The sequence below is a fragment of the Lepisosteus oculatus genome, chromosome 3 (assembly GCF_040954835.1).
Source record: "Lepisosteus oculatus isolate fLepOcu1 chromosome 3, fLepOcu1.hap2, whole genome shotgun sequence".
Lineage (NCBI taxonomy): Eukaryota > Metazoa > Chordata > Actinopteri > Semionotiformes > Lepisosteidae > Lepisosteus > Lepisosteus oculatus.
In genome coordinates, this window is record NC_090698.1 from 19117353 (window position 1) to 19261531 (window position 144179).

The 144179-nt window shown below is 36.4% G+C and overlaps 8 protein-coding genes across 13 annotated transcripts; 5 read left to right on the plus strand and 3 right to left on the minus strand.

Moving 5' to 3' along the window:
• Positions 1-3838: 3838 nt before the first annotated feature.
• Positions 3839-24129, minus strand: gpat3 (glycerol-3-phosphate acyltransferase 3). 3 transcript variants are annotated; one of them, XM_006627153.3, is made up of 13 exons: positions 23979-24129; positions 22067-22289; positions 21654-21720; positions 16987-17284; positions 15572-15646; positions 14800-14889; positions 13999-14092; positions 11926-12041; positions 8894-8949; positions 8716-8801; positions 8128-8256; positions 7022-7101; positions 3839-4231 (listed from the first exon to the last, which is right to left on the minus strand). In XM_006627153.3, exons 2-13 carry the CDS (start codon positions 22208-22210, stop codon positions 4135-4137), a joined length of 1332 nt encoding a protein of 443 aa, XP_006627216.2. In that variant the 5' UTR covers positions 22211-22289; positions 23979-24129; the 3' UTR covers positions 3839-4134. The 3 variants fall into 3 exon arrangements, with proteins under 3 accessions (XP_006627216.2, XP_015195662.2, XP_015195663.2); XM_015340176.2 differs by having other exon boundaries at positions 22067-22293; XM_015340177.2 differs by lacking the exon at positions 23979-24129 and adding an exon at positions 22382-22564 and having other exon boundaries at positions 22067-22293.
• Positions 24130-26384: 2255 nt separating this feature from the next.
• Positions 26385-33499, plus strand: abraxas1 (abraxas 1, BRCA1 A complex subunit). Of its 2 annotated transcripts, none has more exons than XM_015339840.2 (9): positions 26385-26474; positions 27106-27196; positions 28584-28620; positions 29515-29581; positions 30117-30313; positions 30829-30948; positions 31404-31488; positions 32152-32266; positions 32904-33499. In XM_015339840.2, the coding sequence occupies exons 1-9, from the start codon at positions 26391-26393 to the stop codon at positions 33338-33340; spliced, it is 1233 nt and encodes a 410-aa protein (XP_015195326.2). In that variant the 5' UTR covers positions 26385-26390; the 3' UTR covers positions 33341-33499. The 2 variants fall into 2 exon arrangements, with proteins under 2 accessions (XP_015195326.2, XP_015195332.2); XM_015339846.2 differs by having other exon boundaries at positions 32909-33232.
• Positions 33500-33913: 414 nt separating this feature from the next.
• mrps18c (mitochondrial ribosomal protein S18C) lies at positions 33914-37946 on the minus strand. Its single transcript, XM_015339873.2, has 6 exons — positions 37816-37946; positions 37251-37312; positions 36726-36809; positions 36315-36372; positions 35254-35313; positions 33914-34368 (listed from the first exon to the last, which is right to left on the minus strand). Exons 1-6 carry the CDS (start codon positions 37880-37882, stop codon positions 34292-34294), a joined length of 408 nt encoding a protein of 135 aa, XP_015195359.1. The 5' UTR covers positions 37883-37946; the 3' UTR covers positions 33914-34291.
• A 163-nt stretch (positions 37947-38109) lies between these two features.
• On the plus strand, positions 38110-55709 carry helq (helicase, POLQ like). Of its 2 annotated transcripts, none has more exons than XM_006627223.3 (18): positions 38110-38718; positions 39278-40019; positions 40635-40813; positions 41847-42047; positions 42230-42302; positions 42778-42875; positions 44020-44118; positions 44457-44602; positions 45246-45485; positions 46056-46197; positions 46898-47002; positions 48393-48600; positions 49115-49272; positions 50097-50195; positions 51572-51745; positions 52079-52192; positions 53157-53291; positions 54385-55709. In XM_006627223.3, the coding sequence occupies exons 1-18, from the start codon at positions 38515-38517 to the stop codon at positions 54466-54468; spliced, it is 3201 nt and encodes a 1066-aa protein (XP_006627286.1). In that variant the 5' UTR covers positions 38110-38514; the 3' UTR covers positions 54469-55709. The 2 variants fall into 2 exon arrangements, with proteins under 2 accessions (XP_006627286.1, XP_015195310.1); XM_015339824.2 differs by having other exon boundaries at positions 46104-46197.
• Positions 55710-56506: 797 nt separating this feature from the next.
• Positions 56507-69504, plus strand: hpse (heparanase). Its single transcript, XM_015339833.2, has 12 exons — positions 56507-56889; positions 57444-57586; positions 58512-58637; positions 59579-59752; positions 60196-60367; positions 61570-61617; positions 63394-63487; positions 64352-64458; positions 65592-65706; positions 66334-66461; positions 67458-67601; positions 68292-69504. The coding sequence occupies exons 1-12, from the start codon at positions 56690-56692 to the stop codon at positions 68449-68451; spliced, it is 1611 nt and encodes a 536-aa protein (XP_015195319.2). The 5' UTR covers positions 56507-56689; the 3' UTR covers positions 68452-69504.
• A 1138-nt stretch (positions 69505-70642) lies between these two features.
• Positions 70643-77408, minus strand: LOC102688760 (myosin light chain 5). Its single transcript, XM_006627152.3, has 7 exons — positions 77331-77408; positions 75665-75772; positions 75434-75509; positions 73801-73905; positions 71777-71855; positions 71160-71208; positions 70643-70819 (listed from the first exon to the last, which is right to left on the minus strand). Exons 1-7 carry the CDS (start codon positions 77331-77333, stop codon positions 70718-70720), a joined length of 522 nt encoding a protein of 173 aa, XP_006627215.2. The 5' UTR covers positions 77334-77408; the 3' UTR covers positions 70643-70717.
• Positions 77409-79751: 2343 nt separating this feature from the next.
• LOC107076298 (uncharacterized) lies at positions 79752-87525 on the plus strand. Its single transcript, XM_015339856.2, has 3 exons — positions 79752-80401; positions 82801-82869; positions 84111-87525. Exons 1-3 carry the CDS (start codon positions 79978-79980, stop codon positions 84734-84736), a joined length of 1119 nt encoding a protein of 372 aa, XP_015195342.2. The 5' UTR covers positions 79752-79977; the 3' UTR covers positions 84737-87525.
• Positions 87526-89111: 1586 nt separating this feature from the next.
• Positions 89112-103572, plus strand: btc (betacellulin, epidermal growth factor family member). 2 transcript variants are annotated; one of them, XR_001477350.2, is made up of 7 exons: positions 89112-89801; positions 91884-91985; positions 96128-96245; positions 97403-97549; positions 99366-99514; positions 100917-102277; positions 103161-103572. XR_001477350.2 is itself a non-coding variant. In XM_015338691.2 (6 exons), the coding sequence occupies exons 1-5, from the start codon at positions 89756-89758 to the stop codon at positions 99508-99510; spliced, it is 558 nt and encodes a 185-aa protein (XP_015194177.1). In that variant the 5' UTR covers positions 89112-89755; the 3' UTR covers positions 99511-99514; positions 100917-103572. The 2 variants fall into 2 exon arrangements, 1 of the variants encoding a protein (XP_015194177.1); XM_015338691.2 differs by having other exon boundaries at positions 100917-103572.
• The last annotated feature ends 40607 nt before the right edge of the window (positions 103573-144179 follow it).

Genomic DNA, 144179 nt, shown 5'->3' on the forward strand with positions numbered 1-144179 from the left:
CATTAAAATATTTGACAACAGATTTAAATAGGTCTAATTACCTAACATAAAACTTCATTAAACAATCACCTATCATTAAATATAAAAAACTGTCATTTCTTAATTATAAAGTCAGTTGTCTCAACAATTAGTTATTCCTCAGTAATAAGCTCTTCTTGACTTTAATTTTCTTTGGACTTCACTGGACTTGCTAGTCAATAGCCACTCCACTCCCCATGATGAAAAACGACTAAGTAAAATATAAATGTGAACGTCCTGGAATTTTTTTAATTCTGAACTTTTAATTCTGTTGGTACACCTATGATCTTTAAATATCATTAATGTCATGGATGTCTCCGATAAGATACTTGCAACTTCCATGAGAAGAATATGGTTTTTGAGAACATGAGTTTTAATGCTAACCTTGACCTCCATAATAAAATGGTGCCATGCTGCTTATGGTACTATGGCAAATGACTCCTTGTCATAGAGGTGATTACAAATAATGTTTTGGGTGCCTCTGAGACATTACAGCTATCATTCATTATTATTGTATATTAGACAAAATATAAAATCCTTACTTTCTTACAGTGTGTACAATAATTCATACATCTTACTGTATATTCACTGGAATCAGGGATGGAGCTCAGTTTATCAGGGGCTGATAAACCCTTCTGATTTATTACTTTCATTGACAACACTACATAAGGAATTAAGAGGATTTTTATTTTTCTGATGCGTTTTTGAGGAGGGCTATAAGATCTCATGCATTTGTATAAAAGTTCCATTTGAACTGAGGAATGGATTAGGAAGAATGTATTTAAAAACACTGAGTTTCAACTAATGGTTGGTCTAAGAGCGAGGGACAGTCATTTAGCCTGCAGTAGGCAAGCACTCTAGTTTGAGACAACAGTGATTTAAAATGATGTCTTACTTGAACTAGATTCTCTGGGAAAAATGATTTAATTTAGCAATTTATTCATATTTACTAAGTGTACCTGGATTTCATTTGTATAGATCAGATTCGGTAAATACAGAAATAAAGAAAATCTAATAAAGAAACACTGAGATGTGGAACAATTGCTTGGTGTCTGTATCTGGACTGGGTAGGGTCACTGCCATGCTTTTTTTATGATGTCCCTTTGAAATCTATCCGAATCGCATTAAATTGGATATAAAGATGTGCAGACACATACATCACAGTAAATAGTGTGCTGGAGTGTGGTGCTGGAAGAATCCCACCTCAACAATCCGCTCCAGATCCGATTAATAATTCACAATCCTGTTAGGGGAGAACAAACATTTCTGTTCAAGCAATTTAAGTTGCTGAATTGTTATTAAATCTGGGTGATTTGCTGGCCCGAATGTTCTCGAATCAAAGTGGGGGAAAACTGGGAAATTTAAACTTCCTCTTCACATTTGTACTGCTGGCGCAGAGTTCTGCAGGATTTCCCATCTTCCACTCCTTCTAGCAAAATAGAACTTATCTTTTGAAATGTTTACATTTTTACTAACAGCCCACCACTATCACTATGACAAGGTCTTTTTTAAAATAAAATCTATTTGCCAAACCTTTCTCAAACCAAACTATTACAAGGATCCAAAGAAGCCTTCATCATACTATTCCCAACCACTAACCTGAAGTAGGATCTATACTTACGTAGGAACCATGAAACTAAAATCAAAGTCGATTATCTATTATTAATTTCTTTAATACATATACAAAAATGTAAAACATATTTTAGAGCTGTTTTCTGCAAACTGATATAAGTAATGTAGAGTTTATTTATTTTTCCCATCAGTCACCAGTATATTTCATTAGAATGAATGAGGAATTCAGTTCTACAGTATGTACAGTAGTTTTGAGTGTTTTCTTTGTTCTCATTAAACAAGAGGTTCTGTCACTGAATGGCAAAAAACAAACAACAAATGAAGGATAACCTCTTCAATTACAGACCAGAAAATATTGGGCAACATCCAAATGACAAATTCAAAACTTTAAAGAAAGAAAATTCTCTGCATTATTTCTTGCATTTTGCAAAATTGCAAAATTTTATGCATTTGCATTTAATTTTGCATTGCATTTAATGCAAATACTTTTGGCTTGTCATCTTAGCAAATACTGATCTCTAATTATGCCTTTTAATGTCTTGACTACCCCTTACACTACATAAATCTTAACGCAGATTTTGAAGACAGATTAAGCCTGCAGTTTCCATTTTCATGCTAGGCATATGTTCAGAGTTGAAATGGGCTTAATATGCTGTTATGCTATTGTACAGTAGCACACACAATACCAGCAAAGGATTCCCAAGTCCCTGTCCACAAATACTTTTAAACGGCACATGAGATCCACTAAATAGCAGCCGCACAAAAATAAAGCGTTCACATGCCCAACAGCCAAAGAAAACATCTAGTATAGTACCTGTGCTAGACTCACCTTTGACACTTCAAATAAAATTAGACCTACATAACCCATTATGAGATTGTATTAAAATTAAAGTTGTGGTATGGTCCTGTTTTTTCATTAAAAATATGCATCACTGTACATTACGAGAGAGGTATTGTATTTTAAAGAGAGATAAATCCCCAGAAAAATCTGTAACCCGAATAAATGTTTTGGTTACCAATAATCCTATGTTACAATGACATGTTGCTTGCCATTATCCTACCTATATCTTACATGAGAAATATATTAAGAAAACGTTTTTATGTCTTCTTAAACTGTCACAGTATCATGAAATGTTACTGCAATATTAGTGTGGCTTTAGATGCCTAGGGAGAAGAGTGCCCTCTGGAGGCTCAGCTTCATTACTGCCAGCTCTGACCAGTGGTGACCAGATCTCTGCAGTTCAGACTGGACTCTTGACCATACTGTAGCAGCTAATTTTTAGCAGTGTTTTAGACCCAGAGGAGAGGCAATGGCAGTAAATACGTATCATAGCCTAAACAAATTATGTGCTAACTCAACAGCTCAGGCTGCACATATCCTACAGAGCACCCAGTAATAAAAGAGCATCTCTGCATGTGGACACACAAAGCTTAGTGTGGCAAGAGTTTGAGTAAAAAGGTATCTGTGGCCTTAGCTCAGCAACTGAGACAGGACATTAAATAATGGTGTCTTAATATTTTGTACAGCTAAAATCTGAAATGCAGTACATGAATAAGCCTTCACAGTCTTATAGTTTAATTCATGTCTCCATTACATACACTAGACATAAACATATTCATTTGTAGTTACGTGGCTTAGTTTTGTCTTCCTTTTTATGGAATTGCATTCTGACAGAGGATACCAAAAATATTGAATTATGGATTATATGTAACCTTTTAATGTAACAATTCTAATTTTCCATTGTGCCATTCAGAAATGCCTGATTTGATTTCCATTGTCATGTAAGTAATTTAAGAGGCTCAGACAGAAAGCCTTTTCAAAGGGAGACTTAAATGATATCTAGTGTATGTAGTAACAATACTTTTACCAAGAGGATCCTGGATGATTAAAGGATTTAAAATACAAAATGTTAACCCGATGACTTTGGAATCCTAAGAAACAGAAAGGTCTTTCTAAAAGCAAATAACTTTAGATTCCCTGCCTCTATTTTTCAGGTATACAGTAACAATAGTTGTCTATAAATTAGTAAAGTGTTCAGCTTGTGGTTAGCACGTAGTCTGATCCATTTGTTAACATAAGCTGTGCTGTTAGTTCATCTCCACAGAATACCTGGCACAAAACACAAGGAACAGACAAAGGAAGTGTAAAGAGACATTGCACAGAACTGTAATATTGCCTCAGGTACAATATAAAATACATTGGTAAAAAAATACTTTTTATGTGGTACTGTATATGGTACACAAAATGTTAGTGTGAAATGCTTTTATTCAATTCATTTCCTATACAACACAGTGGAAACAGTCTCAGAGACCAGTTAAAAATTTCTGAGCTATTTCATATTTTTCAAATCGTATATATTCAGTGTTCTTGTTTCTGTACATCATCATGCTTATACTACAACCATTTGTTTACTATAACAACATATTCTTTTTCACTTTTGAGGCACTTAAATTCATAATAGTTTTATTACTCTAACAGGTTGTAAAGAATTTGAAATGTGGATATACTTGTGCACAATGAGACTTGAAGAGATCATATTTAGTTCAGCTGCTGTCTTCTCCAACAATCATGTTGCTGTACATTTTCTGCTGCTGTTCCTTGAACGTCTCCTTAACCTTTGCCCTTTTCAAGCCACCATCCCTGCGAAAGCACACAAGAATGTTAAAAAGCACCTCAGCAACACAAGATCTTCACATGCTCTCTATTCTGTAAATGAATAAATTATGTGTTTGTATATTTAGTTGCTGGTATTAAGCAGAGTAGAGGTCTAACTTGACTTAACAACAGCTGACAGTCTTTCACAGTACTTCATTCATTTGAATGTTTTCATGTTCTGCCCACTATTAAGTAAGAAGGTCCAACCATTTTTGTAATGAAGGTCTCTACTTGCGTATCTTTGTCGTGCAGCAGGTTTCTGCAGATTCCAATTTCATACCCAATCCGTATTTCTTTCCACAATCTGTCAACTGCAAAGTGGGTGTCACTGTTTTGGTGCTGCCTGAATTTTTGTCTTTGCCATTTTTGGGCAGAAATATGACTAACTTCACCCATAAAGAGAACATGAGTCATCTAGAGCTTGTCAATACCTTCACTCACACACAGTTTTCATCTGGCCTGGCTCCCAGTGACTTTCTGCTTGCTCATCAGGCCCAGGGATTCTCTTTGGAGAACGCTCTGTATCAGATGTGCAATTTACCAGTGGTTTAAAACCTTTTAATTAAATGTTTGCTTAGTGTGACGATAATTGGATAAGACTGGGTTCAAACTGAATCTTGAAGAGGAGGAAGACTATTTTGGAAAGTATAATTCAGAGCAATACTCTCCTACATGTTTTCTGTCATCTAAATTTTTAAAAGTACAGACTCCTGGAAAACGTCTTGTACAGTGAACAATTAGGATCACATACAAATATGATACATGTAGAACTATAGCAGAAAGCTCCATGGAATTGAAAAGCAAGGTAGTGTATAATCTAGGAATAGCACTCCAAGGAAGTCCATTGGTAACAATCCATTAGAGAAACAAGCAAAAACAGACATTTCCCATTTCCCAAAGTGTATTTAAGTAATAACAAGTAAGTTCTTGTCAAAGTACTGTAGCGCCCACGTTGGGCGCTTTAATGGCTACTCTGTCCCCTTTAGCAATGCGCACACATAGCGGGCTGTGAACAGCGCCTGCGGGGCGGGACTTGGGGGAACCGGACTGTATATAGGGGGCGGGGGACTCTTTCTTCTGTGTCTGTATTACTGTAGGTGCAGCGCTGTAATCCCTATCCCGATGTGTGCGCAGCTTTCCCCGGTTCTGGTTAATAAATGTGTTGCTTAACCCCTTTTCATGAGCCCTACGCCTGCTTCTTTCCATGCCAAACCCCGAGGTTGTTACAGTGTGCATCAGGCAAGCCCAAAGATTAATATTAATGCCATAGATGTAAATGTGTGAAAACCTTGGGTTAGGGCACGATAGGGAGATGGATTAATTTAAGTATTGTCCTTTTAGAAGCCTGTACTGTGTTCTGTACTGAATGAGCATATTGCTATGTTTTCTATCATTAAACAGAAATTGTCTTACACTTAAAATGGTTTTCTTTTAGAAGTAACCAATGGTAGAAAAAGGGCTTCAATTTCAGTTTTTCAATGGCTATGAGATCTTCCAGTTTTTGCTTTAACTAGAATTGCCAATTAACCTAATTGGATCTAATACATGTCTCATCTGGATATTTATTTATTTTTTTCAATGTCTGCATTGAAATGTGAAAAGTACAATTTGATTGAAGGCAATTTAGTTATAAAGCTATTTTCAAGTCTGAATAGACATGTTCAGTGTTTATTAATAAACAGTTAATATTTAATAAAATAATTACAACAATAAAGTAAAGCTCTAAAGGTATTGAGTCTGACACCTTGAAAATCAAGCAAAAAAATCTAGATCAACAAACACAACAGAACACCACAACACCAACACAAGGTGGCAGCACTTGCTAAAAAGTAGCTTTTTGGACTTGAGTGATTTAAAGAGATACAGTTGGCAGTGTATTTAACAGAATCTGCTGTGGTATAGTTGCTGATAGCTTTGGATTCTTAAAGAAATAATAAACGAGGAGGAGAAAACATCTCCTGTAAATGACTTTCTTTAAAGGGCATGCAGTGCTGTACACAGAAGATAATCACATCTGATAAATCTCAAGAAATGACCCTTGAAACATTTTTGAGTTAGGTTACCATACAAAATGTCAAGACTGTCAATTTACTCAGTTATCTGTACAAATTGTTAAATTGAGCATTTGTCCAACTCTGAGAGCAACTAGAAAGACGAACTGAGAAAACTGCAAAATAAACTAGTAATGTCACAAAAGTGTAGGGATGATCATCTGAAAGATGTGATTGTGTACTACATGTTCAAGGGGAAGGGGATATGATAGAAATAACAAGAACTGAAAAGATAACACATATTTGTGGTTCATATTGTGACCTTTAGAATGTGAATCATATTTCCCCAGTCCAACTGAAATACCTCATCTGTACATCTTGTCTGGCACTGTGAACTGTTCATAGATCTTAAGGTTTCTTCTTAATCTTAATTTCAATAAACACTAGGATGGCACTTCTGTACGTCATGGTTTATACTTTAAAGAACAGATATTTTGGATTTTTTTTAATGCTTATGTGAAGTGTCCGTTTCTGTGGAAAAGCAAAACATAATGCTTTAAAAGGAAAGGTTGAACTCATCAATGGGAATGTCTCCCATATTTATTGTTAACACTGTCTGTGTGGTAATCCTTGTCTAGTTGAAAAAGAAAAAAAGTAAAACAAAGTAAAGGTAGGAAATAAAAGACTAGGAACAACAATAAGCTGGGAAAATACAAAACACGTCAGATCACAAAACTCAATGTGATTGATTATCATGACAAAATGTTCATACTAGATTTCTTACCAAGACAGATCTACCAGGCCTCCTTGCCTGGCTATCACTGCTTTCACTCTGTTGGCAAACTGAACTGCATCTTCCCCTTCCTGTTAAGAGAGGAAGAAACATAGAGTGGGTTTGGTTTCAGGAAACCGTTTCAAAAACGAAACAAAATGAGAGCTTGTTACAAGAAAAAACAACTTTCTCCAAGGAAGCTGTATGGACAGCACGTAAAACAGTTAATTTGTGTTGCTATTTTTTAGCAACACATATACATACAGTACTTAATTTTCCTCTACATTATGTGCTGCTTGACAAGCTTTTCAGACTCGTGTTTTTCAAGTCCAACATACTCCCACACAGTTAACTCGCATTCAGTGCAGGGCGTGCCACTTGTAGGTGCTGGAGAAATGCCATCTCTATCAGTACTCAAGATGTCAGCTCTAATAAAGGGAAAGGTACAGGGCGTGGTAAATGATTTCTCCGTCTGGGCAGGGACACCCTTGAACAATTTCCAGAAACCTCCTTAAAAGTTTTCCTCCTTTCACAGGTCGAACTCAAACAATAAAATATTTCTAGTAGATGTTTTTTTTACAAATAAGGGGCATAAAAGAGGCATAAAAGATCCTACAGACAATACTCAGACAAAAAAAAAGACATATAATGCAGTACTTTGACACAATTAATCAAGCCATACAGTGCACTATTCTTAAATCAAGACCAGTAAAAAAGGTAAAAATCCTAGATAAAAAAATTGGGAAGTTATTTTAACAAAAGAACATTGTCCATCACCTTTTCACTCCCAGCGAGCACTGATCTACATGCATCTCCAAACCCTGATATGATGGAAGCACCTATAGGGGGCATTTCTCCAGATGTTGAGACAGATGGCAGCATCACGAAATTCCCCTTTTGCATATTCAAGCTGGAGTCTTAAAAGTGAATGTAGTGAACATAAAACTTCAAATTTTGAAAAGTGGGGGGTTTGAACCATACGGCAACACATGACAATGTTATGTATAACGGTTGACATTTGGAACCTCCACAATTTTCTGGTCAAGCATTTCAGATACATGTAAATTACTGCCTGCGATATGTGCAGTTTTAAATGGCACAGGGAAAGGTATCAGCACCTGTCTGGTCATTGGCGGCAGGTACCACACATTGCAGACAATGGCCCAGCTGGTCATCATTCTCACCAGGTAGCTCACCATGCTGTATTTTCCACTGTTCCAAAAAGCATCCCCAAACTGAGGATCATACTGCAGAACACGGAAATAGATTACAGGAGACGCTGTCCCAGACAAAAGGTTTCTTGTTAGAAATAATATGAAAAGCAAAAAACACAAATCAAACATGTAGAGCATCAATGTAGAAAATCATTTTAAGGAAATAATTACTATTAAAATGCTATGTTGGAGAAAATTCTAAACAATTGACAAGCACACCCCATATTTATTTTTGGAGATACAATATGGAAGGAGAGGCTATCGATTTGCATGAGAACCACAAAAAAAAACAAATGTCTAATTTGGAAAAAAGGCACAACATACTGAAGATACTCTGTTTTGTTCACTTTTTTTGTATGACTCATCCTCTAATTTTTTTTTCCACTCCTTAATCAATGCACCTAAGCTACTTTAGGTTCTGTGTGTCTGTTTGTTTCTCAGGTGATCATTCAGAAAGCTCTCATGGTGCAAACTCTCAACAAAAGGCGTTACCTTGATAGCAACTGGGTATATGGTCCCTCCAATTTCAAAACTTCCTTTCTTAAACATCATGACTGACGTGTTGTTTATGCACGTGCCTATGGCAAAGTACGGTTAAAAAAGGAAAGTAAGAGTAAAACATTAAAAACCTTCTCCATACACACAGCCAGAAATGCACTGCTGTTCTTACCTTCTGGAAAGATCAATATTGGAAGCTTGGACTTATCTGCAACATGATCTCTCAACCTGTTGAAGAGAAAGTCGGATCAAACTTTAAAAAAAATTAATTAGTTGCATTTACATGCATGTATAGAGTCCATCACTTTGTATCTTCTGCCAAACAGGTTTTCTATTATTATGCAAAGAGATATCAATAATCCCATGGCAGTAATAATCTATTGTTCTCCACAATGTTCTGTAGGTTCATTTCCAAGCATTTCCAAGGTAATTACAGGTAATTAATTATTTTCATGTTGCAATCAACATGCTCTGAATCAGACATAAAATTGGGTATGGTGAAATTGGGTATCAGTCAAATTATCAATACTTTCTCCAAAAGATTCACCTTTTTGTTTTACAAAAGCAGTATCCCGTGGACAACAGGACAAGGCGATCTAGTTATTCATTGATATAATCCACCTACCCATTTTCTAACCGCTTCACCTAATTCAGGGTCATGGGGGAGCCAAAGTCTATCCCAGCAAGCAACAGGTGCAAGGAGGGAAACACGCTGGATGTGACAACAGTCCACCACAGGGCACACACAGACACAAACATGCACACACATTCAAACCAGGACCAGTTTTCCCAGGAACCACTTAACCTACCAGTATGTCTTTGGACTGTGGGAGAAATAACAGGAGCACCCACAAGAAGCCCACATAAACACGGACAGAACTACAAACTTCAGCATTGAGATCATCTCAATCACAAATACAAGTCTCATGTCTGAAAAAGCTTTGCTACACAGTATCTAAAAAAACATATTTTAAACTTGCTTAATTGGGAGGATTAAGGATCCTACCATTGCAACACTTTTCAATTCAAACACTTGTTAAACTCTTGAGTGGTTTACTAGGAGAACCATAAAAGTTACATTTGTCTCAAAGTTGCAAGAGTAAGATTAGCTTTGGTAAAGTGCTTTTTCCACTTTTGAAAAATTGTGGAAGTCACAAACATTCACAGGGTGATACAACGGGCACTGCTCGACTGGATTGTGTCCCTCCATTTTCATCTGCAAAACAGGATGAATGGCTGTGCCCCATAAGTCACACTAAGCCCTAAGCCTTTCCTCCAGGACTGTACTTTTGTGTCTTAGAGCAGGTGTGGACTACAGGTGCACAGACATTTGAGGCTGCACTGTTATAAAAAAGGTTATCTGGACACCATTTCACGACATCACGCATTGGTTATGGCTCACAGTCTAATAAGATTCACTGGCAATACATCTGTTTATTCAAAGCTTTATACTGTTAAATACTTCATCTTCCCATACACCATACTAATATACTAATATTTTGTAATACCATATTACAAAATACACCATAGACATGAATATTCATCAGCTATTATACTGATAAGGTAGTAAGTTAACAAAATAATAGCTTTATGTCTGTATAGTATATGAATCTAAAGTGGCGTAATGAAATTGTTTTTACAAAAATATTATGGGTTTTAAAACTGTAAAACGTTTACATTTTACATAAACTTGAATATTTTATTCACCATGGCAACTTAACTCTGCTTTGATAGGTTAGAACGTGAACCGATTCTGCAAGGGATTTTCAGCAAAGTCTGGTCAGATGCAGACTGACGAGTAGGGCATGTAAAGGTCTCATTGGGGGTGCTTGTGAGCACCCGTGTGAAACACAAATTAGAAATGAGACAATCTGAGCCCTTGCAGGACCTTGCGGGAACGTGCATATGAAGGCCACAAGTGTGGATATTGGAATAAGGCCAATGTCTTCCTTGGAAGTCATTCCTGGTGTTAATACTTGTCCAGTTCAAGAACAATGGTCCTTAGCAATCTAAGCTCCAGCATTTAGCCCCTTTGAACTATGCCTAACTGACAAGAAAAATCAACTTCTTTTTAATATTTATCAAAAAACCTCACAAGATTGCGATACTTTCGATATCTCTATAAGAACAGTTTCCTCTGAGTCAGCTGTGAGTTTCCACTCATTAAACCTCTCATCATCTGCGAATAGAACAGTACTTGCACATTCTCTTTAACAGTTTATAAAAATTTCAAAATTATTCTCCTCAAGAATAACACTGTTAATCCACTGACACTCCTCTTTGCCTTCATGCAAATCGGACGGACATGACAATACTTTCCCTGCTGTTGAGGGTTACTGGAATAAAATACAGCATTCCAGGTTCTTGTAACAAAATAAGACCAAACTCTTTCGTTGCTTGTATCCAAGACAACATTATCTTTAAAACTGTTTGTTAACATACTCATCAGTACTGCATTGATGTAACATTACTGCACACAATACTAAATATGGAAGGCTTAAAGAAAATGAAAGGATTATTCCCTGAATATCATCAAGCTTACAAATATCAATAAGTAAAGTTAGGCATGATAATTTTTTATGATTTAACTGGTCTTGTAACAAAGATGAACTGAAACTTGTACTTAAATTGTTAAAAAAAATATTTTCTGTTCTCAGATCACTGGTGATTCTTTTCACCAAAGTAAATAACAATAAAGTCACCTAGAGGAACAACAGTTAAACAGTAAAGGAAAATGTTAAAATATAATAATAAACTCCAGAAATACTCAACTTAAAATAGGATTTAGAATTAAAATGAAACGAGCTTTTCATTATTTAAAAGCTGATAATCCATACAGATGAATTTGTTTTATTTAAAATACTACAAGTAATTAATTCAAGAATCAACAATTCATATAGTTACTTTTTGTAATTGTTTATTAAGAATATATCTTATATGAAAACATCACAATATTGTATCTTGTGTATCAATGCCATCAATGCATTACTGGTCACTTGAAACAGAAACTGCTAGCATTAGGGTTAGTGTTTAGTGCAGTCAAGACTTGCAGAGGCAGAAATATTTGAGTTTATTTCTTAGCTAATGACTCACTAATGATAATATGTCAGTTATAATGAAAAAGCTGACCGAATGTGCTGAAACAGAGAGACGCGCAGTAAATTTGACAATGCGCCTAGGAGTAGCAGTTAGCGAAACACTCACCTTTTTGTCACTAGGTGGCGATCTTTCATTTCTGATCGCTCAAACCAGACATGCGGACAGGCTTTCACGATGGACCTCTGAATAATTCCCAGCAGGCCACCATGGACCTGCCCCACCTGGTAAATAAATCCAAAGTTGCGGATTTGTTTTCAGTCTCTATGAGAAGAATCTTGCAGTGTCTTCACAGAATTGTCTCCACCACCAATAGAAAAATGATTAACGACTTTATATAAACTACATCATACCGTAACTAAGGACAAGGGGAACATTCAATGATCAAGAAAATTAATCCTTAGAAGATTTACTTCCCTTGGTGAATGTTCTCTTCATGGTGACAGCATGAGAAAGCAATTTCAGTATGCACAGAAGTGACTCATGCTACTCTGCACAGTCACATCCAATATGATCAAAAATGATCCTGAGTGAAAAGGTACTGCTTGCAATTCCATTGCAATTAGCCAACATACTGTAAACTTCAATATTTACTGTAGAGCTGATACAATATACAATTAGGATGGGTCACTAAGATTGGTCTTTTCCATAATAAGGAACTTATGATACTACTTTGTGAAGAACCAGGAAATTCTTGATAACATCGATATGAATAAGACGGAGGCTAGAATTCATGGAAAACCATAGATTCTACAAATTCAGAAGTTTATGTAAATGTAGTCAAATTTTCTTAGCTCAGCATTTGTCTAAACATGAATCCTGATTCCTCCTGTATTACGAATAAGTTTAGTCCCATTATGACTTCTCCATAGCCCTATTGTGATGTTGTGACAAAATTGTGTAAGTCTACCCTTCAAGGCACAAGAACACAGTATATCAGCCCTCAGAACATGAGGAGATGTTCAAAGGTTACAGTGTCAGTTCCCATTACACATTTATCACTTATAAAATCATGGTCTTTGAGTTGCGCAAATTAAGCACTTTGCGTCAAGCTTACTCTGAAGCAAGAGTTGCACTGAGTCTTACTTGTGAGTACAATGATTCAGCATGAGAAGTGTAGCTCACTGTTCTGAACAGTTTCCCAGAAGTTAAATGTAGTTGTATTAGACTGTATACTCTGTCCCATAAAACATAGAACAAGTTGTTTCTTGAAACAGCCCTGTGATGTTTTTTGGACGCAAAACATACATTGTAATCCAGGCAAACCTCCAATCTAGATACCACATTCTGATATCAATGGTTCATATAAATAATTTATGCCAACACAATACGTGGCTAGCTTCAAACTATCAAGTGTGTGTTGTCACCACTCTAAGATAAAACTATTGTATAGATTGATAAAGGATCATTTCTAGCCAAAGCTGTCCAACACTACCTTTTATTTGTAGTAACTGTTTAGGGTTTGAACTGAATGTCAGGTTAACTAGATCAATAGTCAATTGAGGAATAAGGAATAAGATTGAACCGCTTATAACTATTAAAAATCATATACATTGCTTTTAACTATTATATCAAATTTTACTGTTTTCTGTGATAATTGGTAAAATTTCCCAAACAACATGGGCTTGTAGTGTATCATTTTGTCAGCATTTAAGACAGAATTAGGTGTTCACAAATTCACACCAAAGGGAATTCAAAAACAGGAAAAGCAACATGTAAAGCTCTTAACACTGTGGTCAAAGAAAGCTGGTAATCACTTGCACAGACCTGAGGTTACATTCAAAAGAACATAAACTTTATTTTCGGTGGGACATTAACTGTGAAGTTCTAACTGTTACAGCCAAGAGTTTTGTTCATAAACAAAAGCCATGGCAGCAAAACAACACTTATTGTTCCAATTACAAGTATATAGTGTATCATTCTTAATATTTCTACATCACATGGCGAAACAATGAATTCAACACACTTTTCATATTGGAAGCTTGGGTCCACTGTCCATGTGTGAGATTAATACAAAGACTTTTGGCTCTTACGTATTCTGAACTCTCTGGAAAACAAACAAAACCTGTGCAGGATCGTCTCCTTCACAGCAACGTATAAATTCCTGTTTTAGAACAGACGATGGATTAGCAACATGTGGAAAAGCTTGTTTGATAATATTTGATAATTGTTTTTACTCACCATAGCATAGCACCCATCATTGGCAAGAATGACGACGTCTATCGGTGAGGTGTGGTTGGCCACACATATCCCTCCCTTTTTTGGTCGGTTTTCTCTATAGCCAAATGATAAGCAACCTTTAAGCAGACTACATATCACCATTCACACTGAGGCAAAATCTGATATCTTTATTCTGAAATAATTTCTAGGTTTTAAGGATGCAATTATGTCTTCTTTACACTATTGCTTCTGTAAAAGTAATTTGAGATAAATTACACTACTTAGCCTTAGGTGCAGAATAAATTAAATCTGATCCATCCACCGGCTGCAAATTCCAAACCTTTTGCTTGACAATATCTTTCCAATGGGGCGGCCCAAGACTCCCCTTGCAATAAGAAATCTGCTGTCAAGAAAAAACTCGGAATTTACAATTTGGCAGATTGAGTCAAGGTTTTGCCTTATTCTAGGCAGAAATGTTTTTGTTAGATCTCTGTTTTAAATGCATTTCACATCTCACTGAGGATTGGTAAATATGAATTAATTTTGAAGAATGTTACGTCATATTTATTCTCCATCAGTGAAACACTGTATGAAGTCTAAAATCATCCTAATTATTTGTATTAGTACTGGTAGCAGTAACAGTACTGATAGTAACTCTAACATCGGTCTGATCGTCTTTAAATTTTAACTGGCTTTATCCACAGTTTCATATGTTCACAAATGGCCATAATTTTAAGAAGAAACTACATTTCTCTTTACCATGCAGTCTTTAGTCAATGGATAGTGTAAAATGTGTCATAATGGCCACTTGGCTGTACTCACTTATTGTGATAGTTGATGGTTGCAGACAGACCTCTAGCACATATTCTGTAGCACATCAAATGAACAAGTTCACTCAGCCAGTTTTTCACACTAAGGGAACACAAAGACATGTGAGGGTCTTAAACCAGGTTTAGAAAGCTTCTTGTGATGACATATGCATACAAAAAGTTATCTACGGAGTCTGACTGAAGAAATATACCAGTTTGTTCTAGTCTGTAGTCAGATGCTATACATAAATCACAACCATGAGCTGCCCCTAGTGGCAAGTCTAAAGAGAATACTTAGGTATGTGTAGTCTCCAGCAGACTGAGCATACACTGTATAGTATATTTCAGGCATGATATTCGTCTTCTTAACCATCATCATTATCATCACCATACCCACAAGGCATTACTGTGAAGCATTTCTTATTCTCTAACCTTTTACAAAGTTTCTTCATCTAGAAGTGCCTGCATTAATGAGAGCTACTGTATTATTTAACTATTGTTAAATGTAATCTGTTTTATTGGTGACAACAGTCATACCCCTATCATAATGTCACTAGATGCAAGTTGGCCTTCATTTTAAGATACAGAACTTGCTCTTTAGAAAGCTGTGTCAAAAACAGATGTTCAAACAATCATATATGTAAACAGATAGTCACTGTTGGAACAATGAAACAGAATGACCTGCATTGTGTGACAGGCTTATTTTCAAATTAGAACAAAATTAGACATAACTTAATGCATCTCTAATGTATAACAATGTTTTGATAACTACCATATAAACCTACCTGCTGTTTGGCAACAGCCCAACCAAGGAGGTACTTATAACCAGCCAACTTATTCCAATTACAGCAAGAGTAACCCTAAAGAAAAAAAAATTCTTACATATCTACTGCATAAGTACCAAAATACAACAATTCCTTAATGCTTTGACATGAAATAATGGCCTATTGAGATTAAAATTGTTAATTAATAACTAATATAACATATAAAAGTCCCTTTTTTTGGATTTCTGAACTCATTACCTTTGGGATATTGCTTATAACAAGAATTTCACTTTTCATTAATAAAGCACAATATACTTAAAATGTATTAGATGTAAGTATATGAGTGGCAGAAACATTTAAGGTAAAATATAAACTGTGCCAGCAATAAAAAAGATTATTCATATCACTCCCATATCTGTGTCCTGGTATTATATTCAGTACCATTCACTCTTTTTACATTACAAAATCATGTTTTTTAAAAATGTGATAATATACAGTATATTGCATGTACTGTACACATTGCTGTACTGTATTGTATATATATTGTAGACAGGTGCATGAAGAATGCAGCCAACACTGATTTACAGACAAGAAGAACACACGCAGGACAACAATGAACATCAGGAAAAAAAACAACGTAGCCAACTGTGCTTCAAATGATCTCTCCCTGCTAGTGGTTTAGGCATTGGAAAAGTTTTTATATCAGGAATGTTAATGTGAAGATACAGTAACTGCTGCAAGCTGCTGTTTTAGAACACTTGAGAGCGGGCATGACAGGAAAACTCTGCAGTGTGCACAAGCAAACAAAGGGCACCTTCTGCCACCTCACCAGGAAACTGAGGTGAGGGAGGCAAGCCTCTCGCTGAACACGTACAGAAATACGTCTTGGCAAACAGAAAGAACTAGGTGCACTAATAAGTGCACTTCTGTCCACGTCCCTTACTGAAAGGTCTGAAGTCACACATAATAATCCCAGATCTGTGTTGTAAATCATGTTTCAACGGACAGCTGCGTTATATTGCGTTAAAATACTCTTTGTAACCCTGAAACTGTATTGTAAATAATCATAGTTCCCAAGAAATAAACTCAAGAAAAAAGACATTTTAAATAAGAAGAGCTTAAACTTGTTTTCCCTGGATTATGTTCTCACTGCACAGTTACACTTGTAACTATACTAACTACGGGACATAAACATTTCTATTGTAATTCCAGGATCACAGCTATAATATTTTAAAGGACATTTGCATAGACTAGTAGCAAACCCCTTGAATTCCCACTGCAGGATGTAGGATGTAAGTGCCCAGGCAAAATTGGTTAATAAGGAAAATGAGGCATAAGGAAACGCTGTTTCGCTGGGTTGCAGCTAAACGAGCTTTAAGGGGTAAAAAAAATAAGAAATTCTCTTCAGCACTCCAAACAAAAACCAGCCTGCTGACCTGAGAGGGAAAAGCACACAGTAGCGGATGAGGACCCCCACCACCCAGATGATGGTCAGGCGCAGGCTGATGTACTGGAAGTTGTTGTTGGTACGAGTGAGCAGGTTCCAGGAGACCAGCTCCTCGGATGTGAAGCGCTGGGTGACCTCGTCTTCCACGATGGACTCGATGCCCTTCCTGTTGAAGTAGAAGACGTCGCTCAGCTGGAAGTCCCCACTGGCCGGGGGCTTGCTACGGCTTCCCCTCAGCTCTGCTATCTCCTTCTCCATGGAGGAGTCTCCATCCCTTTGGATGATTCCTTTCGGAGAGAAAATCAACATCAGCTCATTTTTGAGACATACAGTATGTGGCTGCTGTAGCCTAAAGTAGATGATCGTTTGCTTAATTTCCCTGCACTGCTCTGATCAGCTATATTATCAAAGATACGAGGAGCAACAAGACAGTGTACTGTCACAGATAAATGATAATGGCATCACTTAAAAGTTCCAGAGGTTATTTTTTTACAGTGGGGAAAACAAGGATTTGAAAAAACAGTCTTACTCCTATATACTGTACTGATTTGTTAGGTCTAAACTGAACTGTGTGAAGTTCCTTCAAGGAAACAATTCAGCAGTTGAAAATAGCTACATACTGTATGTGGGAGATATAAGCCTATATAGTTACAGTAAACTACATTATGGAACTTGACAGTAGGGACCGTACTCTATAATGAGATTGATGAATGCCTTAAAAAGCAATGAGTTATTTTGAAACATTGGTATATGAAACAGCTGGAGCATATGCATATCTTGAAATGCCCAAGTAAACGTTATGAGCAGTCTTGCATATCTGGAAAATGGTATCAGAAAATCAACTTTATTACCTAATCGAAGCCAAGTTAATGTCATCCGTTTAATTTTATCAGAGGTAAAATCTGCACTGTGATACAGCAAGGTCAGTCTGGGGGCTTAGTGATTACATTGTTATGCTTCATGTTTTGTTTTTTTAAAAGGGGATGATATATTTTCATAGTATATTTTCAATATTCAGTAATACTTATTTGAATTCAGAAATAAACATTTCAGTAATTATCAATCCCTTCTATAAATATAGTAAACAAACTGAACTGGGAGAATGGAAAAAAGGACTAATTAAGAATGTGAATTTTAAAATAACAAGTAAATACTGTAAAGCAAAATATATTAAGCACAATAATAATTATGAACTTCTGGGAAACTTTGTATTTAGTTGAACTAAATACAAGAAAAATATTGAAAAAACAATCTGATTTTTTGGTTAAGTATCAGGTTGTAGATCAGGTAAAAACAGCACAAAAATCATAAAATGGTGAAAACATACAGTATGCACATTTCTAAAAATAAGTTGCAAAAGAAATGGTTGCAACAGATTTCCAAGCTGAGCAATGCCTGATTGCTCCATTCCTGCTGATTGTTTGCCACTATGTCTTACCACACTCCAGCAGTGTGTATCTTCATAAGGGTTTTGTGAACCTTCATCAAGACAAGCTGGATATATTACACATTTTGTATGCTGTATTCCTTAGGTATAAGTTACACAAATTTTTAAGTACATCATGAGAAACAACTGATTTTGCTGTTCATCCCTATGTGCAAACATTGTACAGTATGTTCAGTGTTTTCACATTGGCTTTTTACAAAGTGTATGAATATACTGTAAGAACAATTAGAAATGTGAGTAGGTCTTTCAGTCTTCTGTAGCTGGGAGCTAGTAACTAATTTCTACTAGCCATTTCTGAAAAGACGAGAGGGTATCTGGTTTGATAACATGGTTGGGCATCTTGTTCCATACTTCCAAACTCCCACAATTCTTTGCATCTGCTCTTGTAGTTTGTGTTTCAATGTTGATTCTGAAGGAGGCCTTTCTGCTCAACTTTGTCAATGCTTTTGATTTAATACTGTCCTCTCACCAACTTCTCTGTTAAAGACTAAAAAGACTCAGTTCTTTTTAGTTTGTTAGTCAAAATCATTCCTTTAAACCCAGTAATGTACAGTACCCGATTAATTTAAATCACATTTAACTGACAAAAGTCATCAAAAGGTATTAAAGCCAGAGTTGTCTGCTTTTCTATATCATTTCATGCAAAGTGTAAAAAATCTTGAACCCAGGTAGATATATCTAACTGCTTAAAGGCCAAAGTACAGAGAAGGAAGAGTTTATTTTTACTGTAGTTGTGCAATTCAGTATTGTCTCAATATACTGATAGGCCTCATGCCCATCAGCCTGACCCCTTGCAATAAAACCTTTGGTACTGAAACTTGTGCTGAATGCTGTGACTCCTAAAAACAAATGAACAACACAATACAGATTCACATTAGAAAAAATACTGTTAAGTTATGCTCTTTCACAGTTCCATACAAGTTAATGCCATTTAAAATATAATAAATATACAGGTACTGTATACTGTATATAACCTTTCCCAGTTAGCTAAAGGATGCAAAGGCTACTTTTTATGTTGTCCAACTGTGTGCGGGGGTTATGATCACTGCATTCTATTCTGTCCTTACCATGAGTTGAAGAATATAAAGATTTCAGCTCATGTTGTATCTTATATTCAGATGCTGTTTTCAAAAGATTTTGATTTGTTCGAGTGGGTAAGATCAGTTGGCGCATAAATGTTTTGACACACAGAGACTGCACCATTGCAAATACAATACATAAGCCTTCTATTTTATCATGGCCTTACATTGAACAGGTTATCAGTATTTAGAAAACTAAATATATCTCTACTTGGTCATTACAGTAATTACAGTATCCCTTACTTACAGGATTTACACTCTTACACTTTAATAGTAAAGGTGTTAATTCTGGTGTCCTGACTACACTCATGTCACGCCCTCTGCAGCCAGAGGGCGCTCCTTCTCTGTCTTGTCCCTAGTTTCCTGCCTGCTGTCCTTCCGGTTCCCCTCTTTCCCTTGGGCTATATATTTCCGGGTCTTGCACTCTGCCCTCGCTCAGCATTGACGTTCGGATGTCCTGAGACCCGCCTAGCACCAGGGCGCCCCACGTCTGCTCCCTGAGGGCATAGGTTTCTATACGGCATTCCTGAACTCTTTGCACTAATGAGCCCGGGCCTTTTTCCCGTCTCGCCGCTACGCATATGGGTCTTTTTCCGCTCTCCTGCTCCCCACGGTTAGTCCCTATGGACGTCCGTGACAACTACACTCTGGGCATGCCCTCAGCTCAACTGGTGAAATAGTTTCTCACCACTACACCCAATCTGCTGTTTTCTACAGAGGGTGTTGCATTACGGAGGTCAAACTGGTCCTGTTCTATATGTAAACTGCAATTCTATATTATAATATAACTTTTGGGGTGTATGTGTGTATAAGTAGGACATACTATAAACAATGCAATGGCATCAATTAAAGTCCAATACCAGCACTATTATTACACCATTAAATATTTTACTTTTTAATTTAGCCCCTTCTTGACTCTATATTTTGACATCTTGAATGCAGTCTGAACAAATTTAAGAGACCTGTAAGGGCTGTGAGTATCTTCAGTCCATTCCCCATTTTTAAGATAGAGAAAGAAAGTTCAAGTGTTTCAGCTAGTCAGGACCCTATTGCTGGGGATAGGGGGCAGGCTGGGGACAAGGACGCTAACACAAGCTACAGTACTTACTGTACTTACTTACTACTTACTTTAGCAATAAAGCAAACACCTGTTACATTAAGTTCACTGTACTAAAGAACCGGGATTTGTTCAAATGAGCACAGCAAGCACAAAATATGCAAAACTGCTCCTGTCACAATTTCAGGCAGGATAAAACTCTAGAGCTACACGCGAATGTAGTTTCAAGAATATTTATGTTTTTTAAATAAACAATTCAGAGTATTTTCCATGTAATTCATGAGACGGGCATTTAGATAAAATATTACTGTAGTTTTTAAATGTTTAAATACATTACATTCTATGGGTTCTATGTTTTGAAGTACAGCAATTGACTGGTGTGAATGAAAATGAAGTGATGAAACTACAAGATAATGGTACATTACTACATTTTAAGTGTGGTGCATTTTATTTCACTAGACAGACAATATTAAATATATCTAAAATATATTGTAATATGGATTGCAAAGTCTTTTAACTGTATCTTAAAAAAAGGATATACAGCTACGCACAAAGATGCTCACAAAATGATCAGAAAGCTACACCACTACTTAAGTGTTGTACAGCTGTGCATGTCACCAGGCAGAGTTTCACTGGGAAATTCATCAGTGTAAATGAATGCGCTGATAAATGATAATTTATTTGCTTTTATTAATGAAAATTATATCATAGTCAATATAGTGATGACTTTAATAGTATACCCCAGAATAAAATAAAGAGAAAAACAGAATGTGTAAACCATACAACTATTCAGATGTTCTTTGGCCATCTTCACAAGAGATGCAATTTTACTCATTCATTTCATAGGAAGAGACCACATACACACTTAAAACATTATGCTATGTTTTTATTTTTGATTAGATGTTTTGTAATTCTCAATATTTCTGCATGCCTTAGTTTTAGGAGACAAGAAACTGATAAACATCACTTGGGAGCTCCAGGAATCCTATAAACAAGAAGGAACGAACCCCTGGAGTCCTCCTGTGGTCTAATAGTAGACGAAGGGAACTCAGATCTAATAAGTAAGTTCTTACCATTAGATACTGAAGCCTTGATTGAGTGTTTCTCATTTCTGCCCCTCTGTATTCTCAGAGTAGCCCACTGCAACACAAAAAGTGGATTTTTTGAAGACCTTAAGAATGTATTACTATGTGATGCATGTGCTTGTGTGAAAAAAACACCACTTAAATCATAGCCAGTTAGTCTTTACGTTGGCCACAAAACGCCTGTCAGCTGATGTAATAATACACCAGTAACACTGGTATGCAAGAGTGGAAGGTGTAGACTGCATTTAAGCCAAACTTCCTTTGTTTAAACTGAATACCAAAAACAGCTTAGTTCTGAACTAAATCACACACAGAACTAACTATACTAAAAATGTGCAAAGCTAGAGATGTGCACAGGAAATAGTCAAATCCATTTTCATCCTGGTCCAAGTCTTACTTACTTCAAGCGTCTTCATTAAAATCTTCATGTAAACTTCGGTTATTCCCAAGGAGATTCCGAACATTGCTGGGAGCATGATGAGCCCAACCACCAGGGTTAACCACACGGATAACACATGGAACGTGACCTTCCAGAGGTCTTCCATCTTGATTTTGTGATTGAATGCAATCTCAGGAATGCCGGGGCCAAGTCTGAATCACCCAGAAGGAGAAAGCATCAGACACCTGCCTGGCAATATGAGAGAAAATAATGAGGAAAGCACTTCATGTGAATGTGGAGCAACAATTTGCCATACAGCTTTAGATTGCACACTTACATCCAGGTCTGCAATACCTTCTGTAACCTCACTGTCCTTCCACCTCTGACACAATTCTCTTTCCCCACCTAGATACAGTGCAATCCCAAGAAACCTTTTGACCGAGATGGAGTGAATGAGTTATGGAGGGAGTGGAGTATGTCATTTCTACACTAAGCAATCTCTTCCCCAGCACAAAGCAGGCCCTTCACATTTATAGCTCAAAGGTTTACAAAATGACAGCGTAAACGGTTGCATAATCTGAGAGGCTAAATTCTGTTTTGTTTTGAGGTGTCTGCGTGTGTTGTCTGCCAGGGAGCACGTGACAGAGGCACTCTTGTTTGCGGTGTGTTAGTTTACATCTGGTTCTGTGTGAATTCAGTGTTCGCAATTGTAGACATTGATCACATCTTACGGTTTATTTTCTAAACATAAAAAGGCTGAGATGTAACTCGACCGAACAAAAAAGAATCACGGTTTGTAAAAATCTTGCAAAATCCTGTATGTCTCTACAACCCGACGTAAATTGTCCGCTACTGACTATTCCTAAATAGCTATCAAGATAACAAAAAATAAGTGTATATCCACATATTATAACTACTGCTATTTAAAAATCCAATGCTCACAACTCTACAAAGACTCAAAGACAATGTCCATAATGCTAAATATAGTCTGAGTTTCTAACCAGTACAAGAGGGTTGAAGTGTCAAATGTGTGCACTTAAAATCCTTACTACCAGCGTAGTAATGGTAACGTCTGTGGTAGTGATGATGTAGTGATGAAGACACTGTAGTGCTTCAGGAATCAGCTGATGTCACGGCTGACCAGGCAGGAGCAGGTCATACTAATCTGACCACGAAAACCAGAGTGGGTTAGCTGTCATTTGAGAATGCAGTGCATATGCAGACAGGCGGATAGTCAAATGATTGACACTGTGATCTGAATATTGTGTAGTATTTTTGCAAAAAAATTCTAATGAAAAAATAAGTTCCAGGCAAAACGTTTATAATCATCGTTATCATCACGAATCATCACAATAAATGCACAGTTGTAGAAAAGAATAATTTCTTAGTAATGAATATGAGTTACTGAGATACTAAGCTATTGTTATTTAAAGCAGAAAATAATTGAACTATTAATATTTAGAACATGCTCAAATATATAACTTTACAATAAATTCAAATAAGAAACGTCTTGATACATTAACTAGTGTATACGGAGGGAGGTGTCATAATTAATCTAAACAAAAAAAAGTTAAACACCATAACTGGTGAAGATCGGATCCGCCTCGCTGTAAAGCGAAGAAAAACAGAACCCAACCCCGAGCGTTCTGAATGAACTATTTTGGCTACATTACAACAGACTTCTTGTTTAAATACGCATTTCACTGTAAAAATAAACGTGAGACAAAATTCGAATTCGTTCAGAGTATCATGCCCCTATTCTCAATTTTAAATCAGATACGTCTGAGTAAGATTTTATAAAAAGACCTTCGCATACATTTCGTGTTCAATGTTCAGTAAGACGGTAGCCGTCCGTCTTACAAAAAGTCGGTCGGTAAATTAATGAAACAAAACGATGTTTCTGATTGCGACAAAACGAGCAAAAAACAACTAACCTGGACGCTGAAGACTTTCACTATATCATCATTATCCTCTGATCATGCTGTGTTACCTTGAGTCCTTCACTTTTGTGGAAGAACAATCGTTGATAATCGTTCTCGCAATCTCTGAAAATGTTCTCGGAGTTCAGAGCAAAGTTCGGAGTAAAACAAACCTTTGAAAGAGAACGCCTCCTTGTGGTGAATATAACTCAAAAGTTGCCTTGTGTGACTAGAGTACAGTATTTACATAGCCCTTTATCCGATATGTGATTTGTTGCGATACACATTATTTCAACCAAATCTTGTTGAAAACAGACAGAATGAAACAATTCTCAGTAATGTCTGAGAATGATTTTTATCCTGTCATATATTTATCACATATAAATCTCAAGAATGGTGTCGACATTTTTATGTGCTATATTTTTCTTCTTCGGGAACAATTTCACAAAAGTAGTGAAATATGATCTCATTATACAAAAAAGTCTATATCCGTAAGTTTAATGTATTAATAATTTTGATAATTTCACACAAAAAATAATTCACCGTATAGAGGTTGGTAGGACATTAATATTTGTTATTTTATATAGTACTTTTAAAAAACCCATATCACCCTACAACTCACAGCTGGCAACCCACTGAAGCTAAGCAGGTGTGAGCCTGGTCAGTACCTGGATGGGAGACCTCCTGGGAAAAACTAAGGTTGCTGCTGGAAGAGGTGTTAGTGGGGCCAGCAGGGGGCGCTCACCCTGTGGTCCATGTGGGTCCGACTTTTAGGGGGCGCTCACCCTGTGGTCCATGTGGGTCCTAATGCCCCAGTATAGTGATGGGGACACTATACTGTAAAAAGGTGCCGTCCTTCGGATGAGACGTAAAACCGAGGTCCTGACTCTCTGTGGTCGTTAAAAATCCCAGGGCGTTTCTCGAAAAGAGTAGGGGTGTAACCCTGGCGTCCTGGCCAAATTTCCCATTGGCCTTAACCAATCATGGCCTCCTAATAATCCCCATCTATGAATTGGCTTCATTACTCTCTGCTCTCCTCCCCACTAATAGCTGATGTGTGGTGAGCGTTCTGGCGCACTATGGCTGCCGTCGCATCATCCAGGTGGATGCTGCACATTGGTGGTGGTGGAGGGGAGTCCCCATTACCTGTAAAGCGCTTTGAGTGGAGTGTCCAGAAAAGCGCTATATAAGTGTAAGCAATTATTATTATTATAGCATCCCACCGAAGCTAAGCAGGTGTGAGCCTTGTCATCCCCTGGATGGAAGACCTGGGAAAAACTACGGTTGCTGCTGGAAGAGGTGTTAGTGGGGCCAGCAGTGGGCGCTCACCCTGTGGTCCATGTGGGTCCTTATGCCCCACTATAGTGACGGGGATACTATACTGTAAACAGGCGCCGTCCTTCGGATAAGACGTAAAACCGATGTCCTGACTCTCTCTGGTCATTAAAAAATCCCAGGGCGTCTCTCGAAAAGAGTAGGGGTGTAACCCCTGCGTACTGGCCAAATTTCCCACTTTCCTCCTAAAAACCCCTTTATGAATTGGCTACATTACTCTGCTCTCCTCCCCACTGATAGCTGATGTGTGGCGCACTATGGCTGCCGTCGCATCATCCAGGTGGATGCTGCACATTGGTGGTGGTGGAGGGGAGTCCCCATTACCTGTAAAGCGCTTTAAGTGGAGTGTCCAGAAAAGCGCTATTAAGTGTAAGCAATTATTATTATTATTAATCACAATTCGCTTTAAATTAACCTAAAATGAATTAAAATGAATTCGACATTTTCTTTTGGAATCAACGAATTCCAGATGGATTACAAATAATGTGCTAGAAAACAGTGGAGTCACATTTAGCAACAGAAAAGACTAATTACCTACAGTGTACCATTCCAGAAAATATACTGTAGAAACTAAATTGCTCTTAAGTAATCCCGTGATTGTAAGAGATGACAGGGATTTATGTTAAAAAATTCAGGACAGCGGGGTCTTCTCCATCCGTGGTCCTGGAGACCCTCCAGCTGGTTTCATGGGTAACATTATATTATCGATTTTTAAAGACTCGAAACAATGTATAATTGTGATCAGTTAAGCAAGTGACTTGTTTTGTTGCAAATGTGGATTTTTCGATCTATTTTCTCGTGTTTTTGCATTACATGAAAGCAACTTCCAAATAACTATTTTTTATTTAATTTAGGCTAAATAGTATAATTCGCAGTTGTTTATTATGTTTGTTTGTTCTATCAAATTCATTTTCATTTTTCTTTGAAACAATACGAGACATACCCATATGTCTCCACCAGCACCTCCAGTGTAGCTGCAAAAAAAATCGGACTTTTAGTGAGATCCAGCAGGTGGCGCCAATGGGTCGGTCTTTGTTTTGGAGCCTAAAGCGCCATTTAAACAGGAAGGCGGAGTCAGATACTACAGGAAGCATGGCGGAGAACACGAGAGTCTGTGTTTCAGGATATGTGCTGGGATCTTTAATTTTCCATCACTTCAACAACGACTCCGACGTGGTGAGTAAATGTGAAAGAAACAATCCTCTCAGTTCAGGGGAACTAATATACGTTTGTTTGTAAAGGAGCCATGGACTGTGACTCAGGATGTAATTTTAAAAGCAAGAGAGAAAGTAGACAAGGAAACTAAGAAAAGACTGCCCTTTCATATCAATTAAAAGTTAAGATAAATGATTACAGTGGAAGGAAAAAAAAAGAAAAAAGGTCGACACTTCAAAAACAATATCCGGTTATAGTTAAATGATAGATTAGGTGAGCATAGATACAAAATAGATACACCGATGTTGACCAAAACTGGAGCTGTCAAAAACTTCAGCGCTGTCCTGCATCGCTGTTCTCTGATATTGTTGATAACACTATTTTATATAGACATTTTTAATACGATTTGCATGATTTTTTTCCGTTTACTTTTAAGGTATGGTAAACGAAAGAAATTAACATGGAAGCAAACGCAATAACTAGGAGTCTTAGGACAGATTTTTTTCTTATAAGGCAAAATTAACTCAGCTGGAGTGTTCTCGTTTTCAATGCTTTCCTTTCCAGCTTATGTTGTGATTCACTTTATAACTTTTTTTTATTGTAGCTACCAGCAGTAACACACTAAAAGAGCATGATGTCCTTTTCATTTTAGGAAGGATTCATTCTTGGTGAAATCAAGGCTGAGGAAAAGAACGACATCACAGATTCCCAGATGGAACATGTTCAGTTTGAGCACACCATAGGTTCGTATTGTGGTGACAGGCCAATTCAAACTGTAACAGCTTAAAATCATGCCAAAGCAGTAAAATGCAATTCAGCAGACAAATCCAGGTGGCTATTTTAGAGAACTCCGTTTTTTCAATTCTCCCCATTTAGCTATTAAGCTCACTGTATGCATCTTTTTTTCAGATTTTGTTTGCTAAAATGTAAGGTTAAGTTTTACGTATGCATGTGATTGTGATTTGCTTCATGTCTTTTAGTTTAAATATTTATTCAGTTTTTAATATTGTACATGTTTTATGTCTGCTTAATGATTGTTCTCTTGCTGTACTGAAAGCAAATTCCACCAACTGTTGTTGTGTGGCAATAAAGAATTATTCAGTTAATTAAATTATTCATTCAATTATTCATGCAATATAAGCTTTAAATGATAGTACTGTAAGTACCTCTCAACCTGGAATGCACAGAAACTCTTGACCAGGTGTTCTTACTCCTTGGGGTCCAAAATTCAGCTGGTTTTCTATGCCTCTTTCAATTTTCAGCTACTGAAGGCTGTGGAAGAAAGATTAATTGGTCCAATTAAACCTCGTTCAGATCCCTTCAAGTACAAGGCCTAGAGTGTACCCCAAAATCAAATGGGAATTTGGTAGTAATGTGCAAAGACAACATTCTTGAACAGTGTGTTTGCTTTTATAATGCTTATGAAATAAAACCTGCCATTTAAAGTGTTTTGCAATTAACAGTAACATAATGTTTTTTCTGCTTAAAGCAGAATTCCTTATATAGTAATATCTTAAAATTCAGAAGCCATTGAGAAATGCTGTTAAGAGAAACTGTACAGCCTCAGTATCTACACAGTAGCTTACCATATACATTGCATACACATCATTTACCTCTTTTGATGACTTTGTGCTGGTCTAAGCTGCAAGCATTAAATATGGAAAATAATTTGCATTGCTGTGTTTGCTATTGAAAAAAAACGGCATAAAAGATGAAAATAAGATGTTATCATTATCGTTTTTAATTTAATAATCGTAGTGTCCATTGGCCACATTTCTTAGTCTAGGCTACTCGTATTGTTCAGATCAAGAAAGTCACTTGATGAAAAAATCAGTTTTGGTTGTAGATTGAGATTCAGTACGCATTGATGCAAGTCCAGTCCTTTGAAAAAGTAAACACAGTAATAATAATGCAGTGTCTAGCTCCTCTATTCTGTCAGTTGCTACAAATGGGAAGACAATGCTGTTTTAGTGCTACATGGGCAGCACATTTTGTCACACAGCACAATTTACCTTGCAAAGCAGGTGATTTTTATTCCTTTATTCTTATGTCAGGTTGTTTTACTGACTAACTTAGAAAACAGGTTTGCATGGCAAAACGTAATAATGACGCGACGCTCTTGTTTTGCAGACATTGCAAAACATGTGACCTGTTACAAGCTAAATAGGTGAGTTCACTTACTGGATTTGACTTCGTAATATCTTGTCCTGATTTGGGGTCTAAATGGGAGAGAAACTGCAGACCATCAAGTTTGGGATTTTTTTTAAAAACATTTGGAACCACCAGTTCATTTTCATCACACACTCACTCAGTTTGGAAGTTTCAAATGTTAGTCTTGTTGACTTGCTGCCAGCTTCATGGTGCCTGCCAAGACCATTTTCTCCAATTGGAGGGGTGCAGTCCCTCTCTAATGTTAGCACAGAGCCGGAACCACAAGAGCTGACTACTACTAGCCCTGTGGGCCAAGGGGTTTAACCTGCTCTCCAAGAGAGTCCCCCTTTTCTGGTTGCGCTAACTGGGACCCTGCGTATGTGGAGATTTAACTACGTCCTAGAATGAAAAAAAAATACTGTTATCTTGCAGCCCAAATGGAAGCCTTTATTCCTTCTATTAGCAGTAGTTCACAGAGCTGTTTTTTTATGAATGCATTTTCTGAGCTGTCAAGTTAAAGCCGAACTTCAACCTCCAAACATCTGGGCACCACACACAGGACCAGAAACATCTTTCATTTAATAATTAAAGATGATTAATGTGTGGTCTTAATCATCCGCTTCCAAATTTGAAAAAAAACAAACAAACAGTTTTTTTAGTCTATTGATAAAACAAAATAAAGAAATAGAATGAAACCTAAATGACACAACTTCATCCGGCTGAAAGCAGATTGCAAAGAACCAAGTAGATGCTTATTCCATGTTGCAAAGCCAGAAGAATGAGAGTTAACTACTGCAAAAATCCTGTTAAAATCCTGTTTCCAGCTTTGCAAGTGATACATCTATATCCTGCCTTAAACTTGTAGTCTCCCCCTCCCCAACAGCTCACTATTACAGCCTTTCTCTTTCAGCTTCTATGGTTATCTTGGAGAGTTAAAAGAGGAGGAGATAAAGAAAATACTATCCAGACACAAAAAGGTAAAACTATTGTATTTTTTTCAAGATGGCATGTCTTGGGATAATAATTATTCATTGTTCAGTATTATATAACTTGGGAAGACAAGGTGTCTGAATAATTTCCACACTTAAAGTATAAGCTTATAGCTTGCTCAGCCTGCTGCCATGGATCACGTGTCTTCTCATGAACTGATTTTTGCCAGGTTTTGTCAAGTTCTCTGATAACTCCTAGAAGAGTTTTAATCATGACAAAAGATTTTAACTCCATGCAGTGCCACTGCACTGTTATTGCTGTTGCATTACAAGCATAATTAAAGTATTCCAGAAGATGTTGTAGTGTTACCATTTTTTTTATTCAGAACTCTTAATAAAACTAAAAAAAACAACAAACATTTGATAAATTATTTGGAATTGGTCCAGTTTGCATGCATACATACTTACATTACATTGTGATACATAGTGATTGATGATGTGGAAATACTTTCAAGGCACACTGAGAGCACTGTCCAGGATGGTGATGTGTGGAGTAAATCCTGAGTACATTTTTGTTTTTAAGGACAATGTGGTCGGCTGGTACCGGCAGAGGAGAAACACAGATCACAGAATGACCTTCCGAGACCAAATCATCCATCGCAATTTGCAGAGAGCATTCTCCAACTACGAGCTGGTCTTCTTACTGTTGACCACTAGTGAAATGTCATCAAGGGGCTCCACATACCGTCTGGAATACTCCATATTCAAGGCCCATGGCAGGTGAGATGCTTAGTGCTGCCTGGTGCCATTAACCCATTCAAAAGTGCAGTGAACAGTATCTGCATTGTTAGAATATCTATTCATCCCTCATCGATCTGCTCATTCTTATACTTATCTCAGAAAACTAGGGTGCCAAATGGATGCCCGTTATCTTATTATTTATATAATTAACTTCAGATTTTTTCCCTTTATAAGCCCAATCATTTGTTCATTTTGTTTGTAAGGGGCTTTGTGGGCTAATGTGTGTTTCTTGACACTAATGGAAAGAAAACATCTTACGTTATTTCTGTAAGCGTAATGAAAAATAATGATCTTCTGAGATTTACAGGGGTTTGAAATCAATTTATTTAGATCTTTGCTATGTAAAAGAGATGGCTCATAGACAATTTTGAAACTTGAAATTCAGGTAGATGAGATAAAGAATAAATTTGTGCGTGGTCATGCTTCAGGTATGTACTGTATGAGAAATAAAACTGAATCATTTTAAAACTGTTTTTCTTTTTTATTATTAACAGTCAGTTTCACAAAATCCCAGTGCTGGTGACCAACCTTGGAATGCTACTCCAGCAGGACTACTGCAGGACCTCTGTGTCCTGTTCTTCTGCCGGTTATAAAAGAGCAATAAATAAACACAGGTGAAATGTTGCAGGGGAGAGGGGAGCATGGTGTGTTTGGGGGGAAAGAGAGTAAAACAAGGTTAAAACTGTATGGGGCTGAGTTGTCACCCAGCTCTATCTATGGATGGTCATTACACAGTGCTCAAATACTGTATCTATGCAGGTGTTGATTATGTGAATTAATATAAATATGTACAGTATATCTAAATCCTTATGTGCACACAAACATTGCAATAGCTTGCAGTATTTTCAAAGCTTTTGGGTCAGCATTTGTGCTAAAATTTAAGACCTTTAGAAGTACTGTTGCACTAACTGTTGTCCTTAACACATTTGTAACTGAATATTTACTATTGAAACACTAGGTTTTTCTTTCTTTCCATGAAATCAAATTGTCTGTTGTCTGACAACTTCTCTTGCCTAAGGTGTGCTGTTGATTGACTTGGTCAGAGCTGAGGTTTGTTCTTTGTGCACAGGTCGAGGTTCTTTGCTTCAGATGGCTCGCTGAAGGAGGTCAATGACGTGAATGAAATGAATTCTTCGCTTCAAGAGGAGCTGAAGGTCAGGCCTAGAGCTGTGTTTTTAGAGACTGACATACCTGGCAGATCAGTGATTTCTTGTGTGCTGTCTGTGGTTTCAGTACTGTCCCACCTTTTCTACACTTAGATTCCCCAGCTAGTAACACTGAAGCACACCCTTTTTTATGTCTGATATTTTTACCATTCCATTGTTTTTCAGGGGACTGTTTTTGCTGCTGAAGTCAATTTGAGATTGTGGTGCCTGAGAAGCAGCAGATGTGTGTTCTTTGAATGATACAAATATTTTTGAGACAAATAACACGACAGTTCATGAAATCTCATTTGTGATGCATGAACACAGACTTCAAACTGCTTTTCTGACACATCTGAAAGTCTATTATCTTGTAAAAAAAGATAAAGAAATGAAGATTTTGAGTTTTTCTTTAATATGATTTAGTTATATTTTATGTTCAAGAGTAGTGCTTTATTCTAAAGACTTTTGATTTAGTTCAGTTGCTAAACGAGTAATTAGCAGAATTTGTCGAGGACTGTTGGTCAGCTGTTGAAAAACTGATTTGGTAATGAAGTTTTTAATTAGCTCGGAACACTCAGTTAGGCAGCAGTGCAGCTTCCTAAATTGGAAGCCGCAGCAACTGTGACGGACTGTTTGTACAATGGTTTGTCCTTTTTTCTGTGCACCGTCCAGCAAACTTGTGCAAGAGTGGAAGAGAGCGAGCGCGCGATGGAGAAGCTTCTGACGGAGGTCGCCCAGCTCAGAAAGGCTGTAGCTGAGAGGAGAAGGGTACAATCCAAATCTGAAGGTGAGAAACAGGGAAGGTAGCAATTTTCCTCCTGAATTTATTTTGAATTATAGAACATGAAACCTTGAGTTAACAGCAAGGATGGTGCAGAGATTACATCCAATTGGTATTGCATGTATGCAATGTATCGGGCAGCTTTTCATACCTAAGATGCAAATTAAGTATAATATGAGTTCAGCATTAGTGGCAAATCTCATAATTCACCATGGTTATCTCAGACAGGTCCAGGAGTATACTGTATTTCGGTTTTCTAAAGGTCCTTTCTTGCATTTTATTGGTACAACACCATCAGTATGTAATGAAAAATCTGAAACTGACTATGGAAAATGATATATAATGCTAATATAAATAAACTTCATATGGAGTTAGTAGCTTACTAAGAAAATATGCAGTTTTATTTTAAAACCGTAATGGTGTGTTAGTAAAAGAAGAGTTATGAGAAGCAGGCGTACTTTCTGCTTCTGCATTGCTTCTAGGACTACAACCATCCACCTTTTTTCCATAACAGACTCATCCGTACATGAGAAAAAATAGTTTTGTGATCAGAATAAGTATATCTCAGTGAAATATCATTGCTTAAGCTTTTAGTCTGTCTTCTCTTTCTCACTTCTGTTGTGCTCTTGTCATTGCGTTTCAGAGCAGGATCTCTCTGTCAGGAGTCCTCAGGAGGAGAATATGTACCTTTGCCGGGCTTTGAAGGCATCGTTCCCAGACTCCGAAATGAAATGGACACCAGCCCTCACACTCAAGGGCATCCCCATACTTGCTTACTGCTGTCGCACGGACCGCGAAATGGGTATTTCCGCAAAGCTCCCGGTTCTCCTGGGAGATGGAGACACCGCAGCAAAAACGAAAGGACAGAGTAAGAAAGTCAGAGCCAGTTCCCCAGGTCAGACCCCGCCTCCCAGGAAACGCCCTTTTGCAGAGCTCTCCAGGGTAACCCGCTCTATGAAAGGCAGCTGTCAGGAGAGACAGCGTTATGCCGTACTGACACTCAGCGAACCAGATACGGAAGACGATGGGCTGGATTCTCAGAATGGAGATACTGAATACTCCCGCTCCCCAACCTTCTAAAGATTCCTTGCTGGCAAGCTTCATAATTGTAGTGAGAGAGACCACTTTTATGAGACCCAAAAGAGAAATCTCACCTGGAAAGGGTGATAGGCATCATTTTAACTTTGAGTGATTTGCGTTGTTATTTGATATTAAAAGAAGAATCTTTTTAAAATTTCAGCAATTTTGGCAATGGGTTATTAAAAACAATTAACCGTGCCCCTCCACGTCACCAGGTGGCGCTCAACCAGTGATTTGCCAGTAATGCAAGTGGCTCAAAGGTACTGTATGTGGCTTGGAGAAGTCTGCCTACACTTCCTCCTTTTTCACTTGTACAGTTGCAGGGTTCACAGCCACCTATTCAGATGTGAAAATTGGGTGAAAAATGGTGGGTATGTAACCATAATTAACAGGTGAATATATAAAAATACAAAGTTCAGTGTGGCAGATTTTGTTTAAAAACTAAATCAGTATGTTGCTTGAGGTTCATTGCAACCTCTGATTAATTGGTTTTGACCATGCCTCTTCACAGTAATAGATTAATATAGATCTTTTTATAGATGGGTCCCGGAAAACACAAATGCAGCCATAAGGTACAAAGCAAGTTTACTTTATTGACAGGGAAACTGAGCCAATGAGCTAAATGAGATTTAACAGGTGCAGCTCAGTGACTGAACCATCACTCTTGGAAGGTGGTAAGTACCATAAGTGAATGCAAAAGGATATATATTACTTCCAAGTGCCTTGATTCCAACAAATACGAAATATGCTCTATAGATACATCATAATCGTTATATCATTTTGCATCAATAGTTATTATATTGTGAACTGGTCTGGTTGTATCCACATTGGAGTAGGTTCACATGGGAAAAATCCATTTTAGACACTTGCACTAATGTGAAAGGTACTGTTTCATTATAGCAGGTATCTGAATACATATACAAAATAGAAACACCAGGCTTGAAAGAACAGCTACTCCAGGTGCTTAATGTCACAAATGTTGGGATCTTTAAGAAAGGCAGGATCCTTCAGTGTCACAGGCATGAAACCTAGAACACAGAATATTAAGTTGAAATGTGTTAACCAAACATCAAGAAAAGATAATGACAGGTAAGCCTTTAAAACATAGGTACTCCGTCGCCTTTACACTCTTCTATTAATATATTTTAATTTCACAAAAAGAACAATATTAAAGAGTACAATTTTCTCAAACAGCTTTTTTGGTACACCATATGAAAGATGGGACACAGCATTTTCTATTGATGTGATTTTAAGGAGTAAACCAGTCTGATACTTCCTCACCCTATTGGCAAATTAAGACCTCTGAGGTAAATGGTATTGAAAACAGATGCATTGCTATGTAAAAGCTCTAAAACAGAAATCTTGTTTTATATGAGGTATGTCAGTTTATGACACCAAAAGAAATTCTTTTATTGCTAAGTGTACCCTTTAATCATTTCCCTGAGATTTAAATCTCAGGAGAAGGACTCCTGGTCTTACAGTTTCATAAATATCATGATCATGATAAAATACTATTGGAAGAGATTATTCTAGATTAATCGCATGAATTGGGTTATTCCCCTATTAATATTTACAAACTGAACTTTCTTAACAGTGAAGTCTCCATTTTTCTTTACTAACTAAAAAGAATATTTAATAATAACATGTTTGGAAAAGGGACCCATATGTTAGTTAAAAACCATAGAAAGGCATGCTTCCTTCTTGCTACACCCAATGAAATTTGAGCTGAACGAATCATACCCTCTTCAACAATACAGTGATTTTAGTCAGTTAGCTTTAGTGGGAGAAATAACAGGAACCAGAAGCAGTGGTGAACTGTTTCCTAGTAATAGTAGAAAAAAAAGTTTTGCTCAACCAGGCTATTGTCACAGTACCAGGCAAAAAGGAAATTATTAACAAACATGAGAACGTACCCATGTGATGAGCTTGCTTTATGGCTTTGGAAATTTCCCTCTGTTTCTTCCCACATAGGCCTAAATGGAGCAACAAAAGTGTTTTAGGAACAGCAAAAAACATAATGTACTCAAATGGCTATTACAGAACTCATATTACTCCTGAAAAACAGACCAATCTGATACTCTGCAAAAATTGGAAATACAATTCTGAATTTTTATTTTGAATATTCTGATTACTATATATTTATATATGTATTTCATAGGCAGTATAGGTTAATTAAGAGTTTCAAAATGAGCTCTGTTATTCCCAGAAGCCATCCATTGTACACTTGATCCTAAGTTGAGTAGTTTAGTTGAAATTTCTATCAATGGCAAGCACATATGGACATAGAGGCATTCAGGAACATTTTAATCTTTGGAAAGTGAAAAAAACTGGAGCACTCAGTATGCAAACTAAACACAGAAGCCCCACAGGAATTGAAACCAGGATCCGAGAGCTGTGGGGAAACAAAATGATCAGTTTGTAACTCTGATCAGTTTATAATTATAACTTATTAAGTTATTATTATTAACTTACTAAGTTAATATTTTGTTTTAAAATACAATGTAACATTATATTACTTAATACCTCTCTACAAATTTAGCAGCTGTATCACCCTCCAAGTCACAACTGGCAACCCACTGAAGTCAAGCCTGTGTGAGTCTGAACAGTAGCTGGATGGGAGACCTACTGGTCTCTTAGGAGGTGTCCCATCCGCCTGCTGCTGGAAGAGGTGTTAGTGGGTTCAGCTGGGAGTGCTCTCCCTGGCAGATCAGTGATCAGTAACTGTGTAGGTCCTAATTCCCCAGTACAGTGACAGCGACACTACACTGTAAAAAAGGTTCAGTCCATCTGATGAGATAAAGCAGAGGTCCCTGCTCTCCAGGTAACTAAAAATCCCACAGCATTAACCGAAAAGCATAGGGGTGTTAACCCTGGTGTACTGGCCACATTCCCTAATAAAATCTCTAATAAATGTAAGGAATTATTAAATTACTTTCAGTTTATGTGTAAGGAATAATAATTATTAAAATCTTACCAGTTATGTGCCTGCCATAAACACGGCCTGTGTGGGGCGATACAAACTGTGACAGAAGCTGTCAGAACAACAAAAATTAACATAAGTGGAAGAAAAGTAATTTGTGCTGCTAATCAATAACCAATATTGCAATTATCATGATAGCTTTATTTTAATTAACCCTTTTTCCAAAGGAAAGGATTAACAAAAACACACTTGTTTTTCTTCTGTCCTGAATTGTAAGCCACCTATTTAAATATGTTATTCCCCTAGAGAGTATTTCAGTCCTACTGTACATACTACCATAAAGATTACTGTCTTTACAGAAAAAAAAAATATATGAAATATAAAGATACATTTAGATATAAAATCGATATGAACTTATTTATGTAAAGTTATGAGGAACAAGAATGCGAATACTTCTTAACCAACCTGTACATTTTTGTAGTCTACTGCAATGCCACAGAGTATGCATTTTTTTGGAGGCTCTTTGTATGGATTTTCCATCTTTATAGGCTGTGGGTATAAAAAGTGTCACAGCTCTTATAAGCAGTCACCAGTAAGATGTAGAAAAACAAAAAAAAAGTATGCTGAAACACACACATTTCAAGGGATGTACTGTACATGCCAAATACCTTCATTTAATGTTTTATGACTATTTTCATTGATATTTTGAAGGTATAAAACCTGCAGGAGCGTGGATTTCCAAGAGATGAGCTGTATCTAGTAACATTTAAAGGACATTTGCAAGATTCTTGAATTGGATAAGAAAGCAAAAATGTTACATTTGTAACAAGAAACTATGCACTCATTAAAGATTTGTAATGTGAAAAAAAATAATTTTGCTTATACCCAGAAGGTGTCATTTCAGAAGCAAATGATTATAATAAACAAGCAGGACACAAATAACCATTGTAGCATATGTGGAATTTATCTTACTTTTATTAATTCACTTACCATATCGCTATTGCTTGGCTGCGTGTCATGTTGTGTACTGCATAGTTTTCTTAGTGACTGCCCTATGGAGGTAAATAGCAAACCTGGAATTAAGCTTATCATTTTCTGGACCTAATACTGTGCAAACATATGAAGTACTCTAACGTATAAATGAAAAACATAAATTTTAATAATCAGTTACAAAACTTAACTGAAATTCTTTAAATAAACGCACAGTAATAAATACTACTTTATCGCAATCTACACTTAGAATATATACACTAAAATCATCACCTAAAAAAACGACTAAGCAGAGGCAAACATCTCAAACCTACAATAAGTAGTTAGGTGGTATCTTGAACTACTGGCAGTTTTTACAGTTACATTATTTTTTTTAATTTAATGTCCTTATCTTTAATGAACTGCACATATTACACGTGTAATATGGTTTGAATGCATTACACTGACCCCTAGGTCAGAACACAATATGTCCCCTGTCGTACTTTTAAAAACACAAGATGTTATAGATTTAATACCAAAAATTGGAATGTACTCTATACAAACAAAGATCACCTAAATCTTGTACCTGTGTGTTTTGGCGATGGTTTTAAAACAGCAGAAAGTACAATCCTGCAGGTTCTGACAGCAATCATCTTTTGCCCAAGTACAAAGCACTCCCCACTCTCTTCCTGTCACTGAGTACGATGATTATTGTCCTCCCAGTGTAAGCAAGGGCATTACAAAACGTTCCTAGGCGCGCAGTTCGTTTCCTCAAGCAAGAGCCCCCTATAGAGATCATGTGTGAACTGCACCACATGTCCTCGCCTCCATCCGATTGGTCGGTTTTCTTGTTTGGTGTTACGTTTTTAATTGCTCGGACGTGGACGTCCTGTAGAATGTTGCTATATCTTATGACAGTTTTTAATGAAGCAAAAGCGTTATGAAAAAGTGATGGCCCTCCAAACCATGTAAAGAGAAAATTGTCTTTTTTTTTTGCTGTGGAAAATGTTGTCATCGCAATTGTGTCTGTCTTTTGACGTTTGTTCTTCAGCTAAAAAGATCGTTTGGTTAGCCGTTTTAATATTTGTTCTTTAAAACACTATTTCGCTTTTATAGCTTTGACATTAAAAGCTACTATTTAATTTTTATTATGTGTTATTTACTTAAATCTAAGATTACACTAGTTTATCTTGATTCGGAGCTATTGTACACAATATTAGATACAAAACATGCACATTTCGAAACGAACCGTTAGGGTCCTTTATGTACGTTTTTGTCGGCTGGTATGATGAGCTCACAATTAGACCAAGAAATAAACATCAAACGAGTCTCCCGCAAGAGATCGAGAGATGCTTTGAGAAGTCACTTCACCCCTGCAAAAAAAAGACATAGTAGCAGCCCCACCGCGAAAGAGCACAGCTCGTCGCTGCAGGAGCAAGACGTTGGACAGACAGAGTCTGGATACATGGCAGATGCTCAGCACAACGAGGTACAGTATACCAGCTACTGTAAATGTCATACGTTTCAAAAGCACAATACCTTTTTGTCACCGTATCTCCTGTTTTCTTTATATTTCTTCTATCTTAAATGCAAAGGAATCTGTAATGGGTTATATATTTGTGATTGATATAAAATTAAACCGAAGTTTAAAAACCTTATTCCGAGAAATAAAAGCTTTGCATTTTGAACATTTAGCCTTATGGGAATTAAGCGTTTTTTCAGATGCACAAACGTAACCACTGAACTACAATGTGAAACGAAATCCAGCGTACAGTACTACATGTAGAAAAAATGTGCTCTGTATGTATCACCTGAAAGCACTGAACTAAAGCAAACAACGTAAGAAAAACGACTTTAAAAACGACTATATATTACATTTATTTTTCTCGTGTTGATATCACTAGGTTATTAGGTTTTGCAACATACAACAACATTCTATGATTTTATTAGAGTGTAGAAAGTTTTAAAGGGTTTTATTTAATTAATTGCATAAAATGTACTGTGGTCTGATTCAAAATCATGCTCAGCTTCCCTTGTTGGTTTCACAGTACTGCAGTGATGATGAAGACCTCTTTGGTGATTATGACAGCATCGCCTGTGACACCTCCTTCCTGGCAAAGCTCGACGATATAGAACTGAACTTCGAACAACGCAGCAGTACCCCAGTTCTGAACACTGCTGAGAATGAGTGTGCAAAGACTAGGGGACAGCACTCAGATATCAAACAGCAGCTTGTTCACCTCGAAACAGACTTGAATACATTAAAAACCACGGAAAATTGCAATGATCTTAAAAGACCATCCCACAAGGAGATCTGTGAAGGTAACTCTTCAGCTGATGACTTTTTCGCAGAACTGCCAAGTTCCCAGCTTGCGTTTCAGCAAGAGAACCACAAAGCTGCAATGAAACCAAGGAGTATGAGTTCTGCAAAAGGGGAACACAGAGAGTCAGACAATTCCTCCGTGTGTTACACGTCCTCTGCATTGAGGAGAGATGATGGCCCCATTGTCCTGCAAAACAAATCAGAGATGAAGATCAGAAACCCTGCTTTGCAGAGGAGAGTGAGCTTGAGAGACCAGCTGAAGAAGGCCATGCTGGGAAATGCCTTGGTGCAGTCACCCCAGGTGTCTCGTATGAAAGAACAGAAGCAGACTGTGGTGGATGAGGAGATTAATGTGGCACTGCAAGCCATGGAACCTTCCTCAGCTATTGATCTAGGACCGTTTTTTGGGCTTCCTAGTAAAGTAAAAGACCTGATCTACAGACTAAGAGGGATTAAAGATCTGTATGGTAAGCAGTTATCTCACATACTAACACAGTTTTATTTTCATTTTATGTCACCTTTTTAAGTAACTGTATTCAACTTTTCTTCTACAATGGATTACATTATACCCTTTTACCTAACTCTGAGCTATTTGTTGACATGTCAAAGGCCTTTTAGCTAAATATACAGTTTATACTGAACATTAAAAAGAAATGTATCAGCTGTGACTGCAATAAACTCAAAACGTTATTGGGGGAATTGAATGATCAGGTAATCAATGGTAAGCAAAATGACATCAAAAGTATTTAATCAATTTTCAAAATGAATATTCTTTATTTTTCTAAAAACATACTGTATATGCATAGCGTGATGATTGTTTTGATGCTCAGAATATATATACTGAAAGACAAAAATGTATCATACTGTATGTCAATGGTTCCCATACATATCTCTTGCATTTTTAATGCCTCTCTAAATTTTACAGGAGTGTTCATGTGTTTGATTATATCATGTTCATGTTATGATTATATGATTATGATATTAAAAACCAATCTTCTTCAGTATCCTTTTCTGAATCAAAAAGCAGTTATTTATAAAACACTGTGTCCTGACTGTCTGTATGACTGTATTCACTCTTTTAGAATGGCAGCAGACCTGTCTGACACTGGACTCTGTACAGCAGAGGAGGAACCTCATTTACTCATTACCCACTAGTGGAGGGAAGACATTGGTTGCTGAGATACTAATACTTCGTGAACTGCTCTGCAGAAAAAACGATGCTTTGCTGATTCTACCTTATATCTCCCTTGTTCAGGAGAAGGTAAAGAATTGTTTAAACCTACAGCTTTTTAAATATATGGGCACAAACGTTATCATCACATACTGTATCTTATGGGTATAATACATATAGTAAACTGAGAAACATTAAAAATGCTATACTCTATATTGTTCATTTGTTATGTTTATAATGCTTTTCAGGTTATACGTGCTCTGTTCATCAAGCTTATGAAAATATTTTACAGAATTAAAGCCATGAAAGTATGAATGAGCATGGTATTGATTTAATTGCGTCATCAAGATATCCCCATTCTGGTGCAAATAAATGTTGGGGTATTGTTTCAACTACCATGACATCCTTCACAGCAGCTAATTCAACTGCTGTTTGTGGTTTGGAGCTGCTTGCGGTGTTTCTGCCCCCTGTTGTAGTTGTCATTGTAGTAGCTGATAGCTAGCTTAAAGTATAAAACTGCCCCAGCAAGGGGAATCATTTGGAAATGTTATGTCTAAATAAAACACTATCATTTGTTTACTCAGTGTTACTCAGTGAAGAGTAAATTATTATTATTTACATAACAAATTCTGCATTTTAATACAATTTAAATGCCTTTAACACCATGCATACAGACACCAGCAACACAATAAAATACAAGCGTACAATCATATCTAAAAGAAGAGGTTGACATTAACACTCTACAATCAGGTGAATATCCCAGGAACACATGGCACCACAGCGCAGCACTGAGGAGGAGAGCCCAGCTGAGCGCTGGTTTCAGTTCAGGATTTAAGTTCCCTTTTAATTTTTATTTTAAATCATTTAAGTGCATTGTACTGTGACTTTTTTTCCACCAGCCCTAATCGCAGAATAGACGTTGAATAACATTAACTGTTTTGAACTTTCAGCAATCTGGGTATACTCTCTCACATTTATGGTACCTCTCAGACATGCCAGTGATCAATTCCTCTCCTGGAAATGCATCACATCACTGTCTTTTGTAAAATGTAGTGAAGCAGTCATTTGGTCTAACGTCACCCTTGTTTGTGTGTTGTTCTAATATGTTTGCAACTGTCTGCAGGTTAGAGGGCTGGCTAGCTTTGGGCTAGAGCTGGACTTCCTTGTGGAGGAGTATGCAGGAAGCAAAGGCAGGTTTCCCCCAGTGAAGAGGAGAGTGAAGAAATCCCTGTACATTGCCACAATCGAGAAGGCACACAGCCTTGTCAACTCTCTCATTGAAACAAACAGACTTGACAACCTGGGACTCGTAGTGGTGGATGAGGTAAGGAGATATATTCATTTCTGTTACTGCACAATGTATCTCAATAGCTAATAATAAACTGAAGCTAATTAATTATCTTGGAGGTGAATTTTAAAGTCATAATGAAACTAATAACAAACAGTGTGCCAGTCAGGAAAATGTGAGGTGTACCATGTGATTGTTCTCTGCCATGTTTTTTACAGCTGCACATGCTGGGGGATGGCAGCAGAGGAGCAATATTGGAAATGACACTGGCAAAAGTTCTCTATGTTAGCAGTAAGTACATTGTCTTTAATGGCATGTTATAATTAAACAGACAAAGTACTTCATTCAGTGTTGTTACAACCCTGGTTGGGAAAAAAAAATACCATTTTTATAGGACAGTCTAAACTGTAATTTTCAGTTGTAATATTTTGACAATTAGATTTTAATGTAGACATAGCACTATAAATTGCTGACTGTGTTGTATTGAACTATAGTGAAAATAAATGTTACTCTGTGTAGTTCTAAAATAGAGTTTATCAGCTGAGTACCATTCAGGCAGAAGAATATTATGTCAAAGTAAATAAATAGTTGTAATGTGTGTATCAAATGTTGTCTGTGATGGTGCATAAATCAGATATCTTATAGCTTTGAGCACTAATCTGCAGCCTCTGGATTTCTGAGGTTTAACATAGTCACATTTACAGATTAGTCTGTAAAATTCACTTATTTGTTTTTTTTTTAATGATCTGCATCTCTACCTGAGCAGAAACAACACAGATCGTAGGGATGAGTGCAACCCTGAGCAATGTGGGAGATCTGCAGAAGTTCCTTCATGCTGACAATTACACCAATGACTTCAGACCTGTACGTGAGGTTTTCCAGTGCTTTTACTTTGAAATTCATATATTAATTAAGTCAATGAAATACTGAAATATTCCCCTGTATTAGGGCTGAAGCTTTATGACATTGATTTCAAAGCAAGAGTCCACAAGTTGGATTACAGTCTGAAACTACTACACCAATTGCACAGTGATCAGTCAAGGATAACCCTTCTCACTAAAGGGAGTTCATTTTCCACCAACATCTGTCCCAAATGTCAAAGCTCCACTAAATTCTATATCTGTGGAGTGAAATCTTACTTGCTTATTTTGGCCCTGTACCAAGGGAAGAGAGAAAGATATGATTCCAGGGTGGGATGGAAGATAAGAGGGTGTTTCAATAAGTAAAACCACAAAGGGCTGAATGCTAGTAGTTTATATTTCATGGTCAACAAACACAAAATTATAACTGTTTTTAAACATAATCACCATATACAGAAATACATTGATTGCATACCACTAGAGATTATTCTTTGCTGATTCTTACAGAGAGGAATTCTTGAAGTTGATGTCATAGCTATGACAGTACAGATTGCTTCAGAGATTCAGTACCATCCAAATCAAAAGATCGTCATCATGACTTATCCTGCCTCATGCTCCGACTTCAACAACTGTGCCGCTGATGAATTCAAGCTTCTCTGCTTTTTCACTTGCAGTGTAATTCACAGTGGCATACCAAAAATAATTAAAATACCATCCTCTTCAATTTCAAATCAATCCAACTGATCAGTACTTGTATTCTCTCTATGTGGTGAGCCTTCTTTGTGCTCATGTGACATTGCTCCTGCACTGTGTATTCCTGCGGAGGTGATTCCTTATGTGGCATCTTTACTAATTTCTTATGGGAATTTAAAATACCCACATGGCGATATCACGTCATGCAGAATAAATCTTTCATAAGAAAGCAAGCTATGGAAATAAATAATAAATCGAATGTCTTTTCCCATTGAAACACCCTTGCATACTCTTATCAACAATTTTTAAAACAATGTTTTCTATATCAAAGTCAAACCCATATGACCTTGATGCATTACAGTGACTAACATACAAGATAGCAGCGACCTTTACTTAGATGGCTTATGTTTTTATAGGCAACATTTTTTTATTTGCCTTTGTGTACCAATGTCCAGGTCCAGCTTAAGGAATATGTAAAGCTCCAAGATTGCATTTATGAAATTGATCCAAAGGAAGAAGAATGCTTCAAGTTTTCTCGACAGTTAAATTTTAAGGTACAGAAATATGGTATATTTAAAGGCATTCCAATTAAGCAGAATAAGCATCTTTAAATTTGTGCTGTAAAAATCAGATTTTTAAATAGCTTTGATCTGACTTTTTCATTCTGTGTTACTGCATATTTTTTAATTTGTGAAGTTTTTAGGCATTACATTTTTGTTTTATTTTCTGATTTGCACTTTTTTCCTACCAATATTGCATTAGTATTAAAAATTGGGAAATTTTTCACAGCTTTATTTAAAAATAATTATATTATTTTTCAATGATATTTGTTTTTCAATTTCTTCAAAGTTTTTGGAGTTCTCACCTTTTGTATTTCTGTTTGTTTCTATAGTATTCCAGTAGTATGCAGAAGATGGATCCTGACCACTTAATTGCTTTGGTGACCGAAGTCATCCCAGCACATTCCTGTTTAGTATTTTGTCCCACAAAGAAAAACTGTGAAAATGTGGCAGAAATGATCTGCAAGTACTTGAAAAAGTATGTACATGTCTTCATGATTTTTTTCCCCCACAAAAATACATTCGTTAATCATATTAAAAATATAATTCATAGTCAGAATTTTTCAGATTTCATAGTATTAAAGCAGTTTAATAACTCTAAACTTTAATAAAAGATTGTGAATACTGTATGTTGTTTTTGTACCAATTTAATTGGAAGTGGTAATTTAAGTGGACGCAAATGATTAGTAGCACAATTCTTCATACAGTACAGTATCCGAGACTACAGTTTTCATATGAACGAAAGGTGCATAGTCTAGCCTTCTTAAGTTCATCAAAGAAATAGTGTACAAATGCAACATTTATGTCCCCTGAAAAGGGTTTTCAATTAAGAATGATGTTCATTGTTATCCAATTGTAACTACAGTATAACTATGTAATTTTAAAGTCCTAAAACATCCACAGTCAAATTCAACAGCAGTTAATTTTAAGATACAGAATTTGTGTTAGAAACACAAATATGTTCTTTGTCTTTTTTGTAATTATTTTATTTCAACAAAAAGATCCCCTTGATGATGCACTGTTCTTTTTCCTGGAGTGTGCCCCTTGATTTAGGGTAGGGAACACAGAAGAAAGTGGTTGAAGTGCATCTTAACTCACTGAGTCTGTTGCATGTACACCAGGAGCTTCATGCAACACAAAGAGAAAGAGAAGGTCAATCTCCTCAACGAACTCAAGAGCACGGGGAATGGCACCATATGCCCGGTGTTGAAGAAGACAGTTCCTTATGGGATTGCATACCACCACAGTGGGCTCACGAGCGATGAGAGGAAGCTAATAGAGGAAACCTATGCGTCTGGCGCTCTCTGCCTCCTGACCTGTACATCCACGTTGGCGGCTGGAATCAACCTGCCAGCTCGCAGGTCGGTCACAATGGGAACAATCTGTTAGCGGTGTTCTCCTTACAGACAACTACTCACAAATACTCATCTAGAAATTAGGTTGTGTGATTAAAAGCTTGCCTTGCCTCAAGTCAAGAGGGAGCCGAAATACTGTACATTATTGGGCCCACATGCTGTGTGCTCCCTTTTTCTTCAGTAGAGTAGAAACAGTGCGGAGATCCTAATGATTTAGTTAAATCAGTTGTTAGATGCAGTCAATAACCTTGGCCTGTAGATTTCTGTGCCTGTAAGTCTGGTTTCTTTTTCATCACCCACTCAGCTGTACGTGTGCCTCTCCAAGCATCAGATGTACAGTTTTTTAATGACAGACTTGGAGACTGTACTGATGTTTTCAAATCACAGCGCCTCCCGGAATACTAACAATAATTATCCACCTCATTAATTGTGTCTTCTTCGGTGGTGCATGGTAAACCGCAGGGAAATATTTGGAATGAACCGCAGTTGCAGCAACAGAAAGTCATTCGTCATGTCTGGGTGTAATTTTACGAGAGAGATCCGACACTGTGTGAAATATCCTTTATTTGCTAATAGGGTTATTCTGCGCTCTCCCTATGTTGCAACGGAATTTCTGAAGAGAAGCCAGTATAAGCAGATGACTGGCAGAGCGGGTCGAGCTGGCATTGACACGTCAGGGGAGAGTATCCTCATCCTTCAGGAGAAGGACAAGCTACTGGTAAGAAATGCCATTGTGAGAAATGGGTGTAAGCTCGCAATTTCCCTTGGCACATGAACAACTCCGCTGCTTCTGAATGCTGTAATGGAGGGTGACATTGAGGCTGTGACTGCTCCATTTGTTTCTTCCTAAAACCCTAAATTATTTGGTATTCCACAAAGTTTATAATCAGGACATTTAAACCTCATTTTGATGTGAACTGAATCTCAACATAGACATTTTGCCAGGAGGATTTTGGGAGCTGCTTCAGTTTTGGTGTTTCTGTTGATGATCATCACTACATCTTGGTGAGAGTTTATTCTCACAGCTCCAGCTCACTTTAAGAATCTGCGAATTCAGGAGAGATATTCTGAATTGGTTTGGCATATTAATACAGACTTTTACAAGACACTTTTGTTTCCCATGTAGAATTTGAAACCCAATAACAGAATACTTAACATTTTTTTTTAAGTATTTTGCTATCAGGAATCATGCAAGGAGTAGAGAGTGACAGAGGGTAGTTTTTCCTTTAAATATCAAGGAAGCTTTATGTTTTATACTTTCTACCATTATATAAATATCTGTTTTAGTGTAATTTATAATGGATTTACAGTATGCATTTTTAACCTTTTTAAAACTGGTTGTTAATCATGGTAGAGTCCACCCCTGTCTATGTGCATGTTGGCTCAATAACCATGTTCATTACTTGTTGTTCTTGCAGGCCAAGGAACTGGTGAGCAGATCAATGGAAAACTGCTACAGTAACCTGATGCATGACAGTGGCAGGGGCATACTAAGCCTCATCCTCTCCCTAATTGGGTTAAGTGTAAGTATCAGGATTGGGCAAAGCTAAAGTCAAAGCAGTTCTAAAGGAGAGGAGCACCATTGTCCTTTGGGTTTTGTCAGTTAATAGGATCATCTGTCATAGTTTAAATACTTTTGAAAGTGTAATTCCTTCATAATATGTCATTAAATTAAAATCACATTATAATTTACCAACTATTTATACCTTTATTTGGAGAAAGAACTTATGGCTTTTTTTATGTTGTGAAAGTCAGCAATTTCTAAAGGAGAGAGTATGGAGAGTTGCATACAGTTGACCTTACCCTGAATACACTAATGAAAATGTATACTTTTTAAAATAATCTGTATCATGGCCTAATAAATTTTATCCCCACCTCCCAGTTTTTAGAAGGCTATGGTTACATTCTTAAACCTTCTTCTGAAAAGGGCTGCTGCGTTCTTTGTTTTTTCTGTCCTTTCCAAGCCTGTTTGATTACATGGGAAGATTTAACACTTCTGTCCACACCTGAACTAATTTATAGCTACTTTACCTTTCTCTGAATTTCTTCAAAACCTTCAGGTTCAAAAGACATTTACAGAAACAGAAGGTTTCAATAATGTTCATAAATGTGTTTTCCAAGATAAGTTGGATTTGCCCTATTTGTGTTGCTATAGATAAATAATTTCATAAAATTAAAATTTGCCTCTTTCCATTAACAATGGAGTTCAAGTTACAGTACTTTATACTACATCGTCAGTTCTAACTTTATGATGAATAACATCTAAGGTTTCTAGAGGGTACAGCTGAAGGTTAAGTATATTTAAGATTGAAAGAACATGAGGGACTTTCCTACACAAAGTGATCTCATTCTGGGAATTTCCAAACATCAGTAAACTACTAGCAACCAGTGAGACATAAGGCATCGAAAGGCATCCTCTCTTTTATAATCATATGTGTTTAGGAGTTAAACAATATTTAAAACCTAGGTTATAGATTGCTTACTGTTTTGGCTGTGCTGTTTGAGAGTGGCTTTAACCTAACATCACTCTGCTTAAATGGATGATGAAGAAAATTATTAGAAAGACTGCAAGGATTGTGTCAAGCCTAGGATGCAAAGCAGGACTATGTCCTGGAAGAAAAACCAGTCCATCGCACAGCACAAACGCACAGAGACAATCTGAAAATGCCAGTTACCCCATTGTGTCCAACACATACATACGATTTAGAGGCACATTTAGAGTTGAACCTGAATGTCACTGAAAGGTGGGAGTAAACTGGAGCATCAAGAGAAAACCCCTTATGAATACTGGGAGAACATCCATTCAGAAGGCACCCATGACTCAATTTGTACCCTGGACCTGAGAGATGTAAGGCAGTAGCACTAACTAGTTCTTTGCTTCCCTTAACCTAACATGGTAGGGTTTCTTTTCAGATAACAAGGACGTTGGGGGAGATTCGGGACTTTGTCTCATGTACTCTTTTCAGCGTACAAGAGAAACAAATATGTGGTGAGAAGAGCCTGTGGGACATTGTGAGTGAATCACTAGACATCCTGACAAAGAAGGGCCTTGTTAAAAGCACTGCTGGCGAAGAAGAAACTCTTCTTGAAGTGACAAAGTTGGGTAGAGCCACCTTCAAAGGTGAGGCAAGTGCTTTGACAGGGAAGCACATGAAGTGCATGCGTAGTTTTCTACACTTTTGTTAGGGTTACCCATCAATTTGGGCTATCAAAAAAAAAGAGTATTTGCCCTAAAAAAGAGTGGCTGTAATTTGTATTAATTGAGTCCACAGTGGGCTGGATATTAAGCATTCCTTCACCACTCATTTAACCCTGTTATGACATACTGTATATGAGACAGTTCTATCTAGTTTGCAATTTAGATCAATAAGAGAAATAGAAAGGTGTTGATTTGAAAGAAAATGTCAAATTTACTGATGGAAAGCTTTTTTTAAATTAAAAATTAATTGTATTTTTTCAACTAAAAGCATGATGTTTTGAACCTGAATTATTTAATAACTGCCTTCTGTGTAAGGATCTGGACTGCTCTTGCTGTTATGGATATCTTGTTGGTTTTAAACAGTCTGATCAGGTTGGAATTTATTGGTCAGGGGAATAGTATTAAAAGGAAATGTGCTTTTCTTTGTTTTCTGTAGGTTCTGTAGACCTCACCTACTGCGACGTTCTCTACAGAGACTTGTCAAGAGGCCTGGAGGGTCTTATGCTGAATAGCCTCCTTCATTTGATTTATTTAGTGACACCTTATGAGATGGTCATGCAGTGCAAGCCAGACTGGATGATGTATTTTAGACAGGTGAGATCTCTGTTAGATGGACTTTTGCTCCTCACTTTAACATCTTCATTGTGGGTATTCTGAATGCTGTAGCTTAGCTGGCCCGTTCACAAAGCTATATCCTGAAAGCTGTGTACTGTGAAAGCTGGCACTCAAACACACAAGACTATAGGAAATGTGTTTATAGACAGAAACAGTATACTGTATACCAGAAGCTCTATTTAAACATCTATTTAAAAATATTGTCCATATCAATATCTTTCACGTGTATATATGTATTTCAAATGGAAATATATTTTGCATTTCACTGCTCCATTGTTCAGTCTTCAAAATACAGATGTAAGAATAATATACAACAGCTAACACAGAGTCATTATACGCCTTGACCCTGAAAAATAGGCTGAAGGTGAAAATCCAAGATCATTGTAGGACTGGGACTGTATGAATGCATTTTCCAAAATGACTGCAGCCTGTATGCAGGGCTGGGAAGCTATGCCCAAGTTTGATGTCACTAGCTTGAGAGAAAATCAACATTTTCAACATGAATACATGTAGTTGACTTGTGTTAGCAAAACAAAAATTGTGATTTTTCATAGCGTAATTTGCCATCTGTAGCACTTTCATTGTTGTTTGGTCAGTGAGATTCCTTGTTAATCCTACTTTCAATTTTTTTTTTCTCTTTCTGTTAAATTTGAAGTATACAAATTAGGCTCTTCAATTCATCCTAGGATTGCTACAACACTTCTGAAGCACTCATTTGTCTTACAAATGTAAAAAATGTTTTATTAAACTGTTTATTAAACTGTCCCTTGCTAACTAGCTTGTTTGTGTTCCTGGGTTCACAGTTTACCCAGCTGACTGCAGCAGAACAGAAGATGGCTTCTGCAGTCGGTGTGCCTGAGAGCTTCATTGCTAAAAAGGCATCAGGGCAGAGCATGAAAAAGGTGAGGGTTTTACAGATCTTTACGTTTATTATTAACATGCTTGTACAACAAAAAATTAACATACCATAAAGCTCCTTCAAGCTGAATGACAAGGAGTAGCCGGAAGAAGTGTAGCTGTGTCACACCACTCTCATGAAAAGCACTGTGTGACACTTATTGAATTCCTTTCCAACAGTATTTACGTCATCCCAGATGTGATTACATGGTCTTTGCAAAATCTTCTTTTGCCAAGTATTTTTATTGCTGTGTATTATACAGTTTTAGGGGTTTGGTTGTATCAGCAGCCAAAAATTATTCACAGCACAAATATTTTTTTTTACTTCACATACTAAATGATAAACTGCTGCTTGAAGCCACTAGTGTTCTAATGCCTGCCTGATGAAGATGATCTAAACCAGTGATATATTCGTAGTGATCAATGTATTCTAAAGTGTAATTTGGGCTAGCATTGTCAGAGAAACAAAAGAATGTTTTAGCAATTGGATGTGGTTAAGTTAAAATATAGCCTCACTTTTTATGGCTAGGTAATCTGAAAATCACATCTGTCCTCCAAACATGTGAGTCATTTTGGGCCATTGTTTTGGATTTTTACATACCATCGCAGAAAGAAGTATGGCATTAGTATTAATACACATATTCAAATGACTGAATTACGTCACTTTTTGCTCTGCATCACAGTTGCATTGATGAACACGATGATTGTGTCCATCATTCCCCAACTCAAACAAAGTGTCTCTCACTTAGGTTCCTAAAGGTTTGCATGTAGATAGTTTACATAATGTAGTTGTCACGGACGTTCAAAGGGACTAACCGTGGGGAGCAGGAGAGCGGAAAAAGACCCATATGCGTAGCGGCGAGACAGGAAAAAGGCCCAGGCTCATTAGTGCAAAGAGTTCAGGAATGCTGTATAGAAACCTATGCCCTCAGGGAGCGGACGTGGGGCGCCCTGGTGCTATGCGGGTCTCAGGACATCCGAACGTCAATGCTGAGCGAGGACAGAGTGCAAGACCCGGAAATATATAGCCCAAGGGAAAGAGAGGGACAGGAAGGACAGCAGACCGGAAACTAGGGACAGGACAGAGAAGGAGGGCCCTCTGGCTGCAGAGGGCGTGACAGTAGTTTCAAATTACCCAATCCAATCTCCTATTCTCTTGCAAAGGTTGGGGATTTTAGAGTTCTGTCGAAGAGTATACCACTGGTAACATGCAACATTATTCTTAGAGCCATAAAATGTAACACAATCATAACCAGTGAATAACTAAATTCTGTGTCTGTTGAGAGAAGTGGGACTGGAATCAGGAATGTGATTTGACATGTTTCCAAGAGCACATTTCTATAGTATCATTCCTGTCTGTCCTTTTATTCTCTCTTCTTAGGCAGTTGACAATGTAGCAGTGAACAGGCTGTACCTATCCTTTGTGCTGTTTGCGATGTTGAAAGAGACTAATCTGTGGACTGTGGCTGAGAAGTTCAGCCTGACACGAGGCTTTGTGCAGAGTTTGCTGAGTTCATCCTCAGCCTTCTGTTCATGTGTCCTGCATTTCACAGAGGTATGCTATCTCTTTTTGTTAGGAAACATGGCACACAAAGGCAATTTGCTTGTTGCAAATGTTTTTTTCTTCTCATTTAAGAATGTTTTAATCCTCTGGAGTCCAGGTTACAGTTTTGAATAGCATGTCTCCTGAAGATTCTGTTCCTGTCCTTTTCATTTTCAACTTTAAAGCTGTCCTTCAACAGTTCATTTGAAATATTTTTTTTCTTGAATAATGATCAGTTAAAGAAACAAGCCATAACAAAGTCCTACAGTAGGAAATTCTGAACGCTAGGAGTACATATACCAGATGTTTGTGTTTGCTTTCTCTGAACTTCTCTTTCCTTGCTAGGAACTGGAAGAGTTCTGGGCTTACAAGGCACTCCTCACAGAGCTCACTAAAAGACTCACATATTGTGTCAAGATAGAGCTGATTCCTCTAATGGAAGTAGCTGGAGTTTTAGAGGTAAGTGTGAAGACATGGGGACCCTCGTGAACAAATGGTTTTGCATCTCTTGAGGTCATCCTTATAATCAAAAATCAATTATCTTTGGAGTGGAATCAAGATACATTGAAGCAGAGCTTATTTTAAGTTTGCGTGCTTCATTTAAACCAAAGAGCCAGGTGATAGGATTTAGAAAAGCTTTTAATAAAGAAAAATGCAATTAAATCCTCTGTTAAAATACTAAAACAGTTGTTTGTTTGATTTTATAAGGACATCTATTTAAAAAAGATTTGGTCCATAACTCAATATGTGCAAGCAGAACTTGTGAATTCACTTGAAAATTATACTGAAATTGACAAATCTTCATAATTTCTGAAATTAAGACACAAATGTTGGGTATGTAAGTGTTTTGAAAAGCATGTTTACTAAATTTACTACTAAGTTTACTATTTATTTTGAATAAGAGCAGTGGTTTATTAGAAAAACTAAGTATAACTAAATCTGAAGTTTGTGTCCAGTGGCACAATAAAGTGATCTTCTTTCTATCCTGCAGTGTTTATTTGATAAAACCATCAACCTTATACGCATTATTTTGCTCAATGAAAAATACTATATATGCATTAAAAGTAGAAAAAGAAGCTTCACAAAAGATGTATTAAATATTGTACTAAGATTACAAAATAGAACATGGTGTGTCAAAGCAAACTGGGTCTATAATTCCATTTTTGATTTGCACATCTGAAAATTATATTTACTTGCATTCTTGATTAGTTCAGTTATTAACACTTTGAGCTCAGTTTTGCCTTTTAAATTTATCAGTGCTCAAAGATTAATCAAGGCTTTCCTAAATTTAATTTCAAAATGCTCTTAGGGCTTTCTAAAATAGATGTACTGTATTTCATACAGCCCTTACCTTGATAACTGTCATTCCTACTTTGAGGCCCTCTGTTGACCTTTCAGTGTTTTTTTGACTGTATTTTGGCAGGCTCGAGCCAAGCAGCTGTACGGTGCTGGGTATAAGACCTTGGCTCATCTTGCCAATGCGGACCCAAATCTTCTTATAAAGGCAATAGAGAACCTCTCCAAACGACAAGCAAACCAGATTGTAGCTTCTGCCAAAGTGAGTCATCCCTTAAAATTGAATCAGCTAACTTTCACCCAAAGAATAATGGCTTACTGAGAACACACTGTGTTTTACTCCCTAATTTAATCAAGATAGTAAGATGCATGTTTTTGTGACAGGTCCAGTCCTATTATACATCAGTTAATTTAAATGGCAAGGCCTGCTTATGTCTATTGATTTTTAATTTTGTCATCCAAAGTCCAGACACAAGACCCATGTCTCTGACCATAATTGGTTTGGTTATCTCTCATGGGCCCAGTTTACTGTGTTCAGAGTGTGCTCTGTTGTGCAGTTTGTTGTGACATTGGTAAAGCAGTAAAAATACCACAAAATCAGTTATCATTGATTACTGGCAGAAAGATTGGTAACTGTCTATGAGTGGATATTAAATACATACTTTCTATTTTAACCCATTCAAATACTTCCCACAGAATGGATACTACTGAAAGTGGTTGATGTTTCAGTATTCCTTAGTGGTTTCTGCAAAGATGTTTGAAATACATTCTTGTGCTTACCCTTTAATTCTATTTTAACAACATGCATAAACAGCATAGAAGCAAACAGAAAAATAATTAATTCCAGCGCAGCCTCTACCCAGCCTTTCCATCAAAAAAAGTTCACCCTCAACACTCCCTTCACTGGCCATCAGCAAGACAGATGAATAAAAGATAAAAGGCCACATCAACAAAAGTCACACCATAACCTTAGCCCACTCCCATATTCCACATGCAAAAGTAGAAGTATGACTGACTGACCACATTTTGAGCAAAATGATGTCTGTAATAGTAAGTATCCAGCTCCTCTTCTCAGGCTGCTCCAAATACAAGAAAAGTTAATTGTTAATTTCTGTAAACCATTTGTAAGAAAGAGAAAATTATCTGTGCTGTTAAGCCAAGCAATATTATAATTCCAGTCGAATTTGATGAAAAATGTTCAGACTCTTTATAATGTTAATGATTTATTTATCTTGAAATGCATTCAAAAGGATTTGGATTGCTTTCAAACACATCAGTGCATTGTTACAAATGTACTTGTGTTGTAAATGCATATTTGTAAAGCTAAATGTCATTTAAAATCTGTGTTTTTTTAGATGCTGCTAACTGAAAAGGCAGAGGCCTTGCAAGAGGAAGTGGATGAGCTGCTGACTTTGCCACATGATCTACCTTCTCTTTAAACAGTTGTACAGTTCAGTTTTTAAGAAAGACAAATTGTGTAGAAATGTATAAAGCTTGAGATTTTATTTTGAAGAACAAATAAGTGTTTTTTGTTTTTCAAAAAGCTGTCATTCTTTTTTTCCAGTCCAGCCTCAGAATGTACTTCTACAGGACGATCCATTATAACCGGTTTCTCTTGTGGGTTCTTGAAAGAAAGCATATGTCTGATGGCTTAAAGTGTCATCCTTTGTAGATACGTTCTTAATTTTCAAATGCTAAACAAGGGTTTTATAACTACTGTACCATTGTAATTCTAGGTAGCAGATGTGTGCTGTACACTTAAGTGATGGCAATTTAGCGAGGAAATTGTTTTTAGTAGTGTAAACTTGTAGTTCAAGAAATTAACATGTGCCTTTTACTGCTTTCTTCATTGTTAATAAACGAGAAGTGACACATCCACTTTAAAGTTAATATTTACATCTGTACTGTGCCATTCCATTGTCATTTAACTTACATCTCTGGAATTTACCAAACATACAATCCCTAATCTAAATATATGTATAGTGTGACATCAAGTTCTTTTCTAAGTTAAATCTTACAATGAACTTATCAACCTTAAACAAGGTCTTGTTTTATTTTTGTTCTGTGAAATGAGTCGTGCACAATATCATATGAAGAGGAAATTGTGGGATTTTGTTTTATTACGGTTATAATTTGTTATATCATTCTTTTAAGATTGATATAAATTTAAATTATCTAAACCAAATCTGAGGTTCTAGTGCTGGTCTGCATTTTTGTACCGGCACTGTGGCAGTTATTTCAAAGTCCATACCTGTATTATATCAATGAGGATATGGGTATTCATCTTCATAATGATTAACAGTGAGCAATGCAAATCTAGAGCTGCAGAAATAACTTGAAATTTAGGTTACACTATACATCTAATTTAATGATAATGAAGGCAGTTAGAGGAGAACATCAATTTTATATGTAACCTTTTTGCTATACAGTAAGCCAAAAAACCTCTGAAGGCTCATAGAAAATGCGTTGTGTGCAGCTGAGACTGTATAGTGCATTTCTTTTAATTTAATGTTGTTCTGATACAGTACATATGAGAAAACAGTTTCTCCAGCAGTGTTCCAGTTTTTCAAGTTTCCTTCTTTCCGTTAAACCAAAGATGTATTTTCTTTATATTTTTATATTTCTTTACAGCCTTATGATCATGTATTTTGGAAGTTCACAATAAAGACATTAAAAGACACCTTTGTGTTCTTCATGACAGTATGTGTGTGCATATAGAGTATATACACCTGGAAATGACACTACTGATTATTGACTGAGGATGAAAGCACACTGATGAGAAAAATAATAAAAATTCAAAAAAGATAAAAAAAATACAATTAAATCAGAAGACTACAAATGCATGAGCAAAACACAATGGTTTAATTACATGAAATATAAAAAATGAACAAAAAATACCCAAAATTTTTGTTTGATAATGTTCTGTATGTTGTTGAGCAAGCATTAAGGAAAAACAGGGTTTATTGTATAATCAACACTAAGTCAGGCTATTTACGAAAGATGCTGTGAGGTGATTATACAGCTCTACTGTGAATTAGCTTAATCATTATGTTCTCTTCCCCACTGTTCCCCATCATTATGCTTTCTTCCCCGCTAATAATAATGATAATAATAATGATAATTAATAATAATAATGTTATTACTAATGTTTTTTACTAATAATAATATTGTTGTTGATGTTGTTGTACACATGCTCTGTTGGGTTCTGGGGTGGAGTCGGATGTGTGATATGTTATAGGTTAAATTCATCCAGAGAGTCATCAGAGTTTCTCCGGCAGTGTTAAACTTTATAGTCCATACTTATGTTTCAAGAAGAGGTTTCCCATAGCAATAGTTTCAAGAGGGCGTTCTGTATGCACCTGCGGTTAGTATACTCATAGAATGACAATGGCTAGATTTCTACTCATACACTAAATCCCACCTACTCCTTTCTGATTTTAGCTAGAATTCACGTGGGCTGGCTGTATTCATACAGTATGATGTTCCGCATTCATAGAGAAACTACCAATTATAATTTTGCTTCCTCTTTCTGTTTGATTTTGGGTTGATAACTTGAGTTTTGAGGAAATGGCGCGTCTGTGTAGTTCAAAAACTATTACTCCGATCAGAGAGCTAGAACTACTTTTTACTTCTTGTAAATAGTAGGACAGAAAAGGCAACATGGTCATCACGGTACTGGTCGTTGTCCTGTTTTTAGGAGTAAATACAGCAAACGTGGAGTCTGCCAGAGAGGATGATTTGAGATTTGCGTTGATCAAAGCCGATCTTTTTCAGGTTGTGAAAAAAGTGAACGAGAGGTTTCTGTCTGTGACTATAGACGCAAATTTGATTTCTGAAGAGAAGTACGTCGACATTTTAAGGTAAGCTTTTAAAAATATTTTTTTCTTATCAAGAAAATCTACCTGAGTCGGTAGATGTTTACTGTATATTTTTTCCAGGAAGAAAACTAATCTTGAAAAGAAATGTCTTCAAATTTAAGTGTACGATTGGACCCTGAGTCTTAGCATTACGTCTCCCAGTGATCAGAATGATTCAAGCCTTTTAATTCTATTCTATTCTAAGCTATATTGTTCCAAATTGTAAAGGTACTTTAAAAAAAACATTGTATTTTCTAAACGTCGATGAAACTATTTGTAAGAGTCTAAAGCTTTAATAATCTTTATAATAATGTAATCCGGTGTTAACTGGAAAAGTATGTTATACTTTCAAGTTTGTTTTAAAACCTTATTAACTAAAGATACGACCCCGTTTTTTTAAATAGATTTGGATAAACATTTTCTGTGCTTGTTGAGGTATGTAAAAGTAGTTTTTTCACGATATTCTGTGCAAAGTGATCCAGCCATGCAACTAAATTATAGATAATCACATTTGTTATATTCTTGTGTAGTTTAATATAGTTCTTTAACTGCACCAGGTCTCAAAAGCTGAAGACGCTCGCGAAAGCCTTGTCACCGGGATTTTTACGATTTGGTGGAACGAAAGCCGACTTCATGATATTTTCCCCCAGAAATGATTCCATAAAACAAAGAGATTTCAAGAGCACTTCTGAGTTTCAAGGTAGTGTCATGAGAAATCATGCTCTTACACATCGTTACAGGCATGACATATGTCGTTCTCCCTATGAAAATTATGAAAGTACTCAATTTTTATATTGAAATTTGCTGTTTGGTTTCGGAAATTATTAATTTGATTTTGGACAAAGTGCACATCTTATAAACATTTAGTTTGTTTACATAGAACTTTAAAAACGTTTCAGATTCATGACAGACAAATGAAGTCACGAGACTTAAGCTACATAGGTGGCACTGTAGAACGGAAGCTATGGCTGCTTCTTCATAGCTCTTAGGTTCTTGGGTCAAATCTGGCCTGGGCCTCCTTCTGAGTGTAGTTTACATGTTCTCCCTGTGGCCCAGTGACTTATCTCTAGCTGCTCCATCTTCTTCCATATTCTAAAAATATTCTGTGTTGGTTAATTGGCATCACTGTATAGTACCTTACCATGGACTGGCATCCTGCCCAGCATGTACTGTATACTGACTACTTCCCATTGTCTGCTGGGTTAAACTCTGGTTCACAATTTGTTTATTGAATATGGGTGGATGGATTTCAGCTGCAAGGTCCGGATTCACAATAAAGGGTGATTCAGACTCAGGTGCAAATTGATTTTGTCTGGCTCTGGTAAATTAAAAACTTTACAAATTCAGGAGGTGTGCTGATGCATGATTCACTTGGCATAAAAATATTCTGGAAATGGTGAAGGAATAAAAACTGTCTTCTGAATGAAATCTGTATATCAATCTAGAATCTTTTCATTAATAAAGGGGAAGGGGGGTTGAATTAGGACTTCTGTTTCTTTTTTAATATAGTTTTTATGGATATTATCCAAGAATTACAAGTTTAAAATGCTGAAGCTATCACAATGATATATAGCACACAATGTACTGTTCCCCTCGTCCTAAAATACATATATATTTTTGTTTAGGAAATGTTTGCAACAGACAGAATCTTCCGTCCATCTTGGAAGAAAGACTCAAATCTGAATGGGCACTAGAGGCCACTCGCCTCCTGGAGGAGAATGACAATTTGTACAAAACCATCAAATTTTCAGGTAAATTTAGTTCTGTATGTTGCTTCACTGATTGTGAATTTGGGTGTTGTGGCAGTGTGTTAATAATGTGAAAATAATCTCAAACTGGTACTGTTGTATTGGGTCTGTGTTTGCATGACAGGAAGAGAAAGACCTTTTGAATTTTAAAAGAAGAAGAAATTTGCCTTGGAGAATTGAGAACGAACTTTCAGTAGTGACTGTTGATGTTGTGATGTTTTCTTTCTTAAAAGTGCCTCATTATTTGATTGTAATTCTCTACACAACTTAATGTTACTTCAATCAGATACAGTATAAGGACAGGTCATAGAATAGTAACTCAAATGCTCCACAATTTCCTTCTGTATGAAATAAATCCAGTTGCAGCCAGTCCAATAAGCCCTGCTCAGGAAATACAAGTTTTTGGGTTCAATCAAGACAGTAAATAGGAACCAGATTTATTGTTTTCTCTCATTCAAGAAAAAAACAATTCATCTCAATTTCCTTTCAAAATGCAAATTAGTTAAAAAAGTAATTTACAAAGTGGAAAATGAAACTCTACGTGAAAAAGAAGATCTAATTGTAAAATAAAAAGTCGAATTTAACCTTGTTGAAAGAAAAGCTCGAAAGCAGAAGAAAAAATGAGGAAGTGAATCAAAACAGCATGCGACTGTATATGCCTTCTCAAGACTTGTTTTGAGCATTTTTAAGGAAGAAAATGTTTTGACTTCTAACAATCCATTGCAAGAAATATGCAAAGAAAATCAACATTCTTGATCAATTGATTAATTATAATTTTTAATATATTGATTACTTGATATATTTCTGTATATTTTGTTTTTCTCAACATTTGTATGTATTTCATACAATTTCCATGTTTACATGTATTGATTAAATGTAAATTATATGTCATTTTGTAATTAAAAATTTAAAGTTCCTATTTCTGTACAATAATTTCTTAACAGAAACAACTGTAGACACATTGTACAGTTTCGCTAACTGTTCTGGTCTGCACCTCATCTTTGGACTCAATGCCTTGCTCAGAACAGACAGCAATAAATGGGACAGTGAAAATGCAGAGAAACTCCTGGGATACTGTGAATCCAAGCAATATAACATGTCCTGGGAACTGGGAAATGGTAGGTATTGTAGAAGAGGAACAGATATTTGCAATTTTACGTCCTGATTTCAACCACACATATAAAAAGAAAATTCATATCAATTTACACTTTAGGGATTATAAAAAATGAATTTCTTACAAATAGGTAACTTCTCTTGTGTGCTTTCTTAACCCAATTTCAGGTCAGAGCTTCAATTTTTTGTTATCTTTAATGAAAAGATATTGTTTCATAGTTTTTCTTGTATGACTGATCTCTGTATTTTCTCATATTTCTGGTTGAAATAGTACCTGACACAGATTTTGACAAATGTTTGGTGTCACTTTGTTCAGACAATAGCATTAACATTTTCAAAGAAAGCATCTTGAACTTCTTGAATTGAATTTATAAATGCTTTTTACCACCTCTTTTCTAAAAAAAAGTCAACCCTGTTTTTTTTTGCTGTTGCTTACTACCTTTCTCAGAGCCAAACAGCTTTGAGAAGAAGGCAGGAATTCAGGTTGATGGACATCAGCTGGGCAAGGACTTCATTCATCTTCATGACATTTTGAGGAAGTCCAGGCTGTTTCATTCCTCAGGACTGTATGGGCCGGATGTAGGCCAGCCCCGAGAGCACACAAAGGATTTACTAGGAAGGTAATATTCACATTCTTCCTATTGATTCTACAATTTAAAAAAAAACTTTTGATTCTGATATATTTTCCATGATCTAAGATTGGACATCCTCTTTTTTTCATAACAAGAGAAAATACAGAAAACTAAAGAGGCATTGCATATTAAAATGGGAGCCTCCAAACGTAGTGACATGTTCCATTCTTCCCAGAGTGTTTCAGCACCCTGTATCTGCTCTCGGCATTAGCAAGTGTACAGTGAACTCCATCTTCAAGGTCAAGCGTGTAGATGTTGGGAACCATCACTTCTTTTGAGATTGCAGGGTTTTGAGGGTCTAGACTTAAAGGGCACCATGTGCAAGCAAAGGTATTCAAGTGCCAGATTGTGAAATATAAGTAAGTCGAGACAAAAAAATCTTTCCCAGTAGAAATGCTTAAATCAGTGATGGTGTGCTTGTAAAACAAAGTAGACCTGCATATAAAATGGATATCTTTAGGATGCGTTAACATCTGTTGCCCAACATAACATGTTGCATTGATACTACTTTAGTATTCATCTCCTTAATGAGTGCTTAGGTCTGGAAGTGTCATTCTGGGTTCAGATCAGATATCACCGGTTAGGGTCTTCACTGTGTAATTAGCTGTCTGGCAGTGACATATTGTTGTCTGCTGGGGTTGAGTCAGTTTCAGTCTGACTGGGATTCCTCAGCTTGCTGAGCAACAGTAATTCCAGTACAGTATGTACAATGACTTCTGTCATGTCAAGTATAGGTCATGTTTATGCAGTTTCTGAATCTACCGATCAATTCAAATCACGTCCCTTTTGAAAACTCACTAAGTAGTAGCAAAATAAGGTCAAACCTAATTTATTTTTTCTTTTGCGGACCTGCAGTTGCTGTAACAAGTAAAATTGGTTTTCTCTAGGTCTGGTGGAAGAGTCTACTTCTGATTGACTCAATTCACTGTAGAAGTATTTTCTTCAACTGTGAGATGTGTTTGTCTAGATAATCCTGTTTTGCTCAATATACAGTAACCAAACTAAAAGAACAAAAAGCAGTAATGCAGTATTGTATTTGATAAAACAGTGCCATGTTTCAATCATATAAACTGTTTGTGGCAGCCATAGCTTTTCTGTCAAACAGAAATGTATAGTATGTGAATGCAGTCCTAAAATGACAAAGAATTGTACCCTGAAATTTAATCCCAAAATTCTCGTTTCACTTTAAGGTTTTTGGAGATTGGTGGAAAAGTCATAGACTCCTGTACCTGGCACCAGTAAGCTTTTTGTTTTTACCCTATTATCTGGAATTTAACATTAAAAAATATTAAATTGAGACTTTTTTTAAGATCATGTGCATCCTTATTATAAAGAGATATAATTAAAAAAATGTATTAGGTGTGATATAGACATTGAGAAAGACAGCAAAGTATTAGTTTCATGACAAAAGTTTTAATTTGGCAGTAATGAAAAAGCCAAAAATTTATGATGTCTGAAAACAAGGAATTATAAATGATTCATTTTGTAGGATTATAGTTTCATTAAAATACAAATAAAATATTAACTACCTATGGTCAGTGCAGAGGGTTTGGGGGACCTTCATACTGTCCAGAGTCCATGATAAAAATGTTAATTTTTCATTCCAAAGAGAAGAACAGGGGGGTTGGTTTAAGTAGATGTTTTTTTTTCATTTCAGATGTTCTTAATCTTAGATCAATAATCTGGCGCATATGATTTTAACATAATAACCAATATAATTTTAAAGCTGTGTCAGAATTGTCATTTCAGAAATTGCATGGCCTTCCTTGTCATTTCAGCAGAGCCAAAACAAGGAATTATCTCAAATACTTCACTTGGCATTGAGAGTATTTTTTTACCTTTCTTTACAACCAACCAAACAACCATAGAACAATTCTTGAAAATAACCAATAATCCAAAATACTGTGAGAGGAGAATCTGACCAATTAACATCTCACATCACTGCTCCCTGGTACATCTGTTTCTGTGCTGACTGGTTATTTTTGGAAGGTGTTGACAATAGATTCTGATCAATAGGTCTTTCACATGGAGATAAAAGAAATACTCAGTCAGCAGAACTTTTTGCCTTATATGCTGTTGAATAAGCCATGCTCAGCTGTTTTAATAATAACAATATATGAGAAAATATAATTAGTGTTTTGTGTGATATTTACCTAATTTGCATACAATTATTACTGAAACATTATTGAATTAGGAAGTCCTGTACGTGGTGTGTAGCATTGTATAGCAGTGAAAACATCTTCTTCAAAAAATGTAAAACTTTAAAATTTAGAGCACTTAATTCAAAAACTAAAAGGCACATATATTTTATTTCTTACAGATTTCTTTAATTAACAGCATTTATTTTGCCAGTCTGTTACAGTCGTTCCCATATTTGAATTGGCATGTCACTCTCTTTTTGGACAAATTTGGTACTATCTAATATAGTTTCATTTTATTGTGCTTCTTTTATATGTGACATGTCAAGTCTTTGTAATAAAACACCAGTCATTCCACCTGGGCTCCTCTGTGTTTGGCTGTGGGCCAGATATGTAGAAAAAAGTGCAACTGTGTTCTAGTCACACAACATGCTAGTGGCAGTGCAATACAACCAGTTTGACAGTGTTAAAAGCTGACAGAGTACTATCATGTGGCCTCAATGTGTTACATACCTGTAGCTTGCAAGAAACAAAATCATTTTTCTGCTGCAAAACGTAGCAAGGTTTTAATGCTCTTCTGTGCTCAAGGCAGTAGTTTTTTGCCATACACACATTTTGTCACAGTGTTGCTGAAGAATGTCAGCCAATTCAGCAAATCAGCAAAAGTGCCCAGTATTAGTAATTTAAGTATTTATTGAAATGCTGCTTAGTGTACTTCACTTAACTTGCTATTAAAATTTATTTGATTAACAGATGCCCTAATTATACAGTAATGACATATGGTCCAAGTGAACATGGAAAAAAAATAGTGTTGAACTTACTAGCAAGACTGCATTGCTCTAGTAGAACAACTGAATATAACTTTTTATTTCTCAGCTATTACGTTAATGGCAGAGACGCGTCACTGGAAGATTTTCTTGATCCTGATGTACTGGACACTCTTGCTACTAAAACAGAAGAAGTCTTTCGGGTAACAAAATATTCAAATAATTACCGTTCATGATATCTGAAAGATTTCATATTGTCGAGATGACATGCTTCTCATCTCCCCTACTTCAGAAATTGACAATTATGTATGTGAGCTTTGTAATCCTTCAAAATTATGTAACATGCTGTCCCCAGTGGATTGGTCATGAAAACTAAGATAAGAGGGCACGATAGCTGTTCTCAGACTGTTTGTTTTAGTGGTCAAAATGGTTTGGAAAACCATGGTTTTAAATATGGTCGTTTGGTCATTAAATATTAAGTGTGACTAAATACACAGAGTGAGATCAGAATCCTCAAGCAATGGAAAGGTACAGAAACAGACTTCAGTAGGTTTTTTGACAGCAAACCCAAAGATTCTTTTTTTTTCAAAACACCTTGAAGATATGGGATTGGGAATTCAACCTCAACTTAAATAAAAACATGAAACACAGAGACTGATGGAGTTGTTAGGAAAAGGGGTGAAATGAAGTATGATTTTGGAAAGATTGTTGTCCCGGTAGTATTCAAAATCATCTCTACATTCTTGTGGGGATCATGCCTTTGGGTTTCATAGTAGTAATGAAAACATTTCAGCCCTCAAAACTGCAATACTGTATATCAAGAGGACTATAATGGTCTCGTGTGAGACAAGGCCAAGAGCACAAGAAGGAGCTTGTCAAGCATCTCCTGGATATTTCAGTCATTTTCTGCCCTGTAAGGAAGTGGCCTATATAGTACATCCCCTTATTTTTCCTCTGTTTGCAGTGTCTGAGAAAGTTCTTGTACATACTGTTTCTGGCAATTTTCCAAAGTAAGATGCCTCATCCTCTGGTGTTTTCATTGATCAGGATGGTGTTTGTGGTGTAAGATTGTTGCAGAGTCATCTCCTGGGAAGAAGGTCTGGCTGGGGGAGACAAGCTCAGCCTACGGAGGAGGAGCTCTGGGACTCTCTGACACTTACGCTGCTGGGTTTATGTAAGTGATCTGAAGTGATCACAGTGGGGGGTTCTTAGTGAAACATGTGGCTGCTTTTCAGTGTGTGTAGAATGATGAGGACCATGGCTTAGCTCCTACTGGAATATAATCATTTAGTTAGTAAGTCACTCTTAAAGTTGTTGTGTCAAGTGAATGGAAATGTACAAGTACTGTTCTATCAATATATAGCACTTTCTTAGTTTTATCAACATCAAAGATTTTTTTAGAGTTTTTAATTATAAAAACTTATACCATGACAGATTACTGAAACTGAGATTATTTAAAGAGGAACACTTCTTTGAGAATCTTTTCAAGCCCTTAATGATTTAGGTTTTTAAAGGCTTGTGAATGAATTATGATTTATCAGTGCTGAACTGGGGAAACCTGTAGGCCAGTCTTTAGATGAATGCCTAAAGAGCCACAGTCACAGTTAGCTTTATCATAAAAGACCTCAAGTTCCTTCCATGTTTCCTATCAGTTAAAGTGGCTTGAACTATCCCCTATGGCACTGTTACAAGGATATACAGTAATGATTTTACAATATATCGGTGACACAGAAAAAATGTCCTATAATTTCCATGTGTTTAATAGTATTGGATCTTCCCCAAAAAAGTTGTAATGAAAATGAAACGAGCTTTAAATATTTTAAAAATTGCTTTGGAGATAGTAAAATGACAAGCCTGGACTCTGCATCTTCACTCAATATGGAAGGATTTAGTTCTACTTAAAAACAATGGACTTTAACTTAGTACTGTTAAACAGAAGAATGAAACAAATCAGTCTGTAAACAAAGACGGTAGGGAGTTCATTCAATTTTTTATACTTACAGTATGTTGAAATAGATTAAGCTTGCGTTTTGCACTCTAGGTTGCATGTGATTGTTCCCAAAAACCCTTTAGGCCTTCGGTTCCATCTAGTGGTGAAATGTAAGAGTGGCTTACAGGGTATTGTAAACCAACTGTGACATTTCAGAAAACTGCCTTTTTTTCTCATTCTAAATGACATCTTTTACCTGCTTCGATTTGACAAATAATGCACATCTTTATCGAAAAACAGATTGTCTTAGCTTCCTTGTTGTATCAAATGTAATAATTTCCTGCGTGGAGTTAAGGTCATTAAATTTGTTTTACCAGGTGGTTAGACAAACTAGGAATGGCTGCAAAGCTTGGCATCGATGTCGTCATTAGGCAGGTGCTGGTTGGTGCTGGGTTCTACCATTTGGTAGATTCCAATTTTGACCCACTTCCTGTAAGTATCTACTTCTTTGATGTAATGGACAACATTTTAGATAAGACACCATACTGTTCACAGAGGAATATTATTTTACACTTTCTGGATACATTGTTGAATACAGAATAACTGCTACAGTAGTACAGCATACTAAAGGGTATATTATTTAGTTATGTTGGTTATATTACGTGTTAAGTGTTTGGCATTTTGCATTGTACTGTATTGTAGAACCACTAAACAGTTAAGGTTCCTATTTAAACACAAATTTAAAAAAGAGCTTTTTTATTTTATATGTGTGTCTTGCACTCTATTTGAGTATATATAGTGTGCATATATTTAAAGTCATTTTAATCTTCCTTGATTGAGGCAGTTTAATTTTTTGACAATGCTGCAAATGTGGTAGGATCTACACTTAATGCCAGGACATTATACGGTTTCTAGCCATTTTCTTCTCCATCATCTGAAAGCACTCTGTCCTGACACTGCACGATAATAACCAACTACCATCTGGTAGCACCACAGCTGAATGTCATGGAGATATATTCATAGATTATGTGCTCTATGTCATTGATGAAGGTACTAAATTGACATTGCATTGGGTTTTTCCTGATGCATATTCTTTACATTTGTGTGTAATCCTGGCAGGATTTCTGGCTGTCTCTGCTGTACAAGAACCTAGTTGGTCCCGAGGTGCTTAATACTACAGCTGTTACCAGCCAAGGATCGAGAACCAAACGACTCCGTGTGTACCTGCACTGCAGCAACAGAAAAGGGTAAAAAGTATTTGTGCTGTGGAAATGTATTTTCCAATGGCTCTTCTAGTGCCTCATCTCTGGCTTGGAAGTCCGTTGTGTTCTAGAGCTCTGCTCTAAAGCCAGTGTTGCAGATTAGTTCTAATACTGTAATAGTAATCTGTCTTTTAATACATTTCATATTTTGTACTACTGCAGCACCTTGAGTTACCTATTTTGGTGGAAATATCATAAATCACAAACATATAATAAGCTATTGTGAAAACCATGTGTACTTTACAATTACAGTACCTCAGATTATGAGAGCAAATCCTGTATCATATTAAGTGATGTTAGATTAAACAAATGTGCTCAATACCTGGGCTTGCTTTGACTAATTTGAGCTACAGTAGGCATGGGAAAAGCAGAGCAAATATGGTATTTGTTTTTCAGGTCATATGCACTGCCTTTTAGATAACTGCACATATAGTTGCTGTGTAAAATACCATTATTATTATGTGCAGTTAAGCAGCAATGACGTAAAGTGAGAGGATTTAATAAATGCACTTATGTTTCTCCATTCACTGACACCTTGTTAGATGGGGGAAAGGGGTTCTCACAACTTTGTCCTTACGGTCACGAGACTTGGGCCATTTCAGCAGACTAAGCCAAGTCACACCGGTGTTCCTTACTTACTAGAGTCTGGGCTGAACTACTAAAGAATTAATTATGCCACTTGCTGGAAAAATGCTGTTTCTGCCGAGTCTGTTAAATATTATTAAATATTGGACCCCAAGGTCTTTTTTTTCCAGGGGTTGATGGAAAAAGGGTTGAAGATAATGAAATTGTACATAACCATTTATACAATGAAAGCAAGACCTTTCTAAAAACCATGCATTGACACTAAAATTGAAATAAACACCATATTTAATTTATTTCAAAACTATCAATAGGAAAAATATTTATTCCCATGTCCTTTGATGTAGTCCATTTAAGATAATGAGAATAATGCACATGAATTATTTGCTTTGCTTTTAGCCAAAATGTTGAGAAAGGAGCCGTCACCTTGTTTGCCTTGAATTTGAGTAAAAGAACAGCCAGGATCATCCTGCCTCCACAAATTTCCAACAAGACAGTGGATCTTTTCCTTCTCCAGCCCGGGGAAGGACGGATTGACTCCAGGTATCTGTACCAACTTGCCTTGTCTTATGCTGTAGGCTAATAATATACTAAAGTACAGTAAAGTAAGCCAAAGTAATTTGAACAGGGCATGAGAAATCTACAGAGAAAACAAAGCCTAGTAAGAAGCCATAAAAGTTCAGCTTTGGTACTTTGTTCCTTCAAGTGCAGGGAGAATACAGTATCTCAGTGGCTTCTAGCTCTGTCCAGAAGTGAGGGAAAAAAACAACAACATCTTCTTTTAAATCCTGTAGGAAGTAAGGTGTGTAATGTATAGGGTGTTTATGAAGTTACTCAAGCTACTCAAACACTGCACTCTGGGGCGCAGTGACATAAAAATGAGACTGAAAATGAGAATGAGACAGAATGTGTTACCATTGACAACAAAGGTGCACAGCAGAGGATATGCGTCAGTTCCATTTGACTAGCAGTTGTGTCCAAGATGACCAGCATGCATGGAAGGATGTGGTGCAACACGATGCAGCTGTTCGTAGCCCACCACCATTGCTAATGGCAAATGTGTCCCCAATCCCCAAATATGAAACGGTATGTACAGTACTAAGTTTCATCGAAGCACTGGTTGCAGTTTTCATGGTACTAAATGGACTAGCAGACACCTTGTAATTAACATAATTTTCATGCTTAATAGAAAAGGTGGCACCAAATTTTAAAATTGTCTGTTGTGTGTCTGAGGTCTGTCCTGCTGAATGGGGAGGTTCTGAAGATGGTGGATGAGAAGACATTGCCAGTTCTGAAAGGCACCCCAATCGCCGCAGGCACTCCGCTTCAGCTCCCTGGCCTGTCCTTTGCCTTTTATGTGATAAAAGATGCCCAGGTGCCTGCTTGCACATGAAGCCACGTGTGTTTGTGGTGTTATAATACTGAGCTACTGTAATGCAGGAAAGGTTTGACTATGGAATTGGAAAATTGGAAGTTAAAAGTGGTAGATTTATTCCACAGGTTGTTTACACTATCCATGTGTAATATGCACCCCGATAAGATGGATCCTTAGAGGGTATTGGATACCTGTCTGTTTACAATGAACAGCCATGTCGTTTCAGCCCACAAAAGTATCATGTACAGTATGTGGTACTATCCTTGTGCAGGCAGGGTCTTTTCCAGATAACCATGAGATTGCAAAATCTGAGATCTCTGGGCAGACAGATAGTGAGCCCATTTTTGTGCAATGGAGCCTTGCAAGATAGAAAGGAGCTCAAGAGGATCAAAAAGACAAAAATGTATTAGTGTGGCTCTTCTTTCTTTTCCTGCAGGAACAAACTAAAGTGACAAAGGTGTGTGTTTAACAATAAGAACCATACTTGGATTATTTGTTATTTATTTAAAAATGAGATGTGCTTTAATGGTCCTTAAAGCTATATTCAGTGATTAAGTTTTATCTTCAGAGAAAAAGGGACTTCATTTGATTTATACATGTGCTTTTTTTTTAGAGTGCTTGTATGGGAATTAACTAAAAGTTTTACTAAATGTTTGTATTATATCTTGTTAGCTATATTTTTCTGTACTTATATTTTATAAACTCTGCCTCAGGATGTCTTGTCTCAAAAGATAATATAGCCACACTATTCTTTACACATAGCTGATATAGTTCTCAGGGAAATGACCGTGTGAGCTCTTCTGGAACAAATGGTCTGTTCAGTTACAAGCAGAAGGGGCTGCTTGTCATGCAAGCCAGCAGTAAAGAAAATATAGGTACTGTACTGGTCAGCTTTCTAAAATAACCATATATAGCCACAATGCAATCGGAGATTCATATGGGAGTGTATCTTGTATCGTTTGTTTCACTGCATAAAAGAGCACTGTAGGCATTGTCTTCTGAATCTTGCGTACAAGAGCAAGACTCCCATACTGTATGCATATGAAATAAAGAAGTCTTTCAACAGACAAACTCTCAGCTGATGCCATTTGTTTGTCACAACAGGTGCTACTCATGAAATGTGGGAAACTTTGGACCAGGTTAATTCTCATATAAAACATTGGCAGCATGTGTTTCAAATAAATGTTTATGGGCTAATTATAAAAGTTTAAATACTTTTTGTTAAACCATTTTTTTTACCAGTTACATTGTCCTTTGATAAGCATTAGTTAATCTCACTGAATACCAACAAAGATTCCAGGAAGAACCTGATGTGTTTATGTGAACTGAGTTCAAATAAGGGATAGCACCAACTATGTTCTGCATTTCATACATTATTTTTCATACATTAAACTAGAATACCATTGAAAGTTTTATGATCTGGGATGTGTGTTGACAGGGGCTGATATTTTTTTTTTTCTATGATGGCTGAAAGAACTTTACTAGCTTTTGTTGTACATTTGTAAGAATTGCAGTGTAAATGAGTATTGAGGGGATTCTGTGACTTGTCATCAAAGTCAGCCAATGGGCTGTTGCCACAGGCTTTCTCTTCCTCTGGAAGTTTGTGACATCAGACATTAGACAAGAGTGTAATCCCCTATGTAGAAACTCTCAAATGCAAAACTACCATCTTAAACATAATTCCCTCTAAAACAGAGGGGACTATGTTGTGAATTCCCCTTCATCTAATGTCTCATTGTTTCATATATTTGCACTTTGCATCTGTGAACAGATTACAATTAATGTGTGCATCTCACACTTTCATCCAAAGTGACCTATGTTTGTACCCATTTAGAGAACAGCAATCGGAAGTGAAAAGCATCACAACAGCTGTGCCTCATCCAGGATTTTGACCCACAAATTTCCAATTGCAGTATAATTCCAGAGTCCTATGCACTCCTCAACATAGCTACCCTTAAATCACCATCTCCCATGTAAAAAACATATCCTTAAGATATTGATCTGGGCATTTGTTTCAGAAGTGTAATGGAATTAACTTCAGTTTTTCCCCCAAAAAAAGCTGTATTAAAAAAAAGTGTTAATGTGGCTTGGTAAATTGACTTGATTTCAAAATTTACCAATCTTAAGAAAATATTAGGGAATCAGGATACCAAGGTGTGGCAGGCTCATTTGGTTGTTGGTGTCTGATTGAACAAGAATCACAGCAAAGTGGATGATCCAGTAGTTTATTCACATTTTGTACAGTGTGGTTTTCAGACATGACAGGCGGCCCTGTGTTGCCTCATCATTCTTCCTTCTCCTCTCCATGTGTGATGATGTAGCACAGAGACTTGTAGTCAAGGTTCCCCGCTTGGTCAATGGGAGAGGACTGGAACATCTGATTCACCTGGATTCAACCAGAAGATATTAATGGCATTAACACAGAAAGAAAATGGACAAATGGTGCCCTGGTAGAAATAAATGAGTACCACAGATATTTATGCACAGCTCAGGGTCATTTCACTTCAAAGCTGCATGTCACAGAGTTTTATTCTACCAGGTCTCTTAAATTAAAAATTCCATTATTGAAATCTGGTCTGTGCATATTATCTAAAATTATATGTAAAGGAGGTTACGATAAAAATGGATGACGTTCCTTGAAAAATGTAAAAATAAACAAAATGCAATTTTTGCCTCGCAACCTTGAAAGAGCAGGTAATATTCTTATAAACAGAGAGTCCACATACCTCTTCTGCCGTAAACTTGTCTGCCTGTGTCATAAGAACACGCTGTAATCTGCCAGGAAAAATAGAAAATAATATTGTCATATTGTGGAAAATATAATAAAAATTGAACAATTTAAATGAGGAGAGTGTGCAAAATGTAAAATATTACTAGTAGTTCACATTATAACAACAAAATAACTTTTGTACCCTAAACATTTCTACATTAACCAGACGCCTGCAAATGGCTTCAAAATATTTTTCAGTCCTAAGGGAATAGTTTTGGCGAATTAAAATGCCAAAATACAGTGGAATTTGTTTGTGTTTGAATTGTGCTTCAATTCCCATGGAGAAAATATCTGCATCAGGCTGCAGGTCACACATAAAGCCAAGCAACCAGCACATGTTTGTGCCTTCTCTCTATTGTGCTTTGTACTGTGCTGCACATACTGTACTGTATTATGTCTTAATGTTTTCATGGCTTCCCATTTTGTATTTCCCTGTTTTCTCAATAAGAGAATTATATGGAGTATAAGGTTTGTGTGCACATCACTCTTGGATCTCCAGATTCTATTGTGGTATTGAGTATTCTTTTATGTCTGACTGAGCATCTAGGTCTATGATGATATAGACAGACATACTCGTCTTTGTGTACGTGTCCCTTAGCATCAGGATCAAACATCTTGAATGCGTTTAGAATGGTTTCCTCAGGGTCCGTACCTGTATTAAAAAAAAAAACAGATGTTTTTTTACTACCAGGCAAACGTTTTTTATTTTGTTAAAAATTTTGGATTTATGTATATTAATTCAACAAATATTCCAGACTCTAGTATCATAAGGTTGATAACAAACAGCTGGATAACCACTGTAGAGTTATTCACTATTAGTACAATTCCTTGATAAGAGTACTATATACAAACTAAAAGACTACAAAAACTCTATGCTTCTAATTTAAGGTGGTTTCTGCTGAAATGGAATTTTGAAAAATGCATCTTAAGTCCATTGCAGGTGAATTAAAATATTTTATTAAGGTGTTTTAGATACCATACTTCCTAATGGAATGAGCATCACTTTCATAATATAATCATAGAATCTAATACAGTAGTGCTATACTGTACTTCCTTAATCAGTAATGAGTTTTTCATGAAAAAATAAAATGTTGACTGTTTTATCACCATGTTTCCATGAACCCAGGTGAATTTATTGAGACTTTTGTAGTTATTCCACTCATGGTGATGTAAAAATTAGAAAACATCTTGTCTTCTGGTTTTTGGTCCAACCTTAGTTGTTAATTAAGTAATTTTATTTTCTTAATTAGTCATTTAAAGGATTTTTCTTAAGGTCTATTACAGTTAATGTCTGCTAAAATGCATTTCTGTTCAAGTAAACCTGCCTATAACACAACGTCAATCATGGTTAGATGTACTGTATTAACAATAATGCTCTGAATTAAATAATTAGACCACCTATATTACTGGAAGTAACTAAAACTCAGGAATTAGTCTGACACCTCTGCCTTGTACGCATATCAGCTCAAATGTAGTATGAAAAGCTAACAGTACAAATATGTGCAGTTACCCTGACAACCATTATGCATCTCTGGTAGATGAGAGATGAGATGTCACTACAGTAATTCAGCACTTTTCTATAGGTAACTTAGGTTAATTACACACATGAAAATTTTAACTGAGCAATGGGTGATGTACAGTATTGCGACTATGAAATGGCACAAAGTACAGTACTACTTTTAAAGAGCAGATCTAATTATAATACCAACTTGCACTAATCATGGCTCTTGCTAGTGTTTTGAAGAACAGCAAAATTGGCAGTAGAGTCAGTGCTGTAAGGTTAGAAAAAAACTTTTGATCAGAATTTGGAAACATCTTTATATTGACAACTTTGGTGTTGTCAATACAACTTCATGAGAGTAGCCTCCCCTTCCACATTACTGAAGTTCATTCCACCATGTAGGCATCTTCAGTATTCCTGGCTGAATATTCCTTTCTTGATATCAGTAAGCTGCTAAGATCTACAAAACCCAGTTGCATTTGAAGGCAGACCAACACAAGAAATGTAAAATATTCAGATTTTTCAGGACGATGAGACATCAGGTTAGATTCCATCTGTTAACATTTTTATTCCAGCAAGCAAAAATATTTTACATAATTTGTGTAAAGCACAGAACCATGGGAATGGCTATACGTTTCACATCAGGAGCCTGAAGTTCTAAGTATATCACAACAAAAGTGTCACAGTTTAAATCCTGCTGTACTCTGATTTATTAAAATCAGGAACAGTGTTGCAGTATGATCCCATACCCAAACTGTCTTGTATTAAAAGCTATGGCACAAGACAAAATATAAAAAGCATATATGCTATATTGTATTGTCTGCAGATTTGTTTAACATTTCAATGAAGAGGACCTAAACAATGAGAAATTCCTTTAACATCAAGAGCAGTTAACTATTTGAATACACAATAATATTACCACACGGCTTTCTGGTGCATCCCATGATAGGGGTAATTTATACTTGTGTGTATTTAATAACTTGCCAGAGAATAATAAAAGAATTAAATAAAAGGAAAAGTAACATCTAAATTTCAAAACCACGATTATCAAACAACATAGAGCACCTCATCAGAGGACTTAACGGGTGTCTCTTACCATGTAGCTTCTCTCCAAAGAGATTTAGGAACATTGTGAAGTTTATCGGCCCAGTTGCTTCCTTCAGCATCGCTTCCAGTTCATCGTCTTTCACGTTCATTTTACCTGTGACACAGACAGGCAGCCTGTTAACACCACAAGATCAAAGATAAAAGCAAAACAAAGCCTGTTGCAAAGCAACAATATGAGCTACATATCCTTTCAGGCTAAATTTCTTAAAGCTGTATTTAATTATTTATTATAAATAAATAATTATTAATTAAAAGAACATTTATTGGGTTGATTTATTTTGTTGTTGTTTTTTCAGGAGCTGAAGGGCATAATGTGGTAGGTGAGCCTATGGACTCATGACTCATGATGGGTAGTTCAGACGCTGCTGTTATACAGTAGCTTGAGGAAGGTATTTTACCCCAGTTGCTCCAGTCCACCCAGCTGTATATATGGGGATTATCATTGATTTGAGGTCATCCCTGTGATGGACTGGTGTTACATACCCTCTAGTCTGCTTGACACAGAAGAAACCAGAATGAGCTCTGGCCCAGCGTAGCTCTCTGGCATGACCTTTACCTTTACTATTTCAGGAGCTAAAGAGGGTAGATCCAGTATACTGTATCTGTGCATATGCTATGTATATACTGTACAGAGGTACGCTAAAAGAGTAGGCAAGTCTTGATGGGGTTCAGAAGCTTATGCTTGAGAAATAAGCATATTATCTCATCGCCAGAAGCTCAAGACCTCCCAACAAAGTGGAAGCATGTTCACTCTCTCATGTTTAGAAGGCATGCAAAATATAGATTTTGTTTTTGGTATTGAAATATAGCCAATATATACAGTTTATGGCAGATAAGTTTTTAGCCATATGTTCCATAGCCATAACATGTGCACTATGGAACATAATTATGGAACATAAGCATTGTGAATTAAAGTGATTTTTATGATTACAGCTACAAAGAAAATCAAAGTAGTCTCATACATTCATGGTGTTACGTAGTCTAAAGAGAACATTTCTTTTGATGATTGTGGGAACAGGGAAACTAAATGTGTGGGACCAGTCTTACAAAAGGTTACAAACAATTTCACAGTAAAGCGCAACAGTGTCATTCTAGTTTTATGTTGGCTTTTCTATTTTGTGTAGTGTTTTGTGTCACCCAAATTAAACCTCTTCATAAAAGGTGATCTCTTATGCCTCGGACCATGATAAAGACTTAAACACTATACTGCGCATGAAGGTAGGAACCCTGATTTCTTTTCATGATGATAAGGTGGAAATACGGAATTTATTTATAACCCTGAATCTAACTTAACAGCTGATACTCAAAAAGTCTAATACAGCATAAAAGAAAAAGGCTTCATTGTCAAGTATAATTGAATTGGGATTTTGTTATGATTGCACAAAGCATAAAGGAAGATAATAAAGGGTTTACCCAATTTAAAGTACTGTGCTTTAGAATGTACTGCAGCATTTGAATGTAGCCTTTTGGAATGGAATTGAAAATATAGGTAATATAGGTAAATAGGTGATAGCCTAAGCTACATATAAATTGAATGTATCTTTCTAAAGTATTTAATACTATAGCCATGTTTAATAGTCATATCAATAAAATCTAATGTATTATTTCTGTAAATTACAAACCTAGAGAGGCATATGTATCCTTCAGGTCTTCCTTATCAATGAACCCATCTCTGTTCTGGTCAATCAATGTGAAAGCCTATCAGTATAAAACAAAACAAACAATCAATATTGTCACTTGATAGTTCAGTCTTCCAAAAGGGGTAAAACTGATATCTGTTACAGATTGATATGAAGTTACTATGACATAATATCACATAATACTAAGGTGGACCTTGCTTTCCATGTGCTTACCTCCTTGAACTCCTGTATCTGTGTCTGCTCAAACATGGAGAAGACATTGGAGGATGCCCTCTGGGCACGTTTGGCACCTCCTTCCTTCTTCTTGGTCTTCCTGCTAGCCTGTGAGAGCAAGAAACTAATAATGAAAGTTGCATATTCAAGCAAAACAAGTCCTGCACACTGAATGTGTTCTTATACTACCTCATCCTCAATGGAGGAACTATTGGAGGAGTACATAATCTCCTAGCCCCAAAGGGGCTATTGATATTTTCTATTATTATATTGTGTATCGGATAACAGATTCCTAAGTATTAATTTACCAGTGCATCAGTGCTTAGAGAAATTTCTAACCACACCTTTCAGCTTTTAAAGTGTTACACACCATGCTGCGGTGTGATTACAAATATAATGCCCCAGTCTCGGATATCATTAATAATCCCTCAGTCAAAATGCCACATGCTGAAACACAGGGTAAAAATATCCCAGAGGTACAATTTATGAGTAATAAATAATTAGTGTAGATTGTCCCTTTGTTTTGATTTCATGGTCTATCAGCTCTGTCTAAACGGATGTAAGACATACTATAGGGAATCTTTTAAGGAGCCGTACAGTAGGTAAGGAAGCTATGGCTGACTGCCCTCAGCATTGCTATTTATCTAAAATGATTGGTATGTATCATGAACAGATGAGTATACAGTATGAGGAGAAGAGTATTCAATGAAATAATTACAGACAGAAATATTAACATTATTTTTGTCCTATCACTGCTAAGCTTAATTCTAATGCTTTTGGTATTTTTTTTAAGCTACGTTAAAAGGTATATCTTCAATAGTGTCCGGACTGTGAGTAACTCTTGTATTGTATTGTATGTATTGTACTATTAGTATATAATTCGTTACACTGTGGCTGTGTTGTGTGTGTTAAGCTGCTGTTGCACTGCAATTTCCCTCACGGGATCAATAAAGTATCTATCTATCTATCTAGACAAAAAAAGTTTTTGGATCAACTTACTTTTTACTGTATTGTATCTCCTTTTCACAAATTTGATTTCCCAAAAATGTATTTTGATTTTTTTTACGTTGAATGAATATTGAATTGTTACCCTCTTTCTTTGCAGCTAAGGTCTTTAATAAAGAAATACAGCTTATATCAAAATTCAACTTGCATTTCACATTTTGTGAACAAGTTGTATTTTGTCATTTTCTTTGTGAAGCATTTCTAATATGAGTCACAACCAGAAAGCCTCAGAAGGTCTTCAGAATAAGAAATACTGGTTAATCATCTTCCCATTTTCAAAGACACACAATGATATTCAGTTAAACAATTTGTCTTATGCTCTCCCTTATCCAGTACACTGGATTCCATTTGCAGTTGCTGTTCAAATTATGCTTAAAACCGCAGAAGAGTTTTGTATTCACATACTGTATACAACTCTTTAATTATTGTCAGGAACAGTATAAAACATTATAAAAAAATCTTTTAGCTGAATCCTGCTTGCTCCTGATAACTTCATGTTAGTGGTTAACTGCAGTAATGCAGAACCACTAGTCAAATTAAATCTACACCATGTTCATCTTCTTTTCCCTCTTTCGAATAAAAGCATTAAAAACAAATTCAAGGATTAAAATCCTTCTGATTTTGGAAAATCTGTTGACAATCCTCTTGTGATAAAACTCACCATGTTTGCCTGGTACTGATGCTGCCTTGCCCAAGAATGTGCCTGGCTTTTCTGGAAGCAAAGGGCTTTTATATGACAGCTGTCTCTAATGGGGAGACTGTCTGAGAAGATGGCTGGCATGGTTCGAGTCCCTGTGGGGATCATCCTGATCCGTGTGAGACCCCCAGCCCGGGCAAAATACTCCATACATGGGCAAGTCGTTAAGCAAAGCCCAGGCTCTCCAGAGGCCGGACAACTGCTACTTATAATCAAAACCTTTTAAAGTATTTACACATCACTGCCGACGGCTGCAGAAAGATGTGCTAAATTTACAGAAGACCAAGTTTCTGATTTAATTACTGCAGGAGGCTTTAGCAGTATCATTTTTGATAGTAGTATCAAGTCAAACTTGTCCTGATTGTTTGAAAAAGCTAAAGCAGACCCTGCATGATGGCAAAACATAATTAAAACAGGGACGTTTTATGAGTTTCAGAGAGATGACACTCCCATGATGTAAAATGACTTTTTACATCATGGTGTAAACATATCCAAATGTAGGACATGTACTGTGAGAAACCCTATAAAAGTTAAGTAAAAACATGGCTTAAGACTAATAGGAAAATGTGAAAATACCCTGCAACTTCACCATTTTAAGCCCTGACAAGTGTACATCTGTCAGGGAAACATTTGCATGAAAAGGGTTTAGCTGATCCGCCAAACCTAATACTTGGCAGCCTGGCGTCAAACAATAATCAGGAGAGAGGTATCCAACTGACTTAATATTTGTACATCTTCCATGTGTGACAGTTACAGGTTAATAGTTAATAGGTTTAATGTATACAGTAGTAGTATACTGTAGCACAATATGGTGACCCGACACACAGCAGTACTGTGTTGCACTACAATAAAGCAAGGAAATGGTCATACACGCCTCATTCACAGGACCCGTAAATCGATATAATTCCACTACACACTCAAGGTTGAATGAAAGCTTATAGTAAAACACGTGCCCTGTGACTTTTCAAGGTTGAATTTTTTCTTCTGTATTGCCAACAAAGAAAATACTATATTGCCTTATGTGTTCTATAACATATCACATTGGGATTACTTCCAAAATTGGGTGATAATCTTTAATAATAACACCACACTGCCTGTGAGATATTTCTACTTAAAAAGCACGCAGGAGGTTAGACTGTAAAATAATATTTGAACTACAATGCTTAAACTCTTCCTAAGTAGCAACGTTCCTAACGTTTTCTTTCTAAATTGCCAAAAGCAGGCCAAACTGAACAGGTCTTGGCAACATGATGAAATAAAACACCAATCACAATTCCCTCCTGCAAAGTGCTTTCTGGATTTGAAGCAGCAATCTTAAACTTCAGTCGCAAGCAGCTGTTAAAGACGTTCGTAGTTTTGTAGGTGTTTTTGTTACGGAAATGGACTCGATAATCCGAATAATAATTCGAAATGGATTCGATGCTCCAGTGCGATGACGGAATTTATCGACCGTAATTGTATTCATGTAAAAACTGAAGCCAATTTCAATATAATTCCCATGGTATACCTGTTGAGCTATTAAAATCGACAGTATTACAAACATTTAACAACGCTAAAGATTTACCTGGAAGAAATTAAAAAGTGTAGCTCATTCAACTGATAAAAATGGGACGATAGTTAAAAATGGCACGACCTTGATAGTAACCATACGAAGAAAATGTCGCCTATACATTAGATCAATTTTGTCCGGTAATTCGGGTTACAGCTGTGAAATACAATACACTCATAATTATTTTACAGTGGGGAATTTAATTATTTAAAAATCTCTCCGAAAATTAAGAATGTTACATATAGAAAATTAAGGCACGTATGAAATGGGAACAAGATCAAAGATAAATCAGGATATTACTAGTCGGTTTAACCTATTTTGCTTTATTTTGACAGAAGCTTAAATTTCATTTCGGACTTTCAATATAGAGGATTATATGAAGTAATACCAGAATAACAATACACATAGTAGTGTTTAATACATGAAAGGCTACTGGCACCAGTATCCGTGTCGTGTAGTATTTTTACTCACAAATTAATTCAGAGCAGCTACTTAATATCGTCAAATAAAATCATTTAAATAAAGGGTCAATGCTTTTTTATGCAGTTGGGTAGGCCTATTTGGAGTTCTGAATGTGAAATCCAAGAAAAACATGTAGCACTTGTAATATTAAATACGCGTTTTGTGTAACTACTGTATATAAGATTATTTTCTGGACGAGTATACTTGAAATCATTTTCTTAGTTAAGGTGGCGTGTGGTTCATTCTTTCACCGAAGTCCTCTGTCTACATATGAAAACACGGTAAAATATTTCTCGGCTGCAACCCTTTACGTTTGTTACTGAACATGCAGACGCATGCATTCACAGACTACGGGTTTTCCGTTCTTTGTTGCGGAGATACGTGGTGGGGCGGTGCTTAAGAAAGGGAAAAGTACGTCTATAAGTCTAATTTTTTAGGGGAGAATCGATCGAAATTAGTCTAAGTTTTAGTGGTGTTTTGAATTTTAAATGTTGAAGGATTTCGATTTTTTTCAGTGTCTCAGTTATATACACGGTGAAGCCAGTAGTAGTGATTCAGTTGCTCGTGTTTAGTTTTTAAAAGTGCAAAATAAGTGATAAGATGGATCTCAATGCTAAAAAAAGAACACCCAACTTTTCCAGCACCGAACTTGAAGTATTGATCACAGAAATAATAAACAATTATAGTAAACTGTTTGGAGAAGCTACAGCCTGTACATCCAGGAGACAGCGATCTTCATTCTGGATCAAAACAACACAAAAGGTCAACTCAATATCCCAAACCAAGAGGAGCTGCAAGCAGGTCAAGCACAAATGGGATGATTTGAGAAGACTGCTGGTAAAACGGCTGCGTTTAAAAGGACGCAACGCGGGTTCTGATGGCATTTTAAAAGAGCTGCACAAAACCAGAGACGACAATAGGAAAAGGAACACATTTATTGAAAGAGGGATACACAGAGATAAACAAGTTTCTTCGGGAGATCTAGATTTTTCAGACGGCGCTCCGCATTTCGATATTGAATGGGGTAAGTGGAAAAGGAAACCAGTTTAAACTCAACAGGAAATCGAAACAAGTCGAAAACATCCCTAAAACCATCGCTTTTGCTGCTGAAGCATTGCATGTTACCTATGCGTCCAGGTACCTAGCATTACATTTTAGGTACCTGGACGCATAAATATATAGATCCCACCGTAAAATAGGGTTTTGTTTACGATCCGAAATTCAAGCTCCTGGACGCTAAAACGTGGGTTGCCCGCGCTTATCGGATACACTGTTGCAGTTGTACCTTAGAGCAAATTGCAGTATAAACAATGTATTTTTTCGCATATTTATAAATAATCTAATAATAACCTATAAATTGTAAATACGCAAGGTTGTTAGTTATTGTATGCGTGATACAAATTCCTTCTCAAAGTTATTTTAAGTTCACGATAGTTACATTGGTTTCCTTCTAACCTACGCTACATTGTATTGTTTGTTTTATTGTTTAAACTACCGAGTTTGTTTTGTGCTAATTTCTTAAACACAGAGTGAAAGACAGTAATACAGAGTCCGAATAGTGCTAAATGCCATTTACGGGTAATGCTTTAGCAAAAAATTTACTGTAGTCAGACCGGTTTCAGATAAACACATTTGACAAATTGTTGACCACACTTTATCATAAAAATAATTGAAATTAGGTGAATTTTAGTAGATATAACAGTTAATCAAGGAAATCGCATTTTATATATCAAATACGGTAATTGAGATTATGGAGATTAAGTTTAGGTATCATGCAAATTCCAGAATTCTCGACATTCTGAAGTCTGTGTAATATCTTAGAAAATACCATAGTAGATAATGTGTAGCGGTGGCTGTTTCGTGATGAGATAAAGGCATGTTTTGATATCTTCTTCTAACTGTCTTCTCATTCCTTAAAGCCTCTGTCCCCTCAGGCTGTTACCCCTATTCCTTAAAGCAGCCTTCATAATATCTCCTTTAAAAAACTCTCTTAAGAACTAGATACCCATCTCTCTTCTCCCCTTTCTCTCTATAGCGGGCAGCCCAACAGGCAAAGATGCTCTTTTCTCAGTTAGTGATGCACTTCAATCAGCTTGTGCTGCTTCACTTTCATCTGCCGTAATCCTCCTTGACCTCTCTGCTGCTCCAGACACTGTGGACACGCTGTCTTGGGAATCTCTGGCACTGCTGACACCTGCTATGATTGTGCGTCTGCTGGAGTGCCTCGCTCTCTGCACCTCACTCACTCTCCACTGGTGTCCCCTAAGGCACTGTGCTGGATCCCAAGCTGTTCTGTCTTTACATGCACTCTTTAGGACCTCTGATCTCCTGCTGTGGCTTTTCCTTCCTAACCTATGCTGATGGTGCTCTGATGTTTTTCTGTTGCATCTTTTGATAATTTTGTCTCCTCTTGTATTAATGCCTGTCTCTGAGCCATTTTCTCCTGTATGCACTCCCCATTATCTCAAACTGAACCTTGCTCTTTATGACCTCCTCTTCTTCCCTTCTGTCCACATTCTGGACTCAGTCTTCTGGAAACCCAGAAAAAAGTCGGGAAAGGCCTGGTATTAACGTCATAGTTCCAGATCAGCCTTTGTAAAATCAATGTTGATGTAAGGCAGAGCACAAATTGCTTAAACTGACCTTTATTCTCCAGAGATTAGAATTTGAGAAGGTCAGTGCTTTGGGGAAAAGCCATCAGTGAAGTCTCTTTTCAGGACCTTCTCTACAAGTCTGTTTAGAAAACAGTGGTTCATACTGTAGGTCCAGGCACTTGGTATAATCATTCATCACTTCACTTTCAATAACTACTCATCCAATTCAGGATCATGTTGGTCCAGAACCTATCCTTATTGGGCACAAGATTGGATATCCAGGGAATTCTCAACCTATCTATCATACCCTGGATAGGACGTCATTCCACCAAAGAGCATACACAGGCAAGAACACCAATTAACCTACCAGCATGTCTCCAGACTATGGGAGGAAACCCACCCGAACACAAGGAGAACACACAAACTCCATACAGATAGCACCCCAGGAATTGATCCCAGGGTTCTGGCACTGAGGTAGCAGTACTAGCCACTGTGCTACCATGCTGCCCACTTGGTGTAATGTATGTTGAATGTACATAAAGCTTACAAAATGCACAAGTTAACTTGTTAAATGTGTTCAAAATGTTATTCCAAAACAAGTTCACTTTTTTTTCTTATTTACAAACTTGTTTTAGTGTACATTGCAATAAATATCACATATTTAATACAGAATTACTTCCATGGTTTGTAGAAGTAAGAGAAAAGTAATTGAATTGTAATTGAAAAGTCTTTTAATAAATTCTTCATAAAAAAATAATTATTCATGAATCATTTAACCTTTGTAAAACACATTTAATCTGACTTTCAGTCTTATTTTCTCCTCATCCAGAGAATGACACTGAAGAAAATGAATCTGAAGCAGAAGGAACTGGGCAGGAAGGTTCCCATAAAGTAAAAGGTAAATGTATGCTTTCTGAGCAGGGAGAATGGCCTGGGATGAGAATACAATACTCATTTGTTCAAAAGCTAACACCTCACCAGGACAATTTCCATTTTTCTAAAGGCTAAAAAAGTAATAACTGAGTGACAGGTAAAACCTAGAAAGAAAAATAAATTATGTTAATAACAAAAAATAAAATCCTGTAACATAAATTCATTAGAAGTTTACTAGCTAGTGAAAGCTTTAATTAAATTTAGTTAAAACAAACTGCATCTGCTTATTAGATCATGTCATTGAATAACTCAAACCCCAAGCATAGGTAATGCTGCTTGCAGTATGACTCCCACATTTTACACTGAAAAACACCAAATGCTACAGAACAGGGATAGCTGTTTCTGTGTGTAAAATCTGTAATCTTTCAGTGCTTTGCATATAAAAAAGTTTCTATACTGTACTTTCCATGGCATCATTTTGCAAGAGCAAAGATTGTAACCTTGGTGACATGAAATAACCCAATTTGGATAATGAGATCTTGGCATTTATGTAAATTGTTTTCTCCCTCTTTTGAGTTTTTATCAGTGCTTTTGATGAACTAGAATAGGACATGTACAGATTTCTCAGATGCTTTTGACTGTGTTTCATTGTCTGGAGAACTGCTGCAAGACCCTTTAGGTTCATACCATTTAACAAAGAGGGCTTTACTCAATTTCTTCCATTCAGTCAATCACCTCAGTAGATGAATAATTTTACTCCCTTCATTTTGTAATGTAGTTTGACATATTAGCACATTTGTTATAAACATTATTCTATTAAACATAAACCTCATGTACAGTAATAGTATGTCAGCTGATTCCACTCATCCAGTGATAACTGAACTTCCTATTAGCTTGTCTTTTAAAGTTGGATATAAAGGTTTGGAGTTGTCAAACCTGATAAATCGTAATGCATTTGTTACCTGATTTCTTTGAGTGTACACCCTCGGAACACCTGTTTTTATTTATCACAATGCACATTGCCCCAGTATAGAAAAATCCACTTCTGAGAAATATAAATATAATAATTTTATAAATATAAAAAAATGCTCTGGACAACCCTCATTTTTGTTATTATTTGAGCTGAGGAGTATGGCCTTGAGCTTCTGCCTTCACCAGCTCAGAACTGCAGTGTTACCCAGCCCTCTCATTCATCAAACTTAAAAGGTTTAATTATTTCTATTCACTGGGGTATTTATTATCTGTAAATGTGCTTTTTCTCTCCAGGAAATAAAGGACTTCCCACTGGTGAGCCAAAAACTGCAGATGAAACCCTGCCAGGACGAGTAGTGATAGTTCACCATCAGGGGATTCCTTCCCTTGTGGAGGAGATCAGAATCTTAGAAGCCCCTCAGATTGTGGGACCTCCTATCCCATCAGTCGCCTGCTCTTTTCCTCAAGCTCCAAGTGCTGAACGCGAACAGGAGCAGCAGCAGCAGCTAGTGGCAAGGGGGGTTGGAACTGATGTTGTCCAGATTAAGAAAGAGCCACATCCTGAGTTCCTCTATACCTCTCAAACCAAGGAGACAGCCTTTAAGATTCCAAGCCTTGGTGACCAGGGTAGCAATACTTCAATAATTGCACTTGGCCACCAGGTGGCACTGCTGGCACATCAGATAGGAAAGCTGACTGACCAAGTGAGTCAGCTGAATCAAATGCTTGCTCAAAAGAGCAGCTGTGAGCATTTTCAGATGGAGCAGGTAGCAGTGAATCACAACATTTCAGTGACACTTAGTCTCCTGGCTAAGGCTCTTGCTTCTAAAGACTTGTCCATTCCAACAGCTGTTGCTGACTGCAGCACACAGAGTGATCATCCCCTTCATCCTCCCGACCAAGCACATGGAGAAAGATGAAGATCCATTACCCAGTGTATTGGACTGACATCATACAGTACATTGCCAAATAAAGTCACAGGCAAGGGAGTTGAAGAGATTAGAAACAGTGTAGAAAGAGTATGTATTGGTGTAAAATCAGTTTTTTTTAAAAGACATGTTCTTTCCCTTTTACCTTACAAAAATCATAAATCTATTTCTTTGAGTGTCATTTAAATTTGGGGGATGTTCTCAATATGTAAAAACTTAAGTTCCTAAAAACATTAGAACCTACTAAACAGTTTTATAGTGAAAATGGTGACTTCATAGAAAGTACGGGTATGTTCTTTCAGCTGAGATACCCTACCACACTTCACAAAGGTTTTATTTGAGCAATATTGACATCTGGACGAAAATATTAAAAATATTCTTTGACCTTTTTCCTCTTCTTTCTGAACTCTGCACAGGATGAAAGCACTGATGTGATTTTATGTGAAAAAAATGTGATGTGAAATTTGAACTCTGCCCTTCCCATCATATACTGCAAACTATGGTGTCCCAACAAGGCCAAACAGCTCTCAATCCATATTTGGACCATGATCACAGGAGTCCTGTTAAGTTGTATTGTGTACACTCAATGTTAGTCCTTAAAGGTTAATTTATATTGAAAGTTAATCTGATATCTTAGTATTTTAAATCCCTAGTTAATACCTGAAACAAAATGCAAAACCAGTCCTTACAGCTCTCCCCCAGAACAAATGGTACAGTACCTTATTAATGGTTACATAAAAGTACCTTAAAACTAAAGAATTAAAGAATTTCTTTATGAACTAAAAAAAGGCATGCTTAGTCTTACATTTTTCATTAAACAGACATGCAGGGTCTCACTTATCTGATGTAATCTAACTCTTATACCTTTACTCCTTAAATTTTGAAAGTTAAATGTTTTGCGCCTTAAATGTTACAACTTGACTTTATACTGTCACCCCTTCTCAGAAAACACAAGATCAGAATGGGGAATTGGAACAGAAAATGTTGAGAGGAGGCCCCTTCTCCTCTGGATAAATATGATATTGAATAAGTTGTCAAAAGCAGTGGGGCTTTTCCTGAGGTGAGGCAGGTGGCAGTTCTGAAGGGAACCTCAAATATTCCTTGTCAGTTATCAATGTAAATGGAGACCCCCTGATGAAGACCTAATTACAAGATTACGTTGCCTTCTTTATTGCATGGAATTCCATGGGCCGTTTTCAGGGCAGCTCCAGACAGAGACTGTCATTGAATCTGAAGTAATACGTGAGTAAGATCAATGTTTTTTAATTCCTCCAATAAGGGAAAAAGTACTGTTGCTTTAAAATGCATATACCCAATGGATGCAAATTTTGGTCCGATCTGATACCTGTGTATGCTGGCTTTCATTTCAAGTGAACCGTTAATCACTAGTGCTAATTGATGCCATTAATTAATCGGCTTGCTTGTTTAGACTTTTGTTGAGTGGTTTCTATACTCAGTTCTTAGTTGGGTAAAAAAACGACTTCAGGTATATCATTCCAATTTGCAATGTACAGAACCTAATGCAGTCTCTCTTTATTAAGAGTTTGCTGCCTTATTTCGGTCTAAGTGATTGGAGGTGATTGGTTTCTAATCAAAAGACACAGGGGGGAATGACATTTGTATTGTACCAAACACTCCCACAATGATTTTATGACTTCATTCCAGCTGGTTACATTTCAGTTAACACGTCTGAGAGAAGTTCAGAAACTGACTAAACTGAAATAAAATATGCATCAAATAAAAAAGTGAAACCACATGTGAATAGGGTAAGAAGATTTATTGAACAACTGTGATTTAGAAACTTTTTAGCTCCAGTCAGACAATCCAGCTCACTGATTAGCTTCTGTTTCTGTTCAAGGACCAGATAGGAGTCATTACCAAGTAAGAGTACTAAATGTGACCATTTAATACTCCTATTTAGAAAAATCAACAAACCAACAGACCTGTGACCAGAAAGTAGGTGCTGGGCAATTCCAAAATGTGTAAAAATGGCAGACTTTTTCTTATCCCAATCATTGACCCATGAAATGGCCTTATCTAAAAATTATAGCAAATTATTTAAGTGCTTGGTCATGTTCATTTTTCTACATTTAAAAAATCTCTGCTGGTACTCTTCAAGAGGACGTTTTAAAATGTTTTAACACATTTTGCTTGCTTGTTTTCCGATTGCTGAATTTTTTTTTTAAGATCAGAATTTTTTCTGGTTACTCTTATTTAAACTATTTTCCTTGGAAGCAATACAATCATCTCATTGGCTGACTCTCAGCAGGAAAAACACAAATTCATAGAATGCATTGTATAATACAGCAAGGAAAGAGTGAACATTTTTCCTAACTTTCCAAACTCTGTGATAGTGATGTATATGTATTACTACTCTGTAATTACCAGTTCATATGGGACTAACTCTCCCAAAACAAGGAATCATTCTGCACAGCAAGACTAGAAGGACTGACACTCTGTGTGCAATAACCATCTTAATGTACTATACAGACACCTACTGTAGTTCTGTTCGGTAAACAGAAATCAATGAACTTGCTTTTGGTGTCACTAGTAGGGGACAAAAAAGCGTGTTAAGTTCTCCATACATTCTGTATGGAGTTTTGTATAATGCTGTGAAGAATACTGGTTATTAATCACATTTGGTGGCATTTCATTAAATTTTTCATGGTTACAAATTCACTTCCCCAAATCATTATTCAATACAGTAGCTTGTTGAAATCTAAAACATTTTGGATATCTGTAAATACTACTCAGTCCCACAGGGTGAGCTAAGTTTTTGTTATTTATGTTGAGTTGCATCTTTAGGTAAAGAATCTGACCAGATTATTAAGTAGAAAAAATGTCATCTTTATCTTGACTATGTAGCTCAACATTATTATATGATAGTGTCACTTAACAGTGTGTAGATCATGTGCCATGCAGTGTTTAGAAGAGAGACTTTGAGTAAACGTGGCCACTATAAAAGACCTGGAAATGCAAATAATGTCACAGCTGCTAAACCAGCCTTCAGTCCGAATAAAATAAAGTTGGTTTTAGGTCAGCCTATAGATTGCAAATTTCAGGCATCATTATCAGTAATTCTTGACTTCTTGAATAGGTCCAACACCTATTTATATATAAAGTATCTGACATGTATATAGACTTTAAACAAACCAACCAAGTTAAAACAGTGGGAGTATTATTTGATTAATCTTTGGTCCATAGACAAGTTTCCTAGAAGAATGAATAATGTGAATAGCACACATTGTAGTATTTTCAATACTGCATGTGTTGTCCTTGTCCTCCAGGCAAGATGTGTATTCCATTGCTTCAGCCCACAATCTGCAGTTTGAAGAGGATGCGTGCAGCAGTAGTGAATCAGTGAATGCACCATGAGGGAAACAGGAGAGAGAGATAACAAAGTGATCACATATACCAGATAGGCTACATCTTCTGTTCTGGGGAGCCCCATCTAAAATAACCCATTTATAAAGATTGGGGAGACTTTGTGATCAATTAATCAAGTAATTTGTTCTACTTTAGAAACTGGTGATTTAGCAGTTACCTATGAAACCCCTGGACTGTGGTAACACAGCAGCAGGACATATAAACTCACAAATGCACAACATATTTTAGTCATTTCTCAGTATTAGTCTAAATCAGGGGTTTCCTACCTTGGTCTTGTCTGTTAGGATTGTCGACAACAGAAGTAGGTAAAAGAGTTAGAATAAACCTATTGTTCCTTTGTCGACAGCAGAGTCTGTAAAACACCAGAGACCAAGGTTTATTAGCATTTTCTAATTTGTTAGCTATACCATGTGCATATGATGAAATTGTATTACATTATGTACCTGTAAATACTGTATATTGTATATCTGTTTGCCTGGTAAGGAAGACAGAACTCTAGAAGAAAATAGAAAACTATGCTACGTACACTGTACTACAAAAACTAGGAAGCATTTTTAATTAATAAGAAATGCAAACCTGGGCTTTCAATGTAAGTGAGCATTTACAATGCATAAATAAAGCTTCCAACTGGCTTTTTCATTTATTACACAGCAAACATTTGTGTGGCAAAAAAAGGTAAGGAAATTTCCTTTTGATTAGAAAGACCACAGTTACATTTATGTCTATGCAGAATAACTGTCTAGAAAGCCTATAAGGCGAAAATTTGTCTTGGGCAAAATTGCTCTCAGAGGTTTACAAGCGAAATTTTGGCCGAATATACGGCATACAGAATACTACTTGTAAAACAACACCAACGATTTAATTAAGAAAATGATCTTTGTGATAATATCATATAAAAAACGATTACAGAAAATTTCCTGCAGAGATAAGCAAGTACTGTAAAAGCTTGATTACCTCACAATTAGGTTATTTAGGCAATTGCATGTTACATGCAGGCATTAAAAACGAACTCAATTCAGTAGAGCTCGGATTTTGATCAAGAAATTCGGTTAAATTAGAGAATAATTCAACGTTCGAAAGTAAAAACTAACATCGTTTCGGTTTGGGGGATTTTTTTTCGTCAGGTGTGTAAAGTAAGAGAGCAACATAGCTAGAATAAAAGGGGCGGGGAAAACAGTAGAAATTTCACAAGAATGGCTGGAGATGAAAGGGAACCATGAGAGAAATTCCCAAGGGTAGCATGAAAGTCAACGATCAGTGTTATACATCAGCCTAATAGATAATCCGCCAAGCATTTTTCATGCTGGTGGTACGACTGTATCACGTAGAGCTTGTGGAACTTCTTCGCCATGCGCATAGCTTAGTTACGGCTTTTTTAGACGGAAACGTTCCTCCAAGCCTTCAAACTATCAAACGGGACTCAGAGCAGAGTCTCCTGTTTACAGTATGTTAAAAGGATACAGACTGCTTGTGAAATTGGAAACTTTCGGAAGCTTTGATCTTTGAGGTTACCGAGTCATTGTTGATGTCCACGTAACCTAACAAATAACAACCAAGCTGCGATCGTACAAAAGCATATATTGACAGACTTTTGGATTTTTTATTTATGTGGAGTTAAGCGCAATGGGAATGTTGATGAATTGTAAACCTTTGTTTATCACACTTGCAGGTAAGACTACAGTCAAGTTGATTTGAAAATAATCTAATGTATTATAAACTATGAAATTTTATGATATTCTGTGGTCTCAAAATATTTTTAATTATTCTGCGTGACATTGGCTATGTTAGTCTGTATTTACTTTGAGTTTGAAGTAAGCTGATATTTAGCCGATATTTAGTCCTAATTAATATTTCCGAAGTGCGTAAATGAAATCGGTAGTACACAATGAGAACTTTGCGTAGTGATAGTAAGAAAAGTGAACTCTGCGTACGTTTGTGTTGCAACTTTTTTTTACCGTGCTTACTAATGTGCCGGAAAATAATGAACTACTACATGTACATGATACGCAGAGTATCACCAGTTTATTTCTAAAAATAGAAAGCGAGCTGGAACCAGGCGGTTATGGTAAGGTCAGCCTGGGAAATCGGTGGCCTCTGGTCTGATGCACTTACTACATCAAAAACAGAGATATTTTTATTCCAAAGCAAAGCGGCATTATTTTTGCTATGTAATTGTGTTTTTATAGAGGAGCTCCTGGGTAATTTAAATATCACAAACCATTAACACACTAGCGTCCAAAGCAGTAAACATACAAAACGATTGTTAATGGTTAATTAATCTATGAATAGATGTTGCCTTGACAGCGTCTCACCTTTCTTACCAAAGGTATGGTCCTAAAAACTTATTGTTCTTTTGGAAATTTAACCAGTCCATCTGTTGGATGGAGCTGTGCATGGACCTATCCTTTTTCATCTGGAAATTAACTACTGTACGCACTATGTATGGTTAACATGTAAGAAATGTATTAGTACTTTAGCACTGAAACACAGCTTGTTGATTGTAAGTACATGTCTAATTCATCCGTAATACATGCCTTATTAGGAAAATGTAGATTATATATTATTTATTAGTGACAGCAAGTAATCCATTTCTAGCAAGTCATATTCTAGTTGTCCATCATTTAAATGCTAATATGTCACTCATAACAAGCTAACACTTTTCATCCCCAAAGTCTAAATTGTTACTGGTCCTTTTTAATAGTGGTGTATTAGAATTTGGAATTGTGTCCTTTAAAAACACCTTGCATGGTTGCTTCAACTAGGAATTCTGAGATGAATAGTGGCCACTTTGAAGGAAAGATTCACGCTGCAATAAGATGTATGGAACTGCTTTCTGTCTTTGGAAATAATTGTATTTATCATTTGCATATCATCAGTTGTATATATTGCTATAAGAGAGTGTATGCAATGCAATGTAAGGGGCTCTCTGGCATAGCTTTTGGACTTGCAGTAGTTGGATACATAGATTCTTACTGTATATATTTAACTAGTTATTTAGTCTTGCACCCTTCTTCTATTCAATAATGAGGGAATAGCAATTTCTTCACCAAAGGAACTGATGGCACTGACTGTATTAAAGAAATGGTTTACACACCATACTTTTTTCTTTCAACTTGCAGACTTGACAAAGACCATAAACCTGTGTCAAAATAACAAACATAAAATTGATTTTATGTAAAAACAATTACCTGGAACTATGCATTGTGCAGGACCTATAATAGATAATGTCTGAATTATTCTCATTTTGTATATGAAGTTATGTGGGATCATCATGAATTATCTATTTTTGGGACATGCTCCCTTTTAGATCTGCAGTTACTGTGCTTCAACTGTAGTATGGTTATCACCAACCGTTTGATTATTTAAGGTATGTTCTGTACTAACTATAACTAGATGACTCACTAATTTAGAAGTATATTTGCTTTATATACATTATGTATTGTCATTGCTGACAGCAAATGAGAACCATACACCCTAATGAGGTTTTGTGACTATAAATAGGGTAGTTCACCTGTGCAATAAAAACTAAAAATGTTCCTTGTCAAATGTTTGGCTGATATGAAAAAAGATTTAATCAACTTTAAGCTGACCTTCGGGTTCAACCCGTGTGCCTACCTGTAATTAAAATTTACAACTACTGTATTATTTCCAGTCAAAGCAAGAAACAAAGTGCTGCACCTGTTTGCAGTGGTTTAAAGTTGCTTTCCTATTTGTGTTAAATGTTTCCAGTACTTTTGTTTGTGTTCGTAAGGTTTGGCCTTATGCAAATATGCACATGCTGATTCGAATGTGACCAAGGAGCCTGAGAGTGAAGTGGTATCCTGTGGTCACCATGGGAACAAGACCTGCACAGGTGAATATGATTTTTGATATTTCACTCTTTACTTGAAAGCTAATGTTTGTGACCCTTGCGTTCCCAATTAAGATCCACCAACGAATAATATAGTTATGAATGCTGCATGTTGTTTTTATTTCCTTGCTTTTGGAGTAATCCTGAGAAATACCCCAACACCAACTTTCATACAATCTGTTCATAACTGTATTGGAGCAAAACACTCAAGTGATTTAAAATTAAGAGTTGTTCGTGAATAACTATAAAAATACAAAGATGAAGGTTAAAACATTTTTTACATTATAGTAAGACAGTATAAGTAAGTTTTGTGTCTAAGCTAAGAAAACAATACCTTCATAAATCTACAAGTGCAGGTTGCCCCAGAAAAAATCAATACTTTTTTGGTGACACTTTTGCTGCATAATGGCTTCATAGTCCCTTCACAACTGCAACACAAGACATTATAATCACATGCATAATTCTTTATGGGGACATACGCAAATGATTATTGTGCAAATATATGGCACAGACATATGCACCATACTAAATGTGTAATAATAAATAATAAAAGGGTTATTTGACTCCTAAGAGAGAGTTGAAATTACTATCAAAATAAAACTAGAACTGTGAATGTGTTCCTTTTACTATGGCTTTTATACCACTCATATAACATTTTTGTTCTCTTCATTAAACATTTCACATATTAAGAATGCACAGATGCATGATCACATCAAGGCATCTTTTATCTTTGTATGCAATATACACAAGGGATTTACTGGGATATACAGTACTTGTGTTTGTGGTTACATTAGACTTAGTGTGCTTGCCAAATTACAGTATCTATCCCTTCCTTGATGTGTAATTGGAATAAGGGTTCCCGTAGAATTGCACCTTTTTCATATTTAATGACAGAAAGGTGAAATCACAAAGGTGCTGAGTCACTTATTCCATTTATTATTAGGCAGCTGAGAATCTTTGGACCTCTCTCAGTTTTCTTTTTAAAAATGATACGGCTGCTTTTCAGTGTTCTTTTCAACCTCACTTGTTGTCTGCTTTGAATTATGAGCACCGACATAAGGTTAGTAGGCTATTTCTTTCTTTGTGCCTTGTAATTTCCTTCTTAAATTAATAGTAGATGGGTACGTGAATGTTATTATAGACACTTTACACATAAATAGAATAAAAACAGGTTCCGAAGGTGTTCTGCATGTAATTTAATTATTGCCTTTGTCCTTGACAATTATGTTACACCTTTTTGTGATCCTTTCCAGTGAAGATCTAGTACAACGTGGAATATCACTTTTCAGTAATAAAGTTGGAATTAGTACCTCTCCTTACTGTAGCTGTTGAGCCAATAAACACCTGTGGCATGCTCTTATTATTGGTTTACAAGATGTATCAATTTCTTGAATGTTAAGAAAACACAGAATTTTTATAAAAAATATTATTTATGTTCATCACTCCTGCCCATTTTGGAACATTTAAACTTATGATTAATAAACGGTCCTGTCTAAGGATGGGTGAGGATTATGCATGCTTCCTTTCAGAACATCCACTCCATCTTTTGTATTCAGCCTTACAGTGCTTATAACGGAGTTAGCACATTTTAATGGAGTGACCCAGCTCTCCTTGCCAGTATTGCAAGTTATGTGCCCTGCAAGCTTAGGTTGCTGTTACGTATAAAGCCAAGACTTCCATGAATGATCAAGCCTTCTTGGCTGTAGCAGTGCTTTACCAATTATGCATTTTCCTTCGAAGAAACACAATCACAATTGGCTAAGGACCCCTTACAGTCAAATTTATAATAGCTGTAGGGGAAAAACAAGCACTTTTACTGACTAAGCAGCTTGATCCTTTAAATGTGACACAAGTTTCATGTTTTCTATTACAGTGTCATAAATCTTATGGTCAACATAATACGTACTAGACAGGTAATATTTATAAAAGTGAAAGCATTGCAAAGACCAATTAAGTTACAATTTATTACCTTTTATCAGTGAAACACCATGGGATCCCCAGTTTATATGTTGAATAATTTTTGACATCATGCCATGGTACTGAGACTTGTAGAAAGTATTACAGTATGTTGTGTTATGTCTGTGGAAGACATCTGATGTTGATTTAGTTTACTATTTTTAACTCTGAGGAATGAATCTTTCCACTTTACCAAGTATAACTAGTAGAGAAATTAAATGCTTCCCAAGGTCTAATCCTAGACAGGAAGTTTAGGACTTGAGGGCCTGCATTAGATTGGTGGTTTTTTGTTTTGAGTAGAAATGGTGCCAAATTTGTTTGACACCCTCCAGGTTTTGTACTTTTTTTGATGGTGTACGTCCAGATAAACAGTAGCTTTTGCTTAGCTGTCAAACCTACTATGGTAGTATTACTGTTTTACTGTATAAACAGTACATTCCATCACCGAGTCAGGCTCTAGGAACACGTTTAAATCCATCGGTGAGACAGTTAGGTCTTGTCTTATGAGTTGAAGTTTTGTTTTAAAAAGATTACATGGGCTATTAGAAGCAAGCTTCTGTAAGCCCACAAAATCAATATGGCTATGTGTTGTCAGTCAACATGGGAAGGTCACTTCCTCTTTATGTCCTAAATACATGACTGATTGTAGCGACCAAGATTTCTCAGTCTGCAATGGCAATAAGTTCTTTTCCATCTTCAATATAGTGGCTGTACTGCTGCTTATACTGATACCTCCACCCCTAGATTTCTTTACCATACAGGTGTCGTTATTCTTTTTACTACTTAACAAAATAAACATCTCAATTATTCAGTCTCATTAATGGCAACATTTACATCCTTGAATATGGCACTTCAATGTACTGCATAGAGAAAGCTTGGGTATTAAGAACATGAATATCTAAATGTTTCATAAACTGTGGTCAAAATTATTTTCATTATTCATGTAAGAAATTTTAAAAATGCTTTGAACTGTTTATAGTTGACACTTCACATCAGGTTTTCATAGTACATTATATAGTGTGAGATCTTTCTGTAAAATATTAGGGGATATAATTTATCTGTGTTCATTATCCCATGGCCAGCAGAGGAATCCTACTCTGTTGGTCCCCTAAGCAAGGCCCTTAATCCCAGCTGGTCCAGGGGTGCCGTATAAATGGCTGACCCTGCGCTATGACCCCAAGCTTCTCTCTCCCAGCATGTGTGTCTCATGGAGAGCAAGCTGGGGTATGCGAAAAAGACGAATTCCTAATGCATGAAATTATATATGGCCAATAAATGATCTTCTCTTATCTAGAAATGCGTGCAACTGTGCATCTAACAAAATTTGAAACGTTTACTTTTTCCCTTGTAAGTGTAACTTACATCATTTCTGCCTGCTGTGCATGTTGCTTTAGGTAATGTACCAAATATAAAGAATGCTAAAGTTTGTGTTGTAAATGTTGTACCTTGCATATACAAACATTTTTAAATGGAAACCATTAATGAACGTAGCCTTGTTGTCCTGTGAGGAAAGCTGTGAGGGCCTGTTCTTTTCAGAGGCTCTTATGAAGGAAAAGCATTATCCAGTGACAGCATTCAGAAGTGTAATCGGATTGAACTGCATTTATTGATTTTAGTGTATAAGAATGAGTAAGAGAGTTGACTGAGCACAGGTGATTTATTCTTTATTGAATGTCAAGCCTAGTGAAAATCTAGAAAAATAAAACTCAGAAAGGAGCCTCTCTGTCAGTTGTACCCCACTAATTAATACAAATGCATCTTTGTGCCTGAGGTATGCTGAGGCTTGACTAAGACTTGCAGTCATGAAGTAATTTTCTAATCTGCCAAGGTTATGATGGGCTACGGTATGGGAGACTAAAAGATACAAGCACGAGTGAATGAATTTTGCTACATGTTACCCAACTACATTCTGTAAGGGATTTCCTTGCTGTTGCCCTGGCATCTTTCAAAATAAGGCTTATTGGAACTGTCCGACTGCAGAACTACTAAGAATCAAGTTTGAAGTTGGACTGCATAACTTTCTGGCATACAGTATGTAAGATTTGTTGTATTCTAATATTAGATAATGTGCTATTTTTAATATGCCTGAATCAGACAACCACTACATTAAGGTTCGTTTGTGTATTACATATGTTAACATTAAAACAAAGGTCATAAAAGAGTAACGTTATCTCCTCTTTTGTAAATAGCTGTCACCAAGGTTGAAAAATGGAGTGGGCACTTCTCTAACTGTCCAGAGGAGTACATTGATTACTGTATTAAGGGAAAATGCCGTTTTGTGGTGGACGTGCAGCAGCCTGCCTGCATGTGAGTTTTGCTTTTTAATCATTATGTAAAGAGTTGAACACCTGAAAGCCATTTTAGAGGGTCTGCAGGACTTAATTTTCTGTATTCTGGTCTCAACTGCCAGAAATGCTCAGAGAACATGCACCATGTAGTCAGGAATCAAAAGGGACTAAGCAGAACACATGCTTTCTTTGTTTTCCTGCTTCAGTGAGAGAGCACTGAGAAATCACAGACCTAAAAGATAAACCTATATTTATTTACAACACCTAATGCATGACCACAAAAACTGTTGTTTACAAATGATTAACAAAGGTGAGTGAGTCCTTTTGTCTAGATTTTCTACAGTCCTAAGCTTGATTTGGTGGCAAATCCATTCCTATGGAGAACTTTATAAGAAAGAAAAGGTACAAACCACAGTTCCCAGAACTGACACAAGGGACATGAAATATTCAACACTTCAAGGCTTCAAACTAAGAGGTTTTCTCAACTTCCTGGTAGCTGTAACATGAAACACAAACCGGAAATGGAAAGGTATTTCTGGATCTCTTTCTTCTGGTGCTGTGCCAAATTGCTTAGAAATACTGTATGAGAGTGCAGTTGCTAAAATATATATTTTTAGCAGTCTTTGGAGGCCTGGCATTCTTAAACTCAACATCTTCAAAGTGCACTTTAACTTGGATGAAATCTACCACAGGTTGCTGGTGGGTGGCATTTACAGGCTGGAACTTATTGATCCGTAGTGTCATACAAATCCTGACATTGCCTGAGACAAAAAATAAGCAGTTTGAGATATAAGCATGTGACCATGACATATACTTTAAAATGAAAAGGGATAAGTGTCACAATAAAAACAATATGAAACCTGTTGAACGGAAAATTCACATATAATTAACATATCTCTGCTTAACTGGTCACTCTGCATGTGGGTCCCACCTTCCTCGTCTTGTGAGGACAGGGCTGGTCTTCAGGTAAACTGGCTTATCCAAATCTCTAAAGATCTCTATACACAATAAACTCAAACACATCTAATTCTTGGGTGTAGTTATTCCTTGTGAGCCATCAGTAGAAATTGTCATGATACCAGGCACATGTAAATGTAAAGAACGTGTCTTTGTTGTCTTCAAACACAGTCATAATGGAACTACTGTATAACACCATTTCATATTTTTTATTTTCAGATGTGAAAGGGGGTATATTGGACACAGATGTGAATTATTAGATTTTTTCTACCAAAAAACGGAGCAAAAGCAAATCATAATTGCCAGTGTGATAGCAGCACTGGTCTTCCTGATACTTCTGATCATTTTTATTTGCTGCTGTGCTCAGTAAGTATTCTAGGTTTTTTTGTAAAACTTTCCAACACTTAATTGCAATGAAATGCAACTTGCATACAAAATTTGTGTGTCCAGTCACATTTAATTATATTTTTCTATATTTTAGTTTCTGTATAAATGCAATTTAATTTAGTATTACTGAAATGGACCGACTCTTTCATGGAATATGTGCTTGTTCTTGATGATACTGATTAATTATAGAGATACTTTATGCATTTTTATGCAGATCAATTTCTTTGTTTTATCCTCATGTTACTTTAAATTTAAAAGAATATTTTGCCTAACCACAATCAAAATTGTACAGGTATGAAACAGATGTTGGTGCTCAGGTGACAGTGTTTCCCTGAATAACTCCAATAAGCAGTTTGTATCATTAATATAAAGTGTAATTGTAGATACAAGTGTAGTTGTTTAATTTGTCAGCAAACATATTCTGTGCTTCAGCTATTTGAAAGCTTACAAATGTGTGAACCAAGTTGAAATTGTTTACAATCATATTTAATATATTACAACCAAAGTCATTTAACATACATACCAATGCCTAGAAATATTAGTCATATATTTGTATTAAAATAATACTGTATAGTACTGTAGGTCTCTGTGTTCAACACGTAAACAGCTGGAATAATCCATTTGGGGATGGATGAATGATTGAAATAGCAGAATTCTTGAAACTTATTGCATACTTATTGACCAGTCAACAGGCTGGTCAAACTAAAATCTGGAAATTTGTGCTAAGGTGAAGGTTGTAATATTAGTGATCTGTGTATTACCCTTCAACATGGTTAGAGCAGTATACTGTAGTATAGTGCTGTGTGGGTATTATATAAAACTTATATAAAATCTCAGAATGAGTATGTAATTGCTGGAACACCTCAATGCTGGTGCAGTTAAATTAAAACTTCAGAAATTTCTAGCCGACTTACAACAGAAGTATTACTAAAGCCAAAAATAATACCCCTTTTGAAGAAAATAATACGTGTTTGTATATTCAATGTTTATTTTTTAGTGGATATTTCAACCTTCCCAACTGAAGCATAAACAAGCGAAATATTCATGCTGGGAAGGACTTGCTATTATGTCTGTAAATTGGTAGTTTTAGCAGTAAAAATCCCCATTGAGACTGATAATATGTAAGAGATTTATTTAATTCCTTATGGTCATTTAGAATTTTGCATAAGCAGTACACATTTACAATTCTTTTACTGCATTACACAATGTTAATTTTATCCACTGGAAAGCCTGCCAAAAGTATTTTAAAACAAAGACCTTTTGTCTCAAAGATATACATTTAATTATTATATTTTACCAGGTAAATGAGCAGTTGATCCCGTTTAACTGTTTTCTGGCACGGTTTCAAGTTCACCAACGGTAGTATTTAGGGTGCATTGTTACTGAAACTAGTAATATTAAAGGGGGTTATTATGTATTGTCTTAAATTATAATGTGACAAACCCCAAACAAAGTTCTGTCTGAGGTTACATTTAAAATAATACATTCCAGTAGAATATTTGCATGGAATTAATGTCAGAATTGTTGGTGTCTCTGGGAAATATTCAATTAAATGCCGACAGGTATACAACATTCATTTTCTAATTCAAGAATGGCAGATATTATCTTCCACAAAAGTTTAAGGTAGAAGGGGAAACTCTAATACATGGATATTCTATTCCTTTCAGATAAATTGTCTTTGTGTGTTTGGTTCAAGATTGAGACCTCAGGCAGCTCCACAGTCCACTCCTTCTCATTTAAGGACTTCAGGGTATAAAGTAATTCGATTCATGTGGTCTTATTTTTTTCTTTTAAGCAGGAGGAAATTATGCTTTAAACGGAGAAAGAGGAAAGAAGAAAAAACAGAAGAAATAGAAAAACTGAACACAATTCTGTCTGAAAAGCCAGAAAGCCACAGTGTATCTGTAAATGTGGATGCTTCAGAAACCAACACTGTATGACAAGGTACATTTGTGGTAATTGCATTGGTGTTGATATGGCTATTTTGGGTGTTTTTGGTCGATATGGCATCCCATGATTGGTTACAGCTGGTCTTTTGTGACGCTTTGCCACTGTGAATTGTTTCGGCTGCCAGCACTCTCCTCTACTTGACCTCTTTCTGAATCTGTCCTCGCTGAAGCACATGGATATGACCATTCTTTCATAAGTCTGTCACCTGTGTCACATATCAGTCTGAGTTGTCTTCAGCCATACAAATAATGGAGACTGTGACCTGTGAAATCCAGTTATATCTGAGGAAATTCTGGTATTGTTGAATTTTAACAATATCTCCCATATTAACAATATGTATCCTGCATCTTAGCATTTGTAAAAAACAGTGCTTTACTATTTTCTAAAATTCCCCTATGTCTTTAAAAGCATATAGATTTTGTTTCACTCTCTGCAGTTGAACAAAATAATTTGATACGTGTCTTTGACTAAAACTAGGATCCTGTTTTATGAGCCTGCTCCTTTTGGCCTTATTCATCTTGATATGATTTGATTAAGATTAATGCATCTCACATTGTAATATACAGTAGTAACCATATGTAACATCTGCTACACTTGCACTGAGGTGTCCCTCTCCACAAATTACATTGAAAAAACAGATTACAGTGATGGATAATAAAATATTCTTCTCTCCATTCCAGACCTTAAATAGGCGCCGAAAAGCATTCTTGGCATAAAGCCTTTCTGCCAGACAAAATACATAAAATACTTTCAGCAGCAGGTCGTTACTTAGTGCTTAATCAAATTGGTGACATTTAGAACATTTACAGTAAAGTTCAGTGTGGTCTCTTCAATCGGTTTTATTTTCTTTTATGGTGTAAGCTGAGAAAGTTTCAACAATCGCATTATCGGAGGATGTCGTCATTGCAGCTTGCGTGAACATTTCCATTTCTCTGTTTATGGCAGTGTTTGGAGCTGTTCTGTTGCAAAGGTGAAACTAGGACTGTTATATAAAACATTTACTGTGCAGATTTTCAGTGTAAATTCTTTTCCTCTGTCCACACATAATTTACATTTCAGCTCTCCCATTATTTGTGGTTGTTTCAGCTTTGATTATCTGAAATTTGGAGTTTTTCTAATGGATTGTATAAATAGGCCTGATGTGTTATACTTGGGAGAGGCTCAGTTATAGCACCATATTTCTCTGTCTGATTTCAGGGCTGTTTTGATTACAGGAAATATTAATACAGTCTGACAGTGTTGTGACAATGATTAGCAGATTCAGTTTTGTACCTTTCCTTATTTAAGGATGAAGTTATCCTTTTTTCAGTCTTTTTCTGTGACGATTGCATAAAAGCATGCCCTGCCGATCATTATATTTACTTTCAGCAATTGTTCCTTCTGTTTTTTTTCTCAGTGAAAAAATGCTGACATAAAGACGCCTGCTGGCCAGGGTGTCTGCTTTGGAATGTGATCGAACAAGACGTCTAGTTTTGCTATTCTTCTGCAGAGACCCGTCTATATTTTATGTGATCCCATTTTTGCTTTAAGGCAAAAGGATTAACTTTCCTCCATTGGATGACCACTGTGAAACCTCTTAAGAGTTTGCATCCATCAGAAACAGTCACAAGGCACTGCTGTGATCTACAATTGATCTTCATTATCTCTGGCTTAAAATGCACTTTAGCCTGTACTGAAAAAAATGAACAAATATCTGGGAATCTGTAAATTCACTCACTTATCTCTTAAGACATTTGGAGTCTTTTCTGTGCATTTTAAATCAATTATTTATTTTTAAGTGCGAGGACATGTTTGCTCACTTTTAATTTATGGCTGAGCTGCCTACAATTTTGAGAGCATTTCATTTTCAGAAGTGTGTTGATCTACAGTAGCTCATTGAATTTGTAGTGCTGGGTTTGCTGTTGTACTTTCAATGTACAGAACACAATGACTGAGAGCTCTTGTAGTAAGATACTGGTAATATAAGGGAAGTAGGGTTACTCAGCGAGGTGATATTGTAATAGTCCGGATAATGAGTACGAGGATGAAGATTTATGGTTTACCGATATTTGAAGATATTTGCTATGTTTTCTTTTGCAAACATTAAGGTGTATTTATTACCTTGCTGTTTCTCAAGTATGTATAGTGTGCTTTATATTTTTATGAGTAGTAAAGCTGACTGCGGAAGTGTGTCACTAGTCACTGTTCAATTATGTAGACCACATTCCTTATATCATGAAAACTGCAGTTTTCATATCAAACATATAAGAATATGAAGCTTAAATGCATAAGGACCATTGCATGTGTTCTATTAAGAAGTTTTCAGTGTCTAACAGATAATTACAACACTGAGGATAGGACATGTTTAATACATAATAGATTAGTTAAATCGTTTATATTTTTTAACTTTTTGCCAAATACAGTAGATACAGTATTTGTAATACTAAAACATAAATAAATATATAGTCAAAGTAGTGTGTTAAGTCGTGCATGTATCTTTGTTACAAAGTTCTTCAGTAACTGACTAGCAGTAAGGATGAACTTTAATCTTTTTTTTCATAAATAGAACATGACTAGAGTTTAAAGCTTTTAACTAAGTGCGTAACTTATAACAATGATAAATGTTAAATGATAAATAAAGACCTGAATGAATGGCATGCAATGTGAAAGAATGTGTAAACATTTCTTTTTTATTTTAGGCTTCTTTTCTCTGTCTTGGGCCCATAAATGTGGCAGAGCAGTTTCAGAAAACCTTTATTATAAAGAAAATATCTGAAGGTGACTATTTTAAATAAAATGAATATATTCTTTTATCTTTTAGAAGATTCATATAATGTGTAATGCAAGTCCCAGGCTATGGTCTGGACCCATGGTCTCTTTATAAACTTGTAGTCTTGTAATCTATTTGAAGCAAAATATTATCTTCAAAGACAGTGTACTTTTGGTTGCTCACGATCTCCTTCAAGCCTATACAACAGTGTTCTGCAGTTGGCGTTCACAGTATGTGTTCCATGCTCATGTATTTTGTGTAGAATGTTTTTTTGTTGTTGATGTGTATGTCTAACTTAATCACTTTAATAATGTAAAAACACAAACTGGGAAATTTTTAAAACATTTTACATTATGGGCGCTACAGTATATGTCATTACCATATATGATTTCTTAGGTGCCCCTTTCCACAATTGTATCCAATTTCCCTTAATTTAAAATCCATATTTAACTCTTAATTTCTTGTTTTGTATTCACGATGTATATCAAGATTGACATAAGCTGTCTTATCCCCATTTAAAAGCTAGAGTGGTAATGATTATTTTTATACTGTACATTTTGATGTGTTGTTACTTTTCTTGGGGGTTTCCGTTTGTCTTTAGGTTAAATTATTCTTTAAAAAACATGACAGTAACATTTATGCTTTGAAGTAATGCTTATTACAGTTGCAAAAAGTCTGGCATACCACTCACCCATGCCTAAAAGTAACATGACTTGTGCCAATAACAGCTGCAGGGAAAAAAGGTACAGAGTCCAGGAGAAAAACTTTATTATTATTATTATTTAGAGTATTTATTATTTATTTAGAGTAACTCATTGCATTAAGCGGTTTAAGAATTTATTTTTTCTTTGGTTAAAATGTTTTGATAATTTACAGATTTTTTTTTTTTAGTTTCAACCTAGTGGATTTAAGGGACGATGACCTGGTACTGAACATTCATTCTTACCTCCAACAGCTGCAATTCATTATTGTGGAATAACAATCTCATGATATTTACTGAATATGTGCATGGGGAATCATCCTCAGTTCAGAATTAGGATCCCCCCTAGTCCTATGCTTTTTATACCTTGGCAGAAGTCTAATTTGTAATCTTAACACTATTTTAATCAACTGATCAAGAAAGAGGTATAGAATATGGATATTAAAGTATGCTTGAGGAAGTATGCATACAGTATGTGTTGAGTATTGCTCTTTTTCAAGAACAAGAAAGTCATTCAACCTTGGTACGCATTACATCTGTGGTTTATATTAATGTTATTTTGAATCACAAGTACATTGATACAATAATAAAGTATAAAATACACCAGTGCTAACGAAAAGTCAATTGTATTATTTGCAAAGACTATGTGTATATAGATGTATATGTGTATATACCTAAACATACTTAATTCATAATAATTAAGGCCTGGCAATACTACAGGGCTAAGTCTTAGTGATTTTGCACCTGGTCTGGATGAGTTTTGGATTATCCTTTGGCTTGTTGGTTGTGCTTGCTCTGGCTTTCAGCTTTTGCTTCCTACTTGGTTCTCTGGTTTTTGGATTCTCTTTCAGCACCTTGATTTTTGAGTTTTCACAGATTCGACCCATGCCTAATTATTTCAACATTGGCCTGTGTTTCTCTGCTTATTCGCTGTGCTCTCCAGTTCTTCATTTACCTGCCATTAGATCCCCGTCTTCATTTTGCAGAGTGCTGTACTTTTCGTAAGTACAGTATATTACAAAAGTGTTTTATTTTCACTTATAGTGGTGCAGGGTAAGACTTTGTCTTCTATGACTCCTCAGTAGCATTCATGAATTTTTTAAAGTGAAGCATGTTACAATTATGTAACTACAATAGAAATGGCGAGCATGATCTTTCCAGAGCTGTCTGTTGCTTAATACTTCACCTAATTAAATATGGGCCCTGCATTTGAGTTAGACATAATGTAGAAGCTGAGATGAGTAGGAAGAAATGGGTGTGTTTGATTACTGTGATCAATTTGTAATCGAAAGTGTATAATATAGATACTATATCCTACTTTGAAAATACTGTAAACATTGCTGGTGTCATGGCAGGGAGGTGATACATTTCTAAGGAAGTGTGCAGACCCACCCTTTGCAAGATTTTCGACAGGGAGCAATGTTACATTCGAGTGGTAATTGTCCTTGTAGTTGACTCCTCAGTATTATAAAATGAACATATGGGGAATAGGCAGTGAAAGCAATTTAAACAAGAGTGTAAAGACAAGAGCAAATGTTGCTGGATATCTGCTCAAAGTGTTTTCTGTGTGCACTGTTTAATACTGTATATATGATCTTGAAACAATATAATTTAAAATTCCACTTAATGTATTGAAGGCAGATGGGTAAATACAGTATAACCCCTTTTCAGAAGACGGGGGAAAGAATTGGAGTCCAGGCTACAGAGGTGAGGCGCTCATCAGGCTTTATTTTCAGCTGGACTTAAGGGACCATACAGTAGCATAAGAGAAAGAAAAGTTTTTCTCTCCTTTTTCTTTCTATGCCTGTTCCCCTGGTACAGCTCTCTTTATAGCCGGATAAAAGAAGTTACAATTCTTACTCTCACACAGCCCCCTCTTCCATCAGCTGGATGACTTTCCATTCTGTTCTCAAAAACAATTTGTAGCTACCTGCAGTCTACGTATTATGTTAGAACTACAAGGTCATATTGTTTATGCTTAAAATACGTAAACAACTTAAAATTTAAAATGTAAATTTTGCTTAAAATTTTGTAAACAACTTTTTACGGATGCAAGACCATCGGTGCTTTGAGTACTGGCATAAGGTTTCAAGTGATAGAACTGCAATAATTTTGAGACGATCTTGGTGACTTAACTGAGATCCTTTTATGTAGGTGTTACCTGAAGTCCTGGTGGAATGATGAGAACCCAGTCAGTCTCTGCCCCAGCCCCTTTCTAAATCCTCACATTCCCTGATATCATTTCTCAAAAGCTATATACTGTATACTCAAATCTCTCTCTTCCCACATTTTGTCAACATTTGCTCTTGTCTTTACACTCTTGTTTAAACTACTTTCACAGCCTATTCCCCAGATGCTCATTTTATAATGTTAGTTGTGCTTGCTCTGGGTTTCGACTATTGTTTCCTACTTGGTTCTCTGGATTTTGGATTCTCTTTCGGCACCTTGATTTTTTTAGTTTTAACAGATCCGACCCTTGCCTGTTCATTTCAGCCTTGGCCTGTGTTTCTCTGCTTATTCGCTGTGCTGTCCAGTTCTTCATCTTGCCTCCTGCACCCTTTTCCTACCTGTGCAGCTCTTCCTTGGTCCTCACTCTGCATGGGGCTCCCAGCCTCCTTGTTCTGTGGCCAGGGGACTGGCCCTCAGCCGAGAGAGTGAAATCAAGTTTCACTCTACTTAAATACTCAATGAACATTCTCAAATGCATTTATGTCTTGGTCGTCATTCCTCCTGAACTCAAGTTTAAAAGGACCAACCTATGAAGTGTCTGTTTAGTATTTCCGTTTTGCGTACATTTATTCATTCACCGATATTTAAAAACTAATCTGAGTTGAAAAGAAATGCAGGTTTTGGGCATGGACGTTCTTAAGTACTGGTTTCTTTGGGACGAATGCATTCTGAAAGGCAGAACACCAAGAGTAGTTGTTCAAAGCTTTTTGATTTTTGATCAAAGAAGCTAGTTAAGCGCCCAGGTACTGCTTATAAACATTTCCTAAAGGGCTCATTGTAAGTTATATCAATGAAGCATAACATTCATTAATCATTTTTGGTCCACACCCTTCATTGCTTTGTGAGTTCCTCATTGTGAGAAAGAGCGCCATATCAGATACCTTTTTCAATACATGAGATCCGGTTTCTACATAAACGTCACTTCATAAAAATGTTTTTGTCTGAGCTATAATTTGACCTCACCTATAAACTTTAGGTTTGTTGAGTCCACAGAAATGAAACTCATAAAACTGCTTTGAAGTACAGTTTATTGCTCTGTCTTTTGGAGATTATGTATTCTTGCCAACGCAACTGGCATTTGTGAACCTCGCTTTCTACCTTGTATCCCATGCAGTGTGTTTTCATCTGCCATTAATAGCTCTACTTGGCTCCATGTCAGTGGCCAGGAACGAGTGGAATCCAGCTATGCTGCAGGAGGCATCACGTGATGAATGGAAGATCACAGCACAACAAGATCAACAGGGCTATGTTAACTGATCCACAGAGGAGCAAGGCTCTGGGGGAACTTCAGCTTCTCTCAGCAACATAATAGAAGGAAGATTAAAAAATATGTGCTGTAAATATAGACACAAATCAAAATTTATTTAAAATTGTATTTAAAAAAGAAAAAAATAATATTGCATGCTGCCCAGAAGTCCAGTGAGATTTGTTTGGATTTTTATTCTCAAACCATTCTGTTCTGTGTTTGTTGGATAGACTCTGGGTTGTTTGGAATACTGTCAGAAATATATCTTGTCATACTACTGTTGCTTCCCTCCTTCCCATGCCCTGGGGCCCTACATCTGCAGAAGGTTCTTTGATTCATCCTTGAAAGTGAATCAACATTTGATCACCAGTTTAAGCATAAGGGCTCCGTAATGCGAAGCCAGGGTGTGAAGTATTTCTTAACATAGAACCCTCAGCAAATTAGAGTGGCTCAGCCGAGAACTCTGAGAACTACTTTTTGCACTCAATGAACAAATGTACTCATGGGGATGATGAATTGTGCAAGCATTGCAATCAGCCATAAGATTTGCATACTAGGGTCAAAGTTTGTCTGCCTACCCATGCCCTTTCGGGTTTTGTTTTCAAGGCCTTAAGCTACTTAAAAAGAAAAACAAAAGAAGCGTAAAGAACGGTTTCTTTAGGTTATTGATAATTACAATATTTAGCATCCCAGTCTATAGTCAGCCATTGCCTTCTCACATTTAACATAACGTTTAAGATCAGAAGCAGCAAAGGTATGTTGCCCATCTTCCGATTAGGGTGTGTCACGTCAGGTTGTGTCAGGTGTAATACAACTTAAAAGTCAAATAGATTACTTGGCTACATTGTACAGGACAATCAGGAACCTATAAAATATATAAAATCAGGGAAGACAGTAAATTGCTATGTAACTGTATAAGTTACAGGGAGCTATGTATATGAGTGTAGTACATATAATGATATAGAATAATTTAGAATAATGGTTGTCAAGCTAGCGCAGTGCTTAGCATTGTAGCCTCACAGTCCTGGGAACCCAGTTTCAGTTCTTGACCTAGGGTGCTATCTGCATGGAGTTTGTACGTTCACTCCTTGTCCGCATGGGTTTCCTGCAGGTGCTTCAGTTTCCTCCTACAGTCCAAAGACATATCGCTACTTTATTTGGCTTCTGGGAAGCCAGCACTAAATTGGGTGAATTGGTTAGAAAATGGATGGATGGCTAAAAGGATGAATGAAAGGAAATAACGTATCCATTATCCATCTGCTAAGAGGGACATTTAGGTCTAATTGCATACGTGTAATACATGTAAATGATTGCAATACATCCAGTAGCAGTTTTGCTTTTCCTGAGTGATCACTGTGATCACTCTGATTGAACACTTACAGTAATTGGTGTTTTTGATGCAGTTGGAAGGCACTTAAAACACATTCGAAAATGTAACATTTTCTGACTGAAAAAAATATTTTTATTATTTTGTTTTGCAGGCAATACTGTAAATGTAAATGATAGACAGTCATCTTCAAGTAGAGGAAACCTGCTCATTTGAAATCTCAAAAACATGGGTCATTTTCCACAAGTGACCCATGTATGCTTAGAAACTTCTCAGTCTTAAGCCAATGGAAACAGCCATTAATTTATCCTTCCCTTAAAGGAGCATTGTTACTAAAATGGGCACTAGAGGTTTCTCCCATTTATTTTATGGGTCTGTTGCATGAAATAAAAGGCTGAAATTTCCTTTGCTTCTGGAGGATTTTCTTGATATAGAAAAATGAAAGTCTTCCTAACCCTTGGTCCCCAGGCCACTGAAAATCACATATTTAAAAAGAAGTAGGATCCTTCTTTAAAGGAACTGTCACCTATGTTTTCAGGTATGTTTGAGGACTGAAGGAAATTCAGATTTGCATTCAAAACAGTCTCAACAATGGACTGGCATTCTGCCCAGGGTGTACCCTGCATTGCTCCCATTGCCTGCTGGGATAGGCTGGCTCCTGCATGACCCTGAGTCAAAAGAAGTTTCAATAATTACCTGCGTATGTGCTCACAATTACCAGATCATTAGAAACTGACATATTGTGTGCAGGATAGAAGTTATCCAGGGTTCCTGGGTTTGTGATTTCTGATGCAAAATACGCATTTGGCAAGAGCAGTGGTTACTTGTAGACCTTGATATGGGATTACTGCCATCTAGTGACTGTTTTACTTCATACACCACATACAAAAAAATTAAATACAATATTAGATGGTTTATTGTTGTTACCACTTTTCCGGATGTGTTATGCATTATAATTTTTTTTAAAAAAATATATTTTCTCATGTTTAAAGCATAAACATGTATTTTTAAAGCTCTGCATCATATTGAAGTTTCATCTCCTCCCTTAGAAAGTAAGGAAGGCTGGGCTGATCATTCCTTGAATAATCAACCCTTTCTTGCTGAAGGTATTGTCACACCCGGGCTGGGAGCGGCCTACTGCCTGCGGTTGCCATGGGTAACCGCAGCATTCCCACAAGCTCGCACATACCAGCCCAATCCCTGAGGACCAGGTCGGGCCGCCTGTCTGCGTGTCCCTCTCCCTTTCATTTGGTGACCTCCACTTAATCACATTTAAGCTTGGTACCCCACTAATGCAGTGCTTTGACATTGAGATACCAGTAGTTCCATTCCCCTTCTGCTTCAGGAATCTGTCTTAGTGAGATGCTGATTCTTCAAAGAGCCACTTTTCTTTCAGCTTCCAAAAACTCCTCGCAGTCAGTGCAGAATTTAGTGCTATTCATGTCAACTCTACCACAGCAAGCTCTCCTGTTGGCCTGTAATCACCAGGCTTCCAGTCAGCCTCACAGTGCCTGGCTTCCCAGTCCAGTCGGCCTTCTTTTTCTCCAGGCTTTTAGTCAGCTGCACTGCAGCAGGTTCCCCTGTCCATCTTTATTCCCCAGGCTCCCACTCAGCCTCACTGAGCCTGGTTTCCTAGTCAGTCCACCTGCACCAACCTGTCCTGCATTTGGATTTCTACCTGTCAGTCAGGCCTCGGCAGTGTACTCCAGCCTGTCATGGCACAACAGATACAGCTGATTTTATTCTTGTACAGCAACACTGTCGAGTCAGTTGCCAGTCAGCAATTGCACATTGAATTGAAAATGACAAAAATAAAATGAACTAAGATATTGGAAAAAGAAAACAAGAACAACAATAACCCCTTTTATTCTCTATTGGCTTTTTACATTAATTTACAATATTCTGTTTTGTCTGGGGTTCAGCTTCAATTGGTCTTCATATAGAGTGCACCGTCATCGTTCATTATTTTAACTGGGATGGGAGATCACTGTGCTATTAGTCTAAAACACTTGTCTCAGTGGCACTTACCCCAGAAAGCCTCTCTTCATGGTACGGGAAAGACATTACTGGATATCTACTGGGATTCAACTATATCTCTGCTGAACTGCCCCAGATTAGTGAAGCCTAACATTTCATTTACTTATACATTGGTTTTGGAAAAAGATTTAACCTGACGTTAAGGTTAGACAAGATCTTTAGCAACAGTTCCTACTTTAATTCCTCTTTGGAATTCAGTAACACCTGCATATTGCTTGTTGTTCATTTACCCTGCTTCTGGACAAATGGTTAAAAAAAAGAGATATTCTAGTCCTGGGAGATTTACATTAAGGCAGTACCATCGATTCATTAGCAACTTGCTGTAGCAAATGGTGTTGGTAAGCCAGCAGGTGGCACTCTCCCCACTAGGTAGGAGTATGATAATAGGACAGCCTGGTGGCAGGGCGATGCTGCCTCACAACTCCTGACCTTGGGTTTGATGCCAGATTCCAGACATGGGTGCCTTCTGTATAGAGTTGGCATTTTCTTCCTGAGCTCATGTTTCCTTCCATCTTCCAAAGACACAATGGCTTGGCAAATTGTCTCTGACTTGTGTTTGTGCCCTAAAGTGAATAGGGACACAAACACAAAAACTTCTATATTTATCTCTTGAAATTCACAATAGTTTAGAAAACATCACAAGTTTACACTGAAAGTTGGAAAGAACTTAACTACAGTATGTAGCAATACAGTATATGATGCAGGTAAATGTTAATTCTGCATATAGAAGTAAAAAGAAAAATGTTTTTACATTGGATGCTAGGCTTTTTTTCAGATCTGAAGGCTCACATCTGAAAAAAAGTTTTCTTCTTTCTACTTTTTAGCACGGAAAAAAACTACACATTTTTACTTTTGAAAACAAATCTTTTGAAAGGGGAAGATCATGAAACATCACTAACAGTAAAGGTGCAATAGATAAAACAAAGAGGAAATATTAGAACAAAAACGTTGGAAAAAAGTTAAGCAAAGGAGTGCCACAAAAAGTGCAGTATTACTGGCAGACAGGTATCTTATTAGCAGGAAATGTAAGGGGTCTGGTTTAATAGCCTTATTTAAGATTAAAGAATGAACAAATCAAATGGCAACTATACTTCCTCTTGGATCACAGCCAGTCCCCACCCTTAATACACAGGCTGTTTGTAGCCAACAAGCTGCCAGGCGGGTGAATAGCCCACTCTCCCACAAATACAGTAGCTCTTATTTTGTCATAACTGAGGCTGTGTTCACCTCTGTTCCTACAGAATTTAAAAAGAGCATTCGATTCATTGGTCATTTCAGTGAAACTGAAAATATATTGCATTTGTCTTTAACGTATTGAAAATAAAAAGGTCGTTGTCTCTACATTTACATATTTTAAAGTTGTTTTAAATGTTTTCCCAAAACATTTACCAACACTCAAAGCATTTATGTTAGTACCACTGAGGATATCAAAAGTAAAATGAATAATAATAAAAATTATTTCTGGTAATAAGCACATATACATGAAGTCCTATTGCCCTATTATCTAAGTTTTGCAGGTGTTTTAGATGTTTATTTGTTGTTCTGCTTGTTGTGTTGCATGATTCTTACATTTTGTTCTTCAGCAAACATAAGTTTAGACAAATCTTCAGGTCTTGAATGGCAGAATACAAAACTAGGTTTGTTGAAAAATGGTCCATATAAAATGTCTATATTAGTTTCTCTATTTCTACCACTTGACACTATTAATATCCTCCACATGACTATGTACATTTATTTATGCTGTATAGGGAATTTCAATATGTCAGGACTTATCATAACCTGTTTAATCACCACATCCAAACAGTAAGACTGCAGGCCTAAAATGAAAATAAAAGAATAAAAGAAGCAAAATGAAATAAAGGTTGGTGTGATCTTTTAATTACTAAAATTTGAATACCTGTATTTAATTAAGAACAGAATTACAACAAGATATGGTAGTAGCAAAGTTTTAAAGTTAAAAGTGCGGTACTTTTCAAAACCTGCTAGAGAAATCTGCTGGTGCTGAAGCATGAAGGGAAAAAAGCAAAAAGTTTTTGTCAGACTAAGCATTTCTGTGACTGAGAAAAAGGAAAGCTGGAGTGAGTTTGCTTCATAAAAAGGAAGTCCTCCAGGTTGTCATGCGTGGCATGTTTAATCTTGCGTTCATCCTGCACGGCCGGAGGCTGCGAGGTGTGGCAACACACAACGCACACCGAGATATTGGCACCATATGCCTGACTTTCAGTACAAATGAAAGCGGGTGCTCGTATCCAAGCCTGCATGATAGCCATTAGCACAATGAACCTGTGGCATTTCAAATATGTAACAGGAAAGTCGTGGGAGGAGTAGACATGATGCACATGATGATGAGGCCAGACAAGTAATTAATATTGATAATTACCTAGGCCACCTTTCTATTCATTTTTGCCTATTATTCTTTGGCTTTAAATATTTTATCTGGCATTTTAAGCCATTTTGATTGTTTCAGGTATGAAAGTGAGAATAGTTAGAATAAGACCTTTTGTTTTCATATGCTGTGATATTATATTTTTCCAGGCCATAACAAATGCAATAAACTGGGAATGGAAGGAAGAAATGTTGTGATACTTTTTTCAATTCACTTCTACCACTTCTTCAGACAATCTGGTCAGAACTACTGTATATTTTACGATGTCTCGCTCATCTCACTTGATATTCTGTGCTTCGAAGATTATAACACATGAATGCCTCAATTATAATAGTAAAACCTACTGTAGCTACGATTCATTATGTTTCATGTAATACATCCTTGTAAATTATGCTGGGTATTACATTATGATTTAAAATAGATGATCTGAAAATAATTGGTAACGTATTTGGAAATCATTAGAGCTCTGTGCAGTGATCACATTATTTAATAATAAGAAAGAGCATTCATATGTTAAAGGCTCAAACTTGTGGAAGTTCTCAATGAGTGAATGAAAAATCATTTCAGCCTTAGCAGTGTCAGATTGTTGTTCAATCTTTACACCATACCATTTATTTGACTAAGAGCATTGAAAATAATTAGGTATATAGATCAATAGATTAACTGTTTTTGTTTTAAACTTTAGTTTTTTTGCGGAATATGAAAAGAGGTGGAGTCAGATACATACTGTAGCATTAAGATCATTTTTTAATGCCATGGAATCAATTTTATTTTCCTATTTGAAATGTAGCCAAAATATTTCAATCATTTATTATTGTTTCAGATGTTTTTATACTAATAGTTCTGTTGACATATGGTAATTAATATTTATCTGCATTCCATTTCTCAGAAGGGCATATTTGGTAATACTGAATCATTCGAGTCTGAATTGATTATTGGCACAAACCATTCACTTTCATATCATTGCCAGCAGCCATATCACCCTGCAACTCACAACTGGCAACCAACTGAAGCTAAGCAGGTGTGAGCCTGGTCAGTACCTGGATGGGAGACCTCCTGGGAAAAACTAAGGTTGCTGCTGGAAGAGGTGTTAGTGGGGCCAGCAGGGGATGCTCACCCTGCGGTCCATGTGGGTCCTAATGCCCCAGTGACGGGGACACTATACTGTAAACAGGCGCCGTCTTTCGGATGAGACGTAAAACTGAGGTCCTGACTCTCTGTGGTCATTAAAAATCCCAGGGCGTCTCTCGAAAAGAGTAGGGGTATAACCCCGGCATCCTGGCCAAATTTCCCATTGGCCCTTACCAATCATGGCCTCCTAATAATCCCCATCTATGAATTGGCTTCATTCCTCTGCTCTCCTCCTCACTGATAGCTGATGTGTGGCGAGCGTTCTGGCACACTATGGCTGCCGTCGCATCATCCAGGTGGAGGTGGTGGTGGTGGAGAGGAGTCCCCATTACCTGTAAAGCGCTTTGAGTGGAGTGTCCAGAAAAGCGCTATATAAGTGTAAGCAATTATTATTATTATATCACAAACTTTGTATTTGCAGCTTCTCCTTTTTTTCTTGCTTGTCTTTTGAAGCTCTTTGTCGGAGTTGACCTGGTCCTCAATGATTTGCTTATTCACTAGGTTTGATAGGCAACAGATCTGAAGCAATAGCAGTGACCAGCAGTTGAATCAGTTCTAGTAAAATCCTTGCGTTAATTTCTATTGACATTGTGATATGTATGCGGTACGATATGTCTCAGATTTGACACTGCCCATGGAAGACAGGGTATGGTTGCGTATGGTTGCGTAAGACAGGGTATGGATGTGTAACTGAGCTTAATGTGTAACGGGGCTCATTGATACAGGAACCTGTTATATCAGGTGATGTCTCCTCCTTGGAATGAACTCTAAATTTTCTTGTGGTAAGAGTCCTGGTCTTGCTGTTGGGAAAGTCATTGCTGATTGGGATGTGGTGCTGTGTGGCTTTGAAACGAGAGTGCCTGCGGTCAGCCATGACTGAATCCCAGTGGGAGCAGAACCATACTCTTCACATACTGTATACTTGTCACTCACCTTTTATAATGTCTCTTGAACATGAGTAAATTTACTGAGATTAAGAATATGTAAGGGTTCTTCTTTTTAATTCTATCAATCGCACTACAGTTCATTATTTTGACAATAATTTGGAAAGATATATACATTGGTTTCCTCATTGTTGTCCAGCTGCCTGCAGGCATACTGTAGCTTATTGATTCAATAACCTCAGCAAGCCACAACAAAAGGGGTTATATATGCTCTTTATGAAAAGGTGATTTTTTCTACCTAGAGCATACAGTATTTAAGCTCCACTTATATTTTTAATACCTTCTCTATGTACTGTATGATGCTTGTTAAATTATCATATTGCACTTTCATTGCTAAAACACAGTCTGTTACTTTCTTACTTATTGGAGATATATTGTTGGGATACTGTCAACAGGTGGGGCTCTAAGACATGATGATTCAGACGTGACACAACCTGAATGTCACTCATTAATGAGCATATGCTTTTTATTCTTTTATTGTGCACAGAAGGATTTTACTGGAGATTAATTCAGGCAGTAAAACCCGTTTATTTAGGGTTTCTTTAGTGCTCTTTTTCTGACTTACAAGACATGATTTAAAACTGTTATAGCTTTCAATCTGCTTCCCCATCACACGTTTCTTTTTCTGCATTCCCAATTTAGTACTGCCGGTTGAGAATCATTTCATCACATATATCGCTGCTGATAAAATCAGGTGGAATTTAAACATCACGATTACATTTGATTTTTTCTTGCGTTGCCTGTGATGTGTCTATAGTGAGTTCTCTACCCAGACTATTGCTTTGCCTCATTCTTAGTTCAAGTCTCAGTATTGTGGTGCACTTGCTATGACTTTTTTATCTTACTGGAAACTGAACCTGGAGAAGCTGTTAGTCCTGATATTTGTTTTTCATTTGATTTACTGATCAAATTAATAAATGGGAGTGGTGATAGAATAACAGCATGGATCAATAGCTGACTTTTTGTCATGGTAATTTTTGCTCATGCTCTGAAAAAGATTATATGTAAGAAACAATGCATAGGGAGCACTATGCTTGAACTTCAAGATTTGTTAACAAAAGGACACCTAAATTATGCTAAACACACTGCTGCTATCCTTCTTATCCATAGGCAATAATCTATGTTCTGTTGTTTTATATGAGGCTGAGAGTGTGGAAATACAACAGAGCTTAGTCCTGCAAATTACAACTTCAAGAAAAGCATTATTTGTTTCACATTTAAAAAAAGGATTTGTCAGATATTACCCCAGTGCTTTGTCAGAGGCAGTAAGCAAGAACTTTCTTTGGAAGACAGTTGTTTGAGTCATTTAAAGCACTGTTTTAAATTTGATTTTGTAGTTTTTCCTTATTTTGTAAGTTTCAGCTCACACTGCCCCAGTTTCATGTCTTAACTAGCTTATTTTTGTTATTAAAATACTTCTATACATGCTACCAGTTCTGGGAGCTTTTTGGATGCTCGGTTTAAAATGCTTAAGATCCAAAGTAGGTGTTTGTTTTTCCTTCATGGAGGCTATGTATGAATCATATTGACTTTTCTTCAGTGCCTAATTAATGGTTTTAACTCCTCTGTTACTCATACCCTTTAACTGAGCATAGGTGGGACTTGAACTTGTAGATTTTAGTTGTCATTCTTTGGAAAAGTCTTTGAACTTTCTGTAAAATTAAATATTGTGTATGAATCAGTTATCTGGAATTCCATCAAAACTGGAGGCTTGCCTTGTGTTGGCTTTGTCTTTTTGTACCCACATGTTGGGAACAGCTAACTAGTCTCAAAGTAACACATTTCCTCAGGTCAACATGTGTATTTTCTACAACATTTTTCAGCTCGAGTGAGTTTTCTTTTTCCTTTTATAAACTACTGAAATTGTGACAGACAGGATCAATTGCTAAAACAATTGTGGCAGTACTTACAGTATGCTTCCTGTTCTCTGGAATGCAGTTTGTCCCTCAGTAGATCTTCAACTTTGACACAATCAGTATGTTGAGGTGTGCTTCTATACCTGTTACACTTGACAGCAATGAGAAAATTATTTCACGGTTCAAGTCTTGTTGAGTTGCCTAGGTCTAGTGAGATTCCAGTTATCTCAGCAGACTCAGTGAGGGGAAAAATATATTGTTTGGGCAGCCATTAAATAAAGATTGCTAATGGTATGCTGTATCAACTATGTTGCTGAATTGCATTGTTCATACAAAGGGAAAAAGAACTTAACCTTTCTTCTAAGACTAATATTATGTACTGAAAATGACCTGATTTTCTGTGAGCTTTGGAAACCTGCAGACACTGAATGGGTTGGAAGGTTTAGGTATAGGCCTATGTATGTACTGTAAGGGTTTACTGGAATTTAACCTCCAAATTTCTATCTCTTTTTGTACCTATAATTAATTATTTTATATTAATATTTTATTATGAACAGATACAATAACATTTGCCAAAGTCTGTAAACTTCTAAGGATGTAAATGCCACAAGATTGTTATGTTTAAATGCAAATTTGTTAGTTTTGGTAACTTAGTTTGAAGGGACCTCTTTCCCATCAAGGCCAAAGTTCATGCTAACACAGTTGTTTATAGAAGGAGTATGGAAATAATTTTAGACATATCTATTGCAAGAAACCTATATTTGCCTGTATTCCTACCCTCCTGGTTGTTTGAAAACATGAAAGGAAAGCACACGACAGATATTGCTGGACTGAAATGGTCTTTACAATAATTTTAAGAAAGAATAAAAATCTAGTTACTGTTTTCACTCTTACACACTTTGAAATGAAACAAAAACTTACAGTAATTTTGTAAATCACTCCATTAACACACCTATATAAACATATAGATTTCACTAAAAATAATATGAGAAAAGGATAAATGATCTGAAAAAGAATATAAGGATCTTACCATGAATCAGTGCAATCATTGGTACTCACCACAGTTATATTGTTTCTTTATTTAATAAAGAGTGCAGAAGCCCTTCACAATTAATGCCTTCTTTCACTGGTACTCAACACCTAATGGCAAGGATTGAGTGGCGATATTATTTTATTTTTGTCAAAGTATTAAGACTTACTGTCTAAATGAAATCAACAAACCTGGTCTATCAGATTGAGCACCATTTGGGTCATAGAAATTAATATTAAGATGATCATGAAAGTGGGTTTGTTTAGATGCATTTGCAAGGTACAGCTGATGATAGTCTATGATGGGGATGATGGGGTTTATGTAATTGACTGAACGGCTGTGCTTTGTCTCTCACTCCTATGGAGTGGTTTGGGTTAGACATTATGTATTTGTCCAATTAAGGGCATAGGTGGATATTATATTATTATTGCTGTTGTTGAAAAGGTTATAGAGATATGCACAGGATGGACTGAAGTTGTGATGAAAATGAAATAATTTGGTCTAAATACGTATACTCAGACACATTAGTTCTGTATTTTCTCAACATCAAAAACCAAGAAAAGTAAGGAAAAATCCATGGGCACCCTTTCTACTGAAAAGAGTGGGGAAATAAAAAACATGTTAAATGGCAGTTTAGCTGGAGAAAGTAAGGCATAATTTAGTTGTGACATCAATGATACAATCACCAGCACAACGAGTACAAGCTGCAGGTATTAGGATTCCCTTAACCACAGGATTGGCATCACTCATAAACCAAACACAGGAAATACCTGAGGCAGTATGCCCTTATTTGCAGATAGTGTTTCCGCATAACCTGCATTAACTATTTTGATTGTTTTTTAAAGACATATTGAAAAGAATCCTTCTACTGTTCTCTCACAGCAGAATGTTTCAGTCCAATGAGTCAAAGAATATACAGAGAAGGGGAAATGCTTTGGAGGGGAAAGATATTCAAATACCATGATCCTACAATACAAAGTACAACAAAAAACGGAAACACAAATAAATCAGAAAAAAGTAAACAAAAGACAGTTGTGAACGTCTTTTCTCAAGATAAATTTTTTGCTTCTGGTTGATGCCTCCTTAGACAGAGACCCACACAGATATTATCTTCTCTAAGTCTCTGAAGATGTAAGATGCGAACTCATGCTACTTTTCTACTCATGTCGGTATTAATATTGTTGTGGTAAATTTCACATTCAATGTATGTGACAGTCACATTTGGTAAACAGGATACTTAAATTTATTTGAACATGTTTGAAACCAAAACATTATGGACTCCTGAGACGCTCAGAATTTCAGACATGGTGCTCATCCCTATATCAGGTGATTCTAAATAAAAATAAAAATGACCAGGACTAACCTTTGTTTCTTTCTCCATTTGTCCGCTGTGTGATTAGTTTTGAAATGTCAGATATGAAATTCCAAAAATAAACTTTATTAGTATGTAGTTAATTTTCATATACTGCATCCACCGTACAGTATATTGTAAACTAGTGCTTTGTTCCATAATGTTATGAAGCCCCCAAGCTATTTTTTTTCTCAGTACCACCATTGTGAAAAAGTGAAACTGCACGTATGCATATTCATATTTTATAGACGGCTGGAATGAATTAGATGATGACCTTTGATATTTTGCACTTGTTTTCTCAATAGGATCATCTACTCAACTTGTTTAGCTTCCTTTGACACCCACCACAGGCACCAAATTAATTATTGTGACCAATTTCCGCTTTAGATAATTAGCTGGAAAACCACATAATGATAAAAGATTAATTAAAATTAAGGTGCTGATGTATTAATAAATGTCCAAAACCTCCACTAATACCCTAATCAGGTTTTTTAAAAAAACTCTCTTGTGTGTTACTGTAGAACAATCTTTCATTGATAAACCTACAACCAACCTTTTTCAGACACCTTTCACCCGCTGCACTGGAATCTGTCCAATGAAGAACAAACAGGTACATTTTTTGGCTCAGAGAAATGTCCTGCACTGACAGGTTAAAATAACTGAGTATTTTTAGTCACAAACAGAGAATACTACAAGGGATGCATGATCCATGCATCCAAAGTCCTCAAAAGCATTTTGAGCTCATCTCAATGCACTTCAGAATCAACTTTGAAAGGCAGATTGGAGTCCGCGAGTGAAAACTACAGGTACAGTAAGTGTATTAAAGGCTATCAATCAGGAGGTACACTTTTATACAAATGGTTGCACTGCTACCTCATACAGTAGGTCCAGAATCCTGGGTTTGATTCTAGCCTTGGCTTTGCAGTGTTTGCCGGTTCTCTTCTTATTTGCATATGTATTCACAGGGGTCTGGTTTTCTCCATTTCCTAGAAGATATGCAGGCCTTTGTTAACTGATGATGAGATTTCAACAGGACCAAATAAGTATAATGGGACAAATGTTCTCAAAGAACAGAATGAACAAGAATCTAGGCTACTCTAAATAAAGTAATAATCAATTTGCTGCATTGTTTATTTAGCAAATGCGGTTAAGCTTAACAACAGAAAAGTAAGATACTGCATGAAACATAAATGCACCTGAGCTACGTTCGCCAAAATAACCAGGGCAATAGTGTTAATACTACGGGATAGCTCAGCTCCACAGACTGTTATCATTACGTAGCTCTCTCAGTTAAAAGGGCATTGAACAGAATACTGTTTTTAGAATGCTCATCTTTTCTGTCCAGATTATGCAGTTTATCTCTGTGACATTGTTATGGGTAACATGCAGTACATTTATCTGCATTTCTATGCCAAACATCTCTGGCAAAAATGGCAACCATTTACTATTCTTGCTCAAACCAAAACAAGACATGAGATATGTGAAACTCTTCTTCAGATTCCCTGGAATCATGTGCCCAGCTCTTGTCAAATCTGGTCTCTATGGTTCCACGTCTGCTGTTCCCAGGCAGTTATGCATCTCAAAGAACTTACTTAATAGTCAAGAATGCCGTACACCTTTTGTTTCTTGATTCCACTGCTTTATACTTATCAGGGCGGACACTTTTTCAATTACAGTATGTGAAGTATGCTTCCTTGGGATTCTGTCAAATTAATCACCTAGAACCTTTAAGTCTGCCAGCTATCTTAACCTTTGCAGGAAGAATGCAAGCGTTTTTTAGTCTTACAAACATAAAGGACAATTGTTGGCAGGCAGTCATGGGAAGAAACACATTGCCTTTGAAACCTTCACAAAAACGTTCTGAAGCAAATAATAGAGCAGAATAACAACAAGGCTTTTAACCCAGAAAAAAGCAGTCTATTCACACATGCGGGGGGTGGGCGTGGGGTTCCATGTGAATAACTGAAACCTGGTCAGCATCATCTCTATTTCATAAAAGTGAGTTTAACAATACATAATGCCTGTAACACCATCACAAGTGATGTTTTTAAACACATGCATTTTATTTAAAGTTCTTTATTACTACCTCAAGTTCAAGTTTAGTCATTATACTCATACACAGGTACTGTATATGGAAATGCTATTTAGCTAGCTCTCAGGAGGTGCTGTATGTGGTACAAAAAACAACAATAATACAATAGTTTAAGAAAAGAAAGACGGAGACAACAGGCAATGTGCAACACAACAACAGATAATGTGCAAAACAACAACAGGGAACAGGTAATGTGCAAAATAACATCAGTTGTGCAAAACCATACATTAACAGAGTGAAATAAAGGATAGAAAATTATGGGGAGTGAACTTCTTGACATGTGAGGTAGAGGTGTGTTTGAGTTATGATAAAGAGAGAAGGCACTGTAAGGGTTCAGATCGTGGGTGAAAGAGGCTGGGAGTTTAATAGTTTGGTAGTGCATGGGTGAAAACTGTCTCAGGGTCTGGTAGTCCAGGCCTGAATGCTCCAGTATCATTTTCTAGATGGTAGAGGCTCAAACAGTCTGTAGTTGGGGTGTATGGGATCTTTGATGATACTTAGAGCTTTCCTCAAGAACCGTCTGTCATAAATGTCCGGGATGGGATGGGAGAGCAACCCCAATGATGGACTGGTCAGTTATCACCACCCGGTGTAGGGTTTTGCGGTCAGCAATTCTGCAGTTGCCATACCACACTGTGATGCAACCTGTCAGTATACTTTCTGTAGTGCATCTGTAAAAGTTAGTGAGGATCTGGGGACATATCTTAGTCTTCTTCAGCTGTCTTAGGAATTACAGGCGCTGTACTTTCACAGACAAGTGGCATTGAGAGACCATGTGAGGTCCTCGGTGATATGGACGCCAAGGAATTTGAAGTTACTGACCCTTTCCACTTCAGTCTCGTTGATGTGCATAGGGGTATGACCGTTTTGCAGTTTTCTGAAATTTACAATCTGCTCCTCGGTTTTGCTGACATTGAGGGTGAGGCTGTTGTCTTCAAACCATGTTGTAAGGAGATTGACCTCCTCCTTGTACCTCTTTCTTAATTTAAACTAGATAAAACAATGAAGATTATGTCCATCAGTGATTATCTTAATTTTGGACGCAGGAATGGCTGATGAGGGCAATCTGTGATTAACGGACTTTGTTGTCATTTGGGCCTTGTGATTCCAAATAGAATGAGTGGTCTTGGGCTGTTCCTGGACCTGGTTGGTCCTGGGTCTTGGGTGGGAATAGGCACAATATTTCTGCCTCTGCTTTTCATTGTGCAGTCTTTTGTCACGTGGAATGGAAGTATTGATACAATATCCTTGCATCAGACTGAGGTTGTCCTGGGCAAGAGTCTACCACAAGTAGGTGTAGATGTTGCCTTTCTACATACTGGTCATGAAGTGATTTCTCTGCCCTCTTGAGCTTGGATCATGCAAATAGATTTTAAGACTATATGATAGCAAGATATGCATTATATGCCAAGTCTTGATTCATGGCAACAGCAGGGTGAGAGAATTTCCAAAACAGAAGCGCATCATGGAATCTCAGTTCAGTAGATTTTGTGTTATTTTCAGTGAAAAGAGTCATGTAATTTTGCTGACAATACTTACAACAAATACACATACAGGGTACGTTTCTCTAGAGATTTAACTGCTGTTGATTTGATCTTGAAAGAAATGAGCAACTATTGCAGTGGAGCCAGAAATTGCTCTTTCAACATCCTATTAAAAAAATCAAGAGTATTTAAAAAACATTTCCTTATTCAATAGGCTGATATGCATGTAAATTCCTTGTATTTTTGTAAGATAAAGTTATTTCAATGTCATAGAATGTCTGCAGTGTGTTTTTAACCATAGTCCACTATTTAAATTGCTCTGTGCACTCAATGATTAATTGAATTAAGCAGCTACTTTAATGAACTATATAAAATAAAGTTTGAGTAGGTAATTCCATAAGGCTACTACATTTTATTTTTTATTTGACATCTTTCACAACTATTACATCTTTTATATAAATTGATTATTTTTATGAAGTTTTCATTCCTTTGAGTAATTATCTCAATCTTACAAGGTTTCTTAGAATTAATGTGGCTACGGAAATCCTAAACACCCTTTCCAAACTAACACATTTTGTGACCTAATAGCCCTGTTGCTCATAGTTGACTCTTTTCTTTGACATGCACTACCCAGCAAAGGAGACCTACAGGAACAGCTGATTTTATTCTGAAATAATCAGAATCACTACAATTGAATATAGGTTTAGGCTATTCTGATTTAGAAGGCAATTGGTTACACCAGAACTAATTGACAATTGCTACTACTACAGTAAGTGACACATACTGTACATACTGTAAATTTATCAATTTCATTCCACGCTCACCCTGCGGTATGAGGTATCTATGTTGGTCCTCATTCCCCAGTATAGTGACAGGGAAGCTCAGCAGGTGTGAACCTGGTCAGTACCTGGATGTGAGACCTCCTGGGAAAAACTAAGGTTTCTGCTGGAAGATGTGTTAGTGGGGCCAGTAGGGGACGCTCATCCTGCTCTCTGTGTGGGTTCTAATACCCCAGTATGGTGACAGGGACACTATACTTAAAAAGGCACCTTCCTTCGGATTAGATGTAAAAGCGAGGTCCTGACTCTCTGTGGTCATTAAAAATCCCAGGGCGTTTCTTGAAAGAGAAGGGGTGTTACCCCGGCATCCTGGCCAAATTTCCCATTGACCCCTACCAATCATGGCCTCCTTATAATCCCCATCTATGAACTGGCTTCATTACTTTGCTCTCCTCCCCACTGATAGCTGATGTGTGGGGATCATTCTGGCACACTATGGCTGCTGTCGTGTAATCCAGGTGGATGCTGCACATTGGTGGTGGTGGGGGAGAGTCCCCTTTACCTGTAAAGCGCTTTGAGTGGAGTGTCCAGAAAAGTGCTATATAAGTGTAAGCAATTATTATTATTATTGACATTAATTCAAATGGCACAACTGGTTAAATATAAATGCAACATATTCTCACTTTGATAAGCACGGTTTTTAAATAAATTCCAAAGAATAACTATATTAATGCTTGGATCATGCAACATTCTTACACAAAAATAGATTTTAAGACTATATGATGGCAAGATATGATTATGGCTAAAAATATTAGATTTTAGACACTATGGTGACAAAACATGATTAAGGTTGAAAATATTTCTACTTAAATTATTCTATTTCAGCAATAGTGCAATATTTGAGAAGAATATTTGATGAAACCTGAAAGCTTTGCCATATTTTTAATACTACTAAATGTTTGGAAAATTGTTCTGGATTCTGAAACGTTTCAATATGTTTATTTTTATATTGGATTTACCTGTCCATATTATAATAAAGTTTATAATTGTAATATTCTAATTTAACTTAATAACTACAGATTTGTTCGAAATATGTAATTTGGTCCAATTTGGCACTGTGTTCAAATAACCGCTAGGGTGCAGTATTCACCACTTTGAGTTTGTTCCCATTAACTTTTGTATTACATGAAGGCTACCATATGTATTTGAGAGTTGTATTTGGGAGTTAGAGAAAATTTAGTAACCGCCAACAACTGTGAAATGTATTAACTAATGTACTGTATATGCTAACTGCCACTGGTATTTTTGGCCAGAATATACTGTCAGTTTGTGCAGTTTTAAATGGCCTTTAAATATATATATATAAATATGTTTGGGATTTTTCAGAATTTCAAAGCAAATGATTGAGGTGAGTAATTATGAAAACTGAGCATCACAGCATTCAAAGCACTTTATTTTGGTTAATTCATTTTATTCTCTTGACAGAAGCATACTGTAACATTCCAACACTAGATGTGTTTGATCTTTACCCAGATACTAGATGAACAAAAAAGCAGAGTTTGAAAGTGAAGTAATACTCTCAGTCAGATGAGATGAAGAATGAAATGATACGCTAAAGTCCTCTTACGTTTTGTTTATTGTTCAGGGATCTGAAGGTCATTCATTACATATTCTGAGCAACAAAGAAAATGCTTATAATGCTTTTGCAGTGAACCTCATTAACAAACAGGTAAAGTTGCATTGTTCTGTAGCTAGCTTCCAGAAAACAACATGCTTGCCAAGATCCAAATCAATTTTAATATAATTCTTAGTAGTTCCAGTGCCATTGTGAAAGTAGTTATTTTTATATTATTTATATATATAAATGTATATATATTTTTACTGTTTTTTCTATTTTGTTGTTTAAGTACAATAACAAACTAAAAATCAAAACATTGTTATGAAAACAAAGCACAAGAGCAAAACACATAAAACAAAACCAAAAACTTATTTTTTTGGCTTTTATTCCAGACTGGGGTTCTTTCTTTGTAAGTTCTACCTGTGTTTAATTTAATTGGGTGCTCTCATTTCTTCTGACCTTCCTAAGAATGCTGTCTCAACTCATTAGAGTCTTTAAAGTGTTTGCAGGTGTGTGCACCCTTTAATTGTTGCTGTCCTCTTCAAGCTGAGGTCCTGCCTTTTGTTCTATACTTCTGGGATAAATTCTGGTTTGGAACAAATGATTCTCTGAGCTAAAGGATAAATGTTGATGGATGGATGTAACAGATGGATGTAATGTTGATTTGGGGAAGGACAGTACCTACTTAGCTGCAATGGACTGGTGTCCCATCTAGGGTGTGTACTGCCTGTCACTTGTTTCTTGCAGGGATAGGCTCCGGCTCACCCACAACCCTGAATTGGATAAAGTGCTTAAAAAGTGGATGGATACCCACTTTCTTCACTGTAATGTTTAATTGACTGAGATTTTATATTTGGGAAGCAAATTCAACTGCATTCAGAGAAATATTTGATAAAATTATTGGTTATTTATATTTCAAAAGCTTTATATTTTATTTCATTTAGTAGTATGTCTATAAATCTTTGTCTTTTGGACAAAGATGTTTGCCTGGTGTTCGTGTAGACAATACAATCTCTGCTGTATGTATCTTTCTCAAAAGGCAGAAAATGATTAACTTTGGGACCATTTTTAGCATGTAAGAACATAAGAACTCAAAAACACAAACACGTGCCAAAAAGCAAAACATTCACTTGCTTTAGGGGAACAATATGTTATGAGTAATATATCTTTCTTATGACATTCCTTTAGAATAATATGTTTTTCAGAAACAGAAGCTGTAAAAATAAGTGAAGGGTGTTGGTGTTTCATGTATTTTATCACCTGAAAAAAAATAACAGGGCCCAACAAATGTTTCCAAGAAAACCATTGTGGAAATTGCAGAAAGCATAACTGAACTTAGACACAAGGATTTTAGGACTCTTTCAAGTAGAACACACTTTACTTATTTATTTATTTTATTTTGGATGAGGTTTCAGCCACACATCCAAGTTAGGGAGTTGTCTGTGAACGAGACATGTCATTTTCATTCAATTTCCCTTGTTTGACTTGTCTAGTTAATTACAAACAAAACAGCAACTGGAACTAAATGTTTCTGTTGGGATGTTCACGGTGATTCAGTGGGTTTGTAATACACAGACAATTTTAGTTCAGGCGGTTGATGGAGTAGCTTACAGTATATCCATTATGGACTCTATCGTCTACCTGGAACTAAAAATGTCTGTGCATTACAAATGCAATGATTCGTATAGCTATCTCTTTTATAGTTCACTATGATCTTTCTGCTTTTCGTACAGTCCCTTGGATCTGGTCAGTAATGAAGTGATTATCAGAGTTGAAATCACCTTCCCGAATTTCTCTGAAGTCAATGCATACTAATGCAGCTCCCCAAACAAGCTTCCCAAATATATGTATATAATATGGATGTGCCTTTCCGTCACAGGGAAAGAAACCAATTAGAATAGCCACTCAAATGTAGCCAGCATTTGAAACCAAGGACTAACAGAAAACCCACACAAACATGAGTTGAGATGTCCATGAGTAATTCTCAGGTATATCTGGGTATATAAGACTGGAGAGGAGACCATACTACTGAATCAGATAATGTAATGGAAGCACATGCAGGTTTAAAAACAGAGGCCCAAGAATAGAGACCATTGCATTATCACTCATAATGTGGTGTCAAAGGTGTTCGCTGGAGTAATTGTTGTTCAAAGGAGGCAAAGTGTGTACTCCTAAGCAATGCAGATCTCACCCAGGTGCAGGTTGTACATAAAAGGCCAATGTACAGTACATCAGTAAAGAAACACAAAGAGAGTCAAATACAAGACCCAGAGGAAAAAGGGCTGGGTGGAGTGTTATGATGATGAATAGAAGGGTTTCAGTATAATGATCTAACCTAAATCCATATTTAAGACATTCAATGAAATTGAACTCTATGTGATGTAACTGGTAATTGTCTCAATGACACAGTGATATTAAACTTGCAGGCAAGAGATCAGAAGAGCACGTCTAAGCCTTTGTCTTGTTCATGATTCAATACAGCTGACTGAGAGAAGAAAGTTGCTTCCCAACAGCTGGCCAGCAGCTATAACACCCTGCAACTCACAACTGGCAACTTGCTGAAGCTAAGCAGGTCTGAGCCTGGTCAGTACCTAGATGGGATACCTCATAGGAAAGCTAAGGTTGCTGCTGGAAGAGGTGTGAGAGGGGCCAGCAGGGGTGCTTACCGTGTGGTCTACTGTCCACAGTGGCTTCTTTTCTGGACTTTAGAAACATATTACGTATGAATGTGCCAATAAAAAATATGTTATATTACAAATTGAGGGGACCCCACGGCGGCTTTGGGGCCCTAGGCAATCACCTAGTTTGCCTATGCTCAGGGCTGGCCCTGCCTATCACGGCTCTCACCAGTAAGGGTCAGGGATTGGGAAAGTGGACTCCTCAAGCGAAGGAAGCTTTTCAATACCTTAAACACCTTTTTACTTCTGTTCCTTTACTGCATCACCCTGATCCCAGTTTACCTTTCGTTGGTACAGGGTGATGCTTTGGGTCATGGTGTTGATACTGTCCTATCCCAACGTCATTGTGAAAAGGGTGTTCCTCACACCTCTGCCTTCTCTCAGTGACTACCTCCTACTGAAAGTAACTATGATGTTGGCAACTGTAAGCTTTTAGCTATCGAACTGGCTCTAAAAGAGTGGAGGCACTATATAAAACATGCATAACACCCTTTTGTCATTTATGGTGACCATAAGAATCTCTCCTACATGCGGTCTGGTACATGTCTCAACCCTCACCAAGCCAGATAGTCTCTGTTCTTTTCTCGTTTTTATTTTTTCATCACCTATACCCCGGGTTTGAAGAATACCAAGGCTGATGCACTCTCCCGCCTCCGTGATCCCATGGACTTTGAAGATCTAAATGAAGCCAACATAGCTCCAAGCAAGTTCCTGGCAGCCATAAGATGGGATATTGAAGAAACTGTAAGACATGCCTATGATGGACAGATCATACCGCCACAATGTTCTCCTTATCGCTTGTTTGTCCCCAACTCATTTCAAGCCCCAGTTCTCCAGCAGGCAAACAACTCATGTTTTTGTTGGTCACCCTGGAGCATGTTGTCATGGCCTACCATGAAAGAAGATGTCACTGATTATGTACAAGCCTGTAAAGTTTGTGCCAGGATCAAGTGACCTCGACAGTCTGTTCCAACCCTTTCCAGTCCCCGAATGTCCCTGGTCCCACATCTCAGCTGATTTTATTATGGACTTACCTGAATCTCAAGGCAACATCACTTTTCTAGTCATTATGATTGATTTGATTTTCTAAGACGGCTAATTTCATTACTTTGTCTGCTTTACCCACCATTCAAGAAATGGCTGATCTTTTCATCCGGCCTGTCTTCAGGTTACATGGGATCCCCAAAGACATCATTTAAGATTGTGCAGCACAGTTCATGTCTAAATTCTGGAAGGCTTTCTGCACTTCCTTGGAAGCTACAGTCTCTTTGACGTCTTCTTCGGGCTCCTCTTCCTTGATGCCCCTCTTGATACATCTGTGCCTTCTGTACACAATTACATCTCTAATCTGCAGGAATTGTGGAGAAGAGCTAAAGCAGCCCTTCATCGTGCTGCTGACTATCAAAAGAAAGTCGCTGACTGATATCATCATGTTGTTCCCCAGATGAGATGTGGATAATTTATGTGCCTCTCCATTTGCAATATACTCCACATTATTATATTACATGTGTGCCCATTTAATGGCTATTTTACTGAAACAATCAAAGAAAGAAATACCATGCTCATAGAAACAACAACAGTGCCCAGTCTGACATTTAAAACCACAACCTTCTAGTGATGAGACCATAGCAAGATGACAAGGTTAAATCTCTGAATGAGCTGGATGATTCCAAACACAGAGGTTTGTGAATTTTGTGAAATATCATTTAATAATGTATCAATAAAGGCTGAAGAATTTGATGACCCAAAGAAAAAAATGCAATTATAAATTATTATGATTTTAACTAGATTTTACATTACAATTTATGCTTTTACAATAAATCCTTGAACCATTTTGATCATTGATCTAAATACCTACAGTATGTGTATAAGTTCTTAAATACAGCTATTGTACATAACATAAATGATCAAAAACTATATGTTGTTAGGTTTTTGCTCCATTTTTTAATTTAGAAGTCTGTCTTGTTGCTAAGAGAAGAGATCAAGAGCATATCAAAGCATTATCAAGAAAATATGTTTAAGGTTCAGTCCTACTGTAAATCTGGTTTTATCCAGTTTCTTTTATTCTTGGGATAAACCTTTCAAACTATTTTTTGTCTTCTCAACTATTTCATTTATTATCTTTATTAGTAACGGTGTATGAAAGAATACACCTACAGATCACATCATTATTCATTGTTCATCTCGGTGTGTCCGAGTGGGTAGTTCAAGTGGTATGATGGAAAGTGGCAGAACAGAGAAATTCCTTACATGTAAAGAAAGCTGATGGAATTATTGAAGGTATGTATAACTATAAGACGGTGTGATTGTTGAGGTTACTGTTTGCAACACCTGGACTCCTTTTGGCTTGTTCCTTAGCGTAATGAAAAAGGCTTGTCTACATGAGCAAGTTTAAATGAAGATGCAAAAGTGCTTTCAAAGTTTACAGTGAGGTTCACTGTAAAAACAGATTTAGAAAATCACGATAAGAAATAAAAATAATAAAAAATTCGAGTTGAGTGACTTAACCTGTTTCCAAGCAGTCTTCACTTTGTTTTTTTTCCATATTTTCACGTCTTTTCTTCAAAAAACGTTTTTGGGCCCTGAGGCATTGACATAGCTACTCTTTACACTCTTTTACGTCTTTTCTCAAAACCACAGAAACCAGCCTCCACAAAGAACTGCTCTTACCAAAGGACATATTCCCAATAGTCTTCCTCACATCCCTGATGATGCACCTGCCACACCCTTAATTACTGTATTGAAAAAAAGGATCAGGAAACAGATGTGCTTCATAAAGCTAACTGGCCACCTTGATAGTTGCAGAGCTTCCTGGTAGTTCTAGCTGCTGACCCTTGAAGAACTATAAATTGGTGTAATAAGTTTATCAAACAGATGGAGTCTTCCACTTAACTCTTAACTTCGCCTTAACTCTTAACCCCTTATCACACTTAATGTTTAACAGAAATTAAGAAATGATGCATTTAGGACAAGAGGTAAAAGGTACTTCTTTAGACAAGGAAGTATAGGGGTCTGGAACAAGCTGGGGAAAATGAAACTCTGGAACCCTTCCAGATTTTAGCATCAATAAACTGTTAGCAATCAAATGAGTCTCATTTCGACCCTTCTTATGTTCTTAGGTTTTATACTGTATCTGTGAATTCTCAAATTTAGTACAATTTCTAACAATACACTGAACCTTTGTAAAGCCTATCCCATGTCCTTGAAACAGTAATTGTCTATAAATAAGAGCCACAGAAATGCATGAGCTTGTTTAACATTCTTAGTACAGCACCATGAAAACTCCACAAGCAAAACAAAAATCTTTCATATCAGTGCTATGTTGAATCACACTGAATCAAACTGCTGTTGAAAGATATGGTGTGGGTTGGTCCAAATCATTCAAGAGACTTAAAGACCTGAAAAAAATGCTAACAAGATTAAAAAGATGTGATTTCATTTCTGTTTCTACCACCCATGCTTTAAACTTAACCTTATCAAAGTGCGAAGCCAGAAGAGAGATTTTCAAAGCTTGTTTTGAAAGACAATGAAGGTTGGGAATTAGCTGGAGATTACTTTGAGGACGATTCCCAAAAAGTCCGGAAAGATATCCTGTAGATTAGGTAAGTACATATCTGAATGATTAGTAATTTGGCTCCTAAGTTGTGTTTTATTACTTGAGCTAAAAGTTGAAGAGTTGGCAATATTATACAGTAGCAAAGTTCACTTTACATCAGAGGTCACATAATGATGCAAGACTGAGAAAATAACAGGTTCTCATAACTCATAAAGGAAAAAAAGTTTCAATGATCAATAGGTTATTTGTAATCTTTTTACGTCTATAAATCATTAGCTGTGCACCTCTTGGCTATTCAATCATACACAATTCATATGATGAACCTCTTTCTTACATTTAGTATAGAACATTCTGTTTATATAAAGTTTCTAAACAAAATAATTCACTTTTCCATACTGTACATCTGTTAATTGTGTTTTGAACTTCAGATGTCTGGAATCCCTCTTTGTGTCCTCTGCCATCCTCAGTTTAACAAGGCATCACAATGATACTAGTCAGAACAGAACACAATGCAGGAAGCTTACATGCTTTTTTAAATCTTTCTGCTTAATAATTCTCCAGCAGTATCTGTTTGCTCTGTAACTGGCTAATTTTTACCATCTTTGACTTTAGCAAAACTAGCACCATCTGTTTTAGGACAGGACTAGTGCATCATGGTGCCTAGCCATGTGAAAATCTGAGAAGTCGAAGGACAATTCTTGGATTATTTAATTTTACATTAGCAATCACAGAGGTTTTCTTGTAATATATTTTTTAGCAGAGACATAAGATGCCAGCCATTCAAGTGCCTTATGCTTTTTGTGGTTTTAAGCAACTTCTTACGAGTCTTAAGAGTCTTAAGAGTCACCTTTACACTCAGCACTAGGATTGGTGCCCAATGGCAGCAGAAACCACAATAAAGTTGGCAAGACTCCCCAATACCATCACTCACACATCTGCAGTATCACAATTAGGTACAATATGATCAAATAATGCACTCTTACAAGAGATAACATACAGTACAGGTATTTACAGTGTCTAGATGGGCATGGGCGACTCAAATGACAATGACGCAATTGGTAATAGCATACATCCGGCTATGCCCACATTAATGTAATGGCTTTTATTTCTCCACCCCATTAATGATGGTAAGTCTGTACATCCTCGAGAGAACAACGGTACTCTGTTTTGCTCGCCCTCAGAAAGTATTATCCTTCACATCAGATGTCTAAACTCAATGATATGCTAAGACCTTGATGTATTTTTACAAAGCAAATTCCAACTGTCTGAATTTCATGGAACACATGCTGAACGTGACTTTCATAAACTACACTCATTGTGGATAGAAATTTGTTTTCCAAAAAGGTGACCCATTACACACCTATAGGAAACACTGTGCACATTTTCAGTTTTGAAGTACAGAGCATCTGTGTAAGAAGAATTTGTGCAAATGAATGACGAATTTCCATAGAAAATGGTTTTGTGCCTGAGCCAAGATGAATAAATGACAAGCCTTGAAGAATTACTTTTGGAAAGCACAATGTATAAAATAAAACAGAAGTAAAGAAATACAAAAAACAAAATAATTTATATAATTACACAGTCTTCAAGACAGATGTATGTTTGTTACATTTTAAGACTTCTGTTGTTTGCTGCCTATTTTAGTTTTACAAGATTAGCTTCTGTTAAAATATAACACCTTTTAACAACAGAATCATAAATACCTTTGCAGCCCTGTGTTGTGTTTTATGTTGTTAAACTGACTTTTACCTACAAGTTTCTGGGGATTTAGTGATAAAAATAAAAAATAGTTCAAGCCATATTTTCCACGCTTAGGCTTTTTTCTTTATGGGACTTGTGGGAAAGGTTTGTCTTTCTGCTATATGCATACTGAATAAAAATAGAACCAGAACAGTACACAGCATAATGAGATGATGACAGTTCAAACAGTTATCAGATCTTCCTATTGCTTTGGTAATATACTGTAGAGTTTGGGCTGTATATTTTCCAGGATATTTTGTGTCAGTACTGTATATGGTAAAACATGATGATGTGCTCATGTGCTGAGCATTACATTTATGCAGAAAAGTGTCATTAGAGCTGACATTCCCAGCTGTTCCTTGGCAGTGTTTTCATTTCAGAGACTGGCAGTTCTTCTAGTTCTGGCACGGAAGTCTCTAAGTTAAATAAGGCTGTCCATGTTTGCTGACTAGGGTGCATGCATGAATCCTAATAGGCCTTTATGGTAACAAAAACTATATACTGTATAAAAAATAAAAAAGAAGATAGTGTTATTTACTATTTAATTTAAAAGACAGGTTAAATGTGAGTTTCAAGTACCTTTTTTTTAGAATGAAAGGAAAGTAAGTTTTGTAATAAATTAAAAGACGTAAAAAAAAAACTATGTAAATAGCTGGGGTTTTCCTGTTCAAGTGTCATGGTCATGAAAACTAGGGCTTAGGGTACATGCAAGTCTCCCATGAGATATTGCCCTCTTTTATTTAGTCTACTGTTTTATAAGGACCAATAAACACATGGTTCTCTTTGATGATTCCCCCTGAGCACACCATGGCTTGCTGAGTCACTGTGAGATGGATTTTACCCCTGTTGCATCATAGACTTTATTGAGTTACTGGTTGTTTGTTGGGAAGTTGTCACTTATGGCAACTCTTGGATCTGATGTGTTGGTGCTTATTTAATTGGAAGAGACGGTACTGATCATGGCACAGAGAGAGAGAGAGAGAGAGAGAGAGAGAGAGAGAGTTGCTTTGGTGTTGAGAGGAATGCTCACAAGCACATTTCTGTGAGTCTCCAGCTGACCAAAGAGTCTAACTAAGCAGCTGTTCCCACAACTTGCATAGTATTTGAGTAGTCCTTCATCTGCTCACTTGCTAATAAAATTTGAATTTTGATCCAGTTCCTGTTATATATTGTTTTTTATCCCACTTAAATAAATGTAAAGCAAATGCAGCATTACATTATTAACTGGAAATAAAAGGAAGTGTTGGGGAGGTACGGTAGGAAAATTGCTTAAGGGACCACAATACACTCCTGTTTATGAAAATGTTTCAGATATTAATTGAAATGATTCCATCCCCTCACTTATTAATCTCTCTATGTTCAGGTAATATTTTTATATATAGAATACATAGTGGAAAACATGTAATGAAACTTGGATTAGACTGATTTGTTGCCAAATAAAATTACAGATATTCATTGACCAGGCAAAGAATGTCTGGATTTGTGATGCACACATTATTCACTGATCTAACCTGACAAGTTTTTTTACAAATCAGACTATTTACAAATAGACTAAAAGATATTCCGGATATTTGCTGATTGGGCTGTTGTTGAATCATTCATTCCTGCACACTACATCTGTAAAGCCATGACTTACTGTATACAGTATAGTACTATATTTAAAGTACACAGAATCAGACCTGATTTAATAATGAATCACTAATCAAAAGTTCAAGAGGGAAAGTGACATTGTACAGGACAGCACTGAAGTCAATAAGCATAAATTGCAAATTTAACACTTATGAACTTTCAGCACAATTCTACTCAACTTACTTCAAAGTAAGTAGAAATCAACAAAAGAAATCAGTGTTCCACATAACACGGAAGTCAAGATATCTGATCAGGTAATGGAAAAGAAATGCCTCTGCATTATACACCTTCCATATATCTTTCGAAGTCCATATCAGAATATATCAGAGTCCAAGGTATGCAAGTTAGTATGCTGCTGTTATACAAAACTGGAATTTTTGATTTGTGAAAGTAGACCAGTAGGTATAATAAAGGCTCAAAAAGTACATTTTATGTCTTGGGCCTAAAACTCAGGGAATGTTCTCAGTGATACTTCCCAAAGGAAGAACAATAGGGGTACCACAGAGCCTGAGCACTTACAGTACATTTCAGATTTGTGTTTTAAATTAAGATAAATATTTTTTCAAATAATTGAAGTGCAAACACTGCACGAAACCATGCAGTGAATTGAAAAAGATTAACTGCAACTACAGTAAGTAGAAAGGACCTTGTCCAGTATTCTCTTGACACCAAAGTATCGGTTTCAAAAATGTGCCTTGGTACAGAAGCTTCTTCCAAGCTCCCACAACTGTTTGTGTAAGAAGTTCATCCTTCTCTCAATTTTAAATGTACTTATTTTTGGTGTCCCTGTGTTCTCTGATTAACATTTCAATATTGAATGAACCTGCTTTGATGGACCTAAAATTTGCTATTGTAAATTCAGTCTAAAATCATTAAATTTGACTCTGGTCATACTGTAAATTACAGAGCTCATTACAGTCTACAATAACTCATATTACTTGAACTAGTAGAATACAATTTTAAAGTTTACCTTTTACTAGTAAAAAATTTATTTTGTCAATGGCTTGTCTTAGACAGTATTACTCAGAAAACCACTATGGGGAATAGTTGAATGCTAAAGGAACAAGTGCTGCATATAATTGGAAAATAATGTTGAAATTGATTATTTATATGTAAAGCAACCTTTTAACACATGTACAGTACTGTGGACCCTCCAGTTTAAATAGTAAAATCATATAATCTGCAATTGTCTTTCTGCTTGGCAGGACCTGAGCTGTCACAACCCACCTGGGTCTTACACTTTTACTGCACCATTGGGTACCAGCTGCAGTGTTGTGTGATCCAAATTGGCAAGTTCATTTTTTGAGGCCTGTTTAGATTTAGAAAACTTTATTTCTCAGCTTAATGCAGATGCACATGTAAAAATAAGGTTTGTCGGTCTCTGACCAGGTCACTATTAACTCATGTTTTAACTTATGTTTTGATGTGCTACAGATTATAAATAACTATGAGCATTGTCTTGACCTCGTGATTTTTTATTGCACATTTCTTTTGCATCACTTTAATGAGTTTTTAAAAAGTTTTTAACAAAGCAATAACATTCACAGTTAAGGTTTTCAACAGGTAGAGAGGGACAAATAATAATAGTAATAATAAGTATTTGCACAGAATAACTCCTGCTCATCGCATGAATGGATTACCCTTATCATAGGGAACTGACTTTCTCATCCATCTCGCTGCACTGCACTTTAATCAGACATGAAAGTGACCATGTTGAGAATTTTAAGGATTTTAAGGGATATGTTTTGAATTAACAAAAAAAAAGTTTATATTTAAAATGATTATACAATTGTTATTATTGTAATGGTAGTATCCAAAGGTTATTGCTAGTGTGTGAACTTTGTAAGTGTTTATCTTAATAACATTTCCAGTTACAGTACAGTGATTAAGGCTTGGATAAATAACTTTGATTAGATTAATTATGTCTAGTTGCTTAAAACTCACAATTGGCCCTTTTATGCCTGGTCAAGCTCACATTGTTATTCTTAGCCTTGAGTGGAGTGGCTCTGCCAGTGCCCACTGCCAGCTGAATATGGCAATATTGAAGTTGAAAGAAAGACCTGAATCAGGTCTGGTTAAGCATGGTTCTGGCCATTACACCTTTAACTCCAGAGATGCCGCAGGCTATTTATCTGACGTAATTTACTTGTACACAGGTTGGGATTCTGGAACAGGAGCATTTCAATTGCCTCTTCACAAGCACTAGTTTGTAACTAGTGACACACTTCAGGTACCAGTCTTGGTAAGGCTTTCCAGACAAAAACACTGCTTCCTCAGGGTTTCCTCTCCTTGTACTCTGGGTCTTCCTCCTGTGAACACAGCCTTTCTGCTTGTCACCTGTCTTGCTACACAGAACCTTAAGTAGGCAGAGAAGCCCCTTGGAAAAAACACACAATGATCTAAAATAAGTTCAAAACATTTAATTTCAATAAACTTTGGATTGAATCATATATTTCCTCTCTGTCCTTACCACTCTGTACATTGTGATTCACCATGGAAACGTGTACTCGCTTAGCAGGGCTGCTCGCAGGCGGTGGTGTCATCATGTGCCCAGGATGCAACCTTTTTTCTCCCTAAAGACGTCTTTGTCAGTCTCTTTCCTTTGTGGTTTTTCTTGAAACTCTGCTATCCCTGGAGCAGTATCCATATTATCAAACCTTCTGTGGTGGAAGTGATGAATATCTAGACTACATCAAAGGTCTTATGTAATGCAACCAATGTAAGAAAATGCCTTTCAAGTCCTGACATGATTTTATTTCCCAATTCAAAGACATAAACATTTTTTTATAAAACAGCTTTCAATCACACTGTTTGCTTTTCATATATGGGTGAAGACGTTTGATTTAGGCGAAAGCACTCAGGCATATAGTTTCAGGTAACAAAAACTAAAACAGAATAAACACACAAAAATGTAATAGGTTATAAGCTGTGTATGGAGTAAATAACATACTGTGGGTAAAGAGGGGAATCCATAAAACTTGCAACATTATCACAATATCTCAAATTTAGGGTTGTTAAATAATGTACAAAGGCAAAATCTTTGACCACAGAACAGCGTCTCAAATACTAAGACACCTAGAGACCTATACACTTCTGTAGCTTCTTGTCGCATAAAAATGTGAAAACAAAACGCACTGGTAACTACTGTACTTACCTGAATAGCATGAAACATAACCTTGCAAATGTTCTTCAATGAATCTGTCCTCTTCATCTTAAAATATTAGAGTATTCTATTTAAATACACAGACGAACTTTTAATTGCTATTGTATTTAAGCAGATATTTTTTTTGCTTTTTGCATTAAAGATGTACTTCTCTTGGACTGTAATTAATGTCATAATGCTCATTTTCTGCATTTCTTCCATACTGCCTTCTTTTTGTTATCAGAATTTCTTCATTTGTTTAAATATCTGGCTCTTTAATCCTGTGTTGCCAAAAGGAATATTGACAACATAGACATACAGTATATCCATTTGTCTTGAAATCCCCAAAATTCAGTCGTGAGTTTAATGGGAGGTGCTGTATATCTGTGTGTCCCTAGTCTGACAATGGGAATTTGTCTCATACAGTACCTTCTTAGGATAACAGAGACAACATGTGTATGGGCAATGGAAGTGTCTTGTGAAATTCTATGATGAGAATCAACACAATCAGCTGTAAGAGTCTCTAAAGTTACCAAAACTGGTGAAAAATACCCTTGCCAATGTACAGTATTAACAAATACATCTTATTTCTTATTTCTAGGAGTATTTTGTGGCTGCCATTAAATCTGGAAATTATTACATGTAAGAATTCCTCTGTCTATGATCATTAAAATTATTTGTTACTCTAAGAAGAGTGATAGCTGAGCTTTGAGCTGCATTTAAAATTACTATTACTGTAAAAAAAAAAGCTGGAACTGAAATTTTCCAGTAAGTTGTGAGAGCAGGAACAAAGTTGTTTGGCAAGTTTTTCTTCAGATCTCTTGGAAATAAAACAAAAGTTGAAAGTTGTATAAAAATAAGCCATGTCATCATGAATGTAAAGGAACAGTTTCTGAGGATGGAAGTGATTAGTGCATTTTATACCATGAGGTACACACTGCAGGTTTTCAGTAGTCTGCTGGGCCATTATTTCTTTCAGTAAGTGATCAGACATAAAGACGATCAGTATTCTTTATGTCTCCCAGTACTTCTGAGAGGAAACAGGGAAATTAGCTAATGATTGGCCAATATAAGAATATGCTATTGGGCACACACAATTTAGAAGAAGAAGGTGGATAATGGGAGTAATTATTTCAAATGGTAGTTATTTCTTGGCAAAAACAGTTAGATAATTTCTCTAGGAGGGGAGAAAGGGAATATGAATACTGCAAATATTATTTCTAATTAAAATGTCTAGATGTCCTTCCTACTTTAAATTAAGTGTTATAAATCAAATGAAGTGAGGCAATCATTTGTCTCAAAAGATATTATAATAAGAGTACCTACATGTATACTAGTTATATCCAGGATTCATTGCTTAAACAGTTTTCAGTTTTGAGCTGCTTATATCACTGTAATACTGTAGTCTTTTTGGTAAAATAAAAATTAAGCCCTCGATTTAAGTGTTACGTATTATAGAAATCTGGTTAACTTGATAGCTAATAGGTACTTCTCACTCAGTCATTATTCAAGTGAACAATGTTTTGCTATCAAATGCAGCTTTTTCAATAATGAACTGTAAGCCATGCTGGAACTGTTACTCATGAAAATTCATTACTCATGAAATTTCTTAAAATAGTGTGGAACAAACTGTAACAGAAAATGTTGTTAAAAATAGACTTGGAATCGTAGCATAATGTGTACACTCTTCCTGTAATGCCAGGTTTCTGTCTAAATAATTACTGAAACATACGCAGGTGAATTAGAATTACCTGACTAACCTGCCTTTCAGTTTGAAATCTTTCAAAGCTCCTACCAAACCACTCCAAAGACACTGCACAGAAGTATAATTTAGTTATTAATACAAAAGTAAAAGCCTAATTATACTTAATAATGAAGGACTATTGTGGCAGTATAGATGACAAAGCACATTTAAAGACAAAGCTAAAGTACAATAAACATCAAATGTAATCTTGAATGCCTGACATAGCTGTGATTTCTGAGCAAATGAAAAGTTATTCGGTATTTGGATTAAAAATGATCAGTAGCACTAAACTTATACAACATTGCTTTTAAAACTGCAAATTCCATAAGATCTTTAATAAAAAAGGGGATCAGATAATTATCTAAAGCATTGCTGAAGAACAGAGAAACTTAAAAGTGCTCATTGCAACAACTTTCAAATACTGGCTATATTTCACCTGTGTATAAGGCTCTTCATAATTCTGTATTTTTATCCTCAGTAAGCATATTGAAGTAAATAAGTAAATACTATAATTCATCTATACACAATAATAACTTCAGAAAACGAAAACTAAACCACAGCAGAAAACAATGTGGTGCCCTGGCAAATCACAGAAATGGCAAAATAGTCGATAGAATCTGAATCCATAATAACTTCTGTGACCTAGGATATTAGAATTGGCATTCTCCACATGACCTAAATCAGTGAAACTGGAACACCTAGAAAGAAACTAATGGGGAAGATATGATACAGCTCTGCGTGACGTGAGAAGTGTTAGAATATTAAATCTCATACACAGGGAGCTCCAGTCCTGAACTAAACCCAGGACAAGGAGTGCTCACATCACCATTCTGCCCTAACATTTTTTTTATTTCTCTAGTTTATATTAATTTAACACTAATAACTATTTATCAAGCATTTTATCTGCCTTTGAATTACTTCCTCACATTGTCTAGGTGAGGAATCTGATTGGACAATATAAACACTTTGGTCTTTCAAAGCCATTTCTTTTTCTAAGTCAGTCCCTCCCATTGAATATTTAAAATGTATTTCTGGAGATGAGTGCAATATTTTGCTCTCACCGACCATTAAAAGTATCCACAGCCAAATGGTTTCTTATTGTTGCTGGCACTGCTTAAGCATTATTTGCAGCTCCACCTACTTTCATTTAATCAACAAATTTGACAACTAAACTACAGTTTAGATTAAATCTATAAATTAGGGAGAGCCACAGTTTATACTGATCCCTTTAGTGTTTCACTAAGAACTCTACTCCAGCCTGTATCAGGAGCCCTCAACAGTATCCTCTATTTATTGTACATTGTTATATTCCTTAGTCAATTAGTCTTTCACGAGGTCTTTTAGCTAAAGCCTTGACTACGGGGCTCATTATAATATTTTGTTTCATAATTAGTATTGGAAGCGGGAAGGTAGCTTGATTTTTTTCAGAATATTTTAATTGGAGAATTTGTAGGGATGCCGTGCAGATTTTGTTATATTTTACATACCAATAGTGTGATGACTTACGTGTTAGTCAAGGTGTTATTGACAAAAACTGTATTTGCTGTTAAAAGCATAGCCTATTACAATGTGCTTCATCTTTATTATTGACATTTTTGGAGCCCATAAACAAAGCCTGATGCTTTTCACTATCCTAATGAACACCCTTCATTTCGTCAAACATTTGAAAAATAATAAAACAGGGATAAAGGGATATTGACAGTATGTATAAGAGACCTCTGTCAAAAAGTAAACATTGGTAGTTTCTCTTCTGCCTTTAAAGATTATGAATTTCACTCATCGGTTTTAAAAGCATTTTAACATTAACAAGAGAACCTGAAAATGCATTTGATAATACAAAGAAAGTGTTCATTAGTCAGGATCTGGCAAACATGGATATGTAGTGTGATTTCGAAGCAGAATTGCAACTGAGTGATGTAAAGGCATTCATTTTGCCAAGCATTGCAGATTTCTCCCACATCTTCATGAAAATACAAAATTTTCTGTATGACGTCTTCTGAAAGCAGGAGTAGTAGTCATTCAAATCATCATAATCAACTTAATCAACATTCAAATAATCCTTTTTTCCCCGTTTGTATTATTGTGTATGTATTTCCCTCTATTAGTTCTCAATATTTCATCTTACTGCTGTGTAAATCTGTCCTAAATTACCCTGTAGTCATCAAGATACTTAGATTAAAAACACGGAACAAATAACTTATTCCTAAGCAGTAAAACATTAACTTAAAGCCTGCATTTGCTCAAGAAGGGAACTATGAGCAATCACCAAAAGCTTTCACCCAAGCTCAAGGCGAAGTCAGACCTGTGATAATGAGGGCGTTGTTTCTAGGTGTAACCAGATGTAGGTAAAAACAGCAACTTATGAGCAAGATCAGGAATGACAAAGGAAGCAGTGAAACTGCAAATGAAGGGCCAAGAGGTCTCTACACAATGCACATATATCAGACTAAAGTTATGTCAGGGAAAACCGTATGTTATCCATCTCAAAGTTCATGTCCTGTAACACTAATTATGTGTTTTCAGACAGTTAGCAATTTATTGGGCTGTTATTGTGTTCAAAGGGTTAATTTACAAGTAGTAGTACTTAACTGTTTTAATATACAAGTATTAATTTAAAAAAATTGCAGTTTTTAAATGGGGTAAAATATTAATTAATTTTCTTCTGCTCATTACTTATCTGTTACTTATCATAGATAACTACGGCTTATCTGTTTTCATTCATTTGTTTCATTAATTCCCATTCCATGTTTATCCAAAACAAACTTGCTGATCCCCTTTCTGGGTGAACAAAAACAAAATCAAACTTGACAAACATCTCTGAAAACATATATCCAAACCATTTGAAATGTTAACATACATTAATTTTGTGAAGGTTTATAACTGTACTTGCCCCACTTGAAATTACAATTGCACTGTTTTGAAATTACATTTGTAAGTCAAGAACAAAATAAAAACAGCAGTAGATGTATTTTCAGATTTTATGCACTACTTTTATTCCACAACAATGTGGAGCCCTTTGTTGTCCAGCTATACAATGAGGAAATGAGGCATGAAATGTGTTTGGTTAGACAGGTGATGGAGTAAAGTTCTTGGATAGAATATTTGTATATAAAACTTACAAAACCTACCTTTGATGCTCAGAAAATAACAAGTACACAAATGCTGGATGAAAAAAGATTGAAAATGAAAAAGTAATGATATACTTCAGACAGACTTGCATGAAATAAAATAGCATCAGATGTTTTCTAGGTCTAAGAATTTCTACAGATTGAGATTGACATAATCACTAGGCTATCTTGGAAGTTAAATCAGCTTTACTGTTTAGCTCTGGCTGTTTTATTTATTTTTTTGTTATAGCTGAAAAAATAAGTTTAGTATTTGATGTTGTTTACAGTTTCCCTAATTAGCCCAGTTGTCCACAATAAATATGGAATAGTAAATTCCGGACACCTGAAGAAGGCTCCACGGCCAAAACGTTGAGTTTTCTTTCTGCTTTTTTTCAGCATGGAATAAACCTATTACTTGTTCCTTTGGAATAGTTAATGCTGATTAACTGATGAAAAATTATCTTTCATCACATAAACTTCTGAAACTTTCAGCAAAGTTGCTACAATTAATTTTTGTATTTTTATAGTGTATTAATACTTATTATACACACTTATTATAGTGTGTTAAGTGCTGGAACAACAGCAGTAATATAAGCACATGAAAAAAGAACTGCAAGATGGAGATTGTATCCATTTACATATTCTGTAAGCACAGAAATACTTGTGGAATTACAGACATGTCTTGTTACTTCCAGCTCATGCCTTTATCCTTCCTGGAATGCACTGAACCACTGGCAAATTTATGCACATGCCAAACAGAGGATTGCCTCTGTTTTGCTATAGATAGACATCCATATATTTCCAAAGCAAAAAAAATAGAATTGTTTAATTGAATTAAAGCACAGCAGGTTCTCAATTAAACAATATGGCATTGCACAACATTAAGATTTGCTTGAAAAAGTCACTTGTTTTATTGAATTTGTCACTTAAAGTAGTAATTCTGTGTGAGGCATGAACACACTTTTGATTGTTGTGAAACTATAATTGAGTACACTGGCTTTCTAAAGGGAGGCAGGTTACTGCAAGCCTACACGTTTGCAACAGATTAACTGCTGATGTGACAGAAAAAAATAGTTAAAAGGTTCAGAAACTGTTTTTAATATATATAACACCTCTACCTCTTTTGTTCTCTATTTAAATCTTTTAAATATTGTACTAATTTCTGCAATATATTTTTCCAGTTTCAAATGTTTTAAAACCCCTGATTTTTAAATATTAATTCATGAAATATCATAAATTAATAGCAGGTTCCTTCTTATGATTGAAAAAAACATTTTTGTAATCTTTAAGTACAAATCCAGAGAAATGAAAATACAACGATATTTGAATAAGTGTAACTGATTTTATTTAAACAGTTGGGCTGAAAGTAACATTTTTTCAAATAAATAAACACACAAATAAATAAATAAAAAAAGATAAATTATTTTTTTGGTTTTTGATGTACAAAAAGTAACACTTAGGTCCAGTGTAAACTAAAAAAAAACATTATGTACAAATTTAAATAATAAATACAATAATAAATATACTTGTCACACATTGTGGGTTTCTGCAGATTGTATTATTTAACTGAATTTCAGGAGGAAGTCAAATTAATTTGCTTCCACTACATATAAATACTCGCTGGCTGCCATCAACTCTGCATATATCTTTTCTGCACCCCTCCCTCCTGCCCAGCTTCACCTTTGCAGCTGCCTCCCTTGTTCATTCCTAATGAAAGGGAGTGTGACGACACTGATGTTCAGCCACTGCAGTTATTTCCTCAGCCAGGTGAGTTAACACCCACGTTTTAAGTATGATGTTCCTTTATATTTGTTGGCTTGTTATTAGAATATGACTGAACTACTGAAAATATATAGCTCCCTATTAAGTTTCATATTTTTTCACGTTCTTAGATCTGTGCTTGGTTCCAAGGCACTCAATATTTGTTCTTCTTTCTGCAAGAAAAAAGTAACATAAGGACACACTGTAAGAAAGCTACCAAATGAGAGCTAATTTTATATGTTACTAAGGCTTTTGTTCAAATCAATTGTATGTACTTTATTTTCAGGACAACTTACAGGTAAGTATTAATGTATTTTTATCTTGGTTTGTGGTACTTTTATGA

Excerpts from the sequence above, each read along its gene's own strand:
- gpat3 (XM_006627153.3), bottom strand. The coding sequence starts at position 22,210 with ATGGAAGACCTCTGGAAGGTCACGTTCCATGTGTTATCCGTGTGGTTA. Across the intron at positions 21,721-22,066 it reads TTTTAATGAAGACGCTTGAA|TGGGCTACTCTGAGAATACA; the intron begins GTAAGTAAGACT and ends TTTGTGTTGCAG. Across the intron at positions 12,042-13,998 it reads ATGATGGGTGCTATGCTATG|GTGGGGCAGGTCCATGGTGG; the intron begins GTGAGTAAAAAC and ends TTTATTTACCAG.
- abraxas1 (XM_015339840.2), top strand. The coding sequence starts at position 26,391 with ATGGCGGAGAACACGAGAGTCTGTGTTTCAGGATATGTGCTGGGATCT. Across the intron at positions 28,621-29,514 it reads ACCTGTTACAAGCTAAATAG|CTTCTATGGTTATCTTGGAG; the intron begins GTGAGTTCACTT and ends TTTCTCTTTCAG. Across the intron at positions 31,489-32,151 it reads CGCTTCAAGAGGAGCTGAAG|CAAACTTGTGCAAGAGTGGA; the intron begins GTCAGGCCTAGA and ends TGCACCGTCCAG.
- mrps18c (XM_015339873.2), bottom strand. The coding sequence starts at position 37,882 with ATGATTGCTGTCAGAACCTGCAGGATTGTACTTTCTGCTGTTTTAAAA. Across the intron at positions 37,313-37,815 it reads ACCATCGCCAAAACACACAG|GGCAGTCACTAAGAAAACTA; the intron begins GTACAAGATTTA and ends TTACCTCCATAG. Across the intron at positions 35,314-36,314 it reads TTATGGCAGGCACATAACTG|GCCTATGTGGGAAGAAACAG; the intron begins GTAAGATTTTAA and ends TGCTCCATTTAG.
- helq (XM_006627223.3), top strand. The coding sequence starts at position 38,515 with ATGATGAGCTCACAATTAGACCAAGAAATAAACATCAAACGAGTCTCC. Across the intron at positions 40,020-40,634 it reads AGGGATTAAAGATCTGTATG|AATGGCAGCAGACCTGTCTG; the intron begins GTAAGCAGTTAT and ends TCACTCTTTTAG. Across the intron at positions 40,814-41,846 it reads TCTCCCTTGTTCAGGAGAAG|GTTAGAGGGCTGGCTAGCTT; the intron begins GTAAAGAATTGT and ends AACTGTCTGCAG.
- hpse (XM_015339833.2), top strand. The coding sequence starts at position 56,690 with ATGGTCATCACGGTACTGGTCGTTGTCCTGTTTTTAGGAGTAAATACA. Across the intron at positions 63,488-64,351 it reads AAACAGAAGAAGTCTTTCGG|ATTGTTGCAGAGTCATCTCC; the intron begins GTAACAAAATAT and ends TTGTGGTGTAAG. Across the intron at positions 64,459-65,591 it reads ACTTACGCTGCTGGGTTTAT|GTGGTTAGACAAACTAGGAA; the intron begins GTAAGTGATCTG and ends TTGTTTTACCAG.
- LOC102688760 (XM_006627152.3), bottom strand. Across the intron at positions 73,906-75,433 it reads GGATACATATGCCTCTCTAG|GTAAAATGAACGTGAAAGAC; the intron begins GTTTGTAATTTA and ends TCTGTGTCACAG. Across the intron at positions 71,209-71,776 it reads GGACACGTACACAAAGACGA|ATTACAGCGTGTTCTTATGA; the intron begins GTATGTCTGTCT and ends TTTTCCTGGCAG.
- LOC107076298 (XM_015339856.2), top strand. The coding sequence starts at position 79,978 with ATGGATCTCAATGCTAAAAAAAGAACACCCAACTTTTCCAGCACCGAA. Across the intron at positions 80,402-82,800 it reads GCATTTCGATATTGAATGGG|AGAATGACACTGAAGAAAAT; the intron begins GTAAGTGGAAAA and ends CTCCTCATCCAG. Across the intron at positions 82,870-84,110 it reads AGGTTCCCATAAAGTAAAAG|GAAATAAAGGACTTCCCACT; the intron begins GTAAATGTATGC and ends TTTTCTCTCCAG.
- btc (XM_015338691.2), top strand. The coding sequence starts at position 89,756 with ATGGGAATGTTGATGAATTGTAAACCTTTGTTTATCACACTTGCAG. Across the intron at positions 89,802-91,883 it reads TTTGTTTATCACACTTGCAG|GTTTGGCCTTATGCAAATAT; the intron begins GTAAGACTACAG and ends TGTGTTCGTAAG. Across the intron at positions 96,246-97,402 it reads GTGCAGCAGCCTGCCTGCAT|ATGTGAAAGGGGGTATATTG; the intron begins GTGAGTTTTGCT and ends TTTTATTTTCAG.